Genomic DNA, 144179 nt, shown 5'->3' with positions numbered 1-144179 from the left:
GTACTTTCCCCTCTTACACCCATCCCCTCATACACAATTGTAGGTTTACAATACGTGTAGCATGTTAGAAGATCTGAAAAGTTCTGCAATAAAGAAATCGTTTCAACTTTGTTTAACCAAATATTTCCAATATGCCTGGACCTTGAAACTTTTATTTATTTAAATTTAATTTGTTGCTGAACTTAATATGTTGCTTAATTTGATATGGAAAACATTGCCATAAGGGAGTGAGCAACACCTACTGGAAAAAGGTGATATTGCAGCCCAGATCTACTACTAATTAAATTGCCCAAGGAGAGAATGAACAAAGTGAGTGCAGAGTTGGGGGAATCACTAACCGTGGGGATATCTTATAGTCTGGAGATGTGTTTGGTATAATAGCCACCATTTGTTAAGCATTTGCTGTTTCCCAGGCATGACTCTACATTTTATTGGTAATATGTACTAACTCATTTATTTCTCAGAACAAGCCATAAGTCAGACACTTTTATTATTCCCATTCACTGAAAATGAAATTGATATTCTGAGAGGCTAATAATTTGCTCAAGGTCGCAGAGTCAGGAAGTGATGCAGTGGGATTTGAACCCAGACAGTCTGCCTCTAGAGCCTACCCTGTTAACTGCTCTATCAGCCTCTCCTTCAGTAGTGAGGCTCTGGAAATTTATGCCCGGGAGGAATGACAGCTCCAGCAGACATAACCTGTTCAGGAGCCATGCTACCTCAGTGCCTGAGGATTCTCTCCTATACATGAGGACCTGGGATCATTGCCCCTTATTCATCAGAGAATTTATTATAATGACCACCTGAACCTCTGAAAGATTTTGCTGTAATTAAAGACAGAATGTGCTTAGCAAAACAACCTGACAAAGATGATTCATGGACAGCAATTAGGTGCAGAATTCTGTGCCTACCAAATCCCAAACTGAGTTGAAGATCTGACCATCCTGCTGACACCTTGGTATGGAATGCAGTAGTCTGGCCCTTGTCTTTCTACTCTCAACTCCCTCATTGTTCCCGAGCATGGGAGGTATCCCTGAAGGACCAAGCTGGGCTGGATGACACAATTCCAATGTTGGCTTTTGGCAAGTTACTTCACCTCCTTGGCCCTTGGTTTTCTAATCTTAATAGAAAGAGAGGAGAAGAGAGACAAATGATACCTACATTATTATAAGAAATAAATTTGCATATATATATATATATATATATACACACACACACATACACATACATATATATACACAAATATATATGCATACACATATATATATATACACTGTATATATACATATATACATACATTGTGTGTGTATATGTATATGTACACATATATGTATATATACACATATATACAGTGCTTATGCACAGGGAAGGTGTTCAGCTTCTTGTTCCTGTAATATTAGGGCCTGGGGATGACATGCCACAGTAGGAGACCTTTGAGAAAAGGTCAGTACCTTCAAAGGTGTTAATGTGGACGTAATGGGAAGTCAAAGTTATAACCCTGGGAAGTGTGAAGGAACTGAGGAGTGAGAGGGAATTGGCTTCAAGATCCTGGCTCTCTTCCAAAACGCATGTGAGATGTGGGTCACTGGGACTTACAATCCAACCAGGACTCCTGGTTACTTCAATTTCCTCCTTTGTAAAAATATGGATAATATTAGTTATAGGCATATTTCACTAGGGATCTCTGCATCTTCTTCATTAATGAATGCTGAAGTGTCACATGACAGTGAGGAAGAATTTTCCAACCCTGATTCCCAGAGAATTAATGTGTTCTAAGCATCACTTTACACACCCTACAAACATCAACTAGAGAAGCTGCCTCTTTTAAGATCAGGAAGCTGAGATTTAGACAAGTTTGTTATTAGCCTGAGGTCATGTAAGCGGGAGAGGCGGAGCCTGAACCCAAGCCAGGTCTGTCCAACCCAAATCCCGGATTCTTCCCCTCAACCACTTGGAGAAGGTAGGGGAGGAAAGAGAGCAGGGGAGACATCTGTGGACTGGCTCTCCAATCATGGGCGCTTAGAAAGAGCTGCTCAAAATCATCTCAGGATCTTTGGGAAATAAACCTACCCAGCACCCCTCTTATACCCCAAGTTCTCTGACTTCCTAAGCCAGCTGTTTCCTGCTCTTATTCTGTACCCATCTCTTAACACAAAATGCTTATGGTGCCTCCAGGCTGACCATCAGCCACGAGCCCCAGAAGCCCAAAGAGATATCTGGTCTTAGTCCTTGGCTACTTCAAAGGTCTCCCTTTCTGAACTTGTTCCTCTGGACTCTGAACCCTGTGACTGTTATGAGGTTTAGTGGAAAGTTCTTTCTTTCCAACCTTAGCACATACACCCACTGAAATGAGTTCTCATGCAATTTTCCTTTGGGTCAGGCCTCATGAATCCTGAGCCACAGGGTCAGGAACAGAGCAGAGACAGGGCAGTCCATCCCCTGGGGCTTCACATAAAGCCTGGATGATCAGCTGGTGAGAAGGAGGAGGAAAAGGCGAGGAGTTTAACCAAAGTGGACCTTCTGGAGGCTTTCCTAACCACTCCCATGTGTAGAGTCCTGCTCTTCTACTCATAAGGAGTAAAATTTCTGTTTCACTTATTTCTTCATACAGTAAGTGTTTAAGATCATGACCTCTGACAACTAAGTTGGCTATGGATTTATCATTGTTGGCTGAAGCTGAGCAGTGCATACAGAGGGGTTCATAACATGATTCTTTCTACTTTTATATATGTTTGGAAAAGTTCTATAATTAAAAGGATAAAAAAAGTTATAGATTCTGGGGTGAAAGAGTCTTGAGCTGAAATTCTAACCCAACAACCAACAACCCAACAACTTTCCTGCTGTGTTATCTGGGGCCTGTGATTTAAATTTTCTGAGCCTTTGTTTTCTTATCAATATAATGGAGTTAATATCTATCTAAAAGGAGTATTGTGGAAACTAAACAAAATAAATAATGAGCTTAGCACAGTGACAAGTCCAAAATAAGTGCTCAATAAATAGCAACTATCAATGTTGTTGTTATTATTGTTTATCTTTGTTGTTAGTGATATTCTGTGAGTTCCTTATAGCAAGTACTGTAACTCATTGAGTTTCATTTATTTATTTATTTATATTTATTTTTATTTAAAAAAAATTTTACTTTATACTGGAGTTTAGTTGATTTACAATGTTGTGTTAGTTTCAAATGTACAGCCAAGTGATTCAGTTATACATATATTTATATATATTTATTTATTCTTTACAGATTCTTTTCCCATTTAGGTTATTACAGACTTACAGAATATTGAGTAGAGTTCCCTGTGTTATACAGTAGGTCCTTGTTGCTTATCTATTTTATATAGAATAGTGTGTCTATGTTAATGCCAAACTCCTAATTTATCCCTCCCCCCAACCCTTCTCCTTTGGTAACCATGAGTTTGTTTTCTAAGTCTGTGAGTCTGTTTCTGTTTTGTATATAAGTTCATTTGTATCATTTTTTTAGATTCCACAAATAAATGATATCATATGATATTTATCTTTCTCTGACTTACTTCACTTAGTATGTGATCTCTAGGTCCATCCATGTTGCTGAAAATGGCATGATTTCATTCTTTTTTGTGGCTGAGTAATATTCCATTGTATATATATACCGCATCTTTATCCATTCATCTGTTGATGGACATTTAGGTTGCTTCCATGTCTTGGCTATTGTAAATAGTACAATGAATATCGGGGTGCATGTATCTTTCTGAGGTATGGCCTTCTCCAGATACATGCCCAAGAGTGGAGTTTCTCTATCGTATGGTAACTCTATTTTTAGTTTTTTAAGGAACCTCCATACTGTTCTCCATAGTGTTTGTGCAAATTTACATTCCCACCAACGGTGTAGGAAGGTTTCCTTTTCTCCACACCCTCTCCAGCATTTATTGTTTGTAGACTTTTGTTTTTTATGGCATCTTTATTGGAGTATAATTGCGTTACAATGTTGTGTTAGTTTCTGCTGTATGACAAAGTGAATCAGCTATATGCATACATAAATCCCCATATCCCCACCCTCTTGCGCCTACCTCCCACGCTCCCTATACCACCCCTCTGGGTCATCACAAAGCACCAGGCTGATCTCCCTGTGCTATGCAGCTGCTTCCCACTAGCTATCTATTTTACGTTTGGTAGTGTATATATGTCAATGCTATACTGTCACTTCGTACCAGCTTATCTTTCCTCTCCCCTGTGTCCTCAAGTCCATTCTCTACATCTGCATCTTTATTCCTGTCCTGCCCCTAGGTTCATCAGAACCATTTTTTTTAGATTCCATATATTTGTGTTAGCATATGGTATTTGTTTTTCTGACTTATTTCACTTTGTGTGACAGACTCTAGGTCCATCCACCTCACTACAAATAACTCAATTTCCTTTCCGTTTATGGCTGAGTAATATTCCATTGTATATATGTGCCACATCTTCTTTATCCATTCATCCGATGATGGACACTTAGGTTGCTTCCATGTCCTGGCTATTGTAAATAGAGCTGCAATGAACATTGTGGTACATGGCTCTTTTTGAATTATGGTTTTCTCAGGGTATTTGCCCAGTAGTGGGATTGCTGGGTCATATGGTAGTTCTATTTTTAGTTTTTTAAGGAACCTCCATACTGTTCTCTATATTGGCTGTATCAATTTACATTCCCACCAACAGTGCAAGAGAGTCCCCTTTTCTCCACACCCTCTCCAGCACTTATTGTTTGTAGATTTTTTGATAATGGCCATTCTGACTGGTGTAAGGTGATACCTCATTGTAGTTTTGATTTGTATTTCTCTAATGATTAGTGGTGTTGAGCATTCTTTCATGTGTTTGTTGGCAATCTGTATATCCTCTTTGGAGAACTGTCTATTTAGGTCTTCTGCCCATTTTTGGATTGGGTTGTTTGTTTTTTTGATATTGAGCTGCATGAGCTGCTTGTATATTTTGGAGATTAATCCTTTGTCAGTTGCTTCATTTGCAAATATTTTCTCCCATTCTTAGGGTTGTCTTTTTGCTTTGTTTATGGTTTCCTTTGCTGAGCAAAAGCTTTTAAGTTTCATTAGGTCCCGTTTGTTTATTTTTGTTTTTATTTCCATTTCTCTAGGAGGTGGGTCAAAAAGGATCTTGCTGTGATGTATGTCATAGAGTGTTCTGCCTATGTTTTCCTCTAAGAGTTTTATAGTGTCTGGCCTTACATTTAGGTCTTTAATATATTTTGAGTTTATTTTTGTGTATGGTGTTAGGAAGTGTTCTAATGTTCTTTTACATGTAGCTGTCCAGTTTTCCCAGCATCACTTATTGAAGAGGCTGTCTTTTCTCCATTGTATATCCTTGCGCTTTGATAAAGCTTACCTCCTTTATCAAAGATAAGGTGACCATATGTGCGTGGGTGTCTCTCTGGGGTTTCTACCCTGTTCCATTGATCTACATTTCTGTTTTTGTGCCAGTACCATACTGTCTTGATTACTGTAGCTTTGTAGTATAGTCTGAAGTCAGGTAGCCTGATTCCTCCAGCTGCATTTTTCTTTCCCAAGATTGCTTTGGCTATTCAGGGTCTTTTGTGTTTCCATACAAATTGTGAAATTTTTTGTTCCAGTTCTGTGAAAAATGCCATTGGTAGTTTGATAGGGATTGCACTGAATCTGTAGATTGCTTTGGGTAGTATAGTCATTTTCACAATGTTGTTTCTTCCAGTCCAAGAACATGGTATGTCTCTCCATCTGTTTGTATCATCTTTAATTTCTTTCATTGGTGTCTTATAGTTTTCTGCATACAGGTCTTTTATCTCCCTAGGTAGGTTTATTCCTAGGTATTTTATTCTTTTTGTTGCAGTGGTAAATGGGAGTGTTTCCTTAATTTCTCTTTCAGAATTTTCATCATTAGTGTATAGGAATGCAAGAGATTTTTGGGCATTAATTTTGTATCCTGCTACTTTACCAAATTCATTGATTAGCTCTAGTAGTTTTCTGGTAGCATCTTTAGGATTCTCTATGTATAGTATCATGTCATCTGCAAACAGTGACAGCTTTCCTTCTTCTTTTCCAATTTGCATTCCTTTTATTTATTTTTCTTCTCTGATTGCTGTGGCTAAAAATTCCAGAACTCTGTTGAATAATAGTGGTGAGAGTGGGCAACCTTGTCTAGTTCCTGATCTTAGAGGAAATGGTTTCAGTTTTTCACCATTGAGAATGATGTTGGCTGTGTGTTTGTTATATATGAGTTTATTATGTTGAGGTAAATTCCCTCTGTGCCTACGTTCTGGAGGGTTTTTATCATAAATCAGTGTTGAATTTTGTCGAAAGTTTTTTCTGCATGTATTGAGACTATCATGTAGTTTTTATTCTTCAGTTTGTTAATGTGGTGTATCACATTGATTGATTTGCATATATTGATGAATCTTTGCATTCCTGGGATAAACCCCACTTGATCATGGTGTATGACCCTTTTAATGTGCTATTGGATTCTGTTTGCTAGTGTTTTGTTGAGGATATTTTCATTTATGTTCATCGGTGATATTGGTCTGTAGTTTTGATTTTTGTGTGACATCTTTGTCTGGTTTTTGTATCAGGGTGATGGTGGTCTCGTAGAATGAGTATGGGATTTTTCCTCCCTCTGCTATATTTTGGAAGAGTTTGAGAAGGATAGGTGTTAGCTCTTCTCTAAATGATTGATAGAATTCGCCTGTGAAGCCATCTGGTCCTGGGCTTTTGTTTGTTGGAAGATTTTTAATCATAGTTTCAATTTCAGTGCTTGTGGTTAGTCTGTTCATATTTTCTGTTTCTTCCTGGTTCAGTCTCGGAAGGTTGTACTTTTCTAAGAATTTGTCCGTTTCTTCCAGGTTGTCCATTTTATTGGCATATAGTTGCTTGTAGTAGTCTCTCATGATCCTTTGCATTTCTGCAGTGTCAGTTGTTACTTCTCCTTTTTCATTTCTATTTCTGTTGATTTGAGTTTTCTCCCTTTTTTCCCTGATGAGTCTGGCTAATGGTTTATCAATTTTGTTTATCTTCTCAAAGAACCAGCTTTTAGTTTTATTGACCTTTGCTCTTGTTTCCTTCATTTCTTTTTCATTGATTTCTGATCTGATCTTTATGATTTCTTTCCTTCTGCTAACTTTGGTGGGGTTTTTTTTGTTGTTGTTGTTGTTCTTTCTCTAATTGCTTTAGGTGTAAGATTAGGTTGTTTGTTTGAGTTTTTTCTTGTTTCCTGAGGTAGAATTGTATTGCTATAAACTTCCCTCTTAGAACTGCTTTTGCTGCATCCCATAGGTTTTGGGTTGTCATGTATTCATTGTCATTTGTTTCTAGGTATTTTTTGATTTCCTCTTTGATTTCTTCAGTGATCTCTTGGTTATTTAGTAGCATATTGTTTAGCCTCGATGTGTTTGTATTTTTTACAGTTTTTTTCCTGTAGTTGATATCTAGTTTCATAGTGTTGTTGTCAGAAAAGACACTTGATAGGATTTCAACTTTCTTAAATTTACCAAGGCTTTATTTGTGACCCAAGATATGATCTGTCTTGGAGAATGTTCCATGAGCACTTGAGAAGAAATTGTATTCTGTTGTTTTTGGATGCAGTGTCCTATAAATTTCAAATAAGTCCATGTGGTCTAATGTGTCATTTAAAGCTTGTGTTTCCTTATTTATTTTCATTTTGGATGATCTGTCCATTGGTGAAAGTGGGGTGTTAAAGTCCCCTGTTTGTAGACTTTTTGATCATGGCCATTCTGACTGGAGTGAGGTGATACCTCATTGTAGTTTTGATCTGTATTTCTCTAACAATTAACGATGTTGAGCATATCTTCATGTGCTTTTTGGCCGTCTGTATGACTTCTTTGGAGAAATGTTTATTTAGATCTTCTGCCTCTTTTTCAATGGAGTTTTTTGTTTTTTTGTTATTCAACTGCATGAGCTGTTTGTGAATTTTATAAATTAATCCCTTGTTGGTTTCATGGTTTGCAAATATTTTCTCCCATTCTGTGGGTTGTGTTTTCATTTTGTTTATTGTTTCCTTTGGTGTGCAAAAGCTTTTAAGTTTAATTAGGTCCAATTTTTTGTTTTTGTTTTTATTTTCTTTACTCTAGGAGGTGGATCCAAAAAGGTATTGCTGCACTTTATGTCAGAATGTTCTGCCTATGTTTTCCTCAAAGAGTTTTATAGTATCTCGTCTTACATTTAGGTCTTTAATCCAGTTAGAGTTTATTTTGGTATATGGTGTTAGAGAATGTTCTAATTTAATTCTTTTACATGTAGCTGTCCAACTTTCCCAACACCACTTGCCGAAGGGACTTTTCCCCATTGTATATTTTTGCCTCGTTAGTTGAAGATCAATTGACCATAGGTGTGTGGTTTTATTTCTGGGCTTTCTATACTGTTCCATTGATCTATGTTTCTGTTTTTGTGCCAGTACAATACTGTTTTTTTTTTTAAGATGTTGGGGGTAGGAGTTTATTAATTAATTTATTTATTTTTGCTGTGTTGGGTCTTTGTTTCTGTGCGAGGGCTTTCTCTAGTTGTGGCAAGCGGGGGCCACTCTTCATTGTGGTGTGCGGGCCTCTCACTATCGCAGCCTCTCTTGTTGCGGAGCACAGGCTCCAGATGCGCAGGCTCAGTAGTTGTGGCTCACGGGCCTAGTTGCTCCATGGCATGTGGGATCCTCCCAGACCAGGGCTCGAACCCGTGTCCCCTGCATTAGCAGGCAGATTCTCAACCACTGCGCCACCAGGGAGGCCCTACAATACTGTTTTGATTACTGAAGCTTTGCAGTATAGTCTGAATTCAGGGAGCCTGATTCCTCCAGCTCTGTTTTTCTTTCTCAGGATTGCTTTGGCTATCTGGGGTCCTTTGTGTTTCCATACAAATTTAAAAATTTTTTGTTTTAGTTCTGTGAAAAATGCCATTGGTAATTTGAAAAGGATTGCATTGAATCTGTAGATTGCCTTGGGTAGTGTAGTCATTTTCACAATATTGATTATTCCAGTCCAAGAACATGGCATATCTTTCCATCTGTTTGTGTCATGTTTGATTTCTTTCATCAGTGTCTTATAGTTTTTGGAGTCTTTTCCTCCTTAGGTAGGTTTATTCCTAGGTATTTTATTCTTTTTGATGTGATGGTAAATGGGATTGCTTCCTTAATTTCTCTTTCTGATTTTCATTGTTGGCATATAGAAATGCAACAGATTTCTGTGTATTAACACAGTAAAGTTGTATCCTACAACTTTACTGAATTCACTGATGAGCTCTAGTAGTTTTCTGGTAGCATCTTTAGGATTTTCTGTGTATAGTATCGTGTCATCTGCAAACAGTGACGGTTTTACTTCTTTTCCAATTTGGATTCCTTTTATTTCTTTTTCTTCTCTGATTGCTGTGGCTAGGACTTCCAAAACTATGTTGAATAAAAGTGGTGAAAGTGGATATCCTTGTCTTGTTCCTGATCTTAGATGAAGTGCTTTCAGGTTTTCGCCATTGAGTATGATGTTAGTCTTGAGTTTTTCATATATGGCCTGTATTATGTTGAGGTGCGTGCCCTCTGTGCCCACTCTCTGGAGAGTTTTTATCATAAATGGATGTTGAATTTTGTCAAAAGCTTTTTCTGCATCTACTGAGATAATCATATGCTTTTTACTCTTCCGTTTGTTAGTGTGGTATAGCATACTGTTTGATTTGTGGACATTGAAAAATCCTTGCATCCCTGGGAGATCGCACCTGATCATGGTGTATGATCCTTTAGTTTCATATTCATTCTATCTAACTCAATTTCAAGCTCATACAGTGAGAATATATCAAATATTTATTGTTTCTCCAAGGTGCCAGCCTCTTTCTAGGAGCTAGAGATATAGCAATGAACCAAGTAGACAAGAATTAAAATCCCTACCCTTATGGAGCTTACATTCTTGTAGGAGAGAGAGAAAAAAAACAAAAATCATAATAAATTAGTGAGTTTATTTTTTGTTAGAAACCAGTAAGTGCTATGGGCAAAACCATAGCAGGGGAGATTGGCGCAGTAGAGGAGGGTTGCTAGATTAAATGGGGTAGTCAGGGTAGGGCTCAATGAAGAGGTAGCATTTGAGCAAATACTACAAGAAGGTGAGGAAGTGAGCCATATGAATATCTTGAAGATTTTCCCCATAGCAGGAAATTAATATATTTTGTCTGATAGCTCTTTGATAACTATTTAACTCTAATATTACCTCTTTTTAAAAATTATTTATTTTGGCTGCATCTGGCCTTCATTGTGGCATGCGGGATGTTTAGCTGCAGCATGCATGTGGGATCTAGTATCCCGACAAGGGATCAAATCTGGGCCCCTGGTGCATTGGGAGCCTGGAGTCTTACCGACTGGGCCACCAGGGAAGTCCCCTTATATTACCTCTCAACTTCCAAGATATGTATGTTTTATCCCTGGGTAGCCTTGTTGATTGCTTACAGCATGCATTATACTTTACATTTGTGCTAGTTCACAGAGCTTCCTACTCAGTACTATGCGTAGGTTAAGAACTCAGTGATTGTTTATAGAAAATAAACCCACAGCTATCTTCCCTGAGAATTTTTTTTTTTTAAGCGCAGAAACTGAAGTGTATAAGTTTACAGTAAAACTCATCCCTTTCATCTGTACCTTTATGAAACATCTTTTCTGAGTTTTTTTAGCTTGATGTTTTCAATTAAGCTAACTCAGGACAAAGCACAAGTTAATTGTAGGGAAATCTGTAGCTTGAGAGAATTCTTCGGGAGGTGAAAAAGGTCAGGATATAGGATCAGGGAGAAACATAACTGATGTCTTTAATGCAGTCCTAACTGTGACAAAACATTTTTAAAAGTCGTATTGCAAGTTGAAAATTGCAGTTATACATTATGTGATCTTAATTGAAACCAGTTAGACTTAATTCCAAAAATCCAAACAAATGACCAAAGAATGCTGTTAAGAAAGCTAAAAAAAAGATACCTAAAAAGTATATATATATATATATTTTCTTATGCTTTCAGCAGGATTTTCTGCCATAGAGTTATCTGACAGGTGAGACCTGTTTATCAACATGGTCTGTTTAGTAATCAGGTTTCTTAGTAACCAAACCTCCCAAAATAGGGCCCAAGACAGCCCCACCTCTAGCCAAGCCCCTGTCCACAGTGAATGGTGTAGAGAGATGGCAGAATGATTCATTTGGTTGCCCCTGATCTCTTCCAGAGAAGAGCCATGGCTGACAACGGTAAATTACCTTCAGGATGGTAAATTAATTACTGTCAGGCTTGTTACAGATCCAACCAGTCAGAGGTACTGATCTGTCCTCCTTAACACAGACTTACACTGTCTGGTGCTGAGGGATCTCTTGATTTTTTTCTTCAAGCAACTATATCAATATAAATGCTTCTCAACCTGGGACCTGTGCAACACTGAGCATTATTTTAAACAGAGGCCTTTACATTGAGATGTTTTGTCCCCATAGAGCATGATGGAGTAACACATTGTACAGCTGCCATTCTCCAGAGAGACCCTCACAAAAGCAGGTTGTCTACCTCCTGTCTCCTAAGGCAGCCTCATGAATAAACCATCTTAATGTTAGGTCAACTGAATAAATAATTTAAGGCTAGGCTTGGGAGGGAAGAGGAAAGGTGAGTATGTGGGACACTGATCATACCACCAGTAGTCTGTCAGCTCAGGTTTGGGAGGGTCCTTGCAGCTTGGTGACAGGTAGTGCATCCGTAAGGTTCAGCTGAACAGAAATTCCATTTCACCTTATTGTCCCCTTTCTGGGACTCAGTTGGCAATGGATGGGAACTGATACAATCTTAAGCTTCCTCAGAATGTGCCCAACTCCTGCTCTTCTGTGAGGCTAAGTCCAAACTAGAATGACTAGGGCTAGTTTCCTCTGGACATGAATTTGAATCCTTATCTCCTTGTAGAGGGAACACCAATCACAGGTCTTTTGAATCTTTCCACTGGGAAACTGCAGAAACACTTTGGAGAGAAGCTTGCTTCTCTCATTTCTGATTGTGTGTTCTCACTCACTTTTCCTCACTAGACTGGAGTTATGTGGCATTTAAAAAATGTTCTTTCAAGTCTATTTATCCATCTGTCTCCTAGATCAGTCCCCATCCCTCAATCTTCTTCTCTTCCATGTATATTTCAAGTTTAGCTCTTTCTGCTTATGTCACACTTCCCTCCAATCTCTTTCCCTTGTTCTTTGTCAGCCAGCAAAAATCTCTCTCTTCTCATCTCCAAAACAGCCTACACACCATCTGTCGAGGTTGGCAGGCTCCTGTTCTCTCCTCTCTTTCTTCCCCTGGTGGGAGTCAGTCAAGATAAGCATGTGGATCCCCTGTGAAGCAGCTATAGGCAAACTGGACCCATCTGATGGCTCCTTCTTCACTAATGACTGCAGTTTCATGGGATTAGAAGTGAGCTTTGGGTACCAGTCTGTCTACTTGGACCCAGGCAAAGAGATACACACAGGGGGTGTTTAGGAGAACAGACTTCAGGGTCAGACAGTTTTGGTTTCAGTTCTGGGCTCTACTAGTTCTGTGATCATGGGTGAGTCACTTAACACATCTAAGCATCCTTATATAGAAAATAGATAAGTATCTTCCTCATAGGGCTTACGGTGAGGAGTGAATGAGATAATTCAGAGCTTAGCACAGTCGCCTGGCCCATAAATGTTAGCTCTTATCATGTCATCCCAAACTGATAAGCAAAAGCCCAATATTTTTCTCAGCAGTTAAGAGAAATATTCAACACTTTCATGTTGCAGAAATTATTGTTCCAATAATTGCTCTGCTATGAGCAGAGGTAATCGGGGTCTCCTGCGAACTTCATTTCCTAACATTACTTTTTTTTTTTTTTCCGCGGCACGTGGGCCTCTCACCACCGTGGCCTCTCCCATTGCGGAGCACAGGTTCCGGATGCGCAGGCTCAGCGGCCATGGCTCACGGGCCCAGCCGCTCCGCGGTATGTGGGATCCTCCCTGACTGGGGCACGAACCCACATCCCCTGCATCGGCAGGCGGACCCTCAACCACTGCGCCACCAGGGAAGCCCATTACTTCTTATTTTTGATGGAGGTTCCTTGACAGTTTGAACCTCCTTTAACATGGAATGGGTAAACCTTTTGCAGCTGAGACAAGAGACCTGGCTTCTTTAATTGACAGCCCACTGCATATATCATCATGCCTCTCAGTATACTGGTGCATGCCCACTTCAGCTGTGGATGGATGGGCCTTGTAATTATCAAAGGATTAGTCTAAGAGGGAAGTGATTTGCAGAAATAGAGATGAGATTAGAGAGACCCACTGTGAAAGCCGTCTGGTCCCAAACTCAGTCTAACATTTTCTTTTCTCTTACTACAGTGCCTGGGTCTGTGTATATATGTTGGTTTGTGGAGAAGAAATGAGCCCATCCAAGCCCTACTCTTATTAAGAACATCACTCATCTCCCTGGTATAACTGAGTTTCAACTATTATTACTACCAGTGGCCAGGCCTTACGCTCCACTTTGGATTATTTATAGTGGTGGGTCAGAACATGAATAAATGCAGTTCACAAAACACTTAAAACTTGTACCCAAGCCTTCCTACAAATATCTCATTGGAGCAATGAACAGGGCAAAAGAGATCAGGTTTTACTCTTCTCAGCCAATAATTAGAAATGAATAAACAATCAGGTAATTAAAACCATAAAGTAAACAAGCAAAGACCCCAAATAACTTAAAAACCAATTAGATTTAGGGATATCCAAGTCCGAATAGTCCAAGAATAACAAAGATTTGACCGAGTGTTAAGAGCCAGCCTGCAAGGGCTGTAGGGTGAGCCCGTTCCAGTGGATGTAACTACCCAGCAATAGCCAACCACTGCCCATATGGGGTAGAAGAGCCTGGGAAGAAGAAACTCACCTGGGCTGTGAGGCATAAACTGTTCATGGGACCAGTCTTGTGTCCAGATGCAGTGCAGTGAAGACAGGGGCAGGCTCTGGCCACACTTCTCCTTCCTCCCTATACATTTCAATGTGAGGATCTCAGTACATATGGTTTTTTTTCACCCACCTGGAAGACAAAAGCATGGTCGGAAGACAAGAGCATGTGATGGGTGAAGGGAAGGAGCCAGACCTCCTCAATAACACTGTCGTGTTTCCAAAGCAGTTTTGATCAGCAATAACAAATGCCTGGATTTGAGCAATTGTAAATGATTTCCCAGGCTGTGAGGGGGAGGGATTAGAGAGACAATTAAACAAAATCATCTGTGTTATCTTATTGAAAGCAAATATCTGCCTTATGTTAATGGCATTTATAGGATCCACAGAGGTAATGCTAATGGAATTATAGGGGGCGTGGCCAGGAATACCCAACAAGTGCCTATGGTAATTCAATTAGAAGAACCTTCAGGAACCATAAAATTCCATGAAATTCGTAGTCTCCCCTTTGTTGGGCAATTTAACAAAATATTTATCAGTCTCTCTTTGCATGGGGAAGGAAATGAAAGTGTGTGATTTCTTGAACTTGAGCCATGCTACTAAACCATGCCTCAGGTAGAATTTAACAGTGACAACCTTGCTGTGTCCAGCATGTGCCCTCAACAAAGGCGAGGTCTTTTCAGCACACTGTTGAAGCATTCACAGAATGAATTGTTCTATGCATGTATGTCTTTCCCATCACATGGTGAAACTGTTTAAAAAGTATTAGCCTGCCAGTGCTGGGAGGAGACCCAGCTATCATCCATTCCAATCACCCCATTTTATTCAGGAGGCAACAAAAGCTCAGGGAAGTAACTTGTTCAAGGTCACAGAGCTAGTTATGGCTGAAAGCTGCAACTAGAACCCAGATCCCATTCTTCCCCGTCCATGACCCTAGATTTTTCCATGCTACTATTGCAGTAGAAATGCTGGTGTTAGGGCTAGACAGACATTGACATATGGAGAAGGTAGTAGTGATGCTTATGAGATGGTTGGCTGTATATCTTACTGTTTGTACCCTGCAGAAAGGAATATCACCGACATTCTTTATGTCCCATTATTACTCAATAGAAGACACATGGTAGGGTTTTTTTTGTTTTTTTATTTTCTGTTTTATCCAATAACATTTTTTAAGGTAAGTTGTAGAAAGCAGATTTTCTATGCGACACCCTAAAAATCTGTCTGTATCATATGACTCAGTCCTGCTTCTGTCCATAAAGAGGATATTTTACTTTGCCGTTGTTTTGTCATCCACAATTCAAAGAGGATAGATAATGGGGTTCTTTCCCCTCATATGTCTCTGAGAATCCAGGTCGAGACTGAGGACACTGTGCTGTGTCCCAGACTCCACCTCACCAGGATACCCAAGAACAGGATCACAAAGAAGATGAGAAATAATCATTTGCCTGATATCAGGCAATAAAGATAAGATGCATTCTTAATTTGCAGGCAAAATCTTGCGTCTAACCATCTAGTGTCTCAAAGCTCCTTCTATCCCCTTTCGATTTTCATAAGCCTTCATTTTTCCCAGTCTCTTGAACAGCTACCCATGACTAAGAAGATTTAACTCTCTTTCCATACATATAGGGATGTCTTGTACATATCTGCATATGGATAGAAAAGGTACGACTATAAAGTGATGAGTTTTGTGTGTGTGAGCACGCGTGGATATGAATGAAGCATATACATCAGGACCTGCCGTACCCAATCAGAGTTGGCCCTCAAATAGCCTCTAATTCCCTTGAGAGGCTCATCACTATCTCCAGTGATACTCTACTAATTGGAACATCTTGGGTATCCTTTTTAAAATATCACTTTTGGGACTCATACCAAAATGTTTTCTACTCATTTGTTCATTGTTTCGTCAAACACTTTTCGGTCGCTTATCATATGTCAAGCAATATGGCAGAACCTGCAGGTATAAAATTTAAAAATTTAAACTCCTCCATTATTGAGGAGTTTATAGCCCAGGATTTTCCTAAACGTGTCCCACTCATTTTCATTGTCTTCTTTTATTCATCATATTTGGTTCTAAGGGACTTTTTATTTAAACATAAAATATTTCCTCAAAGGACAAATATTTGCCACTATTAATTATATTTACAAGGATGTGCTTCAGGTTTTGGAAACACTTCCAAAAATATTTTGGGTCATTGCCACATCCCTGGAAAAAAACAGTGTACCTAAGGGACTTCTCTGATGAGCTAAATACTCTTTTTAGATGTTTACATTCTGGCATATTTAGCCAACTATTGTTACAATTTTATCTTATTTTTTAAACTCTTTCATATCTTTAAATGTTTATGTACACCATTGGTTTTCATGCTTTTTTGACTCTTCCACCACATGGAATGAACTTCAGGTACTGACAGTGTGCACACACACACACATACACACACACCCCACTGATCCCAACAGGTCAAGAAACAACACTCACCGTTACAAGGAGGGGGCTCGCTAATATTTTCCTTTTTTGTGTTTTTAGGCCCTAACATAGCTCATTAATTCAGTTCATAGGCCACTAAGGGGTATCGACTGCAGTGTAGGGTACCCGATGTGACACTGTTATTTTTTATTAAGTTTAAATACTTCCCTAAATACAATACAGAAGAACTATCACATTTATTCCCCCAAATTACAATCTTCCAAAGTATCCTGCAAGTACCACTTTTAAAAACAGCTTTACTGCACATGTTTGTAGTACTTACTTATTTATTAGCTAGCTAGCTAGCTAGCTAGCTAGCTATTGCCACTTTCCCTGTTTTTACCCTATTCTTGCTTCCTAGGTGAAAAAAGTGTTGCCAGTGTACCACGATGACTTTCTTCTTTCTACGTTTACCCCATCTCTGTGCTGTATTTATTTCTATGCTGATGGTGTTTTCTTATTTAAGCACTTAACAGCTATATCAAAATAAGCATTTAATAAAGTTAGGTTTACCACTTAATAGGGATTCTTTTATTATGCCAGATGACAAACTAATTCATTTCTTTTCTTTCAGCCTTTTGACCCCCTGCACCCATTTAAAAATAGCATCGTTACTCTTTTATAGTTTAATCTTATGCCCACAGACTCAGATGTGGCCCTGGGCAGACTTGCATAGGGCAAAGCATGTGTCCAGCGCCCTCTCTTTCCTTACAGCATCCTCTACTCTTCTGTGCCCACTCCTTCCCTCAGAGTACTGAGTCCTCCTAAGTTGTGTCCTACTTGATCTGGGTTTGAATCCCAGTCCTGCCTTTCACTGACTTTGTGCCTCTAAACAAGTCATTTAAGCCCTCTCAGCTGAAGTTTCTTTAACCATAAGATTGGGGAAATTGTAGGTTGCTGTGGGCAGAGTGAAGTCAATCCAACAGCAACTCCTGCAAGCAGGGGAGGGACTCAGTCCCTGAAAAGCATCTAGGAGAGAGCCAAGCCAGCCTAGGGATACCGAAGGGCAGAGCAGATGTCACTGGCCAGCCATGAAACAAAGTATCCCCAAAGCCAACTGGAAAAAAATGTTTGGAATCCAAGCCCTAGATGACCAGCAAAGGTGGCCTGTAGGTAACATTGCTGATAACAGATCCGCCAAGAGCGAAAAAACCTGGCAGATGGCATTTTGCTGGTTTGTTGTTTCTTTTAAAAGTGTTTGGTGTGTACCAGCCCCCCCACCTCCCCCCCCGGCTGTTGCCTCAAAGCATTTGTAAAGAATAATGATACCTTCCTCACTGGGTTATTTTAAGATTTTGATGGCACTGAGTATGAAAGTGCTTTGAAAATTGTAAAGCGCTCTACAAATGCTAATTTCTCTATTTACCCCTTTGCAAAACTGTTCAAAGCTGGCAATTTATATTGGGATAAGAAACAAATTCATGGTCAGGAGTAGAAGACTGATATTGTCGAATGAAATGCACACTTTAGTTGATTGCATTCTCCTAGCTCCTTTATTTCCAGCTCAAGCTATCCATTAGAATCACCTGATGAACTTTGAGGACTTACCAGCGCCCAGCCCTCTACCCAGAGACTCTGCACTGCTCGGTCTGGGGAGGGGCTCAGGTAGCAGCTTGGTGTAAAAGGTGATTCTAATGTGTTGTCAGAATTGAGAACCACTGTCAAAAGAGGAAATCTCATATGTTAGAATTGAGGGGAAAACCTAAATGATAACCAGACAAGGCTCTTACTGAGTCCAGGCAACCCTGCATATACTCTCACAGATGCATGGGGTTCTTCGCATTAATTTTTTCAATCAAAATATATTCATTGGGCAGCTGCTCTCTGTCAGGCATATTCTGGGAAATCAAAGATAAATAATACAAAACTCCTATCCTTAAGCAGTTCAGTCCGTGGAAGACATAGGCTTTCGTGTAAGTTGTAAGTAGTTTCAATTGTATGTGAATTCTATAATGGGGTAAGGAGGCTATAGGTGTAAGACTATACATTCTACCAGGGAATATCAGGAAAGCTTTTCATCAAATGTGAAATGTAAACTGAGTGATGACAAACGTGTACAGTTTTGCCGGGCAGAGAATAATTATGACAGCTAACATTCATTGGGCCATTAGCATGACCAGTCACCACTCTAAATACCTTACCCTATAACTCATCCAATCATTCCAATGACAAACTTAGGAGGTGAGTGCTAATAGTCACCCCATTTTATTACAGGGAAGTGGCCCTCCAAATGCATGCCTCCTACAGCAGAGGGCCATCCCTAGGGACCTTTTTAGAAATGCGAATTCTCAGTCCCCACCCCAGACCTACTGACTGGGAAACCCTCTGGTTGGGCTTCTCCCTCCCCCTTCCCCTCCCCTCCCCCATCTCCCATATCAGGACACAACAAGAAGGCAGGCATCTGCAGGCCAGGAAGGGGTGTCTCAGCAGAACCCAACCATGCTGGCATTCTGATCTTGGACTTGACTTTTCTGTTGTTTAAATCACTCAGTCTGTGATATTTTGTTGTAACAGCCCAAGCTGACTAATACAAACCTCTACCCAGGAAGAGGGAAGATTGTATGCAAAGGAGCAGAGATAAGAGAAAGCATGGAATATACCTAAAAACGTAGATGAATAGGATGAGGGATAAGGTGTTGGATGAGGGGAGGCGTGACGAAAACTAAAGCAAGAGCGATTGAAGTCAGATACTGAAGGCCCTTGTATGCAAGGGAAATGTGTTTAAACTTTTTCATAGGAGCAATGAGGAGCCACTGAAAGATTTTAAGCAGATCAGATTCGTATTTTAGAACAATAACTATTAGGGGAGAAACGCATGGATATGCATCCGGTGATTAGAGGGGTAGATTGATGTGTTAGGAAACTCTTGCATGATTCCAGATTCAAAGCAAAGAAAACATGAACTGAAGTCATAGAAGTTTGGGTCTGAAGTTTAAATATAAGATGCGCTGAGATTAAGACGCCTGTGGAAAATGTACATAGAAATATATATATGTAATGTATAAACAGATGTATGTATAGATTTACATGAGTATGGATGGGAGAAAGTTGCTTAAAGACAGACACTAAGCTGTTCATATTTCTTATTCAGACTAGAGGAACTGGAGAGGGAGGGAAAAAATAATTAATGTTTCCTTATACCTCTGTTTTATACTTGTTGCCGTGAGCACACAGTACCTAATTAATTTTTTAACAAACCCAATAATGATCACACATGCACACACACATGCAGTTCTGGAGCTCAGGTGTGAGAGCTCGGCTTGAGGTGTAAATTTGGGTGACGCTGCTGTAGGGGTAACAGTGAAAACTGTGGGAGTTGAGAAACCTTGGGACTGAGGAGAAAAGTCCTCCAAGGGTGGCAGGCGGGGACCTACCCTGTTTAAATGCTAGACAAGGAAAGCATGGGAGCCTAGAAGGAGTAACCCGAGAAGGGATGCCAGAAGAGTCCATGATCCTGAGGAAGCAGACTCGTCATCCCTGGCCTACCCCCAGCCTTCTTGACACGTAACAGATACTGCTTTGGCCATTCAACAGCTGAGGAATGAAAGAATATATTTTAGCAAGTGGAGTGACATCTGTGTCACACACTACTAGAAGAGTCAGATTAGCTGTGCAATACACCCTTTAAATCTGTCAATTAGAAGATTTCTGAGTCAAAAGAAAAGCCATTTTTATTTTTATTTTCTTCCCTCTGTTGTTTCTCATATCTGACGTCCCCTTTCCTAATCCTGAAAAAAAAAAAATTCGCTCATAGATACACAAACACATAGCATGCACACCTAGATTCAAATGGATGTAGCATTCTATTTTTATCCCCGAGGTAATATCTTAGGAAAGAAAAAAAACACCCTTAGATATTTTTCTCATTGCAAGATGGGGGTAAGGGTGGGGGTAAGGAAGTATATGTAAAGGTCTTTCACCCTTATTATACTGTATTGCTCCCAAACGGTTGAAGTCATGAACTTTTAATCTTGGCAGCATGATAATTCTCTTAGAGACAGGGGGAAACATGAGGAAAATCAATGACCCGTTAGCAGCAGGGTGGTGGTTTGTGTTCCCAACTTTGGTCACATGCACTGGAACACATTCTGTTTGCCTTTTTAAGGGCCACTTTGCAGAGCATGAGACCATCAAAGAGAAGGATTATCTGATCATTTTGACCATCATCTCCTCTGAGGTAGAAAAAGACTGGAGGGCCACCAACCCTCCCCCAGATTGATTGAATTGAGGGCTGTTAAGGATTAATTACCATAGTTGGTTACTCACAGCATCTGATCTAGATTTCCTTGTATTCAACAGTTCTCCATCACGCTCCAGCTGAAGCCCTTTGCCTCATCTTTCTTTGGGGCGGATACAAAAATGACAGCATTTTCAGGGTAAAAATTGCTTCTTGGCATTCTGATTTTAAAATTTTGTTTAGACTGAGAAATTTGGGATGCAGGCATGTCCCAAGATTATTTTGTTGATGTTGTTGCATGAAAGCAGGGTAGGAAGGGGATTGAAGGATATCTTCCTTTTTAAAAAATGCACTGAGGGGCTTCCCTGGTGGTACAGTGGTTGAGAGTCCACCTGCCGATGCAGGGGACACGGGTTCGTGCCCCGGTCCGAGAAGATCCCACATGCCGCGGAGCGGCTAGGCCCGTGAGCCATGGCCACTGAGCCTGCGCGTCCGGAGCTTGTGCTCCGCAGCGGGAGAGGCCACAACAGTGAGAGGCCCGCGTACCTCAAAAAAAAAAAAAAAAAAAAAAAATGCACTGAATTCTAGAGCATGACCAGACTCCTCTTTTTTCCTTATTCTTCCAACCAGTGAATGCATCAGTAGATACCAATGGCTCTGGATGTAAAATATAGAGAGAATTTGACCATTTTTCACCATCTCCCCAGCTACCACTTTAGTCCAAGCCATCACCATCTTTTACCTGGTTGTTCTGACCTCTGAACAGTTCTCTGCTCCACCCAGGGCATCCTAGAGGCTATTCTCTACAGAGCAGCCAGAACAAGGCTGCTACAACAGATTATTATATTGAGATTACAGCTGGAGTCCTTACAGAGTCTGACAGAATCTGGTCGTCTACCTCTCTGACCTCGCTTCCTCCTACTCTCTCACTCCCTCTCTGCCCTGTAGCCACTCAGGCCTCTTTGTCATTCCTGTAGCTCCTGCCTGCACTCACTCCTACCTAAGCCTGGCATGCTTTTATCCTCCAAATGCCCTCTTAAGTTCACACCCCACTTGCTTCAAGTCTGCTCAAATACCCTATTACTTGAGTACTCTCTACAAAACAGCAACCCTCACTGTTTCTCCCTAGCCCCTTGCCCTGCTTTATTCTTCTTCATGCAACTGTTACTACCTGATATATTATGTATTTATTTGTTGATATGCTTGCTGAATGCACCCTTCCCCATTAGAATGTAGATTAAGGAAGCAGATGATTAGTGTGTTGCCTGTAGTAATTAGTCAATATTTTGTGGAATAAATATAAGCTACAAAAATAATATTTATTGTGTCTCATAGTGTATAACACAGGTGTTGAATAGAACTTGGACATCCAAGGGTTCTGGAAGCCTAAACTTATGATGGTGTATCTATACTTTCAGATTATTTTCTCCTAATTTGTCCCTTATTTAATTAGGATAGGCTTGAACAGGAGTCTTTTGGCAATTTCAACTTCATCAATTGGATCATAAAGGACTGTTTCTTTAATAAAAGAGAAGGTGGAATGTTTCTTCAACTTCCTTTTGAGACCCTAAGGTGGGTCCTTCCTTGTTAGGGGAAGTCAGAGATTTTGCATTGTACCTCTTCGCAGCCCACATGATAACTAACACATTGCCTTACGTGTAGTTGGTTGTCATTAAAAAGAGTTTGCCTGAAGAGTAAAAATTGAGTAAATATTTCTCTGGTTGTAGTAGGTTTTTCCCAAAGCCTAGGGCATGTCTGGAACTCCCATTCTTGAATCTGGAATAAGGGTCAGCCTTATAAACCTTGATCTAATTGGGATCTGTTGAGATGAAGTGAGATCCAGTGCTCTAAACAAAAGCCATATCCAGTTCACTTTTCATTTACTCAAGGAATATTTAAGTGCCTATTATGTGTTAGGTAATACGCTAAGTACTTAAGGGGATAAGTGATGAGCCCAAAGGAGTCATGTTGCAGCCTATACGGAACGTAAGACTAGTAGGGGAGACAGACCTTGATCAAGCAATGATTCAAACAGTTGTGTAAAATCATAGTTGGCAAGTGCTATGAGTAAAAGAGACTCAAGGTTGCAGGTGGCTGTAATCGGAAATTTGACCCTGACAGGGAGATTCAAGGAAGGCTTCCTTAAGGAAGTGAATTGAGTAAGAGAGAACTAGAACAGAGCCCTCAAGGCAGAGGCAACATGAGGAGCAAATGCCCCGTGGTTGAAGGACATTAGACTGGTCGGAGGTCCTTAAGAAGGTCTTCATGGTGAGTGCACAGAGCAGGGTAGAACATACAAGACTGGAGATATGGGTGAGGCAGGTCATTCACAGCTTCATAGGTTATTTTGATAATTTCTTAAACATATATCTAAAGAGTGATGGGAAGCCATGAAATAATTGATATGTTTGGGGGTTGAGAGTAAGGAGCTGCCTAACAAATTACCACAAATCTAGTGACTTAAACCAACTCACATTAATTATTCCATATTTTGCATGAGTCAGGAATCCGAGCATGACTTAGACAGCTTCTCTGCTCAGGGTCTCACAAGTCTGCAATCAAGGTGTTGATCAGGCTGAATTGTCACCTGGAAGCTCAACTAGGGAAGAATCAACTTCGAAGTGCTTTCAGCTTGTTGACTGAATTTTTTTTAAGATTATTTTATTTTATTTTGATTTTTTAAAAATTTATTTTATTTATTTATTTTGGGCTGCACTGGGTCTTTGTTGCTGTGCTCGACCTTTCCCTAGTTGCGACGAGCAGGGGCTACTCTTCGTTGCGGTGCGTGGGCTTCTCATTGCCGTGGCTTCTTTTGTTGCGGAGCACGGGCTCTAGGCGCATGGGCTTCAGTAGTTGTGGCACGTGGGCTCAGTAGTTGTGTCTCGTGGGCTCTAGAGCACAGGCTCAGTAGTTGTGGCACATGGGCTTAGCTTCTCCTTGGCATGTGGGATCTTCCCAGTCCAGGGCTCGAACCCATGTCCACTGGCAGGTGGATTCTTAACCACTGTGCCACCAGGGAAGTCCTTGTTGACTGAATTTATTTCCTTGCAGTTATAGGTCTGAGGGCCCCAGCTTCTTACTGGCTGTCAACTGGAGGCTGCCCTCAGGTCCCCGACCCATGGCCCTGCAGAGGCAGTTTACGACATGGCTGTTTGCTTCTTCAAGGCCCCAGGAGAATCTCTGTCTCCAGTCTGGTAATATGGAGTCTTACATCATGTACTGTAATCATGGGAGTGACATCCTATCCCCTTTGCTGCCTTCTACTGGTTAGACATAAATTACGGATCCTCCTTGTACTCAAGGGGAGGGAGTTATGCAAGGGCCTGACTCACTGGGGGCCACCTTAGGGTGTGTCCACCACAGGAGGGAAGAAAGAGATGACAGATGTTCAGATCTGATGCATTATGCAGAGTGCATTGAAAGTCTAGATGAGAGATGATGGTTTAGATTAGGGTGGTGGCAGTGAAGACAGAGACATAAGGTTTAACTTTGAGTGTTATTTTAGAGGTCAAATTAACGGAACTTAGTGGTGGCTTGCACTTAAGGGGCTAGGAAGAGGAAGGTGTCAAAAATGACTACCCAGTTTCTCTTGAATAAGTAGATCAGTGGCACTAACTCTGTCCACTCAGTAAAAGTCATTGGGAGGCTTTAAAAAAAAGTACTCTAGGGCCTGACCCCAGGCTTTTAAAACCAGAATCTTTGGGGGTCCAGACATTGGTATCTTTTTTCTTATTTTTATATTGAAGTATAGTTGGTTTACAATATTGTGTTAGTTTCTGGTGTGCAGCAAAATGATTCAGTCATATATATATATATACTTTTTTCCATTATAGGTTATTATAAGATATAGAACATAATTCCCCATGTTATACAGTAGGTCCTTATTGTTTATTTTTATTTTATTTTATTTTTTTTTGCGGTACGTGGGCCCCTCCCTGCTGTGGCCTCTCCCGCTGCGGAGCACAGGCTCCGGACGCGCAGGCCCAGCGGCCATGGCCCACGGGCCCAGCCGCTCCACGGCACGCGGGATCCTCCCGGACCGGGGCACGAACCCGTGCCCCCTGCATCGGCAGGCGGACTCCCAACCACTGCGCCACCAGGGAAGCCCCTTATTGTTTATTTTATATATAATAGTATGGCATTGGTATTTTAAAAAAGATTTTACAGATGATTTCAATATGCACCCAGGATTGAGAACCACAAGACTAGATGTATTATTTTACCCTTCATTCTGATAGGAAACCACTTAAGATCATGAGACTGGTTTTCAGGATGTTGAATTTGAGGAAGTTTTGAGGAGACATCCAGTTAAAATACTCAGTCAGGTTGTACACAAATCGTATGAGCTCAGGATGGAGACCTGGGCTAGAGGTATGAATTTCACATGATCTATGGGTAAACTGCCTTGGGTAGCCACGAATGGGGGAGAAATCACCTAGTGGTAGAATATATACTAAGAAGAGATAAGGGCCTGGCATTGGGCTTTGAGAAACTCCAACATTTAATGACTTAGTGTAGGAATATGAGTCTACAAGGAGTGGCCACAGAGAAAGCAGTAAAAACAGACTGTGAGGTCAAGGAAGTCAAGAGAAGAGAATGTTTACGAAAGAGGCAATGGTCAGTGATGTCTCATGAACTTATGGAAGTGGGCTGGGGGATACTCAGATGCCTGACTCTCTCCCCAGTAAAAGTTGTGAGTTAAAAAGCTTTAATTACTTTTAATTGAATCCCCAAACTAGCATCTGCAAACTTTTCCTCTTGTTTTCCTCATTACAAAGGTAATGACTGTAAAATGTAGGAAATTTAGGAAGAACAGATTAGCCCAAACGAAGGAAGTTTTAATTCCCCATAAACCAACCAACCAATGGTAACTACAATTGGTACGTATCTATCTCCTTGGAGTTCTTTTTTTCAGCAGATATACATTATTTTTTTAACAGAATAATAACTTGCATACTGTTTTATAGCCTGTATTTGTCACTTAATATATCCTGTACAATTTTTCATATCCTTACATAGCATACTCTCAAATTATTACATTATACTGAATTGTATGGATATGCCATAATTTTCTCAAGCAATCTATTATTTGACATTTAGGTTGTTTTAATTTTTCCACTATTATGAAGATAACATTATAAAATATAAGACATAATTGTGAATGTGAGGGGTCAACAAAGCACTCAAAAGTTGGGATCCAATTTAGGGATAAAGACACAGGTAAAGATCAGCTTTATTTCTGAAAGAGATGAGTAGAGAATGTGACCTAGATCTGGAACTAAATCTGGCATAGACAAAACAAGCCTTCCCATCGCGACCTCTCCAAACCAACCACCGTGCAACAGAAGCAGAGCCTGCTCTGCTAACTTACTGGATGATAGAACAGGCAGAATGCATATCCACTGCAGGCAGACAGCTTACAAAGAGAAAGAAGTCTAGAACTAACAGGGCCAGACCAGATCTGTTCTTCTCTCAGACTCACAGTACAAACAATTCCTGGTGACTACTTCTCATGGTGAAGTCTTCCCCATATGTGGTAGCCAGCTTTCAAGATGGTCTTCAGTGATTCTCAGTTCTGGTATTCAAACCCTTGTGTAACCCCCTCCCACAGGGAATCAGGCTTGGTCTATGTGAGCAGTAAACACAGCAGAAATGATGGTGTGTGACTTCCAAGGTTAGGTCATAAAAGGCATTACAGCTTTTGCCTTGCTTTCTTTTGGATCACTCGCTCAGAGGAAAGCCAGCTTCCGTGTTGTGAGGATACTCAAGCTGCCCATGGAGAGGTCCATATGAAAAGGAACAGAGACTTCCAACCAAGAGCCAGCACCAACCAACCTGTCAGCCTTGAAAATGACCCATCTTAGATATGGAGCCTCTGTCCCAAGTCAGACCTTCAGATGCCTGTAGCCCTAGCTGACATCATGACTACAACCTCACAAGAGACCCAGAGCCAGAACGACCCAAATTCCTGACCCACAAAAATTGTGTGAGAAAGTGAATGTTCTTTATTGTTTTCAGGCACTAAGTTTCTGATAATTTATTACGCAATAATAGATAATTAATATACCTTAGAAACATAAGTGGCTCTTTCTCTCTCCCAGTTGCCAAACAATAAACATCTTTGTAGCTGAATCTTTGTGCATATCTGAAATAATTGTCTAGATGTAGACTTGCTAGATCAAAGGAAATGCAGAATTCCAGCGTTAAATATGGTTAAATCTGAATTGTGCTATTTTAGACATCATGGCATTGGCCTTAAAGTATGTGGTCAAACCATCACTACTCTTGTCCCCTTCACACACTTGCCTGCAGGACTGTGTCTTTGTTTTCTGCCTGGAGAGAGTGGGACTGGAACAGGAGGAAGGACAGTACAATGATAGGAGTCCCCAAAGGTTGATAGAAAGCATGAGGGGTCCTAGGGCATGTGCTGCCTTTTGGAGGATCACCTTTGTAAATATATCAGAAAGATATGTGTTTGTGAAGGCTCAATGTGGCAACACTGACAAGTGAGACTTGATGTACTGACAGAAGTATTTGGTGTGTTAGATAGAAACACACTGATAGATGGAAATTCAAAATTCCTGGAAAGAAGAAAAAGGACAGATGCTGAGCCCAGGAAAGAGCTGCGTGGAGAGAAGAGAGAGAAGGCAAGAATAAAAGAAACAAGTAACCCCACAGCAATAGATAACACATATGGTACTCCAGTTAGAGGAAGACATAACTACTGCAGGAGAGGGAGATTTCAGCTAATGATCCCACCCATAGCAAGCTGCTCCTGTTTATGGGCAGGAAGCTATAAAGTTCCAACAGTGACAGCCTCGTGCTTTTCAAAGGCTTAATTTTAGAATACTCTTGATAACGCCCCAGGAGTCGCTAGATCTGAATTAAAAACTCCAGGTCCCTCCCTCCCCCTTTTCTAAATAAAGGCTTATTGATTTACTAATGGCCTTTATATCCTGCTGAAGACAGCCCTGTAGAAGGAAAGATGTTACCTAGAGCCGGAGTGGCTAACACCTTGGAAGAACCCACATCTCAGGTAGGAAGGTAGACAGAAGACAGGCTCAGAGAAAACTCAGAGCCTGAGACAAAGGGAGGGGAGAAATGCAGGGTAGGAAGAGGTTTTGAAGGGGAAGAGTGGGACTGCTGGAAATAAGTGTTGCCTTAGGATCCAGATACGTAAGGACAGGCACGTGGAAGTCCTGTGAGGAAAATGGTGTCCCTTGGGGGTTTGTTGGAACCATAGATTGGTCAGAAGAGTGGGGTGCAGTAAAGGGTCTCTGGACTGAGTGGCAAAGACCTGTCTTGATTCTAGTCCCAGATCTCCCCCCAGCAGGCTACATAAACCTACATTTTGTAACCACACCCTGGACTCTGGTGCTCCCTGTATGAAACAAGGGACCTATCTGTCTGTAAGTCTAGAATTCCAGATGTCAGCTACCGATGTGGTAGCTATCTTTCTGGGATTTTTTTTCTCTACCTGTATCATTTAGAACAGGCCCACACGGAATGGATGGAGGATGACAGGAAGTGAGGGGAATGGATCAGGAAGCCAGATTTGGAGGAGGAAGCAGGAGAAGGAAGAAAAGGCAGAAATACAGACACAAGGGGACAGAGAAGTCAGGTGGAGGGGCGGGCAGTGGCCAGAACTGCAGAGAAATGGGGCCTTGAGGGAGAAATAGGCTGAGGAGGGTACAGCCAAGGGTTTACAACCTGGCCTCTAGATCCTGACAGCCCACCCTGGCCATTAAATTCTGGCACCTTGAGAAATTACTTAATCTCTTTAGCTCCTAATTTCCTGATCCATAAAAGGAAAATAACAGGAGAACACAATGCTATTTATTGTCCTGCGGATCAAATGAGACAGTGTCTGTAAGGCAATGAGCACAACATCTGGCACCCAGTTATTACTCAGTAAGTAGTCGCCACAGGTACTAAAAAGTCTCTCCGGTTTGGAGATTGGAAAGTTGTGGTGGGTTTGCAGAAGCCAAGCTTAATGATGTCTGTGGATGGGGGGGGGCGGGACTGTATGTGCATAGCTTCAAGAACTGTGCTGAGACAGTTTGAGGAGTGATAGTTTTGTGTCTCTGAAATAAACTGAACAAGCAAAACTGGGAAGATAAGTATTTTAAGAAGTGTGCTTACCATCCTCTCTCCCCAGTGTAGTAGCAGGTATGACCCACTAACTGCTGAAAACTGCCCTCAGAGAAATACCTCCCAGGTATTGAGTCTATAAACCACGTGCATGACTCTCTGGACCCTCCTCCACAACGTTCTATATTTGCCTCATGGCTTCAAATGTTTTAATACTGGCAGGCTACCTCTGGGGACTCTACTCTTGGGGTGTGGTCCGTGGTACCCAGCAATGTCCTTCATGATCAGACAAATTTACCTTTTTTCCTTTGCCCTTTGAGTCTTTTCTTGCGTATGGTCCCAACTTCTGTACAACTGTGCTGTGTTACAAAAAGGGAAGCTTAATTGTCATTCTGGAGGTTAAGAGAAAACATAAGACCTGGCAAGGGCCCAGATGTGACTGACCACACAGGTTGTGTTCTGCTCAACAGAGCAGGTCTAAGTCATTCACTTAGATTACGGTGTGAATGGTGTCTCTTGGTATTGTGCAAGGGTAATCTGAAACGCAGTATGGGGTGGCCCTGTCCGGGAGGGGAGCGTTCTAAGTCAGGATGAAAAAAAGAACCAAAACACAAGAACTGGGAGCATCTTTAATTGAAACTTCAGGGGACAGCGAGAACAGAAAGCATATGGGTAATTGCTCCCCAGGCCCTCCATGCCAGCTGTGATGTGAGGAGGGCAGTTTCAGCCTTCGGGCAGCTCATTAGGGCAGAGACTGAGGATGGATGGGGTGGGAAGGAAAGCCCTGTCCTGCTGAATCACCAGTGCCGGTTCCAGGAGCTGCCTGGCCATCCCCACAGGCTGCCTGGCCGAGGACCGAGGAAGCACGAGGCTGGAGAGTTGGCAGAATATCAAAGGGTGGCGGGGCCAGTTGAGAGCTGAAGGAGCGACATTTGTGAATGAGTGTGATGATGAATCGTTTCTGTTTGTTCCGACTAAACCCCAGCTCCACCTCACACAAGTGGAGCAACCAAGTGTAAGGAGCTGAGATGGCTGGAAATGAAAGGATTGTCTGACCAGCTGTTCTAATTGGTGGTTGAAACTCTCAAGTCAGAACAGCTAAGACTTGGGTCTTGCTCAGTCGGATAGATGATGAGAAAAACGAAGACGGAAGAGTCCTCTTAATGCCTTACACTCATTTTTTATAATTAGAAAAGGTTTTTTTTTTTTTTTCTGATTGTAAAACTGATGATTGTTTTGTAGAAAATTTGGAAAAAAATCGCAACAAAGACAATAAAATGTATCCATAATTGCATCACTTGGCAACAATTATCAGTATAAATTCACTTGCAACACTTTTCTCTCAGGAGAGCAAGGCATTTTGCGAATATTTTCTGATTCATTTGGCAGTGCAGGTGTGTGAGGGTTGGTTGGAAGTGGGTAGCGCACCCTTTTATTATAATTATGGAGAAGTCAAAATAGCAAATTCATTGACTTGTTCAAAGTCTTTGTGATGGCAAAGTCTTTGTGATGGCAATGTCTCCTGTCCACTTGTTCTGGCCTCTAATAATAAAAATAACCTGAACAATTAACATTTGTCTAGTGCTTTTCAATTGTAAAGAACTTTCCCTTGTGGTACCATTCTGCTATGTACCTTCTATATTTATTCACTTACATTCTAGTTCATAGGCAGCCATGATTTTTTTTTTAAGTCTTTATTGAATCTGTTACCATGTTGCTTCTGTTTTATGTTTTGGTTTTTTGGCCGTGAGGCATGTGGGATCTTAGCTCCCCTACCAGGGACTGAACCTGCACCCCCTGCACTGGAGGTGAAATTTTAACCACTGGGCCACCAGGGAAGTCCCAGAAGCCATGATTTAAGGGAGATTAATTTAGTAGTTGGAAGTAGAAAGCCGGGAGCCAGGACTTCTGATCCCTTCAGCTGTGTGGAACCATGCTTCATTCAAAATCTTCATGCTTAAGGCAGCAAAAGAAAAGAGTATACTGATCCTCATAAAGTTATAGTGTGTCTGCATTTATGGGAATAGTGTAAGCAACATGCATACACAGGGGTATATAGGAGCAGATGAACTGTGGACCTATCCAGCCATGTTCAATAGGTAGCCACTAGCCACATGTGGCTCTTGAGCACTCCACAAGTGGCTCATGCAACTAAGAAATTGTTTTCAGATTTGATCTAATTTTGATTAATTTAAAAGTGAAAATGCACATACTCCAATTATTATAAAAAAATTTAAGTATGCTTAAAATAACTTGTGTCTATGAATCTTTTTCAACTGTAAATTATTTCAAATCTAAATACAGAATCAAGTATTTCTGATGAAAAATTTGTATCTACGTTGAGCTGTGCTGTAAGTGTAAAATACACCCCAGATTTCAGACTCGGTGTGAAAAACTTTAAAATATCTTGATAATAATTTTCTCATATTAATTACATGTTCAAATGAAAATATTTTGGGGTCATTAGGTTAAATAAAATATATTATTATAATTAATTGCATCTATTTTATTTTACCTTTTGAATGTAGCTGCTAATCAATTTAAAATATTTATGTAGTTTGCATTATATTTTTATTGGACAACACTGGATACAGCCACCTTAGCAAGTCCCCAGTTGTATCTTCTAAGCTGTGAACAATTAGGGTGGGCCTTAAAACTACGTATTAGACATCTCTCCTTGAGTTCAGTAGACAAACGTATTTTAGAATCACGGGCTGGTAAATGGCATAGGTGTCAAAGTTAGAACAGCTAGAGTGGGGGCTGCATGAGCTGTGTAACAATGTATGACTTTATTTTTCATTTTTCCTTTGTACATTACAATAATTTCAATCTTACAGGAAAGGTATACAAAAGTACAAAGGACTCCTATGTGCCCTTTCCCCAGAGACCCCATTCAAGGGTTGCACCTGACCCAATAATGTCTCTTACAGCAGAAGATCCAACCCAGATTGCACATAGCACAAAATTGTCATGTCTCTCCAGTGCCCTTCAATCAGGAATGATTGGTTCCTCGGACCTTCATAACCTTAATATTTTTGAAGATTACAGGCTTATTATTTGTAGGATGTCCCTCAATTCAGGTTTGTCTGATGTTTCCTTATGTTGAATTCAAGTTATGAATATTTGGCCAGAATGTCATGGAAGTGATGTTGTGATCTCATTAGATCCTGTCAGGTGGACGTGATTTGTATTTGTCCAATTTCTGGTGATGTTGACTTTGATCACTTGAGTAAGATGGTGGCTGCCAGGTTTGTTCACTGTAAAGTTATTTTTTCTTTATATAATTAATAAGTATTTTCAAGGGAGATATTTTGAGACTATGAGATACCATGTTCTTCACCAAATTTTACCTCCTACTTTACAGTGATCTATGTTTCTTGCCTGAGTGCATAATAACTGTGATAATTACTAAATTATGATTTTCTAATGCTATCATTTTTCTGTTTATTATAAGTGATTACAAATTATTATTTAATTATATCTCAATTATAAATTATTATTATTTTCTATATTTACTTTTCTACAATATATATAAATAATGATTTTTCTAATTCCACTATTTTTCTACATTTATTAGGAATTTTATTCTAAATTATTATTTAATTAATTGTATAATCAATTAGAAATTATTATTTATTTTTCCTACATTTATTATACAAATATAATATGGCTTCTTGGATTCCTATTTTATTCAAAGGAATATAACCCATTACTAATTGTCCCAGGATTCATGAGAGGAAGGCTTTCAAGACAGCTCTGTGTCCTTTTGACATGCACCCATCATTCTTTGGTATTTTTTAATCCAGTGGTTTGCTGGAGCTGGCTTACACTGGTTTGTAAGAGTTCATTCTAAATTTTTCAGGAAATTTGCAAGTACTAACTAACATGAAGTTAGTAGCTTAGAATTAAGCAATTGGGAGTGTTTATTTACTCCATGGAAACTGGCAAATGCTACAATCAGAACTTTTTCCTCCAAACATGTAGTTGTTAAAACTTTGTCAGCACACACAAGGTTTCTGTCACAAAATTGTTCCAGACTCACCTTATACCTTAACTGACACAGGCCTGTAATCATCCATTTCTCCAAGGATCCCTGATTCCTTTTAATGGAGAACAGGACTTAGAAACCAAGAAGCAGGGTGAACTCTACTGGATGTACTTGGGTGGACAGAACTGGGAAAGATTGCTTATGTGTGTGTGTGTGTGTGTGTGTATGTGTATGTACACATGCACTAGGAAACATGTATCATGTACCTATATGCATGTATACACTCTAATTTTAAATAAACATTTTATTTTGGAGTAATTTTAGATTTACAGAAAAGTTAGAGCACAGGATTCCTGTATATCCTTCACCCAGCTTCCCCTAATTTTATTTTACTTTTTTAATTGAAATATAGTAGACTAACAATGTCGTGTTAATTTTTGCTGTATAACAAAGTGATTCAGTTATACATATATACATACATTCTTTTTAAATATTCTTCTCCACTATGGTTTATCATAGGATATTGAATATAGTTCCCTGTGCTATATAGTAGGACCTTGTTGTTTATCCATTCTACACATAATAGCTTAGATCTGCTAACCCCAACTTTCCACTCCATCCCTCCCCCATCCCCCTCCTTTGGCAACCACAAGTCTGTTCTCTATGTCTGTGAGTCTGTTTCACTTTCATAGATAGGTTCATTTGTGTCATATTTTAGATTCCACATATAAATGATATCATATGGTGTGTCTTTCTCTTTCTGACTTGCTTCATTTAGTATGATAATCTCTAGTTGCCTCCATATTGCTGCAAATGGCATTATTTCATTCTTTTTTATGGCTAAGCAGTTTTCCATTGTATATATGTACTATATCTTCTTTATCCATTCATCTGTCCATGGACATTTAGGTTGTTTCCATGTCTTGGCTATTGTGAATAGTGCTGCTATGAACATTGGGGTACATGTATCTTTTTGAATTATAGTTTCATCTGGATGTATGGCCAGGAGTGGGATTCCTGGATCGTATGGCAATTTTATTTTAGGTTTTTTTTTTTTTTGTGGTACGCGGGCCTCTCACTGTTGTGGCCTCTCCCGTTGCGGAGCACAGGCTCCGGATGCGCAGGCTCAGCAGCCATGGCTCACGGGCCCAGCCGCTCCGCGGCACATGGGATCCTCCCAGACCGGGGCACGAACCCGTATCCCCTGCATCGGCAGGCGGACTCTCAACCACTGCGCCACCAGGGAGGCCCTATTTTAGGTTTTTGAGGAACCTCCATACTGTTTTCCATAGTGGCTGCACCAACTTACATTCCCACCAACCAATGTAGGAGGGTTCCCTTTTCTCCACACCCTCTCCAGCATTTGTTATTTGTAGACATTTTAATGATGGCGATTCTGACCTGTGTGAGGTGGTACCTCATTGTAGTTTTGATTTGCATTTCTCTAATAATTAGCAGTGTTGAGCATCTTTTTGCATGCTTTTTGGCCATCTGTATTTCTTCTTTGAAGAAATGTCTATTTAGGTCCTCTGCCCATTTTCCAATTGGGTTGTTTGTTTTTTGTTGTTGAGTGGTATAAGCTGTTTGTATATTTTAAAAATGAAGCTCTTGGAGGTAGCATCATTTGCAAATATTTTCTTCCATTCTGTAGGTTGTCTTTTCATTTTGTGTATGGTTCCCATTGCCATGCAGAAGCTTGTAAGTTTGATTAGGTCAAATTTGTTTGTTTTTGTTTCTATTGCTTTGGGAGACTGACTTAAAAAAACATTGATAGGATTTATATAAGAGAATGTTTTGCCTATAACCTCTTCTAGGAGTTTTATGGTGTCACGTCTTATGTTTAGTCTTTAAGCCATTTTGAGTTTATTTTTGTGTATGATGTGAGGGTGTGTTCTAACTTCACTGATTTACATGTGACTGTCCAACTTTCCCAGCACCACTTGCTGAAGAGACTGTCTTTTTCCCACTGTATGTTCTTGCCTCCTTTGTCAAAGATTAATTGACCATAGGTGTGTGAGTTTATTTCTGGGCTCTCTGTTCTGTTCCATTGATCAATATGTCTGTTTTTGTGCAAATACCATGCTGTTTTGATTACTGTAGCTTTGTAGTATTGTCTGAAGTCTGGGGAGGGTTATGCCTCCTGCTTTGTTCTTTTTTCTTCAGGATTGTTTTGGCAATTCTGGGTCTTTTATGGTTCCATAGAAATTTTGGTATTATTTGTTCTAGTTCTGTGAAAAATGTCATGGGTAATTTAATAGAGATCACATTAAATCTGTAGATTGCTTTGGGTAATATGGCCATTTTAACAATATTAATTCTTCCAATCCAAGAGCATGGGATATCTTTCCATTTCTTTGAATAATCTTCAGTTTCCTTTATAAATGTTTTATATTTCTCAGTGTATAAGTCTTTCACCTCCTTGGTCAGGTTTATTGCTAAGTATTTTATTTTTGGGGGGAGAGGTGTGATTTTAAAAGGTACTGTTTTTCTTTTTTTTAAATTCCCTTTGTGATATCTCATTGTTAGTGTAAGGAAATGCAACCAATTTCTGTATGTTAATCTTGTATCCTGCTCCCTTGCCAAATTCATTTTTCAGTTCTAGTAGTTTTTGTGTGGAGTCTTCAGGGTTTTCTATATACAGTATAATGTCATCTGTATATAATGACAATTTTACCTCTTCCCTTCCAATTTGGATACCTCTTATTTCTTTTTCTTGTCTGATTGCTGTGGTAGGACTTCCAATACTATGTTGAATAGAAGCGGTGAGAGTGTGCATCCTTGTCTTGTTCCAGATTTTAGCAGGAAGTCTTTCAGCTTTTCACCATTGAGTATTATATTATCTGTGGGTTTGTCATGAATAGCTTTTTATTATGTTAAAATCTGTTCCTTCTATACCCACTTTAGTAAGAGGTTTTTTATCATGAATGGATGTTGAATTTGTCAAGTGCTTTTTCTGCACCTATTGAGGTGATCATGTGTTTTTTGTTGTTTCTTTTGTTGATGTGATATATCACATTGATTGATTTGCATATGTTGAACCATCCCTGTGAACTTGAGATGAATCCCACTTGGTTGTGGCATATGATCTTTTTTATGTGTTGTTGGATTCAGTTTGCTAATATTTTTTTGAGAATTTTTTCATCTATATCCATCAAATATATTGGTCTGTAATTTTCTTTTTTGATGGTATTTTTATCTGGTTTCGGTATCAGGGTGATAGTGGCTTCATAAAATGTCTTTGGGAGTGTTGTCTCCTCTTCAATCTTTTGGAAGAGTTTGAGAAGGATCAGTATAAGTTCTTCTTTGTATATTTAGTAGAATTTGCCTGTGAAGCCATGTGGTCCTGGACTTTTGTTTGTAGGGCGTCTTTTTTTTTTTTTTTTTTTGTGGTACACGGGCCTCTCACTGTTGTGGCCTCTCCCGTTGCGGAGCACAGGCTCCGGACGCGCAGGCTCAGCGGCCATGGCTCACAGGCCCAGCCGCTCCGCGGCATGTGGGATCTTCCCGGACCGGAGCACGAACCCATGTCCCCTGCATCGGCAGGCGGACTCTCAACCACTGCGCCACCAGGGAAGCCCCTTTTTTTTTTTTTTTAATTACAGATTCTATTTTACTTCTAGTGATCGGTCTGTTCAAATATCTGTTTCTTCTTGGTTCAGTTTTGGTGGACTGTATGTTTCTAGAAACTTGTCCATTTCTTCTGGGTTGTTGAATTTGTTGGCATGTAATTGTTCATAGTATTCTCTTATGATTTCTTTTTGTATTTCTGCAGTATTGGTTGTTATGTCTCCTTTTTCATTTCTTTTTTTTAAAATTTTATTTATTTTTGGCTGCATTGGGTCTTCGTTGCTGTGCGCGGGCTTTCTCTAGTTGCGGTGAGTAGGGGCTACTCTTCGTTGTGGTTTGCGGGCTTCTCTTGTTGTGGAACATGGGCTCTAGGCATGCAGGCTTCAGTAGTTGCAACATGCGGGTTCAGTAGTTGTGGCTCACAGGCCCTAGACCACACAGGCTTCAGTAGTTATGGTGTGTGGGTTCAGTAGTTGTGGCTTGTGGGCTCTAGAGTGCAGGTTCAGTACTTGTGGGACACAGGCTTAGTTGCTCCGCAGCATGTGGGACCTTCCTGAACCAGGGACTGAACCCGTGTCCCCTGCATTGTCAGGCAGATTGTTAACCACTGCACCACCAGGGAATTCCTCCTTTTTCATTTCTTATTTGGTTTATTTGGGTTTTCTTTCTTTTCTTCTTGATGAGCCTGGCCAGAGGTTTGTCAATTTTGTTGACCCTTTCAAAGAACCAGCTCTTGGTTTTATGATTTTTTTTCTATTTTTTTATTTCTATTTTTTAAATTTCCTCTCTGATCTTTATTATTTCCTTCCTCCTGCTGACTTTAGGTTTTGCTTGTTCTTCTTTTTCTAATTCTTTTAAGTGGTAAGTTAGGTTCTTTATTTGAGATTTTTCTTGTTTTTTGAGGAAGGCCTGTATCAACTATGAACTTCCCTCTAAGACCTGCTTTTTGCTACATCTCATAGATTTTGTATGGTGTGTTTTCATTGTCATTTGTCTCAAGGTATTTTTAAATTTCCTCTTTGATTTCATCATTGACCCACTGGTTTTTTAGTAGCATGTTGTTTAGTCTCCATATAATCATTTTTTTCTCATTTCTTTTTCTGTGGTTGATTTCTAGTTTCATGCAGCTTCCCCTAATTTTTGTATCTTATGTAACTGTGGAACATGTGTCAAACCTAAGAAATTAACATTGGTGGAGTACTATTAATTACACTATAAACTAGTTAGATTTCATCAGTTTTTCCACTACTATCTCTTTTTGTTCCAGAATTCAATCCAGAATATCATATCGTATTTAGCACATGCACACACACACACACACACACACACACACAAATTTACACTATCCATTTCTTTCAAAGAACTCCAAATCCAAAATCTTTCTGTCTCTTCATCTCTATATCCCTCTATTTTTCTACCTATATTCTGAACCACAAGTTCATACCTGTAATCCCAAGGCCATACCACAGGGTTTATTTTAGCTTTTGTATTTTCCTTATTTATAATTTCCTTGACCATGAGAAACTTAGCACCTGTTATCCTCAGTGTAATTACTTATTGGCTAGATCCCCCTGTATGTAACCAATTTCCTTACTCCACTGGCTGCTGCCCCTTTCAACCACCTACCTCACATGGATTCAGACCCTTACTAGGTTGCCCCCATCACACAGGCCTGCCTATTGGCTTTTTGATTGAATTAGGAAAGAAAGAAGGAAGGCAGAAAGTTGTACAAGTTTCTTAGTCTCTTAGAATCTCATTTTCCTTATATTAATTGTTCAGGGATCAATAATACCCACCCTGTTGCAAGTAAAGTGCTAAACACAGCATCGCGTAGGAAATAAGCACTCAATAAATAGGACTTGTACCGCTTAATTGTTATTGTTATCAAGGACCAATTAAGCATGAAGCAGGAGGCCTAGAAGGAGGGACTGTGAAGGTGAGTGATTTTGGTCTTTGCCACCATGACAAATGTTGGCAAACTAGATATACATGAAAAATTTACCTAAAAAGTCAATCTTCTATTACTCAGAGACACATTAGGATCCTGGGCTTATTAGAATTTGTTGGCATAAGTCAGAGCTTCCCAACCTCAGCACTACTGATGTTTAGGGTCAGAGAATTATTTGCTGTGGGGAGCTGTTCTGTGCATTATAGGATGTTTAACAGCTGCCTGGCTTTAACCCCCAAGAAGTAGCACCCCTCTCCAAATTGTTAGAACCAAAAATTTCTCCAGAAATTGACAAAGGTCTCCTGAGGTCAAAATCTTACACACGCACGCGCACACGCATGCACGCGCGCGCACACACACACACACACACACACACACACACAGCTGAGACCCACTGGAGTAAATGGTAGGCTTTGTGTTGACTATATTCTCTGTTAACATGTTTGAGAAATGGAATACTTGATTTAATTTTAAAAATTCTTAACAAAGTTACTTTATAGTATTTTTCCAAAGATTTGGACTGAAAATCAATGACACAATTCAAAATTGGGCTGAAAATAATTTAATCTCAGTTTTGAGTCAGAAGTTGCTGATTTGAGCCTTAGTTACCACTGAATTGTGGACATATGCAAATCCTGGTCAGCACAGAGTCTTCCTAATGTGACTTTGGCTAATAAGGCTTGCCATAAGAAAATTATAACAAGGATTTGCACTCTCCTTTCTTTCAAAGAAATCCAAGCAGTACCTTCTAGTCTTTTCTCCCATAGTTCGCCTCATGCATTTTACATTCTAGCTAAATGGGATGTTCTTTGTCCAATAAACATTAGTTGGAATAATGAGTAGATATTTATTAACTTTCCTAAAAGAAAGGAAGTGGGAAACTTATTGCCCTATCTTACAAAGGGCTAAATTTTTCAAAAATAGTTTACGTAGTCAGTAGCAGTGTGAGCCAGAATGAAGTGTGAATTAAGATTTTTAAGGAATTGTTCTAGTTCTTCCACTGAAGTTTCTGAAAGCTTTTTGCACAAGGATCTCCTGATAGTGCCCAAGTCACTGTAGTCTATCGAAGTCTACAGTTCCACCTTTTACTGGAGAGAGAACTTGCTGTTAAAGAATTGGAGGGGAACATCAAAAACAACCAAACAAACAAAATAGGCAATTACATAAACTAAAATGATCAACACAAGTAAAAACCTTAACTCCTCAGGATGACACTGAACAGGCCCTAAATTCAAAGCACCTCTCTTTTTTTTTTTTTTTTTTTTTGCGATACGTGGGCCTCTCACTGTTGTGGCGTCTCCCGTTGCGGAGCACAGGCTCCGGACGTGCAGGCTCAGCAGCCATGGCTCACGGGCCCAGCCGCACCGCAGCATGTGGGATCCTCCCGGACCGGGGCACGAACCTGTGTCCCCTGCATCGGCAGGTGGACTCTCAACCACTGCGCCACCAGGGAAGCCCCAGAGCACCTCTCATTTTGCACCACCTCACAGAGTAGGGGTTTTGGTGATCTGTGCAGGGCGAGCTTTGCATCAACACAGAGGACTGCATGGTAATAAGCCTTCTCAGCTGAAGCCTGAAGGAGAGCGAGTGCCTAGTAAACTCTTGCAGGGTGCTGATTTTAGGAATACCAGCTTCTGGTAACCTGCCATTATTAATTTAAGAGGTTCGTAATATACAGGCCACCTGTGTTAATCAATTCAAGGGAAGGCGAGTCATTTGGCTCGAGAACTAAAGAGAGGACTCACAGTGACGGATAAGCTTGCTCCCCTCAGACAGTCTTTACAAATGACCAGTGAGCCTCAGACCATACTTTTAGAAATGGTGGGCTTCCCTGGTGGCGCAGTGGTTGAGAGTCCGCCTGCCGATGCTGGGGACACGGGTTCGTGCCCCGGTCCGGGAAGATCCCACATGCTGCGGAGCGGCTGGGCCCGTGAGCCAAGGCCGCTGAGCCTGCGCGTCCGGAGCCTGTGCTCCGCGACGAGAGAGGCCACAACAGTGAGAGGCCCGCGTACCGCAAAAAAAAAAAAAAAAAGAAATGGTGCCCTTAGGCCATCAATCTCAAAAGTTTGACAGTAATTTCCCTGTCTACCTGGTAACCTGCTACCATACTGTACACACTACACCCAACACAGCAAACTTACTGATTGCACCCACTTTGTCTCCTCATGCCTCCCCGCTCCCCGCCAGCTGCCTGCCAGTACCAGTCAAACGCCTGTGGGAGAAAAAAGTCGCCTTCATCAAAAAACAAACAACCGAAAAACCACTTAGGGATGGGTTCCTTGGACCACGCCACAAAAAGAGATAATGATTCTTTCTCACTGTACCTATTGACATTCATTGAGCAGCATATAGTTTATTTTAGCTAGAGTTTGTGATGTAGCATCTATATTTAATTCCACAGGCTGTCAGGCAACTCATATATTTACAAACACACTCCGGGAAACAATGTTGTTTGCTGGTCACAGCTGCATCTGTAACATCTCTGGAGCTCTGCGCTGTTTGGCGGAGCCCAAGGCATTGTCATTTTACATTCCCGTCTGTGCCAAGGCCCTAGTAGGGCAGAGCTTGGGCTAAAAGTTCAGATTCAGTGACAGGCGTGGCAGAAAGCCAGGAGCAAGAGTAACTGTGAGGGCTGTGGGTCAGGATGGAGAGTTCCTTGTCAGCCCTGCCTCAGTGCTGCACACTGCACAGTGGTGAACATTTTCCATGTGATTGGCTTAGGCTTATTTCAGCTTCCCAGGCCTGAAAGAAACAAACTAGCCTATGTATACAGAGGCTGGCTCTGCTGGGAAGTGAGCTGGGGCTTCAGCGATGGAAGCCAGCCTGGTGGGAAGGAGGCAGGAAAAGTGAAGGTTTCCTCTCTGGAGGGTGGAACCAGCTGTCTGCCAGGCATGGGGAGGGAATGACTAAGCCAGCTTCAGTAGCTGGATCGAGGGAGAGCGACTGGGCATAGCCAGGGGCAGGGGCCAAATGGCATGATTCAGGCAATCTTGGTAACAGAATACATAAAGAGGGATATATCAAGAGCTGGCGGGACAATTCAGAATTAGGCAAAGGGGCAGCCAATCCTTGGAGGTCTGTCTCCTATGACAGAAAGTAGGGAGCTGAGAGCAGGGGGTGAAGGAGCCAGCAAGGGTGCAAGCCCCTTACACCTTAGATGGACACCCTGAGATTGGGCAGGAAGGAGAGGATGGGGAACTTGGGTACAGGCTCAGTTGGGTTTGGGGGTCTAAGGGAAGAGCACTGTAACTCAGGGGAGGAAGCCAGCAATTGTGGCTTGTCCACCAGGGCCCAGTTTGGGGGAACATGCCTGACCTTATGGTTTTTAAGACATCACAAGGGAGATACAATTGCCTTCTTTTTTTTTTTTTTGCGGTACGCGGGCCTCTCACTGTTGTGGCCTCTCCCTTTGCGGAGCACAGGCTCCGGACGTGCAGGCTCAGCGGCCATGGCTCACAGGCTCAGCCGCTCCACGGCATGTAGGATCTTCCCGGACCGGGGCACAAACCCGTGTCCCCTGCATCGGCAGGCGGACTCTCAACCACTGCGCCACCAGGGAAGCCCACAATTGCCTTCTTATAAGGCCATGTTGACAGGCCATCTAAACAGGAGCCACATGGCTTCTTCCAAAGCAGAAGGCTTAAGCATCCTTGTCCAAGCCAGGAAATTTATTTTAGGTGCATCTTGATTTTGTTCTCTAAGATTTTTAGACTTTTCATCAATCCATGGAAATTTTAAAAATAGGAGTGACCTAGAGGAATTTAGGATAAACTTCTGTGAGCACAGCTCCCTATGAGACTCACATCTGTGGATCTTAGGTTAATAGGTCATTTGGACTGTCCAAAGGACTTTCTTGGGATAACATCATTGACTTCTCTGTTCTTGAGTTTCTTCCTCTGTAAAATGGGCATAATAACAACATCAACCTCATAAAGTTTTACAAGAATTAAATGAGCCAATGAATGGAAAGTTTTGAGACCAATGTCTGGCACATAATAACTGGTATCAAAACATAATTGTCGATGATGACAATGGTAACTCTGGAACTCATGGATTCCGGCTTCTGAAAATTTCAATTGACCTCTGACACATGTGAAATAAAGATGAAATGAGCTCTAGGATTAGCATTGAGAGACCCAGGTTCAAGTCTTGTTTTTGCCCCCAAATCGTGAATAACTCCCAATAACTAACTGCATTTCTGTGGCCCTATGTTTTCTCATCTATCAAACCATGTGAAGGGGGTTCTATCACTGGCTCACACTGGAGAGTTACTTCAAAATCTTCTTGGGGGTTTTCAAAATATTCTATAATAAAATATAGAAATACACCCCAACCCAAGGTATCAGTCATTCCTCTCTTCTCTTTCCTTGTCTCTGTACCTCACCCCCCCACACACACTGACACGTACCACACACGCACTCCAGGCTGCTGAGACCCACTAGGCCGGGTAATCCCTAGGATCTCACCCCTTCCCCCAGTTCCATGATCTGATCAGGTGGAAATTAATCAGGGACCAGAGGCTGTAGGAAGGCAAAGTAACAAAATAGTCAACACAGAGTCTAGCTTTGACAGGCTTCTTGGAGAACAGGAGCCTCAAAGATGTAACAGATAGATAAAGACTCATGGAGAAAAAAAGGAAGGCAGGAGTGAGTACATAATGGGGCCCATAGCCAGACTATCAGAGGTCAAGTGACAGAGGCCACAGATAAAAGCAAAAGGACCGCCCACCTCTGCAGTCATTATCTATGGAGGACCAGGGGAGGAAGACCAGTGAGGCCACTTGGAGTGACCTGTGGAGACCCCTGAGGCCTAATGAGGACACAGTTTTAACAGAGACTTTATCTTCTCAGGCTTCTCACCTGTAAACAACAACAGCAGCAGCAGCAAAACAAACAAAAAACCCATATGTTGATGCCTTTGAAGAAATAGCAGTGAACACACACACAGCACTCACTGTGGGCCAGGCACTTTTCAGGGCCTTTACAAATGTTGCATGTAATCCCCACAAGCCCATGAGCGTGCACTATTATTGTTGTCGTTTTTTCTTTCCTTTTTTTTTTTTTTTTTTTTTAAACAGTTGAGGAAGCTGAGCCAGGAGAGGTGGAGCCAACGTGAGAAGCCAGGTGTTCTGGCTCCATGGTCTATGCTTGTAACCCCTCCACTGCTGAGCTGCTGATGGAGGGCTTGGTGCCTAGGGAAGGAAGGAAGGCAGATGTGTTCTCAGGCCACAGGGAGCTGCTGGGGTCTCATAATGCAGGAGTATAATGGAAGCGGTTTTGAGGAAGGTTAATATGCATAGAGATCAGGTTTTAAAGGCTTTGAAATGTGCAACTTTTCACTTAGAGATTCTGTTTGATCAGCAGTGCTTTCTTTCTCTTTTCTGGAGACCCCTGTGACCTCAAGGGAAGTTCTGGGCCGGAGGGCCCACCCTGGTCTGCACATGGTGACTCAGGCTTTATCACACGAGACTCTGGGCAAGCCTGTCAGTTAGCTTGTCTCCCCAAGGAAAGTACCAAGGACACTCGGCAGGCAAGTCTGAAACCTCTGCCGCTGACACATGAATCCGTCCTTGATGAGTGAAGGGCTGGTTATCACACAGCAGAAACCTATAAACTGGGGGCCCTGAGGGGGTGGAGCCTATGACGTCTAATGTAACTAAAGCTGTGTGTGTGTGAGTGTGTGAGAGACAGAGAGAGAGAGAGAGAGAGAGAGAGAGAGAGAGGGAGAGGGAGAGGGAGAACATTATTGTTTTAAGCTCATTACAGGATCCTCAAGTCCTACGTTTTGTTGCTGCCCCATGAGGGCAAGTGTTGGGTCTGTCTTGTCCATCAGATTTACCACCATCACCTGGTACAGTCCTGGTGCACAGAAACTGCTTAATAACTGATTGACTATTCCATGGACAGAGGTGAGGGAGGGTGAGGAGACCTGAGTGATAGGTTTTGGAGTCGGAATATCTGAGTTTCATTTCTGCTTCCTTGTGGAATTGTCTCCAGCAAGTCCCTTAGCCTCTCCTGATCTCTCCTCTTAAAGGTCTCAGATGAATGCAAGAACATTTAGTAATCATGATAGTAAATAGTAAATCATGATAGAGCTTACCTTTGTACAAATCATCCTCATCATTGTTAACCTGATTCTGTGCAGGAAGGCTATCCCTATGCCTCACCTATATGAAGTCCAGCAGTGGGGGAATGCATCAAGTGTACCTTGCTAGGTCCAGGCCAGTTCTGAGGGTGACACTGAAGGTCATATCCCAGAGCCTGGAGAGGAGAGTGGCAGTCGGGGTGTGACATCTGCCCGGGTGCACACGGGGAATGATGGGCACTGCTGAAGCTCTCTGAAGTGCAGCGAGGAGCATATTATAGGGATAAAAAGGCTGTGGTTAGGGTCTGTTGAGGCTGGCAGATCATCCCAACAAGAGAGGAGAATACAAGTCATTCATCTGAATGGATAGCACCCCCATCTACCCTTCACCCCAGGATGCCCTGTCATTTCTCCGGTCTCCTCTCCCTCTCTAGTCAAAACAGGAGGTTTTGTGTCCAGATGTTGCGGATGACAAGAACAAATAACACTTTCTGTGAGTTTTTACTACTGACACCCTCAGATTTATTCGAGAAAACATCTCTTCAATAGAGTTGGCCAATTAACCCCTCAAATGGCTGGAAAACTTATTTAATGTCACTGCCTAATCATTTTATTAAATGTCACTGCTCCAACAGGCAAGAACGTCTGCTTTATCCCTCACTTGTCTTATGCTTCACTCCCTTTCTAAAACACAGAGCCTCCTCCCAAAGAAGACCAAAATCTCAGAGCCTCACCCCTCATATGTGTGCCCCTTTTATTTGCATAGAATTAAGGGATTTCTGTTTTGGGCAGGACCATGGGGGATCATCTCACCTCTTAAATCATTTTACTGTTGACCAAAGGGAGGCTCCCAGGGGAAGTGACTTGCTCCCCAGGGCACCGACTTGTAAGTGGCAAAGCCTGCGTGCGTGTTTTTATAGCTGTAAATCATGTAAGTGGTGCAGTGAAGTGTAAATACTAGAGGAGCTAGAGTAGGTAGACCCAGATCTGCCACTGACACACGTGACCTTGTGCAACTCACTTATCTATTCCTAGCCTCAGTGTTCTCATCTGTTAAAAGGGGATCCTACATTTTGAGAAACAAAGATCGAGCGTCGTTTTATTATCTGTGCTTCATAAGTAGTAATGACCACACAAACAGAAAATGATGTCTGCTGGTATTGATTCATGATAATTGTTAACAGCATTAACAATTTTGTTAATTATAATACTAATTTCACATCTGTTTCTCCTTTTCTTCTGGCCTCTAGCAACAGCATAGCCATAGCCTTAACTCCTCCAACATGGAGTCCCGCCCCTGCACAGTAGTTTTCAAAGAGGAAACTGTACTTCTATCTCCCTTGCCAAGATTTAGTACCTGAGCAGCTGGTGCCCCAGATCCTAACTGCTCTATTGACACACCTAGCGTACATGGAGATGGAGACCAACAGGAGGACACAGAAGATTCCCCAGAAGTCTTCAGCTGGGTGACAATCTTGGTGGAGATGTGATTCTTATAAACCTTCCCCTGTTGAAGACCGCGCTGCCCACTTCTCATGTGACTTCATCTACACCTGATTTTCTCAGCTGACAAAACTGGAACCCATTGAATTAATGGCTTAAGGAACAGATACGAGCTAATGTACTCACAAAGGAAAAGCCATGATTTATTCTACTTGTACCTTTGCACCAAAGCTGATTTATAATTTGTGTAGGTGTAGAACTCTGTCTTGAATAGGGTCTAAGTAAGTGAAATTATTTGGCTTTCACAAGTAAATTTCTAATTTTTTTCCTCAAGGAGCTAGCTTAGCCATGACTTTAATACACTCACATGTAACAGAGAGATTTACTTTCACAACCAGCTGTAGGACGAAATGGATACATAGAAGCATCATGGGGAAAGTGAGAATTGTTTTAACCCGCGGAATATTAACAGTACCAGCACAAGACTCGAGAATCTAGACGGCTAAGATTTGCGTGACAGGTTGCTGTTACAAAATTTCTAGTAATATTGTTTGTGGAGCATAAACAGTAAATGCCCAAAAGCTATCCTCCTTGAAAAGTCTAATTTTTATGCAACTGTCAATGCAGCAATTATTTTGTGTGTGTGTTTTTTTTAAAGGTGAAGGAACGTGTTCTAGGTATTTTTTTAAGGAAAATTTTGAAACCTGTTTAAAACTTTTCTTTCTTAAAAAGAGATTTTTTTTTTTTTTTTGGTCAAAATGTTTTCAGATCCTGAGAAAAACCAATGAAACGGAAACCATATGATTCTGAGGCCAGGTTTTTTAGAGGCGCCGTCAGCACTGAATTCAGGCGTTCTTGCTGTGCTCAGCAGACCCGGCTCAGCAATCAAAACCATTTGATTCTAAAGCTGATACTTCTATAACCAGGCAGGTTCCAGCACATTGTGAACCCTGAAAAAGCATAATTACAAACAAAGAATGACAAGAAGCACACGTTGACTTAATATAGCTCGCTTCTTTCAAAGAGCACACAGCTTTTCACACACACGCTCTCACCTGTCCTTAGAAACCCGCGATTAGCAGGGGAGGGGGCGGCTGCCACCCCTGTGTTACAGAACAGGCTACCAAGAGGCTCAGTGGCTGGGTCAAGGCCACACGTTGTCACCGGCTCACAGTGACGCCTCTATGAAACGCATGGAATTGATTGATCACGTAGTTTTGAAGACTGACTCTGTATGAGAGCTGAAGTTTTTCATATAAACAGAGACCTGGACTTTGACCTTGAAGGGTCTATAACCTAGGCAGGGTTGATGTTGTATGGCTCAGCAAAGATGCTCAGACTTAAGGGAGATGATCATCATCACTCTGCTCAAGAAATTGCCATGCTAGCTTTTTCTCATGCCGAGAACAATCGCTAGTCTTCTCCAGAAATCACCAAGAACCCTCAAAGGTGTGCAGAATGGGAGTGAGGTCCTTTATGTGTCTATTATTTTTCAATTGCTGTGTAAGGAATTACCACAAACTTAGTGACATAAAGCAGTATGAATTTATTATGTCACAGTTTCTGTGGGTCAGGAGTCCAGGTACAGGTTAGCTGGGTCCTCCGCTCAGGGTCTCACAAGACTGAAATCAAAGTGTCAGTCAGGAAAGCAGTTCTCATCTGGGACTCAGAGTTCTCTTCCGGGCTCATGTGGTTGTTGGCGGAATTAGTTTTCTTTTTCTTTTTTTTTTTTTTAATTGAATGTGTTAGTTTCTGCTGTACAGTGAAGTGAATCAGCTATTTGTATACATATATCCCCTCCCCCTTGGACCTCCCCCCCACCCCACCCACATCCCACCTATCTAGGTCGTAACAGAGCACTGAGCTTCCTGTGCTTTATAGCTTGTTCCCACTAGCTATTTTACGCATGGTAGTGAATATATGTCCATCCTAATCTCCCAGCTTGTCCCACCCTTCCCTTCCCCACCATGTCCACATGTCCATTCTCTACTTCTGCATCTCTATTCCTGCCCTGGAAATAGGTTCATCTGTACCATTTTTCTAGATCCCACATATATGTGTTAATATACGATATTTGTTTTTCTCTTTCTGGCTTACTTCACTCTGTATGACAGACTCTAGGTCCATCCACATCTCTACAAATGACCCAGTTTTGTTCCTTTTTATGGCTGAGTAATATTCCATAGACATTTCACTGAAGAAGACATAGAAATGGCCAAGAGTCATGTGAAAAGATGCTCAACATCACTAATTATGAGAGAAATACAAATCAAAACTACAATGATGGGGGCTTCCCTGGTGGCGCAGTGGTTGAGAATCTGCCTGCTAATGCAGGGGACACGGGTTCGAGCCCTGGTCTGGGAGGATCCCACATGCCGTGGAGCAACTGGGCCCATGAGCCACAACTACTGAGCCTGCGCGTCTGGAGCCTGTGCTCAGCAACAAGAGAGGCCGCGATAGTGAGAGGCCTGCGCACCGCGATGAAGAGTGGCCCCTGCTTGCTGCAACTAGAGAAAGCCCTCACACAGAAATGAAGACCCAACACAGCCAAAAATAAATAAATTAATTAATTGATTAAAAAAAAAAAACTACAATGATGTATCACCTTCACACTGGTCAGAATGGCCATCATCAAAAAATCTACAAACGATAAATGCTGGAGAGGGTGTGGAGAAAAGGGAACCATTTTGCACTGTTGGTGGGAATGTAAATTGATACAGCCATTGTGGAGAACAGTATGGAGGTTCCTTAAAAAACTAAAAATAGAATTACCATATGACCCAGCAATCCCGCTACTGGGCATATACCCTGAGAAAACTGTAATTCAAAAGGACACATGTACCCCAATGTTCATTGCAGCACTATTTACAAGAGCCAGGACATGGAAACAACCTAAATGTCCAACAACAGGTGAATGGATAAAGAAGATGTGGTACATATATACAGTGGAATATTACTCAGCCATAAAAAGGAATTGGTTTTCTTGGGGTGGGACAACTGTGGTTCCCATTTTCTTACTGGCTGTTGACTGGGAATTGTATTCAGTTCCTAGAGGCCACCCACAGTCCCTTGCTGCATGGCCCACATAGACTGTACACAGCATAGCTGTTTGCTTTCTTCCAGGGCAGCTAGATCCTGTCTCTCTGACACTTCACCTTCTTTTAGAGGTTCACCTGATTAGGCCATGCCCACCCAAGATACTTTTCCTTTTGATTAACTCAAAGTCAACTGATCAGTAACCTGATCATGGAAGGAGTATCCCATCATATTCACAGGGCCTGCCTGCACTCAAGGGGAGGAGATTATAAAGGGCACACACAGAAGAGCTCAAGAATCTTGGGGACCATTTTAGAAACCTGCATTCTGCAGTGTCCTACCTGTGTCAGTGCTTGTCCACCTTACTGTGTTTGCTGCCTTGGCCTGCTGTGTCAAGCAGCCCCAGTCTCCAAAATGTGCCTCCATCAATATGCCTTTAGAAAGAGAACAATATTTTATAAGAGGAACTAATCGCTAATGGTAGGTAGTGTTTCAGACAATGTAACGAGCACTTGCTTTCATATTGTTGGTACTTAGCAGAGTGTCTGGCACTTAGGAGTCCTCAGTTTCTGTTTCTCAAGCAACGAATGCATGGATGATTAAATGAGAAATATTTTGGGCATCCTCATCAGATTACATCCCATAAAAATAAATGCCTACCCCTCCATGTGCAAGGCTGATTCCTCCTTTTAGTTTATAGCACGATTTTCCCCCCCCGGTTTAAAAGTAATGCCTGCTTATTATAAAAACACTTGGAAATGTGTCTTCTTTCTATGGTTTTATTTTTTATATTTAACTTCTTAATCCATCTGGAACTAATTTCCCAATATTATGTAGAAAATAGTCTACCCCCTACCCATTTAATCTGTGATGCATACACACACACACACACACACACACACACATGTATGTATTTATAATAAGGTCTATGTATAATAAGGTCTATTTCTGAGCTAGCTGTTCTATTTCATTGATCTGCCCACCCACTTTGTGTGCCAGTATCACCTACTTACTTACTGGAAGTTTATAATATGTTTTAAGATCTCGTAGGGCAGATGTTGCCTCACTATTTCTCCTTCAGCCCCCCCTGTCCACCAGTTCATTAACTATGGGTCTATCTTGCTGCCCACTCTAGTGCCTTAGAGAGCAAAGCATTCTTTGGAAAAGTCTGGACATGGAAGCAGATCTAGGTTCGTATTCTACCTTTGCATCTTCCTAGCCCAGCACCTCTGAGTCTCAGGGAAATGTAAACTTGCAATAATAATGCTTATAGTAGAAACTTTCTGTGAGAATTAACTGGGGAAACTCCTAAGAATTACCCAGTGAGTAGTAGATGGTCAATACCTACTAACCAGAGTAGAGGAGTGACACTGAAGGTCCACGCACCCATGCTTCTCTCCCTTTATCCTTACCAGCAGGCACTGCAACACTTTTGAAAGCATCTTGTACAAATGCTGAGGCTCAGCTCTGTCAGATTCAGGCCAGCTTTTAGGCTGGGAGTAACCAGGATTAAGAATTGGTCCCAGCCTCTGGGCAGCCTCTTCAGGGTTTGCATTGGTCCAAGGGAAGCCGGTGGTTTTGTTAAACTGGAGCCATTCCTCAGTGACCCGGGGTCCTGGGGAATGGGAGTGAGTCAAATGCTGAAGCCCACTTTACCTGGCCTTACAGAAGTCTGGAAGTGCCAGTGAATTGACACCCCTTGCTTCATCACAGGAAGCTCATCTCTGGACTTTGGCAGCCAGAGAAAGGCCTCAAAGCCACAAATTACACGTGTTGGGGATTGGAAGTCATTCTAGCACAGACCGAGGTGGGACTGGTGAGGGGAGATGGGTGAGACTCTGACAGCATGTGCTAGACATTGAAGATTGAAGAAATGAATTCTATTGCAAGAACCCCCGCAGTACTGAGTCAGCCAGGAGTCTTGAAGGCCAAAGTCTTACTCCCTTCCTGGCACTGTCCCTCAACTCAGAGAGGGCAGGGCAGGGCAAGAATGCACTCATTCATTTCTTCAAGGAGCATCTCTGAAGGCCTACTGTGTGCTCTCAGGAACTAGGGTAGGGGGATACACAGCCCTGCCCTCAGAGAGCTTCCATACTACACAGTGAGGAGAAAGAGCACAACGGTCATCCTTGTGTTCACGGATCTGTTCTCTGAGGATGGTGATTTCCCACTGTAACTCTATCCCTGCATGGCCTTTTGTAAAGGAACAGATCAATGTTCAAAGCAGGAAGTCCAAAGCTTGACTATTATCTAGTCAAGCCTCTTTTCTCTTCTCTTTTTTTTTTTTTAATATAGTATAATCCTACATTTGTTTTTTTTAAATTGAAGTATAGTTGATTTACAATGTTGTGTTACTTTCAGGTGTACAGCACAGTGATTCAGTTATTTATAAAAGTATTTTTATTTATAAAGTGTATATATATATATATATATATATACTTCTTCAGATTCTTTTCCTTTATAGGTTATTACAAAATATTGAGTACAGTTCCCTGTGCTATACAGTAAGTCCTTGTTGATTATCTGTTTTACATAGAGTAGTATGTATATGTTAATCCCAAACTCCTAATTTATACCTCCCCTACGCCCTTTTCACAACCATAATTTTGTTGTCTATGTCTGCAAGTCTATTTCTGTTTTGTAAATAAATTCATTTGTATTTATTTTTTAGCTTCCACATATAAGCAATATCATATCATATTTGTCTTTCTCTGTCTGGCTTACTTCACTTTGTATGATAATCTCTAGGTCCATCCATGTTGCTGCTAATGGCATTATTTCATTCTTTTTTATGGCTGAGTAATATTCCATTGTGTGTGTGTGTGTGTGTGTGTGTGTGTGTGTGTGTGTACGTGTACCACGTCTTCCTTATCCATTCATCTGTCAATGGATACTTGGGTTGCTTCCATGTCTTGGCAATTGTAAATAGTGCTGCTATGAACATTGGGATGCATATATCTTTTCAAATTATGGTTGTCTCTGGATATATGCCCAGGAATGGGATTGCTGGATCATATGGTAGCTCTATTTTTAGTAGTATTAGGAACCATACTGTTCTCCATAGTAAGCATCTTTATTTTCCATAAGGGAGAACTAAACTCAGAGAAGGGAAGTAATTTGCCCAAGTTCACCCAGCTTCATAACAGTGATGGGACTTCACTATTCTGCCCACAATTCACCATCAGAAAAAGGGGGCTTCTCCTTGCTTTACATCAAGCCTCTAGAGGCTGCACACAATCTATGAGGCTATTATTGAAACATAGTGAACATTTTTGAGAGAGGAAGACAAGCGGATGGTGTTGAGTCTACCCAGGAAACAAGGAAGCAACACAGTATAAAGGTTAGAGTTGGACCCCCTGAGGTCAAAATTCTGGTTTCTTCACTTGAAATCTGCGTGAAATTAAGCAACTTTCCTCATATCTCTAAACCTCATCTTCTCATCGGCAAAATGACAGTGGTGTTTCCTGTAGGATTGTTTTAAGAATTAAATGAAATATACATCAACACGGAGCTCAATGCCTAGAAGGAAGATGTGTTACTAAGATAAAGGATTTCTAGAATGGGCCCTGCCCAAGGAGATTTGATGCTCACAGGCCCATGCGGTCAGACCAGGGTGTGCAACTGACATCTCCGTGTTGTACTTTTCCAGTTCCAGGAGCCCTGGTGGAGCGGCACAGAGCTGGAGAGTGTGGCGAGAGAATGAAGACACCAACCGCCTGGGAGAAGCATGAGGTGGCATTGCGGCACTCGATTTAGAGGGCTTCAGCCGGTGGCGGCAGCCCCATGGGCAGCTCTGCTGGCACTGGCCCTCCCCGGTTGGGTGCTGGCTGTCTCGGCCACGGCGGCCGCTGCGGTTCCCGAGCATCATGCCTCCGCGGCCGGCCAGCCGCCCCTGGACTGGCTGCTCACAGATCGGGGCCCGTTTCACCGCGCGCAGGAGTACACCGACTTCGTGGAGCGCTACCGCCAGGGTTTTACCACCAGATACAGGATCTACAGGTGAGTGGGGCATCCCACTGAAGCCGGCCTGGGGCTGTGCAGGGCGCCAGGCGCCAAGCCAGCTGGCAGGCCGCAGACTGCACTAGGAGAGAGCCAGAGGACCAGCAGGCAGGGAGAACAAGCTTGCCATGTTGGTTTTTAAAAAAAGAAGAAAACACATACAAGCTGGAAAACCTGCTGATGCCTCCTGGGGAACTTAGCAAAAGGGTTTCTATTTATAGGTTGTGCTGCTTATAAATTGAGGACAAATCAGGCGGCTTGGATTCAGCATGAGGCCTGAGCTGCTGCAGGAGGTCAGAGTCGAAGGCTGGGGCCGGGTTTTAAATAATGGGTGAGATACTTTTATGAGTTGTAATTACCTCGATATGCAAATGAAGGAAGGACAGCTCCAGGTCCTGCCTTAGAGGTGGGGGGAGCCCCGCAGGGGCGGGGATGGGCCGGCCCTCACCCTTGTCAACACCACAGCCTCAGTTGGCCTTGTGCAAGGAAATGGGCTGCATCGTCCCTGCCCCTTGGCCTGTCCTCAGGAGCATCAGAGCTGAAAGTCAAACATGTAGCCTGTCTGACCCATCTGACAAGGGATGAACCAGGTACAGATTCCTGGCTGCTGGACCAGCACTTCAAGAGCACAAGGCTCATCAAAATCCTCACCTCCGGTGACCCAGAGACCCTCAGGGCTCCCTTGAGTGCATTCCTGAATTCAACTTTCCCCTTCATCCCTCTGCTCAGTCCCTGCCTTAGTGTCACCCCCTTTTCCTCCTCACCTTGACCATAGTCTTCAGACAAACCTGGGAACTTTGCTAGAATTTTTTTCTTTTATTAAAGATATTTATTTTCCAATTAGAGATTCATTTCTATTGGGGGGGGGGAAGTCTGAAAAAGCACAAAGAGAAACAGAGCCAGAAAAATCACCTATTCTTTTGCCATCTAGAGGTTGCTCTTGGTAACCTTGGGCATGTGCATTCCTAGTCATGTGAACATACTAAAGGTTTTGGCCCTCTTGCTGGATCTAGCACTTTACATGCCTTATGTACATGAACTCATTTAATCCTTCTAATAACCCTCTTTTGGAAGAACAGGTATTCTCCCCTTTTTACAGATGAGGAAATTGAGGTCCAGAGAAGTTAAGGAACTTGCCGAGGGGCACACAGCTAGTACATGGTGAAGCTAGGATTAGTTCCCAACTAGTAGTCAGACTCCAAAGTCTGCGTTCTTAAATTATATTTAAAGAAACTATATTTTTCTGTTTCTAAGAGGCTTTTTTTTTTTTTTTTTTTTTAACTTCTGCAACACCACGCAGTCTGTTTAGGTTAGTACGGAGTCTCAGAAATAAGGTTTTAAGGTATTGAGCACTGAGAGAGTCCCAAATGGTAAGTGCAGCCATTTACAGGGGACATTTTCCTGGTACACGATCCCCACGTGCAGATTCAGACAAAGGGAAAGATGAGGTATTTGAGGGGCTGGTGCTTCCTGGGTGCAGAGGTCCGTAGAAACAAAAGCCATTTCTCTTCCAATCTGGTATTAGAAGGGATTGCAGTTCATACTCTCTGGTTCAGCGGCTCTGGTCCTTGCCATCCTCCAAAGACTGTAGTGTAAATTCACACAGGGCCACTGAGGCAGAGAGCAGCCAGCTCGGGCTGGGAGTGGCTGAGCTAACACCTGCTCCAGTAAAAGAGGTTAACTTGACTCTCAGTAAATATACAAGAAATTAGACCTGTGTCCCCCACGACCTTTCTATAAGGTAAATTCAGTGCGATGCTTCTCTTTATCAAAGAATTTCTTTTTCCATCCCTCCAAAAAAAAAAAAAAAAGAAGAAAAAAAGGGAAAAGAGAAAATCCACCCTAGAATGTATTTAAGCAGCGAATCCCTCTAGTTCAGGAAAACAAGATTTAATTCACCTCAAACTTTTCTGTTTATCCCAAATCTTTCAAAAGCACTATTATCACCAAAAAAATTTTTTTAAGTATGTTGGAACTGAAATGTCAGGCTGGGAATCCTAATACCACCATTCACTTCAAAGGGCTATAGGAACTAGAAGGAATAAAGCACCAGTTTCCTTCACCCCTCCACAGATTTTTCTTTTTTTTAATTTTTTTTTGCGGTACGTGGGCCTCTCACTGTTGTGGCCTCTCCCGTTGCGGAGCACAGGCTTCAGACGCGCAGGCTCAGCGGCCATGGCTCACGGGCCCAGCCGCTCCGCGGCATGTGGGATCTTCCCGGTCTGGGGCACGAACCCGTGTCCCCTGCATTGGCAGGCGGACTCTCAACCACTGCACCACCAGCGAAGCCCCACAGATTTTTCTTGTCATCAGGCCCCAGCCCCAAGGCTGGCGACCACTGAATGCCTTAGCAGCAGCTCAGAGCCGGCCATGGGGAATGTCTGGAATCACTTCTGCACCATCAACCGTTCTATCAGTCTGTAATGCTGTTTTGATCATTTAATGTGACGGGCTCTTACACTATGCCATTCTGTTTCTCTGGGGTCAGTTATTGCACATGAACCTATACTTGGGGAAACAGTAACCAGTCATTCTGACAGGAATGCAGCATTGCGATTTGCGACCCCATGGCGGGGCAAGAGGAGAATGGTCACACACGGCTGCTCCAGGAGCATTCTGGGAGTCCTGCCTTTAGTTATTAAGCAACATGGTGGATCCATGGATACTTGTTGTAGGGCTCTATATTATCCCCAAGGGAACTCACTCTTATCCCTTTCCCTTTTGTCTCTAGTGGTAATTCCTTCTAGCAACTTCAAGACCTTGCTTACTGTGACTAGAGCAGGTCACAGAAAACTGGTCTAGTCATCCCTAATGACTAGAAGGGCAATTTTTCCAGAAGGGCAGAGGGAGAAAGAGCTTACAGAGAATATCAGAAATGCTCTGTGGTGAACTATGGGGTCTCGAACAGGATTAGTCTTTTATTCAATTCTTTAAGAAAGCTTTTGGTACATGGAGATCATATGGTATCCATATGTGCTTTCCATGTAAGAAGGGAGGTGAGCTGTGGTGGGGGAAGAATAAGACTTTCCAACGGGGCTAGAATATTCGGTGCAGAATTACATGAAGCTCTCTTACACAGCAGAACAGAGATCCTTCTTCTCTTCTATCTGTGTGTGGACATATTATAGCAATTACACAACCAGGTTCTAACAGTAAGCTCTGAACCCCACCTATTCTTATTTGGAAATCAGAATGTGCTATCTGTTGGGGTAGATGACTGGTTGGTCTAGAATAGCTCTGGCCTCTCTAACCACGGGTCCCCAGAGATTGTTGCTCTCTCCGTAAGTTTGTATTCTCGTAGGCATAGATGCTCCAGAGTGAAGGGTTCTGGAGCCAGATGACCTGGACTCTAATCCTGGGGCTGCAGCTTACTAGCTGTACAATGTTGGGTTAATTATTAAATTTCTTTGTTCCCCAATTTCCTTATTTGTAAAGTTAGGACAATTATAGTGCCCACCTAATGGATTGATGTGAAAATTAAATGAGTTAATTGATGTAAAACACTTAGAACGGTGCTTAATAAATATTACCTAGTATTAGAGTATCCTCAACAAATATTAACCAATGCAAAAATTATAATGAGATGACAGCCATGGGTACTATCTTCATGATAACATCTGATAATGGCTTAGCATTTGACAGCTTACATTAGAAGGAGAAAAAAAATTGCTCTCTTGCTTTCTTTTTTAAAGCATATTAACCTTAATTCCTCCATCTCTCTCTCTGCTGGGAGAGGAACTCAACTGGAGAATGAATGCATGTTTTCTGGGGCTCACTCTTACTGGTCTTATGGACTACCAGAAAGAGCTGGATCATTTCCAGCATGTTTTAGAATCACCACAGGGAATGATCTTTCTCCTATAAAGTCAGGGGTTGCCAACTGAGCAGACCTTCCTTAAGATGTCCTACAGAAGCTGGGCACTGGTCACTGCCAGCTCCCTGGTTCCAGGGGTAACTTGAACAATCTCAGGATGGCACCATTACTAGAAGAGAGACAACATACATTCTTGTTAAAACTTCCTAAATAACAGGATGGCCTTGGCCATCTCACCCAATTTCTGGCAAGCTTTTAAATTCCATTAGCCGACCTCTCAGCATCTTCTTAAGCCCTATCAGACCAAGATCTGAGCAATCAGTCCACTTCTCAGACACTGTCTCTTAATAGGCTAGTGGTAAGAGCTGGAAGAGCAGAGATCCTGTCTCAGATTCCATTTGTGACCCCCAACTACCTGCCTTTGCCCCACTCTATAGCCCCCAGTACAATAAACCCTTAAGTAATCAACCTCTCACAGCAGCCCTGTGAGGCAGATGGGGGTTCTTAGGGTTCAAGGCGGTGAGATGGACTTGTTCAAGGTCAGAGAGGTAGCCAGTCACAGCCAGAAATAGCACTCAGAGCTCCTGACTTGAAGTCTCCTGCTCATTACGCTAGACCACGCCACTTCCCTTTGAGTGGTAAGTGCATCTTCATCATAACACGCAACCTAATCAGGCACCTAAATTGAGCTGATGCAAATGTAAATATGGTTTCTCAAAACACTCTAGCAGTAATGTTCCATTCTCTCTTTGCTACAAATCAAAGTAATGAGCAGTCTGGTTTTTTTTTTTAATTTCTTTTTGTATTAAAGCTTTAATAGAGAGATAATCGTGGGATTGGAAAAAATCCAAGCCACTATGATGAAACACTTAAAACTCGGAAAGAATAAATTAAAATTAAGAGATAAAGTTAGAGATCATATAGAACAATGAGTATAATATGGTGGTTGGGAGAAAAGCAAGGCCAGGTATAATTCCAAATTATTGACCTTAGTCACTAATACCTCCATTTCTATTATCCGCCTCTCTTTTAGAAAAGAAGGGTCTAGGGATATGTTAGAAGTCTTTTAGGAGGAAAAAAAGAAAACCAAAAAATAAGTAGCTATCTTCATATTATATGTGATCATATTCTGATCATGATTTTCTGATCATATTCTGGGCAAAGTTTGCAAATTTTGAGAACCAAAGTAGAACATAGCTTAAAACCAAGAGGTTGGAGTGGTACCTAAAGGTAGGCAATGTTGAAGCAGGAATGTGTTTTAGCAGGTGCCTCTGGAAACATACATTAGGGCAGGCTGGGGTAGAACCAGATGATGTGCTGAAATGAGGGCAGTTAAGGCAAAAGAACCTTTCTGCAGGCACCAGAGCAATTACCCTAAGTAAAGATAATCTGTTTATGATTCATCAGGATGAAAAATAAGGTTTGGCAATAGCTTACATGTGCAAGAAGTGAGAAAAGGGCAAAACCGAATAATTTATCCATACTGCTCCAAGTGTGGTCTGTGGACCAGCAGCAGCATTGGCATTACCTGAGAGCTTGTAAGAAATGACAGAACCTCAAGTCTCACCCTGACCTACAAAATCAGAATCGGCATTTTAACAGGAGACCCACATGAACAGTATGACATTAAAGCTTGATTATACTAAGTGCTTGGGAGGTGGAAGGAGAGCAGGAATAACCAGGGTGGAGAAGGAGAGAAAGCTTAATGGTAAGGCAGCATCCCCCATGATGCACTTGAGGTCGTGAGAATATTTACAGGAGATGTTACAAATGAAATAGAACAGTCGTCATGGGAGGTTAAATTTAGGAATTATTAGTGCCAAGGCACATGAACTCATAAGATCCAGCAGCTGGGAGAAAAGTTTAAAAGCAGAAAAGGCTGGAGGGCCTAGAACCAGCCTATATGGGTGCCTCCTGGGAGATGGAGAGGTGAGGAAGCAGAGAGCAGCTGTGGAAGCAATCACAGAAGGAACTCCAGAGCTGATTTATCATCTGGACCATGTCTCAGGGACTAACAAATACTGATTTGAATAAACAGTGAACCCTGGGAGAGGCACTGTCTCCAATTAAGAGATCACAATCCACATAAATAAATGGCAACCAAAGGCAACCTCAGTCTGTCTGGGTAAATCCCAGTGATTTCCTAGGTGTTCCTTATAGCTACGGAGGTACAGAAGGGTTGTGTTATCACACAGCTGCAGGGCACCAAAAGGGAAGCCGTGGTTCTCAGGTGGATGGGACAGGCAGGGGAGGAGGTGAGCTCGGCCGGAGAAACGACCATCACCCGAGCAAACTGGGTAATCTCTGCCCTTCTCACTGGGTTTATGTTTTGACAAGGGAGTTTGTTGGAATAGAAGGCGAGAAAGGAACAGTACACAAACTAGAGCAAAACAAATCAGAGCGAAATCAGAGGCAATGCGGAGTGATGAGCCTGTAGTCAGGTCACAGGTACTATTTCTCAGTCCACAGAGGTAAGGAGGTGGGAGAGGGACAGCACAAAACGTCTAGAGTTTGCTTTCCTTGAGTTCAGTGCTGGCTAAATGTATAGCCGAATATCTGACGTAAACTATCTAATCTAGGCTGTAGACCCGGCAGAAGGCCTTCACCCAAGGAATTTTATTCCAGAAGTGTCTGGATGATGAGCCCCCAAAGGGTGTCTGGGCCCTTGAATTGGGCCTTGCAGATCCTCATCCTTGTGCAGCATCCTGTCTGCATCTTAACATGGACACATCCGCACCAGTGCCGCTGACCTATGCGAATGAGGAAGTGTGCTGCCCACTTCGAGGAAGGAGAAAGAGCACGTAAACATACAATGACAATTCAAGAGCTTAAGAAGAGCAGTACTCATTCAATCCATCGTATTGAAGGCCGACTCTGTGCTCATGCTTCTCCAAGATTCTGCTAACAAACCATGAACGGGGAGGACACAGTTCCTGACCTGGTGGAACTCACAGACGAGTACATTTGGAGAAAGTGCGAGGTCACTCTGTACAGAAAGGTCAGGGAAAGCCAGAATAAAAGGGGATGCATTGGCCAGACTCTGATGGCTGAGTGGGAGATCTCCAAGTGGAGAGCTTGGGGAATGGTGCTGTGGACACAGGAGCAGTATAACCAAAGTTGTGGGAGTGCCAGGTGTGCTTTAGAAACTGAGCAGCCAGTCCCATGCATCCAGTGTAAATGCCAAGAAGCATGTGAATGTCCCTCCTCCCCCTGCTCTGCCCTACTGTGTTGTTTCTGCCATATCTTGTCACTCCAAAATGCCAAAAGGGTCTCTTAGACACCGATTTCTTCCAAGGTGCAATTTTAAAAGCCTCTCACCTGGAGGGCATGTCATTTTCCTGTACTGGCAGTGAGTAAAATGAAGTAAAAGTAATTGCATATCTGGAGAAGGTAGGACCAAAGGCAATTCCTTGCATTTCTACCTTGGAAAAATGGAGTGTGAATATGCACCTGGTGAGAAAATGGTAAGCAGTTCTTTGAGGTCTTAGAAAGCCACTAGTTCAACTGAAAATCCAGCATTACTTAGACTTAAAAAATTGAATTTAGAGTAAGCTTCCCACACCATGTGTTTGCTTTCTTGGTCCTTTTGCAAGTATTTATGGAGCATCTACTTTGTGCAAAGCATTATTCTGGGCGCTGTTGAAGGCTACAAAAGATAGAGAAAACAGGGTTCTACTGATTTCCAGGAGTTCAGCTGTCCGGTTTGAGTGACAGCACACATAAACGGAAAAAACACATTGAAATGTAGCATCTCAGGCTCTGGGAGAAGAAGGTGTTTAGCCCATTCTCAGTGATTGATGGATAGATTTGGTCCATGGATGCCATATCAGAATGAATTCTCAGGATGTCAGTCCCACGTTCCCCCAGGACAAAATGACTCTTGCCCCAAATTTTCCTGTGTGTTCTAGGACTATTTCCATGTCATCCACCTGGCTTGAAATAGGATTGCAAAGATGGTCTGTGAAGAGAAAATGTAAAAATAAAAGCATGCAAGAAAAGCAGGGAAAATCCAGGAAGGCCAAGGGGAGAAAGCTAGTTCAGTTTTGTTTTCAGATGAGATTTAGTAGAGAGATCTTGAGTCAGTCAGGCAGAGAAAAAGAGGATTAATGTTTGCTTTGAGAAATAATTAATTTTATTCATGAATGAATTGCTACTTAGAGACATGTATATGTAGAAAGGAGTGAGGTAGGCTTCATCTAGAAACCGTCACGACATGCAGGCAGAAGGGGACACTGGCTAGCCGCGTGGTCTTTTCATTTTTTTTCTCCTCAAGAGAACAGCTTCTTCTGGGTCAAGGATTCTCATTTTTTTTCTCTATTCAGCTTCTGCCACATTTATCCCACCTCAGGGCTTTCCACATCTCCCACAAGAAAATTATTTCAGTCCACATTGCTTAGGACAGTGAGTGGCATGTGGTGGAACATTTATTCAGTCAGCATACGTTTATTATCTCTGTGTGTTGGCCACTCCCCAAGTGCTGGGGACACAGCTGTCAATGAGACACGGCCCAGGCCTCAGGGAGCTCCGCCCTCAAGGAAGACAGACCCCCGGGAGCAAGTGGTTGGAAGTGGGCTGCGGTCTGTGCAGCAGACCAAAGCGCTCGGTGTGTTTTGTTCCCATGCCAATCATCCATCTTCTCCTCCAGGATTAGAAACAGGTGAGTGTGCTCGCAAAGCTGCTCAAATCAAGTGGAACAGATTTATGACCATAGAGCTGGGCTGGAGATGAAGATTTGGACCTGAGTCTGAGACAAAGATTTCTATCCCCACAATCTATCCCTGACTCAAATTAAAGACAACTGGAGCCTTCTGGTCTTTCAGACTGATTTGCCCAATCCTATATGAAACAACTGAAAAAGGCATCACTGGATACTGTGGATGGGCTGGGCAGGTGGCCTCAAATGGAGCTCCACGAACTGAGCAGGAGGAAACCTTCAGAGGGCCTGTTGACAGGAGGGCGTGGATGTCCAAGAGACAAAAGCTTTTTGTGAGCAGGGATCTCAAGGCATTGACTACACAGTATTGAAGTGTGGACCACAGGGCAGCAGGCTGTCCCAATTTCCCCAGTTTCTTTATGGGATGAAAGGAGTAAGGGGGCAAAGAAAACAGACTGTTTGGGGAGGGCAAATGCATAACTTAGAAGAAAGCAAAGCATTCCTCTATGTTGTGACATATTAATAACAATAATAAATAATAGTGACTATACATATGGAGTATTCACAATATACCCAACATCTTACTAAGTGCATAATAATGTTATACATATATGCTAAAATTATGAGAAATGTACAAGGGAGATGCTCTTTGTATACATGTTGTACAGATGAAGACACTGAGTTTTAGAGGGTGTCGCACAACTGGTAAGAGGAAGAGCCAGCACTCAACCCATACAATAGCGGATCTGACCATTAAATGATTATTATTGAATCAAATACATAATCTGAGCCTGGGATTCTTAATGCTCCAAGAGAAATGGTGCCTCTACTTGTAACCACCTGTGCTCTCTGCCACTCCTACTCTTCCTTCTGGCATTCTAGCAGACCTTTGGGATGGAGAAGATGGGTCTCGGGGCTAGAAGGTGTCTCATCCCACTCAAAGACCTTGTAGTTCTCTGTTTCCACCAGAGTTCTCCATCTGCACTTGGGCTCTGGGGAGCCCTTTGTGGGAAGAAGTTACAGATGAACCTTCCTGAAGCAGGTCACCCGCAGAGAATTTTGTGTGTGTTGGCTTTGCACTGCCAGTGTATTTCTATAAGGGTGCAGTGTAAATCGAATTTCTGTAAATCAAATCCTCTGCTCGAGGGACACTTGATGGCATTTCCAAAATTCAGTATCTTATTTTTTGCCTGGCAATGGCTTATAAAAGTTCAGTGCTACGTCAATCTCTAGCCCCTGACTTGAGGATCAGGTAGCTACTGATTTATAAAACACAGACATCCACTTGGAAATATCTTATATTTCAAGAAATATTTTAATACGACAAGAAGAAACCTTTGGTGATGCAAATAACCTCTGCTTATTGGGCTACTTTGCAAATTTGGAGTTTCATATAATGACAAGATTGGTACGTGCTCTGGGTCACTCCTACTTACCCTTTGCATCCACAGCACATCATGGAATCAGATGAAGCAGTGAAAGAGACCTAGAGGCTGGGACTCCCAAGTCAGCTTTAGGATTTGTAGGTATAGGGTGGGCAGATTAGGGCTGCTGTACTCGGGCCATGGCTTAGAGAAGATGCAAGGATCTGGCACAGCTCCCTCTGCCTGCTGTGTTTTCCCCTCTGCACCTGTTTAATGCTCCCTGGTTCTGCCACCACACCAGGCTCTCCCCTGAGCCCAGAAATGTGCCTCTTTCTCCCTCTCCCTGCAAAGAACAAGCAAGCTCTGGATGTCAGAATGAGTCAGAATGAACAAGAAGTCTCACTGGCCAGGCAGGAGGCCCTGGTCGGAGAAAAACGAGGTAGCCAGACCGAGCGCTGCCCCAGGCCCTTCATTACTAGCCTTGGTGCCTGGGAGAATTCTCATTTTCCTTGTGTGCCGGGAGAGTCTGTGCCTCATCTGGGGACATGCTAGTGATGGAGGAGGAAGAGGAATGAAGACTCTTTGGGGAGCAAGTTCTCCTGGATCCACAGAGGCATGTACACACCTAATGATCCCTCGACAGGGGTCACATAGTTGGAGTACTAGTAACAGAGGTAAGCTTCAGTGCAGTGAGCCAGGCTTTGCTTAGCTGTGTTCTGTTCATGTTCTAAAGTGTGAGTCTGACAAAGACCACGTGGAAAGGAAGGGAGGCTAAGCAAGTCCTTGAATGCCAGCCTCGGCCATCTGGAAATTCATGCTCAAGTGGGACTTGATAGAAGAAATGTGGCTCTAGAGGCTGCTAATACATTCTTTTACCTTCTGTTACGACTAAGTAGGGCAATGTCCATTCTGGTGCCTGTAGGCCAGGAGACTAAATCAGAGAACAGCAGATTTAGTGGTTGGCCTGGAATAAGAGGCCAGAGCCGCAGAAACAGTGTCTGAGGATGCAGGGAAGCCTGGGGACGTGGGATGGCAGAACAGACCCAAGGTACTCGGATCTGTGAATTAGAAGGAAACTTTATTTTTTTATAAATTTATTTTATTTATTTATTTTTGGCTGCGTTGGGTCTTTGTTGCTGCATGCGGGCTTTTCTCTAGTTGCAGCGAGTGGGGGCTACTCTTCGTTGTGGAGTGCAGGCTTCTCATTGTGGTGGCTTCTCTTGTTGTGGAGCACGGGCTCTAGGCACATGGGCTTCAGTAGTTGTGGCTCACGGGCTCTAGAGTACAGGCTCAGTAGTTGTGGCGCATGGGCTTAGTTGTTCTGCAGCATGTGGGATCTTCCCGGACCAGGGCTCAAACCCGTGTCCCCTGCATTGGCAGGCGGACTCCCAACCACTGCGTCACCAGGGAAACCCCTATTTTTATTTTTTATTGAAGTATCATTCATTATATTATAGTTCAATATATATATTTTTTTTTCAGATTCTTTTACATATGGCTTATTACAAGATATTTAATATTGTTCCCTGTGCTACATAGTAACTCCTTGTTGTTTATGTATTTTATATATAGTAGTGTATATATGTTAATTCCAAACTCCTAATTTATACCTCCCGTCCACCTTTCCCCTTTGGTAAACATATGTTTTCTATTTCTGCGAGTCTGTTTCTGTTTTGTATATGAGTTCATTTGTATCATTTTTTAGATTCTACATAGAAGTGATATATGATATTTGTCTGTCTCTGATTTACTTCACTTAGTATGATAATCTCTAGGTGCATCCAGGTTGCTGCAAATGGCATTATTTCATTCTTTTTTATGGCTGAGTGTATATATATATATATATATATATATATATATATATATACACACATATATATATATATACATATATATATATATATAAATATATATATATATACATATATATACACACCACATCTTTTTTATCCATTCATCAGTTGATGGATACTTAGGTTGCTTCCATGTCTTGGTTATTGTAAATAGTGCTGCTATGAACATTGGGGTGCATGTATCTTTTTGAATTAGAGTTTTCTCTGGATATATGCCCAGTAGTGGGATTGCTGGGTCATATGGTAGTTCTGTTTTTAGTTTTTTAAGGAACCCCATACTGTTTTCCATAGTGGCTGCACCAATTTACATTCCCACCAACAGCATAGAAGGGTTCCAGAAGGAAACTTTAAAATCATTTATTTTCTACCCATGGCAGACAACCACTCTACAAATCCCCAAGAAGGTGCCTTGGCTTGGGCAGGTCCAGTTCTGCATGTTCTCTGAAGCCAACTTCCATTCAGCAGCCCAAAACACTCTACAGATCTTTATGAAATTGAATCTCAGTATTTCCTTCCATAATTCCACTTACTGGTCCTGACTCTGCTTTCTCCTGTTTCTCTAGAATAAGTGTAAATTCCTCTTCTTTGCAAAAGGTCTCCAGATATTTGAAGACAGTTATTCTTAGACACAGTAGCACACTGTGACTTCCCTCCAGATGTTCTTTTCTCTCTCGTTCCCCTCTCACAGTCTCTCTCTCAAACTGTCCTTGTTTCTTTTTTCCCAACTCTCTCTTTTCCCTCTTTGATCTTCATGAAATCATTCAGAACCAAGACTCCTATCCAGTCACTCTGTCATCACCCAGAGCCTCAGAGTTCTCCTGGGTCCTAGTAAACAAAGAAAGGAATAATAAATGAGAAATTGATGTTGACATAAGGTTTTCTTCCTGAACCAATTCTGGCTCCTGGAGAGCTTGCTTGCTTGCTTGCTTACCTTTCAAAATCCTCAAGAATTTTGTCACAGATCAGTATCAGTTCACCATCCTGGAGTTTCTCAGACCAGGCATTTTCCTCTCCACAGATTTCTTTAACTTCTTGCATTCTGTGCAGTTCTTGAAAATTAGTGATGGTAGTTCAAGGTCACGGGCTCACCTCAGAATGTGTGGTGACTCTGCTTGGGACCTGAAGCATCAATTTTACAAGAAAAGTGGGAAATATGTTCTGGGTTTATCATGAGAGAATATAGGTTTTTCATTCAAGTGAAATGTAGAAAAAAAAATCCTAACTTTTTTGTCAGCTTCTCAAAGAATTGCACCTCCCACATGATTTGATTTTGTTCACCTAGACTTAATTTGTGGTAAAATCATAGCCAGAACTGCACTCATCCTGTTTTCTACTACACTTATTATGTCTTCTATATTCTTTCCTGTGCTTCCTACCATGACCGGCCACCACTGTAACTCGTGCTTTTTCCCCATCTTCCATTTGACTTACATGCCTTCCATCTCAGAACTGCCTTTCAAAGCCAGCCTCTTCTCTCTTGTCTTGGCTTCATCGTTTACCACTTGGCCTTTTCTCTCTTCTCCAATTCAACCTGCCTAAAATCCTCTGTTGGTCCCTCTGTGCCCAAAGGATAAAATCCAAATGTGTTTTCTTAGCATGAGAGTCTCTTCTAAATCCATCCATTTACTCTTTCAACAAATATTCCATGAATACTGACCTTGTGCCACTGATGATGCCTCATCATTTCTTCCTGCTTATCTTATGTTCCAGTCTCAGTGAACATTTCCAGATTTTCCTAGACACAGAGCCTTCCTTAGATCCCACTTGTCTTTCCATGTCCCATTCTGTTTTCCTGCAAAGCTCTTTCTATTTTCTCTACCATCTGAGCTCTGACTCACCTTTCAAACCCATTTAAATATCACCTCTCTATAGCTTCTTTTTTGGCTCCCGCAAGCAAGTTCGTTAATCCTACTTCTGGCTCCCCATCAGTCTGTTCATATTTCTGCTTTAGAACTTATTTTGTGCATTTAGTTAATTATTTATTTGCCTATCTCTATTTGCTCTTCACTTGGCTGTGAGCTCTTCCAGGCAAAAATGTCTGCCACATGTAAAGATATAATAAAAGAATGAAGTCACTCTTTAAGAGTAGGGTGTTCTGGGACTGAATTAGATGAAGCAGAAAGCAAGTGGGTGAGGTTCCAGCCTCTGCAATCATACTCTGTTGGCTTATTTATTTATTTTTTAAAATAAATTTATTTATTTATTTTTGGCTGCATTGGGTCTTTGTTGCTGCACCCGGGCTTTCTCTAGTTGAAGCAAGTGGGGGCTACTCTTCGTTGTGGAGCGCAGGCTTCTCGTTGTGGTGGCTTCTCTTGTTGCGGAGCACGGGCCCTAGGTGCATGGGCTTCAGTAGTTTTGGCACGTGGGCTCAGTAGTTGTGGCTCGTGGGCTCTAGAGCGCAGGCTCAGTAGTTGTGGCTCACGGGCTTAGTTGCTCTGTGGCATGTGGGATCTTCCTGGACCAGGGCTCGAACCTGTGTCCCTTGCATTGGCAGGTGGATTCTTAACCATTGCACCACCAGGGAAGTCCCCTCTGTGGGTTTAAATAGAAGTTCTGCTACTTCCAGCTGTGTGATCTTGTACAAGTTATTTCTCATCAGTCAAATGGGTAGAATAATAGGAATTTATTATAGGCTTATTTGGTGATAACTAAAAAATAAATTTGGTTTACTTCAAGATAGGTGCTTACTTGTGAGAGGTCTCCTGAGAATAAATATGGAAAACAATAGAGTAGAAAATCTTGAGGAAGGAAGAGAAAATGAAGAGAGATTTAATTGAGGAAGATGGAACAAAGAAGGGGAAGCCTTACTTTATCAAACTCTTTCTACTGCAATCTTCATGCATTAATCAAATTTATCACTTAAAATCTACATATTGTTCTCCCTAACTGTAGCCGGAGTTAATCTATTCATTGATTTTATAGTTATAGATAGTCCCAGATAAATCCCTAACTGTGACAGGTGCTTTTCCTGTAGAACACAGCTCATACACCATAATCCCATAACGTTAAAGTCAAGGCCTCAAGACCAACACCATTTCCATCTAGACTCACAAAGCAAGGAAGAGAGACCCCATATGGGAATGTAACTGAACTAGGGAGATATGGGAGCATGGATGTTTGACCACATAGGCAATAAAATCAGATAATTGAAAGGGGCCTTTATCCAGATAGGCAATAATGTCAAGAGTGAAGATTATTTGCCAGGCTGCAATATGAGATTGACATGATCAAGGTGAAATTAGTCAGAGTAGGCTAACTGCTGGAACAAACAGTTCCCAAATCTCGGTGACTTAATACAAGTTTATTTTTTTGCTCATGTCCAGTGCAATTTGTGGTAGGGTTAAAAGGAGATTGCCTCATGAAGTCATTCAGAAACAAGACCCCTTCTATCTATCCAGTCACTGTGTCACCACCTAGGTCCTCAGAGTTCCCCTCTGGGTCCTGGTAAACAAGGAAAGAGAACATGAAAGATTTTATGGAAGTCTTATGGGCTAGGCCTGGGTTCACATTAAACCGGCCAAAACTCAGTCACGTGGCTACACTTAAATGCAGAGGAAGCTGGGGAAAACTATCCATCTGTGAGCCCAGGAGGAAAACGAAATCGCTTAGAGAACAATTTTCCAGTCTCTGCCACAAGTGAGGAAATGCAAGAAAAAGGGGAAATGCAAAGCCTTAAATTTAAGTCCAAAATGTCGACTTCACAAATATAGGGTATAGGAGTCCTGGATTAGCTGTGGAAAAAAAATATCTGGGGTTGGAAAGATGTGTGTGGGGGTCTGGTTCACCTTGAGATTACTGTCAGCCAAGAATATTTTTCTCTCAAAAAAGGAATGCAATATTCAGGTGTATTAATAAAGGAAATAGGTATAGTAGAAAGATCACAGACTATCTTCACTTTTGGTTGGTTATATGTCCTTGACTAAGATACTTAAATTTTCTCAGTCTGAGCTTGCTCAGCCATAAAATGAGACTTAAGCTTGTGGAGTGTATCAGTGTATCAGTTAATTATTGCCACAATTATGGGTATAAAAGTATCCCCAAAACTCAGTAGTTTAAAACAATGATCATTTTTCTCACTCAGCATCTGTAGGTTGGTTGAGTTAGCTATGCTTCAGGTTGTGGGTCTGCACAGGGGCCATTAGGTCTTTACTCCAGTGATGCTTATTATGGGTCTGAGGCTGAAAGGGCAGCATCTTACAGCTTCATGGAGGGAACAGTTCTCGTGGTGAGGGCAGGGATGCAAGAGAGAGAGTGGAGACATGCACTTTGGGGCCCAGAATTGGCACCTGTCACTTCTGTCCATGTTCCTTTGTCCAAAGCAATGTCACGTAGCTAAGCCCAGTATCAATGGGGGAGGGAAATAAGCTCCATTCATATGAGTGAGTGATACTGCAAAGTTACTGCAAAGTTACATGTCAAAGGGCATTCTAATACAGGCAAGAATGAGGATTCTACCCCACTGACATTTGCAAGATTGTGGTGATGACTGAAAAATATGTAAAGCATCCAGTCCCATGACTGGCAACATAAGGACTCAGTAAATTGACACTATGATGATAATTATGATGATACTGATGTGTTCAGATATTGTATCCTAGTGTGCTCTTGGTGGCTCAGAACACATCTACTGGATTGTGTTTAATTTTGGTCATCATCTTCAAAAAGAAATACATTGACAAACTAGATTGCAAGCAGAGAAAGTTAAAGCATAAGGGCCTAGAGATCTGGGAACTATATTGAAGGAACTAAAAATAGTTAATCTAAAGAAGAGTAGCCCATATAAAAAGTAAATACACCCAAATACCAGAAGGGCTATCTCATTGCAAGAGGAATAAACTTGTAGAATAATGGGAGGAACTGCCAGTCAGGGGGAATTCTCTTGGGGTTGAGCAGATAATGGGAAGCCCATGGATGTTGGCTGGGGAGAAGCCTGGCTTGGGCTGTCAGCTTGCTAGGCAAAGACAAGCACAACGGGAGGTGAAGAGTAGTGAACAAAGCAATTTTCTCCACAGTTAAAAAGATGAGCTGGGGGCTTCCCTGGTGGCGCAGTAGTTGAGAGTCCGCCTGCGGATGCAGGGCACACGGGTTCGTGCCCCAGTCCGGGAAGATCCCACATGCCGCGGAGCGGCTGGGCCCGTGAGCCATGGCCGCTGAGTCTGCGCTTCCGGAGCCTGTGCTCCGCAACGGGAGAGGCCACAACAGTGAGAGGCCCGCGTACCGCAAAAAAAAAAAAAAGCAGTGAATTCTAGGGCATGTCCAGACTCCTCTTTTTTCCTTATTCTTCCAACCAGTGAATGCATCAGTAGATACCAGTGGCTCTGGATGTAAAATAGAGAATTTGACCATTTTTCACCATCTCCATGAGCTGTGGGGAGCAGGTTGGGAGGTCAGGGCAGACCTGGGGTTTCTGTGCCTCAGAAAACACAGGTCTCAGCTCCCTTTTCAGTTCCTTCTGGCCTCATAGATTCACTGGCCCTTCATTTCAATGTGTCTGCTGTACATCCTGTTGATTTACAAACACACCACTCTCAACACCCTCTCCAAACCCCTGAGCCTGTCGGGCAGTATGAGATTCGCCAAAGAATGATCTCTTCCTCCTCCTTTAAGCTTGAGTCTCCCCTCCCCATTTCTCCCAATCAGCCTTAATTAAACTGTTTGAAAGCTACAGCTTGATTTTAATTAGAGCAAAATTGGGAAGATTAGAATGAAATTGGCCAATCATTGTTTACGGGCCGTTGTTTGAGAACACAGCAGGCTGCTAAATTACCTCCATGCCAGGCTTCTTGAATTCTTCCAGTGGGTGGACCGGGGCACTGGGGCATGCGGGGAGGGCTGGCCTTCTTTCTCCTCTTGTGCCTCCTGGAGTTGCAGGGGCCGAGATATGTTTACCCAAATGCTTCTGGATCAGAGCCTTTCTGCCTGGGGATTTCTCCCAGCCACAGTGGTAAAAGAGGCAAAAGAATTTCCAGGGAAGTATGACAAAGGTGTACAGTGGTCTTTGAACTTGAGCACAGGTCATAGACAAAGACAGAAAATCATTTGTGGTGTGGTGTGGGTTCTCATCAAACTACCACTGATCAACTGAGACTTGGTCCCTTTTTTCAGTTTCTCCGTCTCTTCATTTGTTAACTTCTGGAAGGTTCATAGTTGGGTAGTAATAACTCCACTTCCTCTTTCTTGAGGTCCTTGCATTGATAAAACTGTTGAGCTTGTGTAAAAATTGTGTGCAATTATTTTTTAAAAAACTAAAGGAAAGCTTTAAACCAATATAAGAGATTATGGTTTTATTATAACTTCTTTTTACAGCTCAGATTAATCATGTCTTATTCATTATAGCAGTAAAGACTCTAATAGACAAGTACCTTATAGTAATCTCTGGCTGAGATGGAAATCTCCTGATGATGTGCTGTATCTAGAAATACTGCCTTCTGTGCAGGAGCCAAAACATGATGTATCCCTCAGCTCTAAAATTTCCAGCTCAAGAACATGAAACCATCTTAGCTGTGTCACTGAGGTAAACAACTGGTATCCCTCAATGTATATGTTGGCTTTGGCTGTTCTCCTTCATGTGAATTATCTAAGGCAAATATGAGCCCTATGAAAAAGAAAACATGGTACTGTCTTAGCTTGGTGGATGGAGTTCTATGAAGAGAGCACTAGCCCTGGATGCAAGGTATATTGTTAGAAAGATGAAGAAAGAGAAGGCGCCTTTCCTAGAACTCTTTAGGGAAATCAGCAGTCCAAGTCTCAGTGTTTATTGAGACTCCTGCATCAAATTGGTGAGTGAAGCTAGTTGGGAAAAAACAACTCTCCAGGAGAAAGGTGGGCTCTGAGAACAAAGACATTTGTATTTATCTAGTACTGGTTGGTATGGGAGATATCTGCCAACGGTCATTGGTTGACAGTTTACATAGACAAAGTCAAGTCACAGTAAAAATGACAAGAAACCTATTTTTGTCCTTGGCCTAAGGCCAATCCATCTTTTTGCCTCCAAAGTTCTTAAATATTGTATTTAATGACCTGTCCTGTGTCTCCCTTCATTTTTCAAGGAAAATCAGTCATATTTTTTTTTCTTACAAGTATGGTTCATATCAAAACAACCTTTTAGAGGATGGTAGCTCAGTCCCTTTCAGCACTAAAGGTTGGAGGGAGGGTACCTCCAAAAGACAGGTTGTTGGAAATACAACAGAAGACTAGAGAAGGGCAACATTGCCGACCACAACAGTCCACTCCTTCTGCCATTGTGTTTAAAGTGGGGCCTGGAGCTGGGCATCCTGGGCTCAGTGGTGGCCTTAAGACTTCTCCCCAGCCTCTCAGGTAGTACCAGAACCTCTTCTAGAATGGCTGCCTGAGTGAGCAGGTAATGACTGGTTTTCTCTGCTGGAGACAGCATTGAATCCTTCCCTGGTAAACCAGGCTGGATTCTAACTCAAGGGGCACAAATGGGCTCTGAGCACTCAGGGGCCTGACACTGGAACAGGATGGTGCAAACCTGCAGGGGTGCCACAGCAGAGCACGGTGGGTCAAGCTGCATACTCAGGATACAGGAAATGTGATTTTTTCCAAATGGCAACCATATTGATGGTCTCGGAAATGGGCCTAAATGTGCTTCCCACACAGAGAGGTAAAGACATGTCTATTGGTAAGTTGGTAAAAATAATCTGGCTGTAAGCACAAGGTCTCAGTGCAACTACCCATACTGTAGGTTGCAGTGCTCATTACTACTAGGTTTCAGCCTCATTGAGGTATCGTTTTGTTTTTGCTTTTAAACTATGGATTTTTATTTTTTTAATTTTTAAAAATTTTTAATGGAGTATAGTTGATTCATAATGTTGTGTTAGTTTCAGGTGTACAGCAAAGTGAATCAGTTGTACATATATTCACTCTTTTTTAGATTCTTTTCCCATATAGGCCATTACAGAGTACTGAGTAGAGAGTTCCCTGTGCTATACAGTAGGTCCTTATTAGTTATCTATTTTATATATAGTAGTGTGTATATGTCAATCCCAGTCTTCCAGTTTATCCCTCTCCCCACTACCCCTTGGTAACTGTAAGTTTGTTTTCTACATCTGTAACTCTATTTCTGATTAAACTATGGATTTAAAAAAAATACTCTCCTCCTTAAGGTTTCATAGGGAGGGAAGCTTCATGGGTCATGACTCTTCAGGGGGGCTGGATCAATGTTCTCAGTTTACAAGCCCAAAAAGTGGTTCTTCAGCATGTGGCTGCTGGAAAGCGCACCTGGATGGAAGCCCCCGGCTGTGCTCTTTCTGTCTTTCATGGCTGAGAGCACAGGACTCTGCCAGGGGGACTCTCAGTGGCAGTTTTTGTTGACCTCGTGTATGGTGGAGGAACACAGTGCTGCAGGGGGTTTGGTGACCTTAGAGTCAATAGCTGCTACCTGGAGGCATTCCTTTTCATTTACATCTTTCAAATTGGGAACACCTTGTAGCCATTTAGTATTCTAACCGGAGACCCTTTTGCTTCAGATCCAGAGCTGGCCTGGTCCCCAAGCCCTGCTGAAGCTCCCATTGCCTGAGGCTTGGCATGGGGCTTGTTTCCTGTCACAGGCCCCTTTGGATTCCGGAAAATCCCTAAATGCATGTGCAACCAGAAGCATCCTGTATTGGCAACCGGACTGTTAGTGTTTAGCAGTCTGGGACCGAGATAACTACGATCACTTCAGAATACAGACAGAGATTTTTTGTTATGTATACAATATTCTCTGTGTCGGTGTGTACGCTCGCTCCTAATAACACACTGGATTTTACCCTCCTATCTGGATTGTACCTTTCCTAAACTTTGTTTTGATTATTAATAATTTTATGGGTATGTTAATCCTTTGGCAAAAATATTTGCGATTCACTCTAGGCTAATAAAATGCAATAGAAAGTGGCCTAAACTTCTGTTAATTGTAGCCCTTAACTGAAGCAACGTTTTGAAGTGCTTCAGTTAACGGCAGGCAGAGTCCACACTGGAGAGCTCTGGTCACCCTTGGTTTAACCTGTGAGCTCTTTACGTAGTGACCTCTGTTGCTCTAAGGGCCCTTTCCATATGGCCTTCCCTAGTGCTTAAAATGTTTGCTTTCTCATACGGTCGACTGTGAAACAAACACAGTGGGAGATTTTAGGAGAAATGGCTAAATTGAAATGGAAATTTACTTGATGTCTTAATTGAAACAAAGATGATGGCTTAATTGAAGTAGCATGTGTTAATATAATTGTTATATAGAAAACATCCTTTTCCTAGGGGAAAAAAGAGCCTTGATTATTTTATTATGAAAAAAAAACTACTAAATGAAAAATCGGAAATGAACATTTATTATTTGTATAGCTCAGGCTGCCTTCCAGTATTGCCTTCTGAGGTTTTCAGTTGCTGGAAAGAACCAGGTTAATAAGTTCTCTAAGCACATTTTTTTTTTTTTTTACCACTCTGGCTCAAACTCCATTCACAGATGTTTCCTCCATTATTTTGATTCAGTGAAGGGCCCCAAAGGGCAGGCAGGAAACGGAGTGAAGTAGAAGAGAAAACCAGTGGGTGCCCTCAGAGCCTGAACCTTCCTGCAGCCAGCTGAGGCCTTATGCCTAATTCTGAGTCGACACCCCACCAGTTTATGGAAGCGAGTTTTGTTTATTTGTTTTGGGAGGGTGTATTTCTCCACTGAAATTCTCCTACCCCCTCACTTACACACACACACACACACACTCTCTCTCCCACTCACAAACTCGTGATTGCCCCTTTGACTTTCACGGGGGAGGTGGTATAACACAGTTGGTAAATACTGTGGATCCTAGGACCAGACAGCCTGTGTTTCAGTCCTGACTCTGCAACCTACCAGGTGTTACCTACTGGGCAAATTATCTGTGCCTCGATTTCCTTGTCTGTAAAATGAGGATAATTATATTTTACCTCTTATAGGGGTGTTTTGAATAGTATATTGGTTAATACTTGCAAGATACTTGGAATGCCTGGCACATGCTAAGAATTCATTAAATGTTAACCATTACTTTTTATTACTGGCTCATAAAAACCTTCCTAAGACAGTATCATTCATTTTCTAAGTCATTTGTTATTCTGTGTTATGATTTTCAGAGCAGCCATAGGAGCTGGAATCAGGCCTTTTATCTCTGATTCCTTGCATGGTACCCTGTGTATGGAGTTGATTTTTTTTCTAGGTCTAAATTTCTCCTCCTGCAAATGGGTATATTGAAACTACCTTCATCCGAAAAAGGTTTTGCTTTGGTGTATATGTTGTACTACATTTTGGATATACAGTACATTCCTGTTTTGTGTAGATAATTAAAGGAATTAAGTGTTCTGGGTAATGAAAATATCTTTTTTAAAAGATAGTAAACTTTTAAAAAGCATTAGAATGAAATAAAATACACTTAATCGAATATACACAAAGGAAAATAGTGTTATAGAAACAGCAATATGGTATTGACCTGCGTTTTGGTCATAGCTCGGCCACTTACTGTGTGACTTTTTGCAAGTTATTTTCTTAACTTCTCTGGGTCTCATTGTTACTATTGTCACCATCATCATAGTTGTTGTTAATAGCACTGGGATAGGGTTAGGACACTAAATCTTGTTCTGGATCTAGTGCCAAATGGTTATAGTGTTTTAGGCAAACCACTTCCCTCTTTGTTTCATCATTTTCTTATAATGTAAGAGGAATGGAACAGATGTTCTCACCTGCTCTGCATGCTGGCATGTGGTGGTGCTACAGATGGGTTATAGGGGTGTCCGTATATTGATCCCCTCAGCCCTTGGGGTGATTGGGCAGGGTCTGGGGTAGCAGGACTCCCTGTGCTTGTCTCCTCAGGCCTGAGAAGCCCCATTCATTGATCCCAATGCATCACATACAGAGAATTTTCAATGTACATGATAACATGAAAGAGGTTGGCAAATAGTATTCAAATGTTTCTTCTAATTCTAATAGCCCAAATTTCCCTCTTGGTAATGTTGTGACATCAGGCAAAATACTTAGCTTTCTGAGCTTCAGTATATTCATTCACTTGAGTAAGATACACTCAAAACTTTTGTTTGGTTTGGATAAAATATGTGATACAGTAAAATATGTCAAGTCTGATGTTGGACAAAGGAAGATGAAGACTAAGGAAAAGTACAGAACTCCAAGATTGTTGCCTCTTTGGGGCTCTTTAACACTATGAGTGTGGCAGAAATTGTTGTTAGACCTAGTATAGGGGATTGGAGCTGTTGATGTTTAACATCGGGTGTAAAGCACAGCAGAGTCTGAATGGGCACTCCATACTTGCGGGACTTCAGCATGTGGACTGTGGACTGTCATTGGAAGTTGTCCATGTCCACTGAAGACAATGGAAGAAGATTCAGACTCAGTTTACCAAAGCATAAGAAAATACCTTCAGTGTCTTGATTTATATATAAAAAATGCACAAAATATGCCCATAAGTTACATTTTTATAAATCAAATCTAATTTTCTCATTGATATGTATACACACTTAGAATGCTTTTATTTCACATCAATCACTAATTGGTTGTTGCTTCTATGTATTCTCATCACTAACTTTTTTTAATCTAGTTTCAATAATTTGCAAGCAACTAAATGATTAGGAGAGCTGTGACATGAAATAATGGTTGTTTATTTTAAACAAATAAAATAAATGAGAGACTCAATCATTCAACAAAAATCTATTGAATATCTACTATTTTTCTGTTTTACAACATCTAGCATTGTTCTGTTGCTGTTGAATAAGACAGAAAGAATCAATTCTGACCTCACAGTGTTTATGTTCTAATGGGAGAGAAAGAGAATTAAAAATATATATATGTCACGTAGTATAAGTGCTAAAAAAGATATGTAAAGCGGGGCATGGGGAAGCCGAGGTAGGTGTGCTCTTTTGGATGGGATGGTCAGGGAAAAAGCTTCTCATAGGAGATACTGTTCAGCAGTCCTGAATGAAGTGCACTGAGCAAGCAATGTGAGAACCAATTTTTATTTATTAGATTTAATTAAAGTGGGATTCACCTCTTTGGTAAAGTGGCCTTTCCTTTCGGTGAGGAGCTATCACCATTGTAAGAAACTGTGGAAAATGGAAGAATACCTGCCTTTTTCACCCCCTAACAAACTAAGTGATACAATAGAAATTCTTTGTTACTTAATGAAGTCTAGTTGTGGCCTACAACAAAGCAGGGAGAGTGGGTTTGGTGCCAGAAACAAACACCTTCACCAAGATTCATGTCAAGGAGCTTACTGCCTGTGTTTTCTTCTAGGAGATTTATAGTATCAGGTCTTAAGTTCAAGTCTTTAATCCATTTTGAGTTGATTTTTTGTATGATGTAAGATAGGTGTCCTGTTAAATTCTTTAGCATGTGGGTTATCCAGTTTTCCCATTATCATTCCAATTATGTCAAAGGAGACTATCCATTCCCCATTGAATATTCTTGGCTCCTTTGTCATAAAATAATTGACCATATATGTGTGGGTTTATTTCTGGGCTCTTTTGTTCCTTTGACCAGTGTGTCTGGTTTATGTCACTATTATACTGTTTGGATTACTATAGCTTTGTAGTATAATTTGAAGCAAGAAGTATGATACTTCCAGCTTTGTTCTTCTTTCTCAGGATTGCTGTGGCTATTTATAGTATTTTATGGTTCCATACTAATTTTAGGATTGTTTTTTCTATTTTGTAAGAAATGCCATTGGAATCTTTATAGGGATTGCAATAAATCTGTAGGTTGCTTTGGGTCATATGGACATTTTAACAATACTAATTTTTCCAGTCCATGAGCATGGAATATTTTTCCATTTATTTGTGTCTTTTTAATTTCTTTCATCAGTGACTTACAGTTTTCAGTGTACAAGTCTTTCATCTCCTTGGTTAAATTTATTCCTAGGTATTTTATTCTTTTTGATGCAGTTGTAAATTGGATTGTTTCCTTAATTTCTCTTTCTGATATTTCACTATTAGTTTATAGAAATGCGACAGATTTTTGTATATTTATTTTGTATCCTTCATCTTTACTGAATTTGTTTATTAGTTCTAACAGTTTTTGGTGGAGTCTTTAGGGTTTTCTATATATAATATTATGCCATCTGCAAATAGGGACAATTTTACTTATTCCTTTCCTATTTGGATGATTTTTATTTCTTGCCTAATTGCTCTGGCTAGTATTTCCAGTACTATATTGGATAAAAGTGGTGCTAATGGGCAATGTTGTCTTATTCCTAATCTTAGAGAAAAAGCTTTCAGCTTTTCACCATTAAGTATGATATTATCTGTGGACTTGTCATTTATGGCCTTTATTATGTTGAGGTATATTCACTGTATACCCACTTTCTTGAGAGTTTTTATCATAAATGGATATTGAATTTTGTCAAATGCTTTTTCTACATCTATTGAGATGATCATATGATTTTTATCCTTTGTTTTGTTAATGTGGTGTATCACATTGATTGATTTGATGTTGAGCCATCCTTGCATCCCTGGAGTAAATCCCACTTGATCAAGGTGTATAATCCTTTTACTGTACTGTTGAATTCAGTTTGCTAATATTTTTTGAGGATTTTTGCATCTATGTTTATCAGGGATATTGGCCTGTAATCTTATTTTCTTATAATGTCCTTGTCTGGTTTTGGTATAAGAGTATGAGTGTCTTCATAAAATGAGTATGGAAGTTTCCTTCCTCTTCCATTTTTTGGAAGTTTGAAAAAGATTGGTATTAATTCTTCTTTAAATGTTTGGTAGAATTTGTCATTGAAGCCATCTGATCCTGGACTTTTGTTTGTTGGGAGGTTTTTGATGATTAATTCAATCTCTTTACTAGTAATTAGACTGTTAAGATTTTCTATTTCTTCATGATTCAGTCTTGGTAGAAATGTATCCATTCTCTCTAGGTTGTCCAATTTTGTGTATAATTGTTCATAGTAGTCTCTTATGATCCTTTGTGTGATATCAGTTGTAATGTCTCTTCTTTCATTTCTAATTTTATTTGAGTCTTCTTTCCTTTTTTTCTTGGTTAGTCTAACTAACAATTTGCCTATTTTTTTTAAACCTTCCAAAAAACAGCCTTTAGTTCCATTGGTCTTTTCTATTGTCTTTTTAGTGTCTATGTCATTTATTTTCACTCTGATCTTTGTTATTTTCTTCCTTCTACTAACTTTGGGCTTAGTTTGTTCTTTTCTAGTTCCTTGAGGTGTAAAGTTAAGTTGTTTATTTTTTATTTTTTATTTTTATTTATTTATTTTTTTTGTGGTACGCGGGCCTCTCACTGTTGTGGCCTCTCCCGTTGTGGAGCACAGGCTCCGGATGCGCAGACTCAGCGGCCATGGCTCACGGGCCCAGCCGCTCCGCGGCATGTGGGATCTTCCCAGACCGGGGCACGAACCCATGTCTCCTGCATCGACAGGCGGACTCTCAACCACTGCGCCACCAGGGAAGCCCAAGTTGTTTATTTAAGATCTCTATTTTTTCTTAATGTAGGCATTTATAGCTATAATCTTCCCCCTTAGAACTGCTTTTACTACACCCCACAGGGTTTTGTATTTGTGTTTCCATTTTCATTTTTCTCTAAATATTTTTTGATATCTCCTTTGACCCATTCGTTGTTCAGGAGCATGTTGTTTAATCTCCATGTATTTGTGAATTTTCTCGTTTTCTTCTTGTAATTGATTTCTAGTTTCATACCATTGTGGTCAGAAAAGGTGTGTGATATGATTTTAGTCTTCTTAAATTTATTAAGATTTGTTTTGTGGTCTAACATATGATCTATCCTGGAGAATGTTCCATGTGCCTTTGAGAAGTGTATTCTGCTGCTGGATGGGATGTTCTATAAATATCTATTATGTCCATCTGGTCTAACATATAGTCCATCTGGTCTAACATATACTTTAAGTCCAATGTTTCTTTGCTGATTTCTGTCTGGATGATCTATCCATTGTTGAAAGTGGGGTATTGAAGTTGCCTTCTATTATTGTATCACTGTTTATTTCTCCCTTCAAATCTGTTAATATTTGCTTTACGTATTTCAGTGCTCCTATGTTGGGTGCATAAATATTTATAAATGTTATATTTTCTTGATGAATTGATCCCTTTATCATTATATAATGACCTTTGGCTTTACATCTATTTTGTCTGAAATAAGCTACCCCAGCTTTCTTTTGGTTTCCATTTGCATGGGATATCTTTTTCCATCCCTTCACTTTCAGTGTATGTGTTCCTAAAGCTGAAGTGAGTCTTGTATGCAGAACATGGTTGGATCTTGTGGGTTTTTGTTTGTTTGTTTGTTTAATAAACTGCTCTCTGTCTTTGATTGGCCATCCAGCCAATAAGAAGTGAGTTCAAGCAACTGTTCTTTATGCTGCAGTGGGATTTGGGATAGAAAATATTTTGACAAATACCCTGTACTTTAAAGTTTAGCATTTCCTCCACAAAGGAAATAAAAGATAATGCATTATTATGAACTTACCTGCTTAGATAAATAAAGCCACACAGTGGGAATTTTAAAAGGCTTTGTCAGAACCCTGAATTATTAGTTATCCCTTTTCCTTTGTTTCCCTGGTAATGTTTGGCAAATGCCCCCACTCTGTCTTAGTTTCTAGAATGATAGGGGAGCTCTATAGCCTCAAATGGGCATGGATTTTTATTTATTTATTTTGAATTATTTTATTTTTTTCTGTGGACTTGTCATTTGTACTTCATGGATTTGGGGGAAAGTTTAGACCAAGGTTTAGCCCTGTCATGAAGAGCAGAATTGGGATGGGTGAGAGAGTTGAGAAGACTACATTTTGTGGTTTTCTAAGGCAGTGGAGCTGATCCTTACTAGTATAATTTGGGAGGCAATGGAAAACCCCTTTTTTACTAGTGGATATGATCATTTAAATTTCATCCTTTAAAATACAAATATTTCAGTGAGGAGTAAAGCATGAAGATTAAAATTCCAGATGGAACTAGAAAGGAACTTTGCCATCTTCTAGAATAGAGCTTCTCAAAATGTAAATCCTCTTAATTCCTTTCAGGATGTCCATGCTGACATTTGCAATAAAGGTGCAAAAGCAATGGTGAATGAAACTGCTGGCATCTTAACTTAAATAAGGGCAGTCTCACCAAATGACACTAGTAGTCATGTATTCATCATTACATACCTAAACATACACACACATACATGCATGCTTAACTTCATGAATGTCCTTGAAGCAGTAAAATTTATTAATTTTATTGGATCTTGACCCATGAGTACATGTCTTTTTTAATATTCTGTAAGATGAGATGAAAAGTACATATAAAGCATGTTTGAGGTTACTGAAGAATGATGGTCTCAGAGAAAAATACATTTGTGATTGAGTTGTGAGTTGAACTAGCCACTGTTTTCATGGGACTGAATTTTTCTTGAAAGAACAACCAACAATCTATGGTTATTCAGATTTTAGTGTTTGGCAGACATTTTCTCAAAAAAAAAAAAAGGAATGAAGCAAGCCTGCCTCTTCGAGGAAAGTAACTGACAGTATTTGTTACCAATGATAAAATTTAAGCTTTCAAATGAAAATTGAAATTTTGGAAAACTTGTATTTGTCATCATGAGCTTGACAGCTTTCCAATATTTAAAGACTTTTTTCTTGAGATTTGTGGTGATATTAACAAATACGATGTTTTGATATTATATAATAAAAAGTGTCAAAATGTGGAAGATCTGAATAACTCAGTGGTCCCATATTTTCCAGATGGATGACCAATACATGATGTTACAAAATCATAAAGAGTAAAAAGATCCATTCAAAGTACAATATAGAACACTGGATTTTAATGTAACTGAGTATGAAAAGCTTATTGATATGGTTTCAGATTCCACACTGTAATTAACCTTTAAGAAAGTACATTTGTTGAGTTTCGTGTGGTACCAAAGAAGAATATCCACAATTATCACAACAGATTGAACTCAGAAGAAAATATGAGAATGCAGCTCTATTCTGCTAAGCCAGAAACTCGAGAGATTTGCCAAAAGGCAAAGCAATGCCATTCTTCTTACTAAATCTGTTTTGTTTCAGAACATACAGTGACTGTCATACAAATATGTTATTTATGTTATATATAATGGATTTATTTCTGTTATCTTTTTTTTTTCTTTTTTTTTTGCGTTACGCGGGCCTCTCACTCTTATGGCCTCTCCCTTTGCGGAGCACAGGCTCCGGATGCGCAGGCCCAGCGGCCATGGCTCACGGGCCCAGCCACTCCGCGGCATGTGGGATCCTCCTGGACCGGGGCATGAACCCGTGTCCCCTGCATCGGCAGGCGGACTCTCAACCACTGCACCACCAGGAAAGCCCCTATTTCTGTTATCTTTAAATGAAATAATAGATAAATAAATTTAAATTTTCTCAATTTCTAAAGGGGTAATTATCATTAGATATAAGCCACCTAAATACAGGGACTCAATCATTTTTAAGAGTGTGATCGGGTCCTGAGACCAAAAAGTTTGAGAACTGTTGTTCTAAACCAACCTCCTGACTTTCAAAATGGGTAACAGAGGCCATGAGGTGACTCATCCACTGAGTTGCAGTTGTGACTAGATCTTGTTTCAGCAAACCACTTCCAATATTTTCATTGTTTGTTTTTCCCCATTACACTACTACCATGACTGCCTTCAGGTGAATAAGCCACTCTCCAATGGGAGCATGTACTAATGGAGGTCAGCTGAGGTAGGGCTTTCTTACCGACTGGGAATCAGAGACCAGAGGGCCTCTTTCAGGCAGTGGTCCCTCCATCTGCAGAGATGTATGCTGACAGGAGATGAGGGGGTGCAAGTGGAGGAAGAACATTACCTGCTTCCGATTTTATGCCTCTTGTTCCAAAATACAATGAGCTTTTCCTTGTCCCTCGACTTTTCCTCCAGGGAGTTTGCACGTTGGAAAGTGAACAGCCTGGCTCTAGAAAGGAAGGACTTCTTTAGTTTGCCTTTGCCTCTTGCCCCAGAGTTTATCCGGAACATCCGCCTCCTCGGAAGGAGACCCAACCTGCAACAGGTCACCGAAAACCTGATCAAAAAGTACGGCACTCACTTCTTACTTTCTGCCACCCTTGGAGGTAAGCAATACCACGATCCTACACTCATTGGTTGCCAGCTCATCGAAAATAGCTTTAAGACCCATTGACTATAGCTTCAATACTCTTCCTGGGTCTTTTATTCTTCCTGGCCTATTATTGACTGGGAAACGTTTTCTTTCTGGTGCATTTGTCAACAGTGTAATCTCTTGACATCCAAATTCACCCCAGAACATTGCTTATAAGCATCCTCCTGGGGAGGGGATGTGGGGTAAGGAGGTTGGGGGACAGACAGACTCCTACTAAGCACTTGCCCGAAGGGGGTGCTCCCAGTTTTCTTTTGACTGAGCCATCTAACCCCGAGGTTTCTCCATATCTTAATATTGGCTGTGGCTACAATAGTGAGACCCATAGGCAAAGAAGCAAATGTCCACTGAGTCCCTGACCTCTCTGCTTCCACTCTATAGAGATTGGTAACCAGCCAAACCAATTAGAATGACTTTGGGCTGGATGGAGGCAAAGGTGGAAGGGGACCTATGGCTAGGGGATGGCACAACCTATGGCTAGGACCCAGTGCAGAATTGAGAGCTGGGAATGGGCAGCATTCTCTCTGCCCTGGCAAGGAGAAAGCAGGATTTATTATAACATTTAGCTCACTGTCTGATGGGCAAAAGGAACTCTCCACGGGTTCAGGCCAGCTGCTGGCATGTGGTAAGCGCTGAGTGTTTGATGGGGAAAAGGGAGGTTGAGCTTCAAGGCTTTTGCCCTTTCTTAGGGAGCAGAAATATCCACGGTGACTTCTTATAAACAACTTGAGATGGAGAATTTTATCTTCCCCATGGAGGTAGATTGCCTGAGACAGAGATCGATAGAGGATGTTAACTGGATAAGCTGGAGGGGCGGGGTATGAGCTTTGGGAGATTACAGAAGTAGGGAGGAGGCGGAGGGCCTCCCAGGCGGTGGTGCCCTTATCCTGTGGCGCAGTCTGATGAGATTGTTCTGAACATGGTAGGGATGGGAAGAGTCCGTCAGCAGGGGCCATGGGCTCCCTCTTAGCTCGGTCTCCCCTGGCGAAGGGTTTCACATTTTTATTGGTAGGGGATTAGGGAGCTGAAGGCCTCACCAGTGCACCCATGTTGTTTGCTGTAGGAGAAGAGTCCCTGACCATTTTTGTGGACAAGCGGAGACTGAGCCGAAAGTCAGAGGTGACAGGAATTGCCCCTATAGTCGGGGGCGGTGGGAACAGCTCTGCTGTGTCCCTGGAGACCCTGCACCAGCTGGCAGCCTCCTACTTCATCGACAGAGAGAGCACCCTGCGACGGCTGCACCATATCCAGATAGCCACAGGGGCCATCAAGGTAAGGGCCTGAGAGGTCCTGGGGGAGGGAGGGCAGACAGGCAGAGAAAGCAGAGGGAGGCCTGGGTGTTAACTGGCTCCAAGTGAGCCAGGCCTGACTGATGGAAGTGGGAAAGCAGCTTTCTGATGTGGGCACAGCTCTAAACCAGCCCTAAAACATGGTCTGTGTCTTCCTTCTGCAGCAAATAGTCACGTGGCATCTACCCTAAGGCAGGCTCCAGCCGAGGGACTGTGGTGAAAGGTAGACAAGGGCCCTGCTCTCCAGAGGTTACATTCTGGTGGGGGATGAAGATAATAAACAAGTAAAAACTCAGCCCAGTAATTCCAGATAATGATATAAGGAAAAGACCGAGTCGTAGGTACAGATCTCCTGAGGTGAGAGAGGGGAACGGTGAGCATTAGCCAGATTGGTCGAGGGAGGGCACTTTGGGTTTAGACTTTGAGGCTGAGCTCTGAATCCTTAGAAGTCAGCTGTGTGTAGATCCGAGGGAAGGGTGTTCAGGCAGGGGGAACAGTAAGTGCTAAGGCCCTGAGGCAGGAACCAGCGTGGTGCCTTGGTGAAACACAGAGAAGACTGCTGTGACTGCAGTGAGATGAACAAGAAAGATGCTGGTACAAGATGAAATGCAGAGGTAGGCTGGAGCCAGATCACATGGCTGTGAGAAAGTGCAATAGAAAACAAGCAGAGGAGTGATATGATTTCATGTATGTTTGAAAAAGCTCAATAGTTACTGTAACTTTAATAACTATAACTTTCATCCCATGTTCTCTACTGACATCTAGAAGATTTCTAGGACAGTTCATGTTGTTTGAGGGAAGACTAGTGAAGATACTTGAGAACACCGCATATTCTACTTCTAAATATAAAGTTAGGATGCTGAGGAGAGTTCAGTCTTGTCTTACATCCTGCTTGCATCCCATCCAAGACTCACAAGGAAGTTTTATCATTCTTTCATTCATTTGTTCAATAAGTATTAAAAAAATTTTTTTATTTTATATTGGAGTATAGTTGATTCACAACATTGTGTTAGTTTCGGGTGTACAGCAAAGTTATACATATTCACATATCTATTCCTTTTCAGATTCTTTTCCCATACAGTTTATTACAGAGTATTGAGTATAGTTCCCTGTGCTATACAGTAGGTCCTTATTGATTATTTGTTTTACATATACTGGTGTGCCAATCCCAACCTTATTGAACACCTGTATGTGTCAGGCACTGTTGTGGATGCTGAGAATCCAAGAGTGAACAAAACATATAAAGTCCCTGCCCTCGTGAAGCTGAAATTCTAGTGGTGGAGACATAATTAAATACATAAACAGTGTCAGGTGGGCTTAATGGTATAAAGACATGAAGTCAGGGAAGGAGATAGAGGTTGATGGGGACATGGTACTTTAGGGAAGACCAGACAGAGATCTGAATGAAGCAAGGGAGTGAGCCACATGTATATCTTGAGTGAGTGCATTCTAGACAGAGCGGGGAGTGAGGGCAACTGCCCTGAAGTGGGAGTGTGCTTGGTATGATCCAGGAGCACCGGTAGTGTATCTGGAAGGAGTCAAAAGAGAGGTGAGGTGGCAGATGAGGCTACAGTGGTCGCAGGGCCTGGATCATGAGGGCATTACGGATCAGGGAAGAGTGGAGAAAGAGGGATCCTGGAGACCAATGCAGTCATTACTGCACTGGTCAAGGTGAGAAACAGTGGTGGCTTGGATAAAGCTGGTGCTATACAGGTAGTGAGAAATTCACAAGTTCAGGTTTTGATGGTAGAGCCTGTTGAGTGTTAGCTAAGAAATTGGAAGAAAGGAGTCAAGATTAACCGTGAGGTTTTTGGCCTGAGCAACCTGATGAACAGTGATTTCATTAACTGAGGATAACACTAGGGGGAGATGCGGATCTGAAAGAAATAAATCAAGAGTTCAGTTTTAGACATATCGTATTTGACATTCCTATTAGATGTCTAACTAAAGATATCTTAACAGGCAGTTGGCTCTCAACACCAGGATTTCAAGAGAAATGTCACGATTGGAGATATAAGTTTGGCTTACAAATATATCCACATGTGTAGTTGGTATTTAAAACTTTGGGAAAGGAGGAGATGAGATCACTCGAGGACTGAATGCAGCTAATCAAGTGGCCCCAGGGCTTTGAGTTGTGAAGCACATCAGTTTTCAGAAATGGGCCAGAGGAGGAGGATTCAACAAAGGAGGCTGAGACAGAGCATAAAGGTGTGAAGAGAACCAAAGCTGGATCACAAAGCCATGTGAAGAAAGTGATTCACAAAAGAAGGAGCAGGCAACTGTTGAGCAGTCAGATTGAGAACTGACCTTCAACTTGGCATCATGGAGGTAACTGGTAACCTAGATAGGAGTAGCTTCAGTGGCATGAAGGGTATAAAAGGCTGAGTGGAGAAGGTTCAAGAGAGAGAACAAAGTGAGGAATCAGAATAGTAGAGACAGTTCTTTAAAGGTCTTGCTGTAAAGGCAAATAGGAAAAATAGGTGATAGCTGGAGACTGATGGGGGAATCAAGGGAGCTTGTGTTTTTGTTTTTAAAATGGGAGATATTCCAGAATATTGGTATGTTGATTAACATGACTCAGTAGAGAGGGGGAAAGTGATGGTGCAGAGAGATGGGAGATAATTGCAGAAGCAATCGAGGTGGTGAGAGAGGTTGCTATTCCAGGCACAAGTGGAGCAGCAGGTCTCACACAGGACCATGAACACTTCATCCTTTGGAGCCGGAGGCTGTACAGACCACACAGCTCGCACATGCAGTGGGATGGCAGATGTGGCAGTGGGAGGATGTGGATGTTCTCTTATGATTTATTCCATTTCCTTGATGAAACAAGCAAAGTCCATGGCTAAATGAAAGAAGGAATTGTTGAGAAAAGAATGTATGAAATGGTCATTCAGAGAGTTAAGGTTATCAACTGACTAGATGACTAGATAAATGGAGTGGATTGTTGGGTGGCACCAAGGACTCATTTGAGACTCGTGGTCATAATTATCACATGAGGCCTGTCAGCAGCGTTGTGAGTTTTATCAGCTACATTCAGCACATCTTGTTCAGACAGGCATGGGAGAGATGGAGAGTTGGATTTAACCAAGGAATGTATGTGTGTGTGTGTGTGTGTGTGTGTGTGTGTGTGTGTGTGTGCAAGACGAAAGAAAAAATAGGCAAGGGAGTTGAGAGTATATAGAAAGGAGTGATTACAGTGGTGGATCAAGGGATCTGAGACCATTATAGGATGATAGAAAGTGAAAAGTTGGCCAGGTCAAAAGATTGGGAGTCTAAGTAGGTTTGATGACTTGTTATAGGGAAGAGACTAGAGTAGGTACAAGTGTGTAATGCTTTATATCGCTATTACAGAGGGTCAGGTTCTGGGGCATGGCCATGGGCGTGGGAGCCTAAGATGGGGTTGGATAGAGGACAAGATAAGGAGGTGAGGAGGCCAGGGGACTGGGAGGCTGGGTATTAAAGGATCACCTATATGGATGCTGAAGTCAGCAGGGATGATACAGACCTGGGTGGTGGTAAGAAAGAGGGTGGCGAGCAAGCTAACTACTGAAAATCCTCAATGAGGGAGGGGGAGTGACAAGAAAAATAGACGGCAACACAGAGGAGTAGTGGGTGATAGTCCTGATGGTTAGAGAGGAAGGAGGACCCGTGTCCAGGATATCACAGTGGAAGACCCACCTCACTTCATGCCAGTGTGAGGTGTGGGAAGGCAGACAGCCACTGCTAGAGAGGACTGCAGGGGAAACCACATCCTCCAGAGCTGCTAGGTTGTGCTTAGAACACAAAGGTGAAGCGGACTCTTGAGAAGAGATTGAGGTTATAGATGTTCTTGCTGAGGAATGATCATGAGATTCAGAGAGCATGATGGAGGTTAAGTGAAGACAAGGGGTCCGGTTAGGGGATGGCCAGTGTCTGGAGTGAGAGTCTGAGAGAGGAGGAAGACGGAAGTTCAGACGGGCTAGGGTACATTTGGGAGGCTGGCGTCTTAGGCAGCTTAAAATGATGAAAAAAGAACTGTAGTAGCACAGAGTGGGTTTTACCAAGAAGACAGAACTCTGTGGAAGCCCTCTCACCCTTCAGTCCTCTAGTGGACTGTGTCAGAGTTGGAGAAGAATTGGTCTTATCCATTCGGGAAAGGTAGGCCTGGATCAGTAACTCTATGGTCCCATGTATGTCCCTTCCTATCCTTTGACCTGACCAACTTTGCACTTTCTATCATCTCTCCAGGGCCTCCTTGTCTTTTTGCTCCACTTAGATCTCTTGGTCCATCACTATCATCACTCCCTTGCATGTTCTCTTCAGCTTACCCTTTGCCTCGTCTTCACGCCCACGGCCATTCGTATAATTCAGAGCCTCATCTCGCTTACCTGATTTTCTCACATAACTAGTCTTCCCATCTGCGTTCTCAGCTCTGCGCCCTGATTCACGATCTGTGCTGCTCGCGTGAGTGCACATCGTCATAGCGTATCACTCCCCTGCTTAAAATCCTTCCGTGGTTTCTGACTACGTGGGACAGAGCCCAAACCACCGCCTCCCACCCAGGGTGGCAGCGTGAGGCATGGGAAAGAACCCGCGAGTCTGAGCTCTACCACTGCTCACGGCAAGGCTTTGATCAAGTTACCAAACTTCTCTGAGCCCCCATTTGCTCCTTCTAAAATTGTTGAACAATTAGAATAATTTCTAACGTGAAGGATTTCTGGGAAGTTCAAATTAGAAAATGTATAGAGAGCATGAGCCACAGCACAGATGGACCTTGAAAAGGGATAATTCCTCTTCTAAACAAACTGGGAATGCAATGGAAGACCGACTATCCCTGTTGTCTTTTTAGTTTCAGCTCCAAATGCTCCTTTTACACTCTTCTCAACCCTTGTTTCCCCCCTCAGCCCTTCACTTACCATTTATACCATGTAAGCCCGTCCTATCTACCTCCTAGTCTTTGTTCAAATATGCCATGCTCTTGTGTCTCCCTTCCCTGGTACCTGCTGTCTTTTTTGCTTACAGTCCTCGTCCGTTCACCTGAGTGGCTCTTCCTAACACTTCTTTGCTTGGCTCAAAAAGGGAACTCTTTCGTGAAGCCTTACCTGACTCCCAAGGTAGTTAAATGTTCCTCTTCAGTGTTTCAAACACATGCCTCCTTTATAGGGATTATCATTTGAACCGATTGCTAGCTAAAATGAGAGCCTCTGAAACTATGAGATCCTTATGGGAGGGACTGGGTCTCAGGCATCTTTGGTTCCCAGTAAGAGTACAGAGCTTGCCACATTATGGGTAATGAGTAAAGGTTTGCTGAGTGAATGAATGAGTTGCTGACCCCACTTTTCACATGGGTTGGGCTCTTCTCAGTGTGTGTGCAAGTGCCTATAAGCATGTTAAGTTGAAAGAAACGAGGTGGATTCAGTATCAAGGTGATTTGTTAAGAAGAACTCTGGGGAAGGATACCACAGATCTTTAAGAACAAGACACTAGATCCAATCCAGACACATAGGTGTGGTAAAAGAACAGTAACACTCCCAGGTTACTCTCTCTGTTTCTTGTTGGAACACGCCTCTACTTTTTCATCTCTACCTGCTTCATCTTCCTGCTTCTCTTGTTCAAGTTCTTTCCTCTGTTTATTCTAGACTTTCTGTACACCAGTGACTTCAGCCTACCTTTAGCTTTGTCTTGCTCTGAAGCTGACTCTGGCCCTGGCTGAATGTAATCTTTCTGTTTTGTCTCTCAGCCAGTGCACTCAGGACAAGGACTCTTCTCTTGTTCATTGTAGTAGCCTCAGTTCCTGGTACATAGTAGGTGCTTGATAATTATTTATTCTGAATTTTGTAAGCGTCCATAGTCAACTCTTAAATTTCTTTTTTCTCTCAGTATCACAGTTCTAAGTTCCCCAGAGAAAGAATCTGGTTCAGGATTCATCTTATTCCAACAAAACACAGGGGGTTACATAATCTCAACCATGGCTCACTGGATTCACTTCTTTAGCAAGGCCTGTGGGTGATAGCGTGAGAGGTGGGCAGGCACTCAAATCCACATCTGTTATAGTGCCTGTAGATGCACATTCTAGAACTAGAGCCTCTGCCCATCTCCTCCAAAGAAGGGCCACCATCCTCGGAAGCCTCTTCTTGGAACTTCTCAGTCCCACATGGAATGACAGATGATTATTCAGCTTCCACTGAGCTGCTTGACCTGTAGCTGTTTCTGTTTGGGAACACTGTGGGTTCTCCACATGGGTTGCAATTCAGAGAACCATGAAAAAACAAGGCATTTAGTGTCTTCTCCCCCCTCTGCTCATCTCCACATAGTTTAGTGAGGTCTGGAAACCTGTGTGACCTCTCCAAGGACACACCCCTAGACTAAGGAGCAAAGGGAGGTGTTGGCATCCTGTCCCACAGTTCTGCTCCCTTGATAGGGTTGACCTGACCATTTTGTCCTGATAGTAATGGTGTTCCACAGGAGGCCATCTCTTTGCCTTAACACACAGCATTTGCAGATCCAGACAGCAAGGTCCCCCTGCAGTACACCCTTGTGAACCCACACTCCTCTGCTGGTGCTGCAGCCCCTGCCACCTACTCCCCGCTCCTGAACATGCCTTCGCAGGGCTTGAGCTGGCTTCCAGTGTGGTCATTGCTCTGGATGGAGGTGAGGTGGAGGTGAGGGGCTCTGCCCATTTGCTCAGCCTTGGTGAAGGAAAGACCCTCGAGCATATCTTCCTGTTGCTTGTTTCTCTAAGCAAAGGCGCTCTTACTTTCTACCCTTTGTTAGCAACTTCTTTTCACTAATGTGGAGAAAGAGGCACCCTGCCCCCTTTTGTTTATCCAACACATGCCCGAGACCCCACTGAACATTTCCCTCTGTTGCAAGGTTTACTCTGGTCAGTACATACCTCTGTTGCAGGATTTGTCACATTAGACTGCAGCTGTTTACATGCCCATCTCCACCTGCCCACACACAACAGCAGGGCTTAGATCAGTGGGGACTCTGTCGCATGCATACAGTTCCAGGTCCCTTCACAGTGTCGGGTGTGTGGTGAGACACTCAATAAAATGCCTGACTGATAGCGGACGGCAGGTTACCTGGTTGAATGGGAGACAAACTTACTCAAGTGAGAAGACCGGGGATTGGGTTTCAGCCTTGATACTTACTATTCCTATGACCTTGGGAAGTTAGTTATTGAACTCCATGACATGGACTTACCAACTGTTTTACTCACCTGTACCCAGGGCTTCTATTCAGCTGATATGACCACATCAGTTATTAAAATATTAAAACACTTCCATACAAGCTGGTAAATCATCTTCACCCAATCTGCTGTGTGCCACCCTAACCACCTTTATCCCTCCCCTGGAACCCCGGGATCTCCCCTAATAGTAATCAAAGGACTAATGTAACTCTGGAGACCCTCAGAACCCTACTTTGGCACTACGGCTGGCACCTCTCCTGATTAGTGACATCCTACCTGCTGATACATATTGTGAATAACCTATTGTAAATATCACCCCTTACTCTACTGTAGGATGGGGGTTGACACCAAATGATATAGTTCACATGAAAACACTTTGAAAACTGTAAAGGGCTGAATACATATTCATCCTGTCCATAATTCCCAGGAAGGGATCAGAGCCCTGAAGGAAGGGAGGGGCCTATTTCCTAGTTGTAGCTCACCCTCTACTTAATTGAAGGCTGAGGAAGGACTTAGTGAGGAGGGTTTGAGATGCTCATGAGCTGCCCGGAAAGAGCCCACATAAAAGTTCACATGGATTGCAGGATGGCAAGAGGGAGCAGTTCTCACAAGCATTCTTAAAGTGACTTGTCCAAATTTCTCCCCGTAGCAGCCTGGGATTCAATTTGCAGCTCTTTGAATCACCCACACTCTCAGGCGTGCTCTCCTGGCCAGCCCTGTCGCTCACAATTAGAAGCCCATTTCACTCGAGCTTAGCTTCGCAGGTGCCCTGCTAGGTAGGACAAGAACAGCCAGGGAGTTAAGGGCAGGGGGAGGAGAGCAGGCTCACTGGAATGAGGGTTTGCACAATCTGGCATTTATGGAAAATTGGATGTGCTAATGAACCTGAGATCCATCAAGGCTTTCTGAAGGCAGGACTGTCTCTATCAACAGACCAATTAGCACACAATTATTTTCTCCTGAAGGCTTATCTGAGGTGCTCTTTGAATGCTTGCGCCTGAGTGAGCTGCACTTTCTGTCTGCCTCTTCTACAGGGAGAGGCACGGGGTTCTCCGCTCCAACCTGCCAGGGACTCTGGGACTTTCATCACTCGAGGGGAGGGGTCCTCAGCTCATGCTGCTGATCAAGTCAGTGCCCAGGCAATATCTGCAAGAGGACCCTCTCCAGCTCCCCTTCTCCTTCCCACCTCCTTGCTTCTCTGGGGAAGACAGAGGTGGCTCAGGGCAGACAGAGTAGCAGGGGAAAGAGCAATGACTTTGGGATCTCGTACAACCTGAGTGAGCCTTCCTCACTCGTGGAGATCTGGCTTGAGCCATTTCCTCTAATAGGAAATGAGCGGGGGGATCATGGTCTTTGTCTCTTCCTCATTCCTGTCCTTGTGCCACAATGAACAAAGTGGAGCTACTCACACCCTTTCAATGACTTACCTAATCGATTATCCTCTTGTAGAACTGACCTTTGGAAATAGCAAAGTAAAGGTCAGAAAATCGCATCAGAGCCAGCCCCAGAATATTGAACAAGATGGCGGTGAGGGGGGGCATTGGGAAGCAGATGGGTTGGTGGTAGATAGGTAGGCATAGTGGTAGGATAAAGGGGAGGAAAGTGGCTGTGCTATATTTGCCCCCTTGGGAGTCGTCCTACTTCTGCGTAAGGCCTGTAGCTTGCTCACCTGTTGCTGGTGAGTGTTCAACTCAGGAGTGGGTGGATAGAAAAGCCAGTGCAGAACTCAGGACAGTATGGTGGCCAGCTTACCTGGAGGTGGGGACAGGCAAATCTCCCAAATACCACACTCACCATCCCACTCTGCCTTTCAGCCCACCCCATTCCAAGAGAGGCAGGGTTCCCCAGAATAGCTGGGCTAGTCCTTGGCCATAGCTCTCCTTATAGGAATTTTTGCACCGTATGGATAAAGAAGACTTTACCTCGACATAAGCCTGACTCTGCCTTCCCACTGCAGTTTGACAACTAGCCACTCACCAACTCACTCAATACAGAGACATTCAGCACCAAGTGCCCACCTGTGGAGGGAGGGAGGCTCATGTGGGACACCAGGATTATAGAAACATGTTTCCTTGTCTGTAAACTCCTTATGGTAGTGACTGTGTCTTACTCACTGTGAGTTTTGGATTCTCCTTGAATATGTAATAGATGAATAAATGAGTGAAAGAATAAATGAATGGGTCAAATGAATCGTAGCCCTGCAGGTGACTAGCTGTGTGACCTTGAAGAAATCATTTAATCTATCTGGCTTTGGTTTCCTCATCTGTAATAGAGGATAATAATATCTAAATTGTATACAATTTGTCTTACCCCATGTTCACATCCTGAAGAGAGGGCAGATCACTAAAATACTTTGGATGAACTGGTCTGTTTACACTTGTTTTTTAGGGTGATATTATCTAAATGGGTTTACCTCGTTTTAATTTTCTGCAGCCTTTTGACATGCCCTCACAGGAGGCACGGGGCTTTGAACTGGAGTCTGAGGACTACAAAGTCAAAACCCTGTTTCAGCTACTCAACAGCTCTGTGGTCTCGGGTACTGTAACTCCCAGAACCTTGGTTTCCTTCTTTGAAGAGTGATAGTAGTGGGATTTGTCTCTGAGTTAGTGGGAAGGTTAAATGGCATGATCTTGGAGGATGAACTTGGAAACTGTGCAGAGGTTTCCTGCCTCTGTCATGGCCTTGATCCCATCCCCGATCCATGCTGGGTCTTGCTGCCTCTCATGCACTGTGTCTATTGCTTCCCCTTGGTCTTGGTCTGCAGTTACCTCTTTTTCTCCCAATTCCCCCCTTCCCTCACATCCCTCCTCATCCTTCAAGACCAATTTATGGATCACCTTCTCCATGAAGCCTTCTCAGACTGCTTTAAGCTACAAGGTTCTCTCCCGTCTCTCTCTTTACTGTATTAGTCTGTGTCATACCATGTCTCACTTAATTACTCTCTTCCATGTGTATTTTTTAAGACTAAGTATCCTAAATTCTCTTTAAACATGTCACTTACACTTTGGTATTCACCACGGTAACTAGTAGGACGGCAGACAATTACTCTACACACTTTCCAGCCCATGGGTTGTAGATCATGCTGCCCCCTTTTTTTTTTTTTTTTTTTTTTTTTGGCCACGCTGTTCAATCCCTGGTTTTAGTTTTCCCCAACCAGGACTCTCAGCAGTGAAAACCCAGAGTCCTAACCACTGGACCACCAGGGATGCTGCCCCTTCTTTTTCTCAGAGTACTTTCCCTCCCTTCTCTTCTTGTCCACTTTCTACTCATCTTTAAAGACCAACTCAGTTGGTGTCCCCTCTGAAACTCCTTCCCTTGTTTAGAGCTGTGGTTTCCTCAGGGCTCCTCATGACACTTTGCATCTGCTCGATGTGGATGTGTATCAGTCAGTTGGATATGTACCTGCCTCCCCCACAGGTTGTAACCTCCTGGAGGACACACTACATAACTTGTACACCTTTGTGCCTACCTCTCCACCCCCCAAAGCCTGGAACAGATTACTCATACATCCTCTAATTTATTGAGTACCTGCTATGTGCCAGGCATCCTGTTAAGTGCTATTGACAACATCATGAGCAAAATAACTAGGAGCTTACCTCTGTGGAGCCTTTAGTGTGTGGAGGACCCAGGCTTTAACTAAATACTTGCAGAAAAGGATGGAAAACTGCAAGTTGTATGCTTGTTGCGGAGCAGAGGTGCCTGGAGCTAGGAGAGAAGGTCAGAGGTATCGGCCAATTTCCTTGAAGAACTCCGAGAAAGACACTCTATGAGTGTTTGCTAAATTGTAGGGAATTGAACAGTGGCTGCCCAATAAATACTCGTTGATTGGTTGATTGATTTTTGGCAAAGCCTCTGGAGATCCTGAGAAGAAAGGGTCTCAGGTCCCCATCATTCTTATTACATAATTATTTCAGTGCATTTAAAGCTCCCCATTTTTCATCTTATACTTTAAACATCAGGGAAAAACTGATAGGCCAACTTTATAATATTTTAAAATGACTCTGCGGTGTTTTGGAATATTACATAGCTATAAGAGTTTATGTATATTTAATATGCTTATTAAAATATGCAGTAAGCCCATGGCTGATTTTCTCTAAGGACGTCTCAGTGCCGAGGTGGGATTTAAATGTTTAATAATAATACTCATAACTCATATTTCTCTAGTGCTTTTCATCTTTGGGATCCCTAAAGCCTGTGAGCACCACATCAAGTGGATGCAGCTGGGCTCGCCAGCGGGCTGACAGCATCCTCCTCTGGCCTCCTTTCTTCCTCTGGGAGAGGAGAAGGGGGAACTCCAACACAAAGGTCCAGCTTCCACTGCCTACATTGAGTTTCCTCTTCCCAGACTCAAATTCCCTCTGGCTCCCTCTGAAAGGCTTCCAATTATGTACAATTCCTGCTGCCAGCCCTATACCACTGGTACTCCCTGTCTTAGAACAAGGGGAAAAGTGGCTTTATGCTCCTGGGGTAGGGAGATACATGCCCTGCCTTGGGCTGGTCCAGGACAGGACATAGAGCCTGAGATTGGCTGACCGGAAAAGGGAAGTGCAAAGGGAAGGTCTCAGCTTGTTATATAAACCCACCCCCTGCCCTTCCTTCTCTAGGTCACGGAGACCAGGACCGGTCCCCTGGGCTGCAGCAACTACGACAACCTGGACTCGGTCAGCTCTGTCCTGGTACAGAGTCCGGAGAACAAAGTGCAGTTACTCGGTAAGGTGCCCTGTGATGTTTTCACACTTTCCATATGTGGTAAAAAAACAAACAAACAAACAAAAAAACTTAGATCACCAAAAGGAAAAAGTCCTGCCTGCCCCATTTGGCTAAACCCTTCTGAAGACAAGAACTACCACTAGTTCTGGAACTTGTATTTAACAACTTTCCATCATTCTTTTGAGAAAACTTCTGACATGGTTCACTTTACACCTCGACCATTGCTCAAACCACTGGACACCCAAATCCTCCCACCTCCCATCCTTCCCAAGACCTCTGTCACTATCCTACAGCAACAGCACATCCGTCGTCATACACCTTGATCTCGTCGGCGATCTCCTTTGTTGTCCAAAGAACCCTTTGCTTTATCCTAAGTACACATTGGGGAATAGCTGGCCTTTGCAGAGTGGTTATGGGGTACCGTCTCTAGCTTGACTAAGAGCTACACAAACTGTGGGACCATTGGTTACCCTGAGAGTTCCCTGCTTTCTGTTACGAGTCTGCAGTCTTCAATGGGAGATCAAAGCCAGGAGAAGAGTTTTTTTTTTTTTTTTTTTTTTTTGCGGTACGCGGGCCTCTCACTGTTGTGGCCTCTCCCATTGCAGAGCACAGGCTCCGGACATGCAGGCTCAGCGGCCATGGCTCATGGGCCCAGCCGCTCCGTGGCATGTGGGATCTTCCCGGACCGGTGCACGAACCCGTGTCCCCTGCATCGGCAGGCAGACTCTCAACCACTGTGCCACCAGGGAAGCCCCAGGAGAAGAGTTTGAGAAGAATAGGAGCCTTAACTCAGGACAGAACAGGCAGAAACAGAAAAGCAAAAGGAAGGGGAACGACCCTAGGTCTGGAGGCTGGGAGATCAGGGGAGGCACTCAGCTCCTGCTCTCTGTCCCCCAAGCATCCTGGGGGCAGAGCCATGCAAACTGACTCAGACAGAGCTGTTTGGCAATGGGAAAAGTTCATTCTTCTTAAGGCCTGAGTTGGACTCTGTTTAAGATATTATTGTCTTGGTATTATAAAATCAATAGCCGTCACCCAGGATCTATGATTACAAATTCCAGGCAACCTGAGCCAGACGTAACCCCTCAATGCTTTAGGCATCAAGAAACATACAAAAAGGAGGAAAAGACTCCTGTATTTAAAGCCGCCCAATGCAGTTAGCATCCCTCTTCCCTTAGGTCCCTGGACGGGCTGGGTTTGTGTCTGGAAATTAGTGATGAGTGAAGTTCAGAGTGTCTGGTGGTTCATTTGGAATAGTTTATGCCGTTTAATTTTATAGCCCATCACTCATGCTGACATTGCTCGGGGCACTTATTTTGTAGCAATAGCAAATGTAGCAAATGTTATGGTGAGGAGGAGGGAGCTAATGGGGGAGGTGAAAGGAAAGGACTTGGAGAGGGGTGAGTGTTGAAAGCAAGTGTATGTGGACAGTGTGCATGGGGAGGGCTGCTCAAGTGCCCCTGTGGGCACATCATCAAGAAAGGAGAATTTAGGAGTTCAGAACAGGAGGTAGATCACAAACCAGAACAACAAACATCTACCATAGCTGCAATTCTAAGTTATATTTTGAGGTCTGCCGAGACTGGGTTACATACTTTGGGCTCTCTGATTTCCTGCCAAGGACAAGGTCAAGGGTGTGACAATAAAGAGCTGGCAGACATCTGATGAAAGGGGAGCTCATCCCGTCCAGAAGTCCTCACATCCCTCCCTCTCCTGGCACAGTTTCTCCCAGTGTCCCTGCTGGGAGAGCCTCCTGCAGGTCTGACCTCGAACCGGGCTGGGCTGCAACCAAAGGCATGCCCGTCCTTCATTCACCTCTTGATATGCTTCCAACAGCTGCCCTGTGTGGCTTGAAGCCAACTAGGAGTCTGTTCTGCTGCTGGTGAACCAATATCCACCACAGATGGGTAGGAAAACTGAAGCTTGGAGCAATTTAGTGGGTTATATTCAAGACCAGAGGCAGCTGATTAGAAAAGAGACCTGAGAGACATTCATATCTATCCAGGCCCAACTGAACTTGGGGCATCCATCACCATCTTGCTTTCACATCGCGTTAAGGGTTAAACCCTGAGATAGGCAGCCAGTCCCAGTTATGCAGTATATGACCCAATGGGACAAGGACAGGGTCTGACACCAAGCTGACTTTCCCAGCACTGTGACTTGGGCAAGTCACCATGGTCACTGGGCTGGGATTTCCTCATTATAAGAGCCTCAGTATGACCACAGTGTTGCTTGTAGTTGTAATATGGAAAGTGCTTGGTGTAGTGCCCGGCCACTGTGTACCCATAACACCTTGTCCCTAGCTCCTAAGCAGGGCAGCCTCCTTGGTCATTGGGGCTAAGGTGGGAGGCCCAGGAGGGTCAGCATTCAGAAGTATCCTAGGAGGCCTGCCTCTCATCTCAGAGAAGCTAGAAACAGGATGGCAATTGGAGGCAGAGCAAAAAAGCCCATCAAGCCTTGATTCTTCCCCCACGAGGGCTATAAGCTCTTCCTTTATCTGAAACACCTTCCCATTTCCATCCTAGAAATGCTGACATGTAGCCAATAAGCCCGTTCATATGATATGCACGCTCTCAATTTGGCTGATGTGAGGGGTTTGACTAAGCCTTGAGCTTTGATGTGCCCCATCTGTCACTGGGACAGCAGTAACCCTCTGTCCCAACCAGCTCAGCAGGATCAGGGCCTGGGGTGGCCATTCTTGGGCCCAGGATGCACAAGTCAGCAGAACCCTAGCTGGGGATCCTGCAGCCTTGGGTGTGGGAAACCGAGTACTCCCTGGCCCTGTCCGGCAGTTCCCCGACACGTCCTTTCCTTAGGCCTGCAGGTGCTGCTGCCCGAGTACCTGCGAGAGCGCTTCGTGACCGCTGCGCTCAGCTACATCACATGCAGCTCTGAGGGCGAGCTCATCTGCAAGGAGAATGACTGTTGGTGCAAGTGCAGCCCCACCTTCCCAGAATGCAACTGTCCTAACGCTGACATCCAGGCCATGGAGGACAGCCTGCTGCAGATCCAGGACTCCTGGGCGACTCACAACCAGCAGTTTGAGGAGTCAGGTGAGCAGTCAGTCAGCCCAGATTTTCCTCCCTGTCAATGGGAGGTGGCTGAGAGGTACGGGATAAGAACCCGGGGTGCTCAGCTTGGCTCCTGGCTCAGCCACTTAACTGGCTGGGTGACCTCCAGCAGGTTATATGACCACCCCAAGTCTGAACTCATTTTCTTTTTTTGTATATGCAAACAGACCTAATACCTACCAAAGTGATGCGTTTCAAGGACTTAATAAGCTAAGGTAAATATAATTGAGGCCATAGGCCTTGTCTGTCTTGTTTGCCACAGATTCCACAGTGCCTGCACGCAAGGTGCACCGTGAATATTTGTTGAATGAATGAGGCACACAGCATGTTTCTAGGAGGCACCTAGTACATGCTGGCGATTGCTTATTGCAGGTATAACTGATATCAGTGTCACCTTGAGACTTAGATTCAGAGGGCTTGGTTTTGAGTTCTTATTCCGTGTTATGGCTTGAATGTTTGTATCCCCTCAAATTCATATGTGGAAAATCTGATGCCCAAGGTGATGGTATTAGGAGGTGGGGACTTTGGGATTTGATTAGGTCATGAGAGCCGAGCCCTCATGAACGGGATCTGTGCTCATATAAAAGAGGCCCCAGAGAGATCCCTTACCTCTTCCAACATGTGAGGACCCAGCAAGAATTTTGCCATCTGCAACCCAGAAGAGGGCCTTCACCAGAACCTGCCAGCAGCATCCTGATCTTGGACTTCTGGCCTCTGAAAATACATTTCTGTTGTTCATAAGCCACCTGGTTTGTGGTATTTTGTTATAACATCTTGGACAGACCTAACACACTCTATTACTGATCCTTTGTATGACTTTGGTTTAGCCATGAAGCTCCTCAATGCCTCCATTTCTTCATCTGTAAATGAGGGAAAATGATAATAATAGGTGGATGGATGGCTCATATGGAGCAACGTAGATAAAATTAAAGTATAAAGAACTCTGCATAATACACTCCTACATTTCAATATTAAATGAATAATAGTTATCTGGATATATCTCAAAAAACAGTATTGGATAAAACAAAGCAAATGAAAAAGGTTATGTATTATATATACATATTTGTATTTATATAACATTTATATGTAATACTATAATAACATATTAAATATAATACATATTTAGTACTATTTATTTGATGTTTAAAACATACTAGCCAATACTTAATATTTTTATGGATAAATATATTTTTAGAAAACGTTAAAAAATATATGATAGTAATAAAGAAAACATTCAAGAGAGTAGTTACATCTAGATAAAGATGGAGGGGGAAGTTTAGGGCCTTCAAGTATATTTGCTTTGCCTTATTTCTTTAAAAAAAAATCTGAATTCAATATGGCAAAATGGCAAACTCTAGGTGGTGGGCACATGGGAGTTTATCTTGTTATTCTCTGTGCTGTTTTTTATACCTAAGTGTTTCATAAAAAGAACTATGCACACACTACTAGTTGTTAATGTCATTACTAGGTGTGATTTTTCCAGTCATCTGGGTGGGAGATGAAGAACCAGAGACTGGAGAAATCAGAATGAGCTGAGGCCCCAGGCATTGCCATCTCAGGTCTTAAACAAGGCATTCAGTTGCTAAGGAGAATATCATATTCCGGCCCCCGAGCTGCATTGGACCAATGGTGGTGGGATGTGTTAGGTAATGAGGTAATGCTCGAGTATGTGGGAAAGGACTTTGGGCTTTCAGCACTATGAATTACTGCCAGTGAGTGAAGGAGGACTATCCAGACCCCCATCAGGAGACGTGATGGCTGCAGGTTCCAAGTAAAAGCAGGTCCATGGACAGAGATCTGAGCATGAATTCAGAAAACACATTGTGCCCAGGAAGCTCTGAGGAGGACTCAGACTTGCAGTAGGAGCTCAGAACCAGAAAGCACGTTGCTTCTGGATTAGTTTCAAGAAAGAATGGGTGTCTTGGCCAAGAGGTAAATCTCAAAAGAGAGGAAAGGTGTCCTAGAGTCAGAGAGAAGGACATGGAGGGAAGAGGCTGGTCTCAGGGACTGAAAGGCTTCTAAGAAGACTTCTGAGCTGGGTGCTCCCTCTTCTGTGTCTGCATTTGCCAGTCTTGTCCGCCCTCACCTTCATGAGTGCCTCACACCTTCCCTAAGGGTGCAGTGGTGTGATTGAAGAAGATTGTGCATGAATTATAAGGCGGTATAAAGGGCAAGAGAGATGCATCCCAAGGTCATTGGCCCCGTGGGTGGTGACAGAGATGTGTTTTGAAATTCAGAAGCATATTAGAAACAGGAAGGATGGGAAATAATCCATATCTTAAGGTATGTCAGTCATCTCTGAATAAGGCTGTTTGAAAAGAAAGAAAGAAAAGGGCCCGGGAGGGTGGATGTGAAGCCCCCTTCCTCATACAGTGACTGAAGGGCGAGCTGGGTCTGGGGGTAGGGGGGAGGTCCTCCTGCCCATCCAGGTGCCCCTCAGCTCAGCTCTCGTGTTCTTACCCACAGAGGAATTCCAGGCCCTGCTGAAGCGGCTGCCGGATGACAGGTTCCTGAACTCCACAGCCATCTCCCAGTTCTGGGCCATGGACACCAGCCTCCAGCACCGCTACCAGCAGCTGGGAGCCAGCTTGAAAGTGCTGTTCAAGAAGACCCATCGGATCGTCCGCCGGCTCTTCAACCTCTGCAAGCGCTGCCACCGGCAGCCCCGCTTCCGCCTGCCCAAGGAGAGGTGAGCACCCCAGATGCCCGAGCCAGAACACGTCACCCACGACAGCCACTGAGGCGGGGGAGGACCCCTGTCCAACACAGCAGAGCTGGGCATGCTGACCCACACATGGCCTGTTAGAGTCTCCTGTTATCTTGACCTACTTGCATGTCATTCTCAGTTATGAGTTGCATCTGAAGTGAGAGAGAGAGAACAAAACAGAGAGGCTAATTTTACTTTTATATAAATTATAGTCGATTCGAATGTTATTCTAATAATACTCTAATTCTCATTTCTATTTTAGTAAGTCTTTTAGGAAAGAAAAGGGTGGAGTTAAAGCTTTTAGACCAATTGCGTATGGTGAGAAACACACACAATAGATTGTTTCCAACAAGTGACTCTGCTCTGAGTCACAAGAGGGAAGCGAGCTGAGGCCCTGTGCCCTCGGGAACAGAGTGGGGCTGGATTGTCACAGGCCCTCATGCATCCATCCGCTCATTCACCCGTGCATCCAACAAGCCTTTATTAAGTCTACCTCGTATGTCCTAATATTAAGCCGTGAGGGATATTTGTTAATTGAGAAGATATAATAAATATACAGGAACATCAAAATTATAAAATTATTATGTGGCAGCCACTTAAAAGCATGTTTGTGGACCATAAATCAAAGGCATGGTCTAATAATAGTAAAGGTCAGAGAGAAAAGCCACCCAGGAGAAGGACGTCTTGGCCAGATTGTGTGGGAGGAAATGGAAGTGGGCTGGTGCGTGTGAGCCAGAGCATTCCAGGAGGGGGCGCTGCCCTCACAGCAACCCAGGGGTGCACTTCTAACTGAGGCACAGGTAACGAGGGACATAGGAGTGAGAGGACAGTCCAGCAAGGGCATTTGAGAAAGGTTCATTTTTTTTTTTTCCAACAAATAGTTAGGAAATGCTTACCAGGCACCAGGAACAATCCTAGTTTCTGAGAATATGTTGGGGAATAATGCAGGGTCCCTGCTTTCACGGCATATGCAGGGAAGCCATCTCTGAACAGGTCAACAATAAATAAACACAATCCATTTTGATAATGAACATTGCTGTGGATCACGTCAAAGCAGGGTGATGTGACAGAGAGGGACTGGGTGGTGCTTTGGACAGGGGAGTAACTGAAGGCCTCTTTGAGGAGGTATCCTAAGAGCTGAAGTCTAAACCTTAAGAGGGAGCCAGCCATAGAAAAGTCCTATCCTTGGTGGGAGGGTTCTAGAAAGGACAGAGACTGTGAAGGGGGAAGGAGGTTGGCATGACATTGGAAAGTTTGGAGAGCCAGGTGTTGGAAGATCTTATTTAAGAGGCTGAAAACTAGATTGGACACGAAAGACGCTGCAGATCTTCTGTAGGCTTTTGAATAAGGGAATGAGGTGGTACTTTGGATGGAGGAGCACAAGTTTGATGTCAAACTTTTCTGGTGCTGATCCATCAGACCCCCAGCTCCAGGACTTGTTTGGTTATCCCAAAGTGGTAAAGTAGGGTTTCTGTCATTCAGAGAACCTGGGGTTTTTATCTTCCTTATCACCTATTAGCCAAATCTCCTGCCACCCTCAGGGAAGCAGCAGTGTGTGGCTTCCTATGACTCTTGCTTCATTTTTATCGCCCCTCCCAAAGGTCTTTGTCCTACTGGTGGAACCGTATCCAGTCCCTCCTCTACTGTGGAGAGAGCACCTTCCCTGGCACCTTCCTGGAACAGAGCCACAGCTGCACCTGCCCCTACGACCAGTCTTCCTGCCAGGGCCCCATCCCTTGTGCCTTGGGCGAAGGGCCCGCCTGTGCCCACTGCGCCCCAGACAACAGCACACGCTGTGGGAGCTGCAACCCAGGCTACGTGCTCGCCCAGGGCTTGTGCCGCCCCGAGGTGGCCGAGTCGCTGGAGAACTTTCTGGGGCTGGAAACAGACCTGCAGGACCTGGAGCTGAAGTACCTGCTGCAGAAATGGGACAGCCGCATCGAGGTGCACTCCATCTTCATCAGCAATGACATGCGCCTGGGCAGCTGGTTCGACCCTTCCTGGAGGAAACGCATGCTGCTCACCCTGAAAAGCAACAAGTACAAGCCCGGGCTGGTGCACGTGATGCTGGCCCTGTCCCTGCAGATCTGCCTCACCAAGAACAGCACCCTGGAGCCTGTCATGGCCATCTACGTCAACCCCTTTGGGGGCAGCCACTCTGAGAGCTGGTTCATGCCCGTGAACGAGGGCAGTTTCCCAGAGTGGGAAAGGACTAATGTGGATGCCGCTGCCCAGTGCCAAAACTGGACTATTACCTTGGGCAATAGGTGGAAGACCTTCTTTGAGACAGTCCATGTTTACCTACGGAGCCGAATCAAGTCCCTGGATGACAGCTCCAACGAGACAATCTACTACGAGCCTCTGGAGATGACCGATCCCTCCAAGAACTTGGGCTACATGAAAATCAACACCTTGCAGGTCTTTGGCTACAGCCTGCCCTTTGACCCGGATGCCATCCGGGACTTAATTCTCCAGTTAGACTACCCATATACTCAAGGTTCCCAGGACTCTGCCCTCTTGCAGCTCATCGAGCTTAGGGACCGGGTCAACCAGCTTTCTCCACCTGGCAAGGTGCGGCTTGACCTTTTCTCCTGCTTGCTCCGGCATCGGCTCAAGCTGGCCAACAATGAGGTGGGCAGGATCCAGTCCTCTCTGAGGGCCTTCAACTCCAAGCTGCCAAACCCTGTGGAGTATGAGACAGGCAAACTCTGTAGCTAATGGGGGACCCACTCCAGTGCCGGGCAGGGAGGGGATCCATGAATCCGGGGTGCAAAGATCTAAGTCCTCACCTTAGTGCCAGCGGGGTGTTCCCTTAAGACTGTCTGCACCCAGCAGATGGGACTCGGGGCTTGAACTGAAGCAGGCAGGAGAGAAGGAAACAGCCGCTGCACACAGGCACACACTCACCATGCGTGTGCACACGCACGTGCACACACACACACATACACTCACAAGGGGAGGCAAGCACTCAGCAGCCTCGGATCTGTGAAGTCGGTGCTTTCTCACATGAATGCAGTTGAAGGAGAGGGAGCCAAGGGAGAGCTTCAGAAAAGAAACCAGCCCAACTGTGCAACACACAGATTCTTAAAAGTGATTCTCAGCATTCAAGAAAGCAAGAGGGAACAACAATGGGAGGGGTGGGAGCACCGCCTCCCCCTCTGTGGAGTCACTTTTGTATTCTTTTTAGCCAGATTTCTTAAATGGCGTTGTTTCATGATTCCCCACAGTGGTTCTTACTTTTTGTTCGCTGCCTCCTCTGAGCCCTCCAGACACGGACCGTTCCTCAAGCCAGCTCCCCTGGGGAAACAGGAAGCAACACCCACGGAGGACCACTCAGGGCAGCCAGGCAGCCCTGCTGCCCTCCCTCTCCCTCGGCCCCCTTGCTTCCTTGGCCTCCCCAGTGTCAGGGCCTGGCTGGCTCCACGTTGCCCTTGTGGTCCAGCCAGAGCTCCTCTCCCAACAGCATCTGTTCTGTCCAAGAAAGCAGCTCTGTCAAGTTAGAGACAATGTATAGGGAAATGTTCTTTTTAAAAAAAAACAAAAAAAAGCCCACAAAAAATATTTATTTTGTGATTGTTTTTCTTGTCAATCTGCTCCAGCCACATGACTATATAAGTAAAAACTTGCCTGGTTTAATATATATGTTTTTAAAAGGCCGTTTTTTAGGGGAAAAAATGAGAGAGAAAAGAGAGTGGGGGGAAAGGTATAGTTCCCTGGGCTGCCTGGGTTTTTAAAAATTGGGTGTCCATGGATGGAGGATATTTGCTATGTAGGAGGCTGGTTGATCCGTGTACACACAAGTGCATGCATGTCTGCTTGACTGTGTGTGTGTGTGTGTGTGTGTGTGTGTGTGTGTGTGTGAGAGAGAGAGAGAGAGAGAGAGAAATTGACATTAAATAAAGACTGGAGTGAGGCAAAACTCTTCCAGAGAGTTACCTGGCTTGCCCACCTCCTTTTTTCCCAGGTGTGAGGGCTAACACAGGTCCGACAACCAGGATAGGCCACTATCAGGAGAGTAGTAGAAAAGTTCTTGCTTTCCAGGAGAACTGTAGCCTCTGTGCCTAGGGCAAATGCCTGCTAACGGGGGTTCCTCTTTGCCTGCACTGCTGTGGACATCAGGAGAATTTTTCATCTTCTGCATCTTATGGTCTGGGATTGCCTTTGAGGAAATTGGGAACCATGCAGACATGGCTTTGGTTTTCTCCATTCTGTCTGATTACTACTTTCCCAGCCTAAAAATCAGGTTTGACATAAGCCACACAGAGCAATGCATCATTCTCCCTTAGTGCCTCCCCCAGGTGGTATGAGAAGCATTTCATAGCAGATCTTTTGGAGAACCAATTCTCTGTCTGTTCTCCACATGATCCAAGTACAATGTGTAGGCATGACAACCCCCATTTTATTCAGGCGAAAGTCACCACGTAAATACTAAGTACCTCATTCCCTACCTGTGGTACATCTTGATTGGTACAAAATGAACTGGGAGACAGAAAGGATGGTCATGTCTCTGCCCAGAGCCATCTACGTGTATTGTTGCAAAGACAGGAATTCAGCAGTCTATTACTGCACCATCAATCCAGGAGGACCTGAAATCCTTGGTAGAGAAGCAGCCTAGGGCATTTCTTCACAACTCCCCTGAAGGCTTCTAATGTAGAAATACAGAGTGATGGAATGATTTAGGGATGAACACAGGTATTGGCTGCCTATTTCTGGTTCAGCCGCTGCTTACTTTGGGGAGTTTATGTCAAGCTCCTCGTCTGTGGAAGATGGAACCAACAGATGTCATTTTCATCAATGGGGGTGTTGATGTGCCAGAGGAGTGTGCTTTTGCTGGGAAAGGGGTTGCAACTGGTAGGAAGGCTTTGATACCTTCCCAGGATGGGGTTTGAGAGGTGTAAGGCAGGAGAGTCTGATTGTAGCATTCTGAGTGTGCATATCTATATGCTGTAGGAGTGGGTGGGCAGAGGCTTTCACCCACAAATTAAAGGCACACCGTGCACAGCAATGTTCAGGGTGGGGAGGAAAGCAATTGAGAAAGTGCTGTGCACAAAATTAGCAGTTGCATCCTCAGTAGCATGAAGGTAATTGTCCCAGTGGGAACTGAGTCAGTACACGAGGGCGCACATCCCACCTGAGCCAGTCCCCCAGCTGAGGGGTGGGAAACCTCAGCTGTCAGTCTCTGAATCAGAGAGCAGACGGGGGGAAAAGCCCACCTATAGAGTTATTAGGAAGGATGCTGCATCTCCTTACCTCAGACTCCTTGTCTTAGGAAGGCTCCGGGAAGATGCTGGTATGATACGGTTTTAGAAATATATGCATCTAGTTACAAAGATTTCCACTTCTTGCCTGCTGGAAGGTTTAAACCATGAAGCTGAGTGTATCAACTCCATCTAAAAGTACTATTACACGTTGGTAAATATTTAGGAGTGCCCTTCTGAGCCCAGAAGCAAGCACCATATTGATAGAGGGTCTAAAAGACATTAATAATTAATTACAGTAGTAGACATGTTTATATTTGACCTACTTACCTGATATCTGTGACAGATGTCTGACTCCTCCGTTCCAAGGCAGTGGTGGGGTATCTGGTGTAGAAGAGCTTGGATCAAAGCAGCAGACCAAAGACTTGGCTTCCAGAAGGCAGGTGGAGGAAGCGGGGGAGTAAAGGATGGGCAGGATTTCTTAAGAGGCTTTTAAAGGCTTGAAACCATGAATTCAGCATGAGTTTGTCAGAAAGCTATGCTGAGAAATGCCATAATAAGGAAAGGCTGTCCCCAAATGATTGCCTTAAGAGTCTATAATAATCAGAAGATGTGAGTTATCTTTTCTCAGACACAGTTGCAAATAAAGAATTGTCATTAATTAATTAGTACTAGGTGTGTCAATGTTGGTGAACTCATTGTGGAATTAAGAGCCAAATCACAATTCAGTTACTGGATATAACACTCAGAAATTCAAGCATTAATTGTAACCCCAAAGAACTAATACATCAAACGCTAATCTGCCCTAATGTTCGAGACTAATACCTCTAACACTAAATAATACATTTAATACCTGCTGCGGTTAATATAATGCATACTCGTGCATCCATAGCCAAAAACAGAAATGAAGAAATACTGGATATATCAGGAATAGTTCAGATCCAGTTCCTGGCTTCTTTTCACAAATATGAAACATCGCCTACATGTTGTCCTGCCCCCAAAAATCACCTCCAATGTCTGTAATTTCATGGTGTAAGTCTGTTCTCTTACATATAAAAGAGATCTTTTTGCCATTATGTTTTGTATGAAAATGAAAATGCCCTTAGGAAGAAATAAGTCTTAGAAGTTTAGCCCTCAGGCAAAATAGAGGATTAGATTTTTGGAATTGGAAGTTTTTTAGAGGTCGTCCTGTCCACTGATTTCTGACATGAGGGAAAGGGCAAAGAACTTTCCCAAGGTTGTATCTATTAGCAGGGCTAGGAATAGCAGTCTAATCTGCTTCCCTCTCGGCCTCTCTCTGCCAGTAAATGACGTCTGGGTCCTGGGAGATGACAGGGACCCAGTTCAGGGCTTGGGAGTGTGAAGGTGGGGAAGGGAAGACCATTTTCCAGGAAGCATAAGAGGACTACTAAGAGTTAAGAGTATCCTCACACCTTCTTCTGGGATTGGTTCTAGCAAAAATAATCAGTTGCTGTAACAAGTGAAAGAAAAAAGACTAAACTTTCTCCCCTGAGAAGCTTTAAACACAGAGTAGACATGTTTCCATCTAAGCTGGAGATAGAGGGATCAGCTTTCCAGTTTCCTGATGACTCTATCAGCTCAATGTTTTTTAATTACAGCATCCTGCCTCCAATTTCTTGCTATTTTCTAGAGACCATCAATTAGACTTTGAATATCTTTACAAATCTGGTACTTTCTGCAAAACATCTTCTGTGTAAAGGCTACAGGTATCTGGGTACCACTAACCTCCAAAGGCCTTAGGCTGCAGTCACCATGGCAACACTCTGATATGCCCTGAGAGTCCTTACTCCTTCCAACAGAAGAGCAAGAGGCTGTGGACCGAAGGAGCCACCCAAGGCACAAAAGTAAGGCCTTAACTCCAGACCTGGAAGGATAGATGGGAAAATTCAGGTAGTATGACTGGGCTGCAGACACACAACTTTCTTCTGGTTTCTTGTTCTGGTTCTGCCACCAGCCAGCTTTGTAACCATGGGCAAGTCACTCCACTTCTCTGGGAGTTTGCTCTCCTGTGGACAAGGGAGTTGGGTTTGCTATGCAGGTACTGGGGGACTTTCTAGTGCTATCCTTTCATGATGTTAAAAGCAGTGTGGTACAGAACACGCATATGCCCTCAGTCAGACAGACCTGGATACCCATGTTGGCTCCACATTTACATTTAAGCGACCTTAATTCTTGGTTTGTCCCCTTATCTGTAACCCAGCAGCTTCATCCCCACCTCCCTAAGATTTTTCTTTCCTTTCTTTCTGAACACTCACTACTCTCCCTACTTTTGCTCCATAGTCTCCAACATCCAGAACACATGTGTACCTTCAGTTCTCTAAAACTCAATCCCATTTCCTCCCTCCCTCCCTCCCTCCTTCCTTTCTTCCCTTTTTCCTTCTTTTATGTATTCTTTTGGGCCAGGAAGAATGGTACAATATAATGTGAGGGATGGGGATGCATAAACGAAGCAGAGTGGTGCATTCTCTAGTAGAGATGTGCAAAGTCTTGACGGAGCACAGAAAGGGAGCAAATCACTCCCTGGAAGAGACACGGGTGACATTCGTTGTGAACCTTCTAATAACTATGGAAGCAATACTCCAGGTCTCCATATGATTTACATATTTATGAGGGAAAGATTTAACATATAACGCGTGCCTCCCTTCTCAGAGGGCAGAAGAGAGCAATGACAGTAGCAGAGCCCCACTGAAGGCACACACTACATCTGGCTGGTGCCCTTATTTGTAGCTCCTGAGCCCCATGTCAGCACCTTGTTATGCAGTCCAAGACACACTCAAGGCACTGCCATGGGAGATCTGTTTGCTAGAGGAGATGCTTCCTCCCCTGGAGGGTGAAGTGTTCTATAATCAAGGCTTCCCAACTTTAATGTGTGTATGATTCACCTGAAATTTGAATTCAGCAGGTCTGTGGGAGTCCAGACTCTGCACTTCTAAGAAGCTCCCAGGCAATGCTGCTGCTGCTGGTCTGAAGACCATACTTGAAGGAGCAAACTCTTAGAGAGTATGCCTGTTATTATCTTCCTGAAGTTCTCAGGACTCTTTTTTTTTTTTTTAAAAAAAAAAAAAGGAGACTCCTAAGAAGCACAGGGGCTAAGGAAACAAAAGGTCAGTGATGTCTGGCCAGGAGGTGCAGCCCTAACTTATGAAAATCTTGGTGCTCCCCAAGTCTTTAATCTCTCAACCAGTTAGGAGGCAGGTGCCTGACCTATATATACCAATAGTCTAAGAAAAGAGAGGAGAGAGGAGAGAAAGAAAAAAGGAAACTTAACTAAATCCAAATTCTGTGGGCTGAGAGCTAGCTTGCTTGTGAATGTGTTTACAGGTAAGCAGCCCCACAGACCAGCTGAATCATGCTGGCTGAGAAAAGGGCTTTCCCCCCCAAGCCTATCAGAGTAAAATCTGTTCATAAGTGGGACAGGGAGTACTTGTCACTGTACAGAAACATATGTCAGACGAGATGATTAAATCCGCAGCAGCAATGTGCAAGCACCCAGAGACCCCAAACTTCAGACTGCTAAGGTACCAATGCCACCTCTAGGCACCGAATCTAAGAAATAGGATGAATTATTTCTGTCTTCAGTTCCGTCCTCCTCCCTTCCAGCCTGTGCGATTACTACCCTTGCAGCATTAATAAAAACAGCCACCAGAATTTACGTAAGGTCATTCTTCTAAGGATCTTAAACTTGGAGGAATGAATCAATCAATGTTATTTATCAAGCATTTTCAGATAGGAGGTGTGGGGAATAAAAAAACCCCATGTATTTAGTATGTACACTCCCTTAATTCGAAAATTTTGCAGATGACGTATAGAATAAAACTTGGGAGAGGCTATACAGCTAAGTGAAAGCAGAAGCTGGATTTAGCATGCTTTCTGGAGTCAGGCTGCTTTGGTTCAAATCCCATCTCTGTCATTTACAATTGTGAGGGGCGGGATATGTCATTTCATCTCTTTCAGCCTCAGTTTGCACATCTGTAAAAGGGGGACAATAACTGTGTGGATATCATAGGATGTTGTGATGGTAAAATAAGGTAAAGCATATAAAGGGTAGAGCAAGCTCACAGTACGTATTACATTAGATAGTTTCTATGTTTGGGGGAAAGGGAAGGGAAGGAAAGAGAAGGAAAGGAAAGGAAAAAAATATATTACTCACTTGCAAAAGCGGACTTCTTCCTGGAAATGGAGAAATTCATCATCTGGGCCATTATATCAGGGTCACTGGGTAATATAATAGAAAAGGTCTTCAATTACAGTTTTGTGGCAGACATAGATAAGCCATTCAAACAGATATTTCTTATATAGATCCTCTAAAAAAGCAGAGAATATAATAACATCACTCATCATCAAAATGCCTGTGCCTGCCTAGGTCACATGGCCCAGGTACATTGTTTCTGATGCTGTAACTTATTAGAGTGATAGAGCTTGGAGTATCAGAGAGAATGGCTAGTTAACATGCCCATTAGACTGTCTCTTTCAAAGAGCGCATCTTAAGTGCACTACTAGCAAGTACTGGATTGCAGGCAATTCCTAGTTGAATTCCTTGATGGGGAACCAGGGTATAGTACTACCATGACATGTTTAGATACAGACATGAGGGAGGCAGAGTTTCTATTCCAGTTATAGAAGAAGTAGAAGACATGGATAGGCAGAAAGGTGGGAGAATGTTCTAAGAAGTGGGAGCAGCATGAGCCTAGGCACATACTCCTAGACACGGTGATGAGTCAGCCTAATGTTCACATTCCAGATCCACCCTCCTGCCCTTCATTCTTCTCATTTTCAAAGAAGAATTTTATTGAGATATAATACACAAACCATAAAGGTCACCCCTCTAAAGTGTACAGTTCAGTAGCTCTTATTCAAAAAGCTGTGCATCAATCACCACTCTCTAATTCCAGAACATCTGCCTGACCCAAGAAAGAAATCCTTTATCCATTAGCCATCACTCTGCATCCCTCCCTGACCCCCAGTCCTTGGCAATCACTAATCTCTTTTCTGTTTCTATAGATTTGTCTATTCTGAGCATTTCATATAAATGGAATCATATAATACGTATGATTTTCTTTTCACTTTCTTGAAAGTGTTCCTTTGAAGCACAAAGTTTAAAATTTTGATGAAGTCCAATTTATCTATTCTTTTCTTTCGTTGCTTTGATGTCATATCTAAAACTCCATTGCCTAATCTAAGGTCACATAGATTTACAGCTATGTTTTCTTCTAAGAGTCTTTTAGTTGTAGCTATTACATTTAGACCTCTGATCCATTTTGAGTTAATTTTTGTATGTAGTTTGAGAAGGGGGTCCAACTTCATTCTTTGGTATGTGTATATCCACTTGTCCCAACGTGTGTTGAAAAGATGTGTCCCCCCTGGAATTGTCTTAGCACATGTGTTGAAAATGTATTGATCATAAATGTATGGCTTGATTTCTAAACGTTCAATTCCATTTGATTGCTCTGTATGTCTATCTTAATGCCAGTTACCACACTGTATTTATTAGCCTAGCTTTGTAGTCAGTTTGGAAATCAGGAAATGTATGACCTCCAACTTTTTCTTTGTCAAGATGTTATTACTATTCTGGGGTTTTTGAAGTTCAACTTGTCATTTTCTGCAAAAAATGCAGCTGAAATTTGATAGGGATTGTGATGAATCTGTAAATCAACTTGTGGAGTATTGCCATCTTAACAATATTAAATCTTCTGATTTATAAAGATGGCATGTCTTTCCATTTAAATCTTTAATTTCTTCTGATGATATTTTGTAGTTTTTTGGTCTTAAATTCTCAGACTTCTTCTGCTAAATTAATTCCTAAATATTTTATCCTTTTTGATACTATTATAAATGGTATTATTTCCTTAATTTCATTTCTGGATTTTTCATTGTTTGTGTATAGAACTACAATTGATTTCCATATATTGATCTTATATCCTGAAACCTTGCTGAACTAATAAGTTCTAAATTTTTTTGGAGGATTCCTTAAAATTTTCTATTTACAAGGGCATATCATTTTCAAATGTAGTCTTACTATGCCCTTTATTTTAATGACTCTTCTTCAGCCTATACATTCTTGTTTTTGCTATCAAGATGCATTCTTGTTCTTGTTGCCTCCTGTGAAAGAAAAATACTTTTTTTAATGATCTTACTGGGAGCACCTGAGAAAATTGTTTTGCTGCAGAGTCAGATTGGCCTACAGAAAAACCTATCAGTCTCAACACTATTTGTGGGCACACAAATGCCTCCAAAAGCTAACATAGTAAAAAGGTGAGAATAATCAGTACTCTAAAGCGTTCGTTCAAAGTTCTCAGCTGCCTCCAAGGACCATTCAACAGCAGCAGTAATCAGATCAGCATGGGAAACCACACATAGCCTCCATACTTGTTCCCAGGACTATTTAGTTCATGCATCCATTGTGCCAGCATCAGAGTGACTAATGACAGATGCTGGCTTTCACCAGCTGACCAACTCATTGTAACTGTTTAGTACCTCTTCCACAGTAGAAGTTCTCTGCTGAATGTTAACATGCAGTTCAAAAACCTTCACACTTCCTGTCCACTTTCATCCACATACCTTTTTACTAGGCCTCTTTGTCTTCGATTTTCCAATCTTTCTCCTTTCAGGCCCTTGATCAACCAACCATGCCATTCACTACTGCCCATGAGTTTATCTATAGTTTTATTTCAGGCCACTTCTGTTTCTACCCAAAGTTGATGACTAGTTGCATCTAACATCAAAATTCTTCCCACTAAGAGGATTTGCCCTCATCACTATCCATCACCACCACACTAGAAATAAAGGTTGGCCTTTTTACTTCTCTGTTATCTGGTCATAAAGGCCTCCCAATAGGTCATAGATGTGAGCTATAGGAGATACACTAATGCAACACTGATGGATGGCATTTGACTCTGGGCCACCTCTTTGATTGGCTTACTTGTGCTCTCCAGCTTTGATATTTCCCAATCTTGGCTGTACCATATCCATCTTAGAATGGATTGCTGCAGGACTAGCCCCACCTTATGACTTGGTGGCTTTGACTGAACCCCGCTCATGATGGATAATCTTGCCACAAGGTCATTGGTATCTCATAGTCAGAAGCTCTGTATTTACCAAAGCCAAGCAGCACATCAGTAACTGTTTTCTAATGGTGATAGTCCTCTGTTGTAGATGGTAGGGACTTTCTTCAGAACCCCACAGGTCCACATTGTGATTCTTCTATCGGAGCTTTCCATAAACTCTACACACTACCTTTGCCCACCATAGATGCTGTTAGTCCTATAGGGTCTCCTGGGTCATATGACTCAAGTGTCAAGAACACTGCACAGCCTTGTCCTTCTGCTGAGCTTTCCTGCTTGAGACACTACTCAAAGTTCACAGGCTTTAGTGTTACCCAGTAAATGGGCCAGCAGTATTGCCAGGTACAGAATATGCTCCCTCTAGAACTTGAAAAGGCTACTAAAATTTATGCTTTCCTAGTAGTGGGAGGTGTAAGATAGATATAATCTTTTGTTGTTTAATTTGGAGAGGATGGTCTAGCTTTCTTCACAACTTCGGATCCTTAAATAGTTCATTAATGTGCTGGGGTTCTGAAGCTTTAATCTCCACCCTGTAGAGCACATCTGTTTTGCCAAGGCTTCCAACATACTTGCTTCTTCTTGCTCATCTGGTTTGATTAGCGTGACATTGTCAATATAATGGGCCAATTTGATGTCCTGTGGAATGTCAGTCACTTCATACCCCTTCTAGCAATATAACAGAGAGTCAAAGTGTTAATATCACCTGAGACAAGACCATATTTGTATACTCTTGTCCATCTCACGTAAATATGAACTGTGTCTGGTCCTCTTTTCCTATAGGGATGGAAAATAAGGCACTCACCAGATCAATGGCCACTTAATATGTGTTGGAGCCTATATTAATCTGCTTTAGTAAAATCACATCTGGCATAGCAGCTGCATTTGGGGCCACTACTTGATTTGTAGTAGTGCATCATTTGGTCGCAATTCATTCTATTTTTGTATGGGACATTCTATTGAATTAAATGGGGATTTGTCACAGATCATCATCCTTGTATTCTTTACCTCTTTGAAGGTAGCACTAATATTTACTATTCTCCCCACGTTGCAATATTATTGTTTTATTTACTCTTGGCTTGGGTGGAAGTTGCAGAGACTTCCATCCCGCTTTCACTACTATATTTCTTACTCCACAGATTAAGGAACAAATATTAATCCAAGGGTTTCTTCCAAATAACAAGCATGTCAATTTCAATTTTTTACCAGCAAATGACCATCAGGTGTGTCCTTGAACTCTGTTGACCCACTGTGAGCCAGACCAAGGATTCCAGAATTTCATTTATTTCCTGGTGCATACAGCACCACTGTATGGCAACACTCCCCAAATTGATCCCTAGATTCAACTCTAACAGGAAGGCTATTTTGGCATATTGAAGACTTTGGGTATTCCCTTTTACAAAATGCATGTCACTTAGTAAATAGCTGTAGTCCCTGGGAGAAGGACTAGAGGAATTTAAACTGAATACAATTGCAGGATCCCTTTTCATAGGAAACCAGCATCTCTTTCTGCCCTCAGTGTTCTGGTTCTGAGAACTGACTCAAGTTTGGAAACTTGACGAAGTAACAAGAATTTTAACTTGAGAGGTTTCCCTCATCTCTTCTTATCATCCATCCCTGATACCTTTTGCTTGTGTAAACTAAGAAGTATCCCCTTTGCCTATTTGTCCCCTAACTTGCCTCTGAAAACACCAAGTTCCCATTAATATCTCCATACCTCTTTGGAGGTTAAATTTCCTCTCCAGCCCAACCCAAAGACCCTTGGATTTTGTCACATAATGTGGTATCTATGGCCACCTTGCTTCATTACAATAATTGCAACTACCTTGCTTCTGAGGGTTTGAGTGCCACCAATGAACCTTTGCTGTTTGGGGATATAATCAGGCTCTTAGGAAGCCCAATTCTATATTAGCCTCTCCTATCATCAGCCTTGATCTACAGGGAACTGTCATGACTAAGCTGATCCAACTTTCACCAGGGTATTCCTTATCGGTATGATACTTGGAGTGTCCTTCAGGCCCTCCCATGGAACATATTCAACTGGTGCGTTTCCAGCCTTATATAGTATATGCAGTCCAGTGTGCCAACTTCTTTGAAACTTTTGATCTATTCCTTCACCATACTCCATGGAAGTTCTAGTATTTCTACTTCACAATATGTGGGCCTCGGCTTTTTCCAGATTCTAAAGCCCTTCTAGCAAAAGATCAGTATCATCTCTTGGGTCTTTGCAATTGTGTCAAATCATATAAAAAGAAGACTGTTCCCGTGTTGATAAACTCTTGATTATCTAACCTTATGTTCTGCCCCTCTTGATCCAGTACTCCAGGGTTCAGTCTCATGCATATACTACCAGCTACTACAAGTACCAATTATCCATGCCTTGCACCTCCCTCTCTCCTTCCATAGCAGGCTTATCACATCTCTAGACTGGTTTACTGAGATTCAGTCTTCCTTATTGGATTGGTTGCCAAGAGGGGTGGTGGGACTAATCCTGAAGCAGGCAAGCATTGTTTCATGAGGAGCATGCCTCCTCTGAGGTCTCTGCATCACTTTCAAGGAAAGGGAGGGATACTGTCTTCTAACAAGGCAGAGGGGAGGAGGGGACTTCTGAAGGCCCAGCAAGTCAAGGTCCTTAACCTCATCTACTTAGCCCATTACACGTCTCAGTAGCCTACTCCTTCCCCATTAGGGCACTGAATTTGGCATAGAAAGTTACTAAGGCTGAGAATTCAATCCTATCTGAAGCTCTACTACTTTAATGATTAAGTCCTGAGCCTAGTTTTTTATTCTCTTGTATGAACTCTGGTTGCAGGAGATCAGGTTTTCCCTAAATGCAGCTAAGGAGGCCCTCCAGCTTTCATATTTTGTCTTGAAATGGTGATTAGTCACCTGAGCCTGTCATTATTTATCTTTCAAAAATCAATGGTGCTCAGCAACAGCCACCCAATTCCATGGTCCTTATCATTATATTTTCCTTATCCCTTCAATCATGAGAAATACTGCAGCAGGGCGTGTATCCCCTTCTGTGGACATCCCATATCATTCTACTGCTGGTGAATGTTTTAACAATTGCACAGAAATTTTCCTGATTTTAACAATTGCACTGATATAGCATTTCAGGGGCAAGTTCTACTCCACCTACTACCGGTGACGGGGTTCTCATTGCCAGAGAGCCAATGACTGACCCATGTCCAAGATTCCATTTTGAAAGTCAGCTTCCTAAAACTACTTTTTGTATCAATGGATTCTTAGATGAGAAGTTGCAAGCAGAAGCTTTAGTAGGAAGGGTTCTTGAGGGATACATATGTAAGGAGGTGAAGATGGAAAGTTTGGGCAGAAGAAGAAGCTGACTTCAAATGAGGTTGTAACTGAGACCTAAGCAAACTCTATGGGGAGCCTTGGAGCTTGAATGGCCCTTCAGAGTTGTCCCAAATTGAGGCAAGACAGCTAGTCTTTTAAATCTCTAGGCAGGCAGTCATTAGCCATAGGTTACCCAGAAGGAGTTATGCATGGGAGGAGGCATAACTTTGGTCAAGTCAGTTCCTAGTGAGAGGCATAGCTGTGACCTATGAGCATTCAGCAGTCAATATTCCAAGAAGCAAGGGGATATGTCATCAACCCTGAAGAGGGAACCTCTGTGGCACATCACAACATCTCTTACAATGACCATCTCTATTATCACCCAACTAGGACCACTGCCTGCATTTCACAGTATCTTACCAGACTGGAATCTCCACACCCTTGCAGATATAGTTGCTTATTCTAGACATTCAGGGTTTGTTTTTAAAGCAAAAAGAAAATACTCTGCTGCCATAGTACCACCACAAAAGATCCACTAAGCTTGGCTGGCAAGTAGGGGCCATGGGTGATCATGTCTGGTATTTTCGCCATAAACATCTTTGCCGCAAGCATTTTTGCCACAAACGTTTTCACCACATAACTAATTGGCCTTAAGGTGATTCTGTTGTAAAAGATAAAGTAACAAAATATAAAAGGACATAATGAAACATGAAAAAATGAATTACAAAATTAAAAAGACTTTATTGCAAAATACAAAGTATTTGAATATATTTTAAATGGTTGTAGATTCAGGGCAATGCTGTACAAATAATTGATTTTATTTTGTGGGTTGTACCTAAGCACTTGTCTTCCAAGACTTTCATTCATAGTTTATATATATACTATATATATAGTGTATATATATATTTTTTTTTTTTCTTGTTGATTTGTCCCCTCATTCAGCATTGCACTTTTTCTTTTTCATTTAAATTTCTTCCTTCTTTAAGAAGAGGTAACCATTTCCAAATACCAGGATACATGTTTGTAACCAAGCTTTGTATTGTTTTGTGAAAGACTCTGCACTATTGTTTGTCCTTAGCATCTTGTCAGTTGTCCCTTCATAGACTTTCCAAAGTTCTATGGGAAGTGTAGACTCAACCCTGCATCTTCAGGGCCCTTGGCTTCTTTCTCCTCCAGTGTAGTGTGTTTCAAAATAAGAAACCAACTTTTGGGGGTGAATCATTGTCATCTGATAGCTGGATAAAGCTATCAATAAAGTCACTAACTGGAAGAAATACTAACTCATCTCAATCAGTTGAAACCAAACTGTCAAACCAAAAATTGTCAACCAGTTATTTTATCTTTCATAGCAAAATTGCCTTACTGCCAATTAATTATGTGGTGAAAATGTTTGCGGCAAAGATGCTTACGGCAAAAGTACCTAGAACCATGGATGACAACATGGTGCCAGTTAGTGATGGAAGACTAGACTAGCCCTCCACTCTGTTGGCACTCTGGTTGCAGCACCTTTCCTTTCTTTGGCTCAGAAACGAATGAAATAGGTCTGGAATACAGTGAGAAAAAATTTCGTTTGGCATTACAACTTTTTGACTATGACATTATGCTGATTAATTGTCACCTTGACACTACAGAGCATCACCCTCTAATTAATGTTGCCCTGACTCTCAGACCTCCTGCAGTCTCCTGACTCTCAGACCTCCAGGGTCAAGTCAGAGCCCAAAACAGTCCATTTTATTCTCATCATAGAAAGAGAGAGAGAGGGAGAGAGAGAGAGGGAGGGAATGAATGAATGACTGTGACAAAGACCGACTGGATGTTCAGCAAACCTTTTCCCTATTTCTCATTCACACACAGTTAGTCTGTATCTGCCAGCCTCCTGAAGTTAAGTGTGGCCATGTGCCTGAACTCTGGACAAAGGAATTGAGTACCTCCTCCCATGCCTGGCCCATGGATGCTCCCAACTGCAATTCTCTTTTTTCTTTCCTCTCCTATGAGAAAGCAGGAAAGCGTTCTGAGGACTGAAGGTTAGAGCCATGAGATGTAAGGTACAAGGGTCCTTGGACCTCTGCTTGGACGAAAGCTGTCCAGGGGAGCTGCTCCTCTAAATCAGACTGTTACACAAACAATCATTTGTTATGTTATGCCAGTGGAATTTGGGGGTTGTTTGTTACAATGGTTGGCTTACGCTGATTAATACAGAGATAAGCAAATTAACAAGAGTCAGAGGGAACCCAAGGGAACCTGAGCTGTGCTTCTCTCCAGTTCTAAGCATTAATTACTTGGTAACATTTAAAAATTCACAGCACCCACCCAGTGACTTGAGCTGACCAAAATAATCATCTTGAAAATGAACAAGTATTCATCCAAAAGTTACCTTGGTGGAAATATGAGGTAGGCAGGACTTTCCTGTGATCAGAAGGGTCTCAATGCAGCTGAGATTTATTTGTAGCCTCTGTCTTACTCTTTGGACACCCCACATGGTGATGGAGCTCTCATGCAGTAGAGAATGACCTATCTTCCTCCTTCCTATCCCCAGCCTCTTTCTTCAATACAAGCAAATCTAACTGGAGGGCTGTATTCTGCACCTACTTGGAAATGCTTTTTTTTTTTTTTAATTCCAAAGAACATAGGATCTGTTGATCTGTTCACAGGAGTTTGTCTGGGGGCATTCCCCCAAGAGAGTATGCGCACATCAACCTAAGGCAAGGAAGGTGGGCTTGGGAGAAACATTCTTGCACTTAGCCATGCTAGCCTGGCACTCTACAAAGTTCATACTCTTCCAATTAAGCTGTTCAGTTCTCAATCATCTGGAGCTGCTGCCAACTGCTGGCTGTTGATAGTCAGAGTGGCTGCTGCCGGGAATGTCAGCAATTCTGCTTTTCTGCCTGTCCTGGACTGGCTTCACGTATTCTTCCGGCCACCCCATGACAGTCAGGAACTAACTTCCCTTCACTTGGATGGTATCAAGGGAGATACCTGGGAAGGTGCAGTGGTGCTACTATGCAATAATTTCTTTTAGTGACTGCAGTCTGTGCTTGATACTGTGCCATTCCAGTGCTTTAAACCTCACCTTATCCAAGTCAGATGTCAATTCTTGTTCCTGGAGAGAGCAAACAGCATGGGTAGTGGGGAGAATGCTGGCTGAGCTTACTTTCCCTGCCAGCCTGGGCTGGTGCTTTATATAACATCATCTCAGAGAATCTTTGAATCATCCAGGAAGGTAAATACTGTATCCTGATTTCACAAACAAAGAAGCTAGGAAAAGCTAAGTCACTTGACTATCACCTTCTCTCCATTCTCATTACCAACACCCTCAGTTAGAAACTTATCATCTTCCCCTGAACCTTGTAAAAGGCTGCCTCAGTTTTTTAGCATCTAGATTCCATCATCTAGACATGCATTGTTCAATATTGCAGCATTAGCCACATGTGGCTACTGAGCACTCGAAATGTGGCTAGACAGAATTGAGATGTGCTAAAAGCATGAATTACACACTGGATTTTTAGGACTTAGTACAATAAAAAGGAATATAAAATATCTCATTAATATTGTTTAATATTGATTATATGTTGAAATGATTATATTTAAATATGTCAAGTCAGATAAAATATTCAAATTAGTTTTTCCTTTTCCTCTTCCTTTTTTAATGTGGCTAATACCAAATTTAAAGTTACAAATGTGGCTTGCATTAGTGGTTCATAATATCTATGAATTGGATAGCGCAGATGTTGACCAGAATGTTCTGTTTGAAGCACAAATGGACCGTGCTCCTCTTCTGCTCCCATAGCAGTAGGATAAACTCCAAGTTCCTTAAAATGGCTGACAAGACCCCACCCCACCATGTTCTGTTCCTCGTCTCTCTCATGTCTCCCAACTCTCCACATTTAATTTTATGCTCCTGCCACCTCCACGAGTGGGTAATTCTTTACCCACATCATAATGTTTCTAGCACCTCTGCTTTGTTTATGCTCTTCCCTCTGCCTGAAACAACTTTCTCCCTAAGAGACCCCTGGAAAACTACTTCCTGCTCATTTTTGCATACTTAATGCCTCCTTCCAGAAGACTTCTCTAACGCTTCTCCTGACAAGAGGGACAGGCCTAGGGTAAGGCAGGCAGGGCCCCCATGGCACAAAATTTAAGAGCGCTCTTCCACAAACCTAAGAGTAGCGCCTCCTTAAACTTGGTGCCCCAGGTACCTAGCTGGCCTCAGCCTAGCTTGTCCTGGCTGCCTTGTTGGATATTCCCCCTCTTGGAGTAACGTCCCTGTGTAAGTCTATAGCTGCAGTAAAGCAATCTCTTAAAATTATGTCTGCATGTGATTATTTTGAGGGTAGAGACTGATGTTTAATCATGAAACCAAGCTGAATCCTGTGGGGCTCCTGGGCAGGGAAGCCTTTCTGTGTCCCCCATTTCTTGTTGTAGGGAATAGGCTTCACCCTCTATGACCTTCCCTGTGTTCCAAAGGGCAGGTTTAAACAGTTGTGAATCAGGGAAGGGAGGGGATGCAGAGACAAGGAAGGAACAGTCAAGTAACAATAGTGCACGTGGAAAGGAGGGCCTCTGGACTGTGGAGTTCTGGAGTTGGGAGATTCTTTCCCATTATAGGTTATAACAAGATATCAAATATAGTTCCTGTGCTATACAAAGCTGCTGGCCTCACTGAATGCTGGAACAACCTCCCAAAGGCACAGCTGAAGCAACAGCTCAGATATAATTCTTTTTGAGGATGGTGCCTACATACTCTAGGACACAGTATCTACTTTGAATCAAATAACTTGATATGGTTCTGTGGTCCAATAAAAAGAATACAGTGGTGACCAGTCCCTCCCATCAGGAAACTTGCTCAAGCCTCTTAGATAGCCTCATCCACCAGAGGGCAGACAGCAGAAGCAAGAAGAACTACAATCCTGCAGCCTGTGGAACAAAAACCACATTCACAGAAAGACAGACAAGACGAAAAGGCAGAGGGCAATGTACCAGATGAAGGAACAAGATAAAACCCCAGAAAAACAACGAAATGAAATGGAGATAGGCAACGTTCCAGAAAAAGAATTCAGAATAATGATAGTGAAGATGATCCAGGACCTCGGAAAAAGAATGGAGGCAAAGATTGAGAAGATGCAAGAAACGTTTAACAAAGACCTAGAAGAATTAAAGAACAAACAAACAGAGATGAACAATACAATAACTGAAATGAAAAATACACTAGAAGGAATCAATAGCAGAAAACCTGAGGCAGAAGAATGGATAAAGACAGCATGGTGGAATTCACTGCTGCAGAACAGAATAAAGAAAAAAGAATGAAAAGAAACGAAGACAGCCTAAGAGACCTCTGGGACAACATTAAACGTAACAACATTCACATTATAGGGGTCCCAGAAGGAGAAGAGAGAGAGAGAAAGGACCCGAGAAAATATCTGAAGAGATTGTAGTAGAAAACTTCCTTAACATGGGAAAGGACATAGCCACCCAAGTCCAGGAAGCTCAGGATAAACCCAAGGAGAGACACGCCAAGACACATAGTAATCAAATTGGCAAAAACTAAAGACGAAGAAAAATGATTGAAGGCAGCAAGGGAAAAATGACAAATAGCATACAAAGGAACTCCCATAACGTTAACAGCTGATTTCTCAGCAGAAACTCAACAAGCCAGAAGGGAGTGGCATGACATATTTAAAGTGATGAAAGGGAAGAACCTACAACAAAGATTACTCTACCTGGCAAGGATCTCATTCAGATTTGAGGGAGAAATCAAAAGCTTTACTGACAAGCAAAACATAAGAGAATTCAGCACCACCAAACCAGCTCTACAACAAATGTGAAAGGAACTTCTCTAAGTGGGAAACACAAGAGAAGAAAAGGACCTACAAAAACGAACCCAAAACAATTAAGAAAATGGTCATAGGCACATACATATCGATAATTACCTTAAACGTGAACGGATTAAATGCTCCAACCAAAAGACACAGGCTCGCTGAATGGATACAAAAACAAAATCCATATATATGCTGTCTACAAGAGACCCACTTCAGACCTAGGGACACATACAGACTGAAAGTAAGGGGATACAAAAAGATATTCCATGCAAATGGAAATTAAAAGAAACCTGGAGTAGCAATACTCATATCAGATAAAATAGATTTTAAAATAAAGAATGTTACAAGAGACAAGGAAGGACATTACATAATGATGAAGGGATCAATCCAAGAAGAAGATATAACAATTATAAACATATATGCTCCCAATATAGGAGCACCTCAATATATAAGGCAACTGCTAACAGCTATAAAAGAGGAAATCGACAGTAACACAATAATAGTGGTGGACTTTAACACCTCACTTACACTAATGGACAGATCATCCAAAAAGAAAACTACTAATGAAACACGAGCTTTAAATGACACAGTAGACCATACAGATTAAATTGATATTTATAGGACATTCTATCCAAAAACAGCAGATTACACTTTCTTCTCAAGTGTGCACAGAACATTCTCCAGGATAGATCACATCTTGGGTCACAAATAAAGCCTCAGTAAATTTAAGAAAATTGAAATCATATCAAACATCTTTTCAGACCACAATGCTATGAGATTAGAAATCAATTACAGGGAAAAAAAGTAAAAAACACAAACACATGGAGGCTAAACAATATGTTATTAAATAACCAAGAGATCACTGAAGAAATCAAAGTGGAAATCCAAAAATACCTAGAGACAAGTGACAATGAAAATATGATGATCCAAAACCTATGGGATGCAGCAAAAGCAGTTCTAAGAGGGAAGTTTATAGCAATACAACCTACCTCCAGAAACAAGAAAAATCTCAAATAAACAATCTAACCTTACACCTAAAGGAACTACAGAAAGGAGAACAAAAAACCCCAAAGTTAGTAGAAGGAAAGAAATCATAAAGACCAGAGCAGAAATAAATGAAATAGAAACAAAGAAAACAATAGCAAAGATCCATAAAACTAAAAGTGGGATCTTTGAGAAGATAAACAAAATTGATAAACTATTAGCCAGACTCATCAAGGAAAAGAGGGAGAGGACTCAAATCAATAAAATTATAAATGAAAAAGGAGAAGTTACAACAGACACCACAGAAATACAAAGCATCCTAAGAGACTACAACAAGCAACTCTATGCCAATAAAATGGACAACCTGGAAGAAATGCACAAATTCCTAGAAAGGTATAACCTTCCAAGGCTGAAACAGGAAGAAATATAAAAAGACCAATCACAAGTAATGAAATTGAAACTGTGATTAAAAATCTTCCAACAAACAAAAGTCAGGGCCAGATGGCTTCACAGGTGAATTCCATCAAACATTTAGAGAAGAGCTAACACCCATCCTTCTCAAACTCTTCCAAAAAACTGCAGAGGAAGGAACACGCCCAAACTCATTCTATGAGGCCACCATCATCCTGATACCAAAACCAGACAAAGATACTACAAAAAAAGAAAATTACAGACCAATATCACTGATGAATATAGATGCAAAAATCCTCAACAAAATACTAGCAAACAGAATCCAACAGCACATTAAAAGGATCATACACCACAATCAAGTGGGATTTATCCCAGGGATGCAAGGATTCTTCAATATACGCAAATCAATCAATGTGATACACCATATTAACAAATTGAAGAATAAAAACCATATGATCATGTCAATAGATGCAGAAAAAGCTTTTGACAAAATTCAACACCCATTTATGATAAAAACTCTCCAGAAAGTTGGCATAGAGGGAACCTACCTCAACGTAATAATGGCCATATATGACAAACCCACAGCAAACATCATTCTCAATGGTGAAAAACTGAAAGCATTTCCTCCAAGATCAGGAACAAGACAAGGATGTCCACTCCCACCACTATTATTCAACATAGTTTTGGAAGTCCTAGCCATGGCAATCAGAGAAGAAACAGAAATAAAAGGAATACAAATTGGAAAAGAAGAAGTAAAACTGTCATTGTTTGCAGATGACATACTATACATAGAGAATCCTAAAGATGCCACCAGAAAACTGTTAGAGCTAATCAATGAATTTGGTAAAGTTGTAGGATATAAAATTAATGCACAGAAATCTCTTGCATTCCTATACACTAATGATGAAAAATCTGAAAGAGAAATTAAGGAAACACTCCCATTTACCACTGCAACAAAAAGAATAAAATATCTAGGAATAAACCTACCTAGGGAGACAGAAGACCTGTATGCAGAAAACTATAAGACACTGCTGAAAGAAATTAAAGATGACACCAACAGATGCAGAGATATACCATGTTCTTGGATTGGAAGAATCAATATTGTGAAAATGACTATACTACACAAAGCAATCTACAGATTCAATGCAATTCCTATCAAATTACCAATGGTATTTTTTACAGAACTAGAACAAAAAATCTTAAAATTTGTGTGGAGACACAAAAGACCCCAAGTAGCCAAAGCAGTCTTGAGGGAGAAAAACGGAGCTGGAGGAATCAGACTCCGTGACTTCAAACTATACTACACAGCTATAGTAATCAAGATAATATGGTACCTGCACAAAAACAGAGATATAGATCAATGGAACAGGATAGAAAGCCCAGAGATAACCCACGCACCTGTGGTCAACTAATCTATGGCAAAGGAGGCAAGGATATACAATGGAGAAAAGACAGTCTCTTCAATAAGTGGTGCTGGGAAAACTGCACAGCTACATGTAAAAGAATGAAATTAGAACACTCCCTAACACCATAGACAAAAATAAACTCAAAATGGATTAGAGACCTAAATGTAAGACCAGCCACTACAAACTCTTAGAGGAAAATGTGGGAAGAACACTCTTTGACATAAATCACAGCAAGACTTTTTTTTTTTTTTTTTTTTTGCGTTACGTGGGCCTCTCACTGTTGTGGCCTCTCCCGTTGCGGAGCACAGGCTCCAGACGCGCCGGCTCAGCGGCCATGGCTCACGGGCCCAGCCGCTCCGCGGCATGTGGGATCTTCCCAGACCGGGGCACGAACGCGTGTCCCCTGCATCGGCAGGCGGACTCCCAACCACTGCGCCACCAGGGAAGCCCAGCAAGACTTTTTTTGATCCACTTCCTAGAGTAATGGAAATGAAAACAAAAATAAACAAATGGGACCTACTGAAACTTAAAAGCTTTTGCACAGCAAAGGAAACTACAAACAAGACAAAAAGACAACCCTCAAAATGGGAGAAAATATTTGCAAACGAATCAATGGACAAAGGATTAATCTCCAAAATATATAAACAGTTTATGCAGCTCAATATTAAAAAAACAAACAACCCAATCCAAAAATGGGCCGAAGACCTAAGTAGACATTTCTCCAAAGAAGACATACCGATGGCCAAGAAGCAGATGAAAAGCTGCTCAACATCACTAATTATTAGAGAAATGCAAATCAAAACTACAATGAGGTATCACCTCACACCAGTTAGAATGGGCATCATTAAAAAAATCTACAAACAACAAATGCTAAAGAGGGTGTCGAGTAAAGGGAACCCTCGTGCTCTGTTGGTGGGAATAAAAATTGTTACAGCCACCATGGAAAACAGTAGGCAGGTGCCTTAAAAAACTAAAAATAGAATTACCATATGACCCAGCAATCCCACTACTGGGCATATACCCAGAGAAAACCATAATTCAAAAAGACACATGCAACCCAATGTTCATTGCAGCACTGTTTACAATAGCCAGGTCATGGAAGCAACCTAAATGCCCATCAACAGACGAATGGATAAAGAAGTTGTGGTACATATATACAATGGAATATTACTCAGCCATAAAAAGGAATGAAACTGGGTCATTTGTAGAGACGTGGATGAATCTAGATACTGTCATACAGAGTGAAGTAAGTCAGAAAGAGAAAAACAAGTATGGTATATTAACGCATATATGTGGAACCTAGAAAAATGGTACAAATGAACCGGTTTGCAGGGCAGAAATTGAGACATAGATGTAGAGAACAAACGTATGGACACCAAGGGGGGAAAGTGTGGGGGGGTGGTGTGATGAATTGGGGGATTGGGATTGACATGTATATACTGATGTGTATAAAATGGATGACTAATAAGAACCTGCTATATAAAAACATAAAAAATAATTAAAAAATAGAAACATTAGTACAGCCTTGGGGCAGGGTCCTGGTTCAGCCTCAATGGATACACATAACAGTATCTTTGAGCTCTTCTGCAGAACTAAAACCCCCAACAAATGGAAGATATCAACTACTTAATGAAACATTCTTCATTCTAGAGAGAAGGCCACAGATCAATAACCTTGAGAACCATAAAAGCTTATCAGGAGACCACCAGAGGCCAGATTAAAGGACTGCAGGCCCTACACACACCCTGATCCTTATCAGCAGCCCTACCCTTGAATTACTGCTATAAAACTCCTCACCAAATCCCCCTGGGTTAGGACACATAAGCCCACTGTGTCCCCCTTTGCCTGGCAAAGCAATAAGTCTATTCTTTTCTACTTCATCCAAAACTCTGTCTCTGAGATTCAATTCAGCACTGGTGTACAGAGGCCGAGTTTTTGGCATCAATCATTAGTGAAATCCCAGAAGCCTGCTTTCTACCAAAACATTGATTGTAACACTCATGAAATAAAATTTTGTCGGGAATATCAATCTGTTGTTTTTCAGGCGCTGTGCTATGTACTGGGGATTCAACAATGACGTAGTCCACGCCCTTCAAAAAAATCAGAAAACCCTGTCAGGCACCCTCCACTTTCTTATTTGGAGGAGAAATTTGCTAGCTTTGAAACACTGATTACATGTGCAGCCAGCTAAAGTACAGATTCTCAGGTCCCATCCCAGAGTTCCTGTGTCTAGATCTGCAGTGGGTTCAGATGTTCCATAATCAAATTTAGAGAAACATTTCTCTTCTACATCCATTTATTTATTTGTTCGTTCGACTATTATTGAGTGCCTACTTGTGTAAGTCTTCGTGCCAGGGGCTGTCAGGGAAGCAAAGATAAATCAGGGAAGAATAATGTCTTATAGACTCCTATAGTTTATGAAATGTCTCTGTATGTGCAGTTTGTTTGATCAGTGGATTAAGGATTATCTCCCTCTTAGAGATAAGGCTTATTTGTTCAAAATCACACATAAGTAGGTAGTTGGAATTAGGATGAAGGTCACTGAGTAAACAGTGGGGACTAGGATGAAGGTCACATAGTAAGTAGTGGGCACGGGAATCAAGGTTATGTAGTAAATAGTGGGGACTGGAATCGAGGTCACATAGTCTTCACATAGCGGGAACTGGAATGCAGCCCAGCTATGTCTTCCCACTTGACACAAGAGTTTGCCCTGAAAAGGTGATCTTGAGATTCACCAGAATTTCAAACCTAGGAATTTAGGTCTAGCAGAAAGAAAGGGAGGAGGAGAAAGATAGGGGATCCTGGAAACTGGCGTGTATAGAGGAGAAAAGGGAAGGGCCAGCTTGTCCCTGGAGTGGCTGCTACCTAGCCTGAAGGCTGTTAGTCCCAAGGTGACAGGGGCCAAAGGTGGGCTCCCTGCAGCTTTGTGCCTGGAGTGAGCTCTGGGAATCTCTGAACTTCCTCCTCTCCCTGGCCTCCTCCATTCCCACCCTTCCCTAGCCCTGAGGCACCTCTGCTATCCCAGCAGAGGAGGGATGGCCTGAGACGACCTGACTCCTCTCCCACACAGCCACCTTTATACCCTGAGACCCCTTCTCCCCCTGGGTGACCAGTAGACCAGAGGACATGCCCCACCTCACTCCCCACGTGGTTGGCAGCCTGCCACAAACCCCCACCCCAACCCCTGGCCAGCCCTCTCCTCTCCCGGGACTGGGCTCCCAGGGCTCCGGGTTGTCAGTTAAGCAGACCTGACAGCTGACAGCTTTCCAGAACAGCCGGAGCCTGGTTAGCTTTCCTTCCCTTTTTGTTCTGCTCTTCCTTTCCCCTGGTGTTGTTGCAAGACTGGAAGCCTGACTGGAATTTAAAGCAAGGCTTTGGGATAAAAATATATACTAGCACCAAGCTTTGCTGTCCCAGCCTCCCCCCTCAGATTGGCAGCTGCCCACTTTCCGGGTCCAAGAACAGAACACCTGCAAATGGTTAGAGGAGGGGTCTGGAGAGGGAAGGTGGGTGAGCGGTCACTGAGATGCCTGAGTAACCCTCTCTGTCTGGGCGCTGATCGTCTTTTTATTTGAGGCACAGGAAGGGCAGGAATTCTCCAGAGAAACCCCTGGAATCTGTCCTCCAGGTCCCGAATCCCCTTCGCTCTCCTGACGTCCGGGATGCCAGGAGGCGCCTGTGCCTGCCACTAATCCATCCTACTCGTGTTATCTGCCTGTTGCCCTATTGGTCCCTGCTTATGGCAGATAGATAAATAGATGGATAGATCAGAAGGAGAGACTCTAAACAGCTTAGATAAACTATCCTATTTACACCTTGGGGTCCAATCCATCAATCCATCGCTCTGTCTATTGTGTTTGTGCTCTCTCTCAATCTGCCACTTCAGTCCCCATTAACCACTCATCTGTCTTCCTTCTGCCCTAACTTCCATCTTCCACCCCCCCTTTCCCGGCATCAGAATAAATACAAAGCTGAGACTCCATGAGGCATGTCCTTCCACTCCAGATATCCTGGAAGGGTGGCCATGGTGACTGATGCTGGTGGCTCCCTAGGAGGCTCCTCCTTAGGACGTATCCAAATAGCCCTGTGAACACTCTGGGGGACAAAGGCCAAGGGAGAGGTGTGCTGCTGGGCTGGTCCTGAATTCACAGATTTGCAAATAGAGCAAAACTTTCCTTAATCTAGGCTCTCTTGGGATAAGGGAGGTGGTGGGAGATGACAGTGCACTGGGGTCAAGGAAGAAAAGGAAGGCTTTGTATATTGGCACACAAAACAGTTTTATCATTTTTCAAGTAATTCAGACCAACTAGGTGAAGTGAGAGAATAGGGAAGGAGAGATAAATGGTGGGAATTGTATACATTTCATAACTGGTACTATTTGCTCTCATTCAGTTAATTTCTTTAGATCCTCTGAACTTCAGATTTCATTGCTAACAGAATGAAGGGGCTACTTCGAATGATTACGTTCCCAGAAAATGGAGTGAAAATTCATGATATTAACGATATATAAAAATATCAACAATTTAAAAGAAGATAGAAAGAATAAAAACTACAACCCACACCCAGTCAAGTCTCTTGTGCATGCTAGTTAGGCACACACAAAAAGTAGAGTATCTTGCCCTTTCCTGGAGCTACCAGGTATCTAATTTCGTTTGGCCGAGAAAATACAGCAAATCTCAAGCTTCTCATTGCCCTTATGAAGTCCATCATAATCCTATTTTCATAATCTATCCCAGGATTTGAGTCCCCAGCTGATGGCCCTGAGGCCTTTGGTGCCTACATGTTCCTCTGTTGACTTCTGGATAGATGTGAGCAAAGGAAAGTAGTACCTCTGTCTAGAAACTCTTTTTAAAAAGAACACAATAAGATATGAGAGGACTTTGTTTAAACTGAAAAATGTCAGTTGATTAGCCTGATCCCCTGACACCCAGGTCAGAGATATGGGTCCACCCCCTTGCTCCCCATAGAATGCGATCTGCCACAGGAGGGCAGCACCATCCTGGACCCTGTGAAGTTCCCATTGAGGACCCAGAGGAAAAGGGATAGCAGGGCTCCCAGCTGCTGCACCCCGACTCCAGCAGAGTCCCTGACAGCTTCCAGAACTGCCTGGAGACGGCCTTCCTGTCACTGTTGGAGACTGCTGGTGACAAATGGACAGAGCATCCTTGGAACAGAGACACAGTAAAGACAGGAGGAGCAGGACTGGTGGGGAGGCACTGTCACCCTCCAGGGTTAGAGAGACTCTGAAAAAAACTCAAGGTCCTGTTGTAGCCTAGGAAAATAAAGTACAGCTAACATTTTACTCACCCACCATTTAATAGACATAGGCTGACTCAGTCTGGGGGCATGTGATAGTTATTTATAAGCCAACACTGGAGAATACCAGAAGATGTCAATAAGTAATTATGGACCCTGAGGAAGAAGAAAAGGTCCATTCCCCAAACCAGCCAGATGAATTTATGAAAGGAAGTATTTTTTAAGTGGGAGAATATTGCTTTCACATACATTATTTTAGAATAAAAAGTTCTGAATAAACATTGTTTTAAGAAATAAAAGGGGGAGATCTAAGCCCTTATATTTCTTGATTCTGATGGTGGGAAAATCACTTAGTGCTCCCGACTTCTATTTAGTTTATTTGTAAATGGGGAAATGAGGATGATGCTTTCTTACCTTTTTGAGGACTGGGTCTTTTGAGGCCCCTCCCAACTATCTGATCCATGAATCTGAGGCATTCAAGGATTCATCATTGAAGGGAAGAAAAGCTTCCTTCTTACTTTAAAGATAATCCCTGGAAAAGAGAAAAGCAAACGGTGAAGCAGAAAGTCAAGTCTTCTTATATCTCTACTATTCAAATCAAAAAAAGGAGAAATAAAAGGCTTTAACTCATGGGCTTCATGTTGACAAGACAGCTCCTGAGAAGGAATGCAGTGGAATAAATTAGCACAGTGTCGGGTACATAGTAGGTGCACAGTAAATGTCTGTATGAATGGATAAATGAATGAATGAGTGAGTTCATGCACAGTGGGTGCATGAACTAAGATGCCCTGAGTAGTGGTGTTTCACATGACTACTTGGTACAAATAGCATCTCTAGCAAAGGAAGTTGCAAAAATTCCATGGAGATCTTTAAAAAGAAATAGACTATTTAGTGTGTTGCTTTAGGAGTGGTTCTATATGAAGATAGTGAGAAAGGCTTGATCAGTTTATGGACAAGCTGTATCACATCTCTCAGGGAACTTGTTAAAAATACAGATTCCCAGGTGCCACCTCGGATCTACTGAATCTGAATCTCCAGGGTGGTGCCTGGTAACTATATTTAATGAGTTTCCAGCAGATTCGCATGTAGCCAGCCTTCAACAGTTCCCAGATCAGCATTGGGGAACTATTGTTCTAGATGATACTCCAAGGACCCCTCCAGTCTAAGGGATTATGTGGAACTGACTCTGGGGGGTAGTGATCCAGGCAAGGAGAGTTCATTCATCCCACATTTATTGAGCACATACTAGATATCAAGTATTGGAAATATAACAGTAGATAAGAAAGCATAGTCAGGTTGCTATGGTGTCTCACTGAGCAAAAACAACTTGACCTCCAGAGAAGACCAGTAGAAATCTACCCCCACCATCTTCATCATCCTACAGGACAGGATTATTTTTTTTTTTCAATTTTGGGTCTCACAGAATAAAAGTAATTACTTAGATTACATAAACTTTCACAATTAATAAAGTGCTTTTAGACACAGCAGTCACATGATACAACAAATTAGGTATGGTTATATCCCAATTTCATATATGAGAAAAGTTTAATTACTTCCCCAGCATCATTTAGCTTGTATGTAGGAGGACCAGGAATCCAATCCAGGTTTTGAAACTCCAAATACAATGCTATTTTAACTGTTCTCTAGAGACACTTCATCTGTGAAGTTTGGCTTCGATGTCCCTGTGAAATTGCTGATATTTTTTTCATATTTTATCTGTGCAATAATAGTATCTCCTAAGGCAAGGAAAGTGCCATCTTCCTCAGTAAAATAAAACCCAGATCTACAAGGAGAGGGGCAGCAGGACTGATCAGATTTCATTTTTCCCCTAGATTCATCTTCCCTTGGTGAAATTTCCCAAAGTGTGTTCCTCAGAAAACCAACCCTACAAAAATTTCCTGAAAGGAGGGTTGTTTTATCATAGAGATTTAAGAAGCACTTCATGCTTATCTCATCCTAGAGATGCCCTCTACTCGTAATGTATTAAAGGCTATCATGAGTTAAATAGTGACCCTGCAAAAAGGTATATTCATTTCTAAATCCCTGGACACTCTGAATATTACCTAATATGGCAAAAGATATGATTAAATTAAAGATCTTGAGAGGAGTAGATTATCCTGGGTGGGCTCTAAATGCAATCACATGTGTCCTCGTAAGAGGGAAGCAGAGGGAGATTTCTCACACACCCACACACACCCACACACACACACAGAGGAGAAGACGTTGTGAAGATAGAGCAGAGAGAGGTTTGAAGATGCTGGCCTTGAGGATTGGAGTGATGTGAACACAAGTCCAAAAATGTAAACACCCACCAGAAGCTGAAAGAGGCAAGGAACAGATTCTCCCCTAGAGCTCATGGATAGAACACAGCCAGGCCACTGAGCCCTGCTCAGTGATACTGACTTCAGACTTCCTGGCTCCAGAACTGTGAGAATGCAAGCCACCAGGCATGTGGCAATTTGTTACAGGAACCACAGGAAACTTAAAGGGCTTGAGAAGTCTTGCTAGGAGTCAACTCATTTAAAATGCTTCACCCAACATTCCCCAAACCTGGTTAACCATGGCATTCTTTTTCCCATAAGGCTTATTAATTTCCAAACAGAACTCACATTATGTGCAACCCACTTTGGAAAATGCTGCCTAAGGGACATCTTTTGTTAATTACTAGGGCCACCACTGCTCATCTGGGGACAGAACTGCTCCTACTTAATGTTCTGACCAAACATGAGCCAGGATCCTGTCCTGCCAACACTGCAGCACAGCTAAGACCAGGGGGAGTATTTAAACAAGACTTTCTGAAGGCTGGGGATAGCAAAAGAGGAAAGCCAAGAGGGATATAAACATAAAACTACATGCTGCTCCTGCCAAAGAACTTTTGGGGGAAGGTCCATTGGGGTACCCTGAAGGGATATTGCCTTGCCTAGCTCCTAGCCACTGGCATATGGCCCCAAATATAAACCCAACATCCTAGAGCATACCGAAATGCCTCTAGGCTTCGCTCTAGAGAGCAAGGCCCGTGTGTAAAGAGTCTCTCTGAGATGGCTCTTCTGTAATGACCAAGACTTGGACAATGGTTGATGGGCCTAGTATAATAACTGTGTCCAACTATGGCAGGGTACCTCTAGCATTAGTGCAAACATGGTCGAAGGCAATGCTACCGACTTCTTCCTTTCACCTAGTTCCAGATGACAGCCTCATCCTCACCATGCATCTGTGCATAATCAAGGACCAAGTCAAAAAAAGAGGCGTAAGGTCAGTGTGGTGGTTGTCCCCCACCCAGGAAGGAAATGCCTCCCTCTTGTTTTGTAGGAGTTACATACAGAATTACAGAATTACAATAATGGGAAAACTGCATTTTATTACAATCCCCCTTTCCAGCCTTCCTTCCCTAATATCTACTTGTTGCTATGACTATTAGCATTATTTTACACACCTCTTTCCCATGAATGGTTGGCTATAAAGCAGCACTTGTTTTGCTTTATTGCCATTTGCCTTACGTAGGCCATTAAGACTCCACCACTCAAGCAAGGAGGTTTAATTCTATTTTTAAATAAGAAAGTTCTATGACTTCAAGACGTTTGTACACTCCAGTTAGAAGGTATTCAGCCTTTCTGTGGAGGGCAAAGGACTTGGTGTCCCGGCCATTGAGCAAGGGAGTCAGTCTGCATGACAGTTGAACAGCCGCTGTACGAGTTCTCCTGGCTGTGGATTCTTAGGAAAAAAATTCAGAAAGAGAGCAAGAAACAGAGCAAATAACTCCAAGATGGAAAGAATGTTTAGAGAGAAGAATGAACCCATAAAGGACATGTGACAGACACAGAAGAAAAGTGGCTGCAGGCTCAAGAGGCCAGGTTTCAGAGCAATTACTTAAAGCTAGACTGCCCATGCTCCTCACTGAGCTGATTCCTCTGGACAAGAAAGGGAAAGAGGCCGGGGTGGGAAGCAGACTTACTGTCTCCACCATGCCGCTGAATATTCTACGAATGCTCCTTTATCACAGGGAGAATGGCTATGTGAACTCGATTGATACTCGTAATGTGCCGAAGCCAGCCTCCCGGTAATAGACTCTAAAAGCATTCACAAAAGCCTTAGCAAGGGGTGCTGAGAGGTGTGTGCATCTCTTCTTGAGATCTGAATGGAGTCCTTTATTCAAAGAGTGACCTCGGGCTCATAGCAGGCCATTTCACCCCCGGAAGCTACAGAATTGCTTTATTAATAAGCTGAACAGGTGAGTCTGAGGGGTACCTCTTTAAAGAAGTTTCTATAATTTCCATTCAATGATGGGAGAGGAAGCCACTTCCTCCCGCCAGGGTAAAGGATGGCAAACTCTCCAGGCAGCCTCAAGAAGGAAGGAGAGTACATTCTGGGGGATGGGAAGGTGGTCGGAGAAGGGAAAATGTCACTCTGGAGGCTGAGCAGCCGGCGACCCTCTCCTCTCCGGCTGAACTGTTGGCAGCTTTGTGGATGCGCCTCAGAACTGTGACAGCTGGAAACAGGTGAACTGGTGCAGGTAAAAGAACAGACCCCCGCCTTTGGAAGCATGGAAACAATCTCCACTAACCTTTATATGAGGCATTTGTTCTTTTCCCATCATTGTCTCTGCCTTTCTGAAGCCTTGGATAGAGCCAGCATCGTAAATACCAACGTGCCAATTAAAAATGCAAGGATGCAAGCCCAACTGTGCCAAAGTCCGTTGGTCTGCAGTGGGACAGTGATCGAGGGGAGATGATTGAAATCTAATGGACCCCCTTGGGGATCACCTGCCTCTACACATTGTTTCCTGCCATCATCACTGACCCCACATGGGACCATCTGACGGGAAATGAGCTGTGCAATCTGCAGACAGATCTGCACCATATGGAACAGGCATTCCAATTGCCCATTGCAATACATGAAAACAATTCAGGATTCTAACTCGATTTCCCTGGCAATCGAGTTTTACTATCACTGGGCTCACTCTAATCAGATCTGCTGCTGTATTTATTAAATATAAGTTTCTAAACATATGGCTCGAGGGATGGGTAATAGGATATGGAGTCAGGCTTAGCAGGAGGATGATTTTTCAGGTCTCCCACCAGGTATTCAATGCCAGCAGGTATGAACCAGCCTATGGCTGCTCAGAGCCAATGAAGGATGGGTCTTCTCAGTCATGGAAGTGTATGTAGTTGGTTAGAAGTTACAACTAAGGAGGTCAAGGTTATGGGTTCAGATAGCTCTATCTCCTCTTTATTCAGCCAACATTTTAGTGAACAGCTATTATGTACCATGCACAGGGCTAGGACTTGCTGATACCAAGGTGAGTAAATCATGACCAGTATGCTTGTCTAGAAGCCACTCAGTCAGTCTTATGTGGGAGAAAGACAGGAAGATAGACATTTTATTCTAGTGTGGTTTGTGCTGTAAAATAAATGTGCACAGATTGATATGTTTGGGAACCAAGATAGGGGAGCAATGAAAATCTAATGTTTCCCATTATTTGTACAGAGCTTTACAGTTTACAATTTCTAAGTCTAACACAAAACTTAGAAGCAGAGGTGTGTTTTCTTTACAAGGAAAGGAATTGAAATAGAGGTTGTAATTGTCCAAGGTCATACAGCCAGTTAATCACCATCATGGGAAAACACAGTGCTCCCCTGAGCCTTGACAACCAGTTCACACGTGTGAATTGCTGATCACACACCGAGAGCCTGTCGACTGATCAGGAAAATACCCTCTCAAGACTCATAGCTCAAATCCCTCACCAATGACTTGTAGCAGCATCTTCACAGACCAAGGTAATCTATTTATTAATTATCTGGATGGTGGCCCTCATTATTTATGGTCCACTAGGCAGAACACAGAGTCATGAGAAATGCATTGAGAAGTACAATTGTGAAGAGTGGCAGATGAACACAGCTGCGTATCTCTGCATCTTCCTGAAACTCCACAAACGGGATGATTTTTTAAAGACTGCATACAGTCATGAGAGTCAAGAAAGATTAAGTGGGGAAAATGGCCACAAAATTTTAGCTCCAGAAAGAGTAGATGAACAAGTGGTAATAAACTGAGCACATGTCAGAGAAGGGCAAAACCAGACCCTGCAGTGAGAAAGGTCCAGAAGCAAGCAGGTCAGTAAGCCAGAAGCCTAGAAAAGCCCAGGAATAACAAGCAACGATATTTTTGGAAGTGGGAGTGCAGGCAGGGCTAAAAACAAAAGGATTTGTTAAATGTCTATGTAAGAAGCAGATGGGTTCCCAGATCCCCTCTGTTATTCTGCAAAACTAGGTGACTGTCAGCTCCAACCCCGGTGGAAGGCCAGATGTGGAGTCTCTGAAGAGGGACTCCTAGCTAAGGGACATGAAGCCCAGCAGAGGCAACCTGCTGAAAACAGTGGGCTGAAGAGAAGTCAGCAGAGTGCCCTGAAGGGTCTGGGCCTCTTACCCAGCTCAGTTCCAAGAACCCTGGCTGCCAGATTTAGACCCCCCAGGCAAGAGATTAAGTAGCCCAAGACCTATAATACTCGGGGTCTCTACAATGAAATGTCCAGCAGATTACCTACAGTGAAACCCACCCATGCACAAGCCAGGTGCAAACACCAGAGCATCTAATCAGCATTTTTAATAATTAATTAATTAATTAATTAATTATTTTTGGCTGTATTGGGTCTTCGTTGCTGTGCGCAGGCTCTCTCTAATTGTGGCGAGTGGGGGCTACTCTTCGTTGCAGCATGAGGGCTTCTCATTGAGGTGGCCTCTCCCGCTGTGGAGCACGGGCTCTAGGCACACAGGCCTCAGTAGTTGCAGCACTTGGGCTCGGCAGTTGTGGCTCGCAGGCTCCAGAGTGCAGGCTCAGCAGCCATGGCACACGGGCCCAGCTGCTCCGCGGCATGTGGGATCCTCCCGGACCAGGGATCGAACCCGATTCCCCTGCACTGGCAGGCGGACTCCCAACCACTGCGCCACCAGGAAAGCCCTAATCAGCATTTTAAAAGATCCTGAAATGCTGTTGGAGAGCCTCATGAGAGAAAGAGACCAAAATGAACAGAAAAAAAAAAAAAATGCAGAGACGAAGCAGGAAACAAAAAAAGATTTTCAAGAAAAAAAAAACCCTGTAATTAATATTTTCAGAAAGATGAAAGAAGAGATAGCATACATAATAATAAGAGCTGACATGTACTGAGCACTTACTATATGCTAGGCAAGTGCTTTCAGAGTAACTTACTGAGTCCTCACAATAACCCTGCATGAAGTGGGTGCTGTTACTGTCCCCATTTTACAGTTGAGGAAACTGAGACACAGAGGGTGTAAGTATGTTGTCAAATGTTAACACAGCTGGTTAAGCAGCTGAGCTGCAGTTTGCACCCAGGCAATCTGCTTGTTCAGTTTATAAGCTCAACCATCATGCAAACTATGCTGCTGTAAGAGGCCATAAAAAGGAACATTCAGAGAACAAAAAAGAGTTACTGGGTTTTAAAACTACAATTACAGAAATGAAACATTCATTACTGAAAAATAAAGTTGAGGAAATCTTCCAGAAAGCAAAACACATGGGGAGAGAATGAGAAAGAATAGGAAGGAATATGTAAAAACAAACAAACAAAATAACCCTCTCCCCTGCCCCCAAATCAATAGGATCAACCCAGTAGTTCCATCCGAAAAAAAAGACAAAATTGGTGTTCCAGAAAAAGGAAAGAGAATGTGAGAGGAGGAAATTATTAGAGAAGTAATTTGAGACAATTTCCCAGAACTGAAAGTCCTGAGTTTCTAGAATGAAAGTACCTACTAGAATGAAAAAGGACATACAGACACAGTATTATGAAATTTCAGGGTTTCTGGGAAAATGATAAAATCTTAAATGCTTTCAATAGAGAAAAAAATAGATTAAATATTAAAAATTCAGATAAAACCAATCTTAGAGTTTTCAGTAGTCACATAGGAAACTAGAAGACAATGGACAGATGACTTCAAGTTGTGGAGGAAAAACTACTGTGCTCAATCTCTTAGAATAGAATAATGATTTTTTTCAGATATAAAAGTTATCTAAAATGTATCTCCAATTCATGTACCCTTTTTGGAAAGCTACTGGTTAGATCTAAGAGTAAATCTAGAAAGGGGAAAAAGGGATCTAGGCAACCAGGGGCCCTAACACATAAGAATGTGTAACTCCTGTGTATACTGTAGGTTAAAGAAGTTGCCAGGAGGGCAACTGGAAGCAGACACGGTGAGCAACCATCTAATGGCAAGAGAGGATGAAGGCTCCAGGACGGATGCTTCCAAGAAAAGGAGTAACGAGAGATTACCCCATGTGTTTTGAAGCATTTGAGAGGAGATCTGCTTTGGGGATGAATTAAAGATAGTTGCATGTATAGCTGCTTGAAAAGATAATTTAGGTAAAGTATTCACTTCAGGAGAAAAATTGCACAAGAAAATAAAAATCCTAGTGTTCTGTATGACTCATCAGTATAAGCATCTTATTTATAACCTCACAGTAAGTAAACAATGTGTGTTGATCCCATGAAAAATCGTGATATAACTGTAGTAGGAGAATGAAGGGAAGAAGGGTGTATGTGTGTGCATGTGTGTACGTGCACATATGTGCGTGTGTGAGTGCATGTGTGCGTGCACATGTGTGAGTATGTGTATGTGTGCATCAGAGAGTCAAATCTCAATTTTTCGTAGTAGGAAAATCGATAGAGTATGCCTACCATTGAAAAACTAGCAGTGTAAGCATGTTATTTAAAATTACTGAGGTAACCACCAAAGGAAGGATTAAATAATTGAAAGTGATTGCCTCTGGGGTGGAAGAGTCTGGGGCTGGGGCAAGGCACTGAGGATTTCATTGTAAACCTCATCGAACCATTTGAGCTTTTTGAATTATGCACATCTTGTCAAAATCAAAATTTTTTTTTAAAAGAACAATAATTGTCTTACTGAGGGCAATATCCAATGGACACTAAAGGGTCATTTTTGACTGGATTACTACAGCTCCTTTAGGGAGAACGCTGCTCCCAATCAGTTACTGGGAGGTGTAACCCTGAGCTGAAATTCAACCCTCAGTGGACTGGAGCATGTTGGGCCTGGCTGATCTCATTTCTGCCGGCCACAAATGCCAAGAAATTCACTGCTAATGGATCCTAGGGGACACAACAGGAAACACTGGGATAAGCAGGATTTCACTGCATGTGAATCAGAGTGAGCCCAGTCTGCTTTCCCAAAGGACGAAGGGCTCTTTTCACTCTAACTAGGATTTTTCCCCTCTGGGCAGGCTGTTTCCCAGCAACCACAATATTTGGGAAGAAGGATAGAGGTTTTGAATGAAATATGGAAGAGGTAACTTTTCTCATTGGCCTGAACCCAACAAGGTGGAATAGCTCTCTTCTTAACCTTATTAATCAGTAAGTCAAACAGCAAAAATGGAATTTCTATAACAGAATGAGACACTATGGATAGATATAAAAGCAGCCAGTGAGGTTTACACACTAAGGGAGGGACAGGGAACGCACGCTGGCCAGGCACATACCTGCATGCATATAACCACAATAGCAGGAGTTCAAAGACATAGGAATCAGCTACGACATTAGCCTAACTTAAATACTGATGGACGGCATTTCCCCTCGTACATCCGGTTTAGCCATAACTGGATTAAAACCAAAACAGAGCTCTACCTTACCCATCTCTGCCATGATCTCTGATGGGTGCTGTTGGCTGGCACCATCCAAAGGGAAAAAATGTTGGTGAGGATTGGGAGAGGTTTCACCCATCAAAAGCCATAGTCTTTTCCATTTTACTGCGGTATCTTATTCCTTCCTTTCTGCCTTCTCTAGTCCAAACACACAGTTAGACACAAACCTAAGTAGCTCTTCTGGAGGAAAAGCCTTATTTGGCTTCAAGTTTCCAAATGAAGTCACCACCATTTGAATCAGCCTCCTGGCCTCTGCTGCCCACAGGAAGAAGAACGACTTCTTTATCTGGTGGGTTTGGGAGAAGGAATTGAGTCACGTGGTCCAGCCCCTTCTTTTTTCTCTCTTTTTGGGGTGGCAGCCTACTCACTGGCAAGACTCATCCTCTCTTTCTGCATGGGGTAAATTGCAGGTCCAGGTCCAGCTGGGGAAGTTGGTATCTTCCAAGCAGGCCTGGGTGGGCAAGTTTATTTCTTAGGTGTATTAACAAACCACTTACCCAGAGAGCTAAGCCACACCCTCTGATCTGGCTTTTTTCAGCAATAAAGCTCCCATTTTGTTTGTTTTGTTTTTTGGTTTTTTTTTTTTTTTTTTTTTTTTTTTTTTGGCTGCACCGCACAACATGTGGGATCTTAGTTCCCTGACCAGGGATCGAACCCATGCCCCCTGCAGTGGAAGTTCAGAGTCTTAACCACTGGACCGCCAGAGATTTCCCCTAAAGCTCCCATTTTGATCTCCAGCTGGCTACAGTTCCCTCACACTTCAACAATACCACGTCTCCCACCAGGCTGCCTGCTATTAGTTTCTAGAACATACCAACCTGTCTCACCCTCTGGGCCTCTGGGCCTGCTGTCTCCTTTGCCTTCACAAGTTGGAACTCCCTCCCCACAACTCTTTTTATGACTGATTCCTACTTTTCAGTTCTCCCAGGGAGGCCTTCCCAAACCACTCTATCAAGTAAGCCTATCTCTACTCATTTTTCTCAATCATAGCTCCCTGTGTGTTGTCCTTATTGTGCTAATGACAGCATATATTCTTATATATTTATTGATGTATTGTGTTAAATCTTCCCTATATGATGAAAACTCTATGGGACAAGGGCTTAAACTTTTTTTTTTTTTTTTTTGCGGTACGCGGGGCTCTCACCGTTGTGGCCTCTCCCATTGCGGAGCACAGGCTCCGGACGTGCAGGCCCAGCGGCCATGGCTCATGGGCCCAGCTCCTCCGCGGCACGTGGGATCCTCCCTGACCGGGGCACGAACCCGTGTCCCCTGCATCGGTAGGCGGACTCCCAACCACTGCGCCACCAGGGAAGAAGGGCTTAATCTTTATTGTGTTTCCAACACCTACCATAAGCCTTGCACATAGCAAGTCCTTAATAAGTATCTGTTGAATCAATTAATGAAGTTAATGTTTTCTACAAAGGAAGTTAATGTTTTCTACACGTTCAGGTGTTAAAGCATGGAATAGCTCTGTTGCTAATATTGGTTAATAGCTCAACAAATAATACTCCTTCAGGGATCTCTTTTCCTCCACTTCATTAATTCACCAGCCAGCTCCTGATCCGTATGCTGATAACACTGGGGCTTCCCAGACTAGCATGTGAACCTGGTTCTTATCTGGGACATTTTGACTTGTCTGCCTCATTTCTTCAACCTGTGACAGGAGTCCTCATGCAGACTGTATTTAGCTTCTACACAATCCAGGCACCATTTCGGTTATCGCTTGCTGTGTCATTCTATTCAAACATATTGTTTGGTTTTTTCATTCCTTTCTTTCTGCATTCACTATACATTCAAGTTTGCTTTTGTAACTCTTTGTCTCTCTGTCCAAAGGGAATCAGTAACACTGCCTCTCAACTCCTCCTCCAATCCGGAGATCAATTTTTCCTTGGGATTTCTCCTTCATGCTTCATAGCACTTTGCATTTAAAAATTAATATCCATATACCTTTAAAAGTTTTAAAAAGTCATGAAGATACTACATTTATATTTTAACAGGAATAATCCTCATCCACAGTCTATGTGGTTTCCCTGGAATTTTTAACCACAGTTCTAGGAAAAGTCTATGCTATCTAAGAGGGTTTGTGAGTGAAACTGCAGTTGGAATGGTACTAATGATGTCAAAGGGCTCCCTCTGGATCTAGAAATATCTATGACCATCTGTCTTAGATTGTCCTACCAGGACAAGGACAAGGCACAAAACAAATCATAGGAGGTTTTGTTCTCATGAGATTTTGAGTTCCACCCAACTACACTTGATCTATAAGGCTCTTAGGTAGTTCAAAGTCATTCTTAGACTTTCCTAGAACTAGTGTGAGATGTAAAGTTTATAGAGGTTTTACCCATTGTGACTCATTGTCTTAAAAACATTCTGCCTGTGAATCATATATATATATGAATAAATATATATGAATATACATATGAATATATATGAAACCTATTTAAGGTAGAGCTTTAAATGGCCTTTGAAAATGGAAAATTATATATCCAATTGTAAGTGGTGTTCCAAATTAGAATATACTGAATTTGGGGTGTTTTCTTTGATCTTTCTTTCCTGAGAGGAGTGGTCTAGGGTCACAATGCCTTTACAGTAGACTTTTCTGAATTTCAGGAAATTCTTGTCCTTCTTACCCTGAATTTCCTTGGCCCTGAGTAGCCCAGAGGCTTAAATAGATGATAGTATGGAATATTCTGATTTAATACACAAATGGGCCTAAATGATATACCTAATGATGTCCAGGTAGCCTAAGAAAACTGCTGGCTGGGTTCATGCCCTACACATGGAGAAAATATATAGCAAGATAAATACAATTTGATTATTTTTTCCTATTTTACCGTAATTTTTATTTTTTCATCCTAATATCTTGTGAACTGGCATATGTCTATTATGTCCATACAGTGTCTAATATTACAGACAGGCAAAAGTAATATTGAATTGTCTTATGTATTGATATTATATATATGTACATATTCATATACATATATATCATATGTACATATCCATGTATGTGTGTGTGTGTACATATGTATACACACACACAAATTGAGAGATAATCCTATAATAAGCATTTGGGTCCAATAACATGTCCTTATCATGACAGTTTGATCTGACAAAAGTATTGAATACTTTGTCTCCCATTTATTAAGACTCATTAAGTCTCCTGGCTATAAATGTTGTTGGAAAATGTTCTGTGGTGAGAGATACAAGCTTATGGGCAACAAATCTTGAAAGGAGAAGGTATGTCTGATGATATGTTTAAGCTAAAGCTGTTACTACAGGCAACCTGAGTCACTGATTGCAAATAAGGAACTGATCAGAAAGATAGAAAATTGAAGGACTTCCCAAGGTGGGGGGAAATACACATACATATCTACATATCTACATATCTATCTATCTATCTATATATATATATAATGTGTATATATAGATATATCTCAGAAAAAAACTATTGTCATTTCAGGGGAAGTGGTCCTGAGGCTCTGTTATGTGACTTTTCTCATCCTTTCTATGTCAGCCTAGCCTATAGGAGAGAACACATGGGGATGTCAGGAAGAATAAAGCTGAGATGCAGAGATTTAAAAGACAAATGAAATTTGTCCCTGCTGGTAATAAACAGCTAGAGACACAATCAGGACTCA

At 42.5% G+C, this 144179-nt stretch overlaps 1 protein-coding gene across 1 annotated transcript; it reads left to right on the top strand.

The window, feature by feature from the left end:
- Positions 1-52419: 52419 nt before the first annotated feature.
- BRINP2 (BMP/retinoic acid inducible neural specific 2) lies at positions 52420-104149 on the top strand (the record flags this gene model as incomplete). The annotated part of the gene is made up of 7 exons (XM_079696589.1): positions 52420-52691; positions 82249-82439; positions 83547-83755; positions 95548-95653; positions 98470-98706; positions 101191-101413; positions 103033-104149. 7 exons carry the CDS (start codon positions 52420-52422, stop codon positions 104147-104149), a joined length of 2355 nt encoding a protein of 784 aa, XP_079552715.1.
- Between the last annotated feature and the right edge of the window lie 40030 nt (positions 104150-144179).

The sequence above is a fragment of the Hyperoodon ampullatus genome (genome assembly GCF_949752795.1).
Source record: "Hyperoodon ampullatus genome assembly, chromosome: 2".
NCBI lineage: Eukaryota > Metazoa > Chordata > Mammalia > Artiodactyla > Ziphiidae > Hyperoodon > Hyperoodon ampullatus.
This window is presented reverse-complemented; position numbering and strand designations above follow the sequence as displayed.